Raw genomic sequence first — 114,144 nt, 5'->3', positions numbered from 1 at the left:
AATATTAAATATTAAATAAAAACAGCTGCAAAAGTGTAAAAAACATTCGGCCTGCAAAAAATGTAAACTGTAAAAAACATTTTTTTTCTTTTTTTTCCCCCAAAACATTTTGAAAAAACATAAAAACATAAAAAAACATTTTAGTATCCAGTTGTTTTCAAATAAAACACTTAAATTTCACTTCAGTTCAAAGTTTGTTTTTTTACTTGCTGGTATTTGGATTAAATGACATTCCAAACAACTCCTTTTTTTCCAATTTTATTTGAGATGTATGTACAATAAGTAAAAAGAAAAACAGAAGAATTTATAAGGATATGAAAATTACAGGCAAAAACATTTGTATTAAAAGAGAAACAATTTTTAGTTTCCTCACAAACCAACAAGGGTTTTGTTTAATTCACACAAAGAATAGAGGATGAACTCCTGACGACCAGACTGTTTGGACAACCTAGCAGCCCCTCCCTGAAGCTCTTAAATTTTAGTTCAAGTTGGAGACTTGTGTCATAAATAACCGGAAGACCAAAACGATTTTTAGAATGTTGTCTAAAAATTGTGTTAAGAGAAAATGGCCGTCCCTGGTACACATGATGGTACACATGATGCGCTGTCCCCTAATGGGTTAGTGCGAGGGTCGACAACCTGCGGCTCAGGAGTCGCATGCGTCTCTTTAGCGCTGCCCTAGTGGCTCCCTGGAGCATTTTCAAAAATGTAAAAAGATGGGGCAGAGTATATTTTTTGTTTTAATATAGTTTATGTACGAGGAAAAACAAGACACAAACATTTTTTATGTTTTCCAATGCTGTATGAATGTCTAGAATAAATATTAAATTTCAACATTCATAGCCTGCGACACACGTTTCTACCAGCAGGGCAGCGTTCTAGGCAGGTGGCTGATGGAAATGAACCACTGTCAGTTCCGTGCATTGCTTTGTAACAATTCACCCTCCACTCAGCGAGGGGAACGTCACAACGCCGTTCTATGGCTGGGGCATTAAAAATCAAGACAATCTGCTCTCTAACATTACCAAGAAAAAAACTCATTACAGTTTGTTGGTGCTGCTGATCAGTTAGAGGGCCCACAAATTAAATTTCGCTCAGGGCCCCCGGAAGACCAGGGACGGCCCTGACTCCATCCAACACCCTTGGTCAGGGGAAAGACAGTTCACCTTCTTGTATACAAGTTCTGTGTGAGTATCAACCTTTTCTGCAGTTTATTATAATCAAATAAAAGTAGAACTATTGGCATATTTAACTAAGTGGACCACATAAGGAAATTGTATTGACCCAGAATAATGTTTGAGATGGCCTGATTCAGATCAGTTGCTTTACTCACACAAATTATAAAGGTTTATACAAAAAAAAAAGATAAACTGCTATTTTTATTTTATTCATAAATAAATCATTGGTAACATCAGAAAGTTTTTTCATTGCACATTTGTCTTTGGCCAACAACTTGTACAAAGTTACGGAATATATCATTTGTTTATAGTTTGAAGACAATTGTCTGACTGTTTACAGTTTATTAAGTCATGGGTGTTTACTTTTTGTACTTTACAGATGAAGTGTAAGCATAAATTTAACAAGATAAAACTTTGAAAGTCGATTTCTCTATTCAGTTCCTCCCACTAACGTTCTGTTGACCATGGACACAAAGGTCAGAGAGGGTCAGATCATTACAGTCAACTACCGCTGAAAGTTTTCCAGCTGCTACTTTCACTGTTGAAACATCTTCAACATCAAGTCAAGTCAAGTCAAGTAACTTTATTTGTCAAGATCTACAATGTTGACACATACATAGAAATAGAAATTGCGTTTTCTCTTCATCTTCAGTTGAATGGGGAGACACCTTCAAATTGCACAATAAACGAACTATAAATAGAAGAGCCCTAAATATAAATAGTATAAAAAATAAAAGTTAAAAAAATGAGGAGAGAATAAAGTGACTAGAGAATAAAGTGACTGAAGTACAATTACTTAAATTTTTAACGGCACTAGAGGACTGGTGGAAGGTGCAGTCAGTGCTGATGAGGTAGGTGACGTGTGTGTGTCAGAGATCAGCGGAGCAGGACGGCAACGGGGCAGCAAGAGGGGAGGGGGGGCAGGGCTGGGAGAGAGTTCAGCTTCCTGACAGCCTGGAGGAGAAAACTGTCTCTGAGTCTGCTGGTGCTGGCCTGAAGACTGCGTAGTCTTCTCCCAGGTGGAAGCAGACTTAAGGAGCTGTGGGATGGATGGGTGGGGTCAGCTGCAATGCAGAGGGCTTTTCGGGTCAGGTGGGTGTTGTACATGTCCTGGAGGGAGGGGAGGGGGGCACCGATGATCCTCTTAGCTGCCCTCACGATGCGTTGGAGGGACTTCCGGCAGGACGCGTTGCAGGCACCATACCACACAGTGATGCAGCTGGTGAGGATGCTCTCCACGGCACCTCTGTAGAACGTGCGCATGATGCGGGGAGGGACTTTTGCTTTCTTGAGTTTACGGAGGAAGTAGAGACGCTGCTGTGATTTCCCAGCTAGTGATGCAATGTTCTCGGACCAGTAGAGGTTTTCTGTGATGTGCACACCCAGGAACTTAGTGCTGCTCCCTCTTTCCCCCGTAGTGTTGTTGATGGTCAGAGGAGCGTGCTGAGTGTGGCCTCTCCTGAAATCCACCACCATCTCCTTCGTCTTCTCCACGTTCAGGAGGAGATTATGGTCTCTGCACCAACCAGCCAGGTGGCTCACCTCACTCCTGTATAATCACTCTTCAGGAATAACTACATTTCAATCTAAAAAACACACTTTCATAGATGAATTTAAAGCAACTTCAGCTCACGTTGGATCTTACATCTGCATTGCATCAATCAGTGAAGGAAAACAGAGAAGCCAGGAGAAGAAGCTGGAGGTTGAATGTATATTGTAAATGTATATCAACTCATTTAAATAGTAAAAATGTTTTAGATTTTTTTTACCTTCCAAACAAATGTCATAAATAAAATCTGTCAGACTTTTGGTAATGTTGTGACAAAAAGAGGGAAAAACATTATTTCACAAATGGTAGTGTTGCACTGCTCTTGAGGTTCAAGTGGTTCATTCAGCGAAACACAAAAGCTGGGGGTCAGTTTTTTTTTTTTTATAACAAAGAGTTTAAGTGTAAAACTTTGTTGTAAAACTTTGTGTGTTAAATTTGCTTTGGATGCCCCTTTTTCACCGTGTGGCAAAGCCTCTGCTTGCCAAAAATGTGTTACTTTAACCTGTAGGTAGAGCTACAAACTCATGTTTTTATCCTGATCTCTATGGAGCGGTTTTCCTCTCATTTACAATGCATGGAAGACATGGATGATGTTGAGAGTTCAGGTTTATATATTTTGAAGAGAACTACAAAGACATCGGTTATCATGTTGTCACCATGTTTTGGTTCATGAGATCATTCTGAGATTCTTCCAGTACAGTGAGCTTCACTCCTGCTATAAGAGTATTGTCTGAATGACACCCGCTTCTGTGTTGTTTCCGTGTCTGATTTTGAAGGCTTGTTGTCCCGAATTAACCAGAAAGGGAAAAAATAAATACAGGAATAGAATGAAAAGAGCTTTTTTATCATTGTCCTGATGAAAATAAGAAATATATCATATAATTCAGGAGGCCCGAGCAGACTGCCTCTGCAAGCTGAAGCTACTCTGTCTGCCCGCCAGCTCGCCCCGTGTAGCAGGCGCGATTGCTCTAGCTCTAAGGGCCCTGGGACAGACTGTCTAGACCAGGCGTAGTCAAATACACGCCTCAAGAACCAATAACGAGCTTCAAAAGCAGGTGGCATTGGAAAACATATAGGGCACTGGCCCTCGAGGCCTGGATTGGGGTACTCCTGGTCTAGAGTGTACCTGCCTTCCCTCAACAGTAGCCAAGACGAGCTCTAGTTGCCCCGAAAGGACCAGGTTAGGAATGGGATGGATGGAAGTTCAGGAGAACTGTATCGGATGTATATTCTAACTGTGATCATGTTACTGAAAACGTCATGTGCTCAAAGTTGAGTTGGGTGGACGTGCCACGGCGACCTCACTAGAGTTCAAATATTTGCTCCACTGAAATTGCACTCCTGCCAGACCACCGCCCCACACCTGTCGCCCAGGACCTCAGATCACATCTGTACCATTGACTTAACATTGCAACTGTCCACCTTAGCCGTGCAAATCCCATTCGGTGTGAACACAGCTTTTGTTGGCAGTTTATTTATTTACATTCCTGTTTGTGTATTCCATTTTTTGTATTTGATTTGATTGAGTTTAGAGAATTTAAAAGAAATGAACAGTGTTCTCAAACCAAGCAAGACAGTGTTATTGAAGACATACTTATTTTCTATACCAATATCCAACTACATTCTTAAAAATCAGCCAATGCAATGCGTTCCTGAAATTCTTTTTTCTTAAAGTTGAAGTTCATCTATACAAACCTCACTCATTATTTTAAGTGGAAAATCTTTGATAAAACCCCTGAAAATGTAACTTTTTTTTCTCTTTGAAGGAAGAAGAGGTGCAGATGGATTATGAAAACATCTCTGATGAGCCTGCAGCTGAACCTCAGAATGCACATAGCTTCATCTAGAATGCCACTGAAGATACTGTGGAAGTCTCTTATGCACAGGTGAACTTTAAAGCGATGCCTGTACACCAGAGAGCCAGGAGAAACTCCAGCAGTTCTCAGGAAGAAACTCTGTATTCTCAATAGGGGTGTAACGGTACACTAAAATCTCAATTGAGTTCAGTTCAGAATTTCATAGGTCTCGGTTCAGTAAGTTTTCGGTATTTTTCGGTCCAAAATAGGCAGAAAAAAATGACTTGCAAAATGCATTTATTGCTTTTATAAAACAATATATAAAATTGACTTATGAAGGTGATCTGCTAAATAAAATGATACAACTTTTAGCTGTCAGGAACCAAAATTTTGAATACATAACACTGGCCTGAAAAAAAAAAAAAACATTAACATGCACATTTTTTTTCCATTTAGAATTATTCAATTTTTGTGTTTTTGGCCAAAAAGATTAGTTTGTCAACATTTTCAGGACAGATCTTTTAGCAGTTACTATTTCCCTGCAGTAGAAAAAACTCTCACTTGGGACAGAGGTTGCAGAAATGGAGAGATACGTCTTTGCCAATTTTGCAATATGCTTATAATTGGTTTCATTGGTTCTACACCATTCAAGAGGGTTGGCATCAAGAGGGATGCATCCTGTTGCTCTGTATTTGGTAACCTTTACCTTATCTCCTCCAAAATAGCAGGCTTATTTTCCACCGACAACTGAAAGACTTCACCAAACAGTTCAGTCATTACAGACAGTGATGCAGTTTTAAGTGCAGACGATTAGATGTGTTACGTGTGGCATACGCGATCTTCGTGTAACAATATCGACATACAGCATTCGACTTATCCAATTGTCTTTCCCTTCATTGATGCTGACAGGAACTACAAAGTGTTCCCACAAAGTAGAGCGTAAGGAGATGGGGGTCCTCAAGTTCTGTGGGGTATTCCAAAAAGCAGGTTATGTGAGTTACCATGGTAAGTTTGAGGCTAAGGAAGCAGATAACCTCAGCTTTTGGTTCCAAAAATGGAGGTACAGTGGTGGACAAAATTGTTGGTATTCCAAGTTAAAGAAAGAAAGTCCACAATGCTCACTTAAATGACATGAAATGTTCAAAGGTAACAATAAATAAAAATTTGTTGAGAATTAAATAATCAAAATCAGTCGTTACTTTTGAGTTGTTGATTAACAGAATTATTTAAAAAAACAAACTAATGAAATAGGGCTGGACAAAAATGCGCTCTTTTTTTCACCACGCGTTTCCATGGTGACTCCAGAAATCGGCCATCCATTGAGAATGTCTTTATGTACTTGACATGCACGTGCATTAACCCAGGGCTACCAAGTCGAGCGTAATTACGCCAACTCATATCCGGTCGTTTGGAACTGGCATACCCAGAGTAAGCAAGTTCAGGCTGATTTCAGCCAGAGTTCAGGGTTAAAGTAAGGCATCCACTACTGGGAGAGGATGAGGGACGTACCCTGGCGCAAAGAGGAGAGGAAGCAGGAGGTTGCAGGGGAACAGGAGCTTTTAATAACTAAAACTAAGGAAACCAAAAACCACTGCTAAAGCAGGCAAACCACAACTCGAAACACTTAATACGCAAAACTGGGGAAGAGCAGAATAACATACTATGGACCAGCACAGGAGGAAGGGAATGACAAGACTTAAATACATACAGACAAACGAGACACAGGTGAACACAATCAGGAAGGAAGGGGAACCAAAGTAAAACTCACTACAAAAACGAAACAGGAAATACTACAAAATAAAACAGGAAGTTAACTCAAAACATCACAGAACAAAAAGGAAACAAACCACAAGGGCAAAGAACCAGAAACCGTAACAAGTATTGAGTAAAGTTTTTTCTTTTTAGAAATTTTGGAGATTTAAGTGTTAAATTCCTGGTGTTTCAGACATCTGGGCCTGCTACTACCATCAGTGCTGTTATTTAGTCTGGATGTCATTGAAACTGATGATATTGTATCATATTTGACTGCACAATTGACTGTTGTTTGAAAATGATTGCCAAAGTTGTTATTCTTGCTATCTTGTATTTAAACAAAGCAAAATTTTTAATCATGTTTTTTTGCTATCTATTTGTGAACTTTGTCTTTGTATATATATTTTTCACATATACTAAATTTGTTTTAAAGGTTATGGTTTGAATTGTCTCTTATTTCCTTTTTATGTAACCCTTGTGCTATCCTAGGCAACATTGGGAGTTGGGTCATCTAGACCCACTAGACAGTGCGCTGAACCTTTTTTCTTCAATGATTTGTGATCTTCACTGGTTTCCATAGATTACATGAAATCTTTCCACCTTTATCCACCTTTGTCATGATAGGGAGAACACATCAATGTAAGGATGGGGTCATCTAAGATAGCACAAGGGTTAAATGTCTCTCTTTTTTGCATATCAATACATTGTAATGGTATTAGGCCTATAGGTTTTTTTTGTTTGTATTTTATTATTTTAGAATTCAAATGATTTTCCACCTTGAGGTTTTTCCTTCTTGATGTAAAAATGTTTTGTTTTTTTGCATAAACATGTGCAACTTTAACTGATGATGTCTCAGTCCCAATAAAGCTGGTCCTCTAGTTTATTTCTTAACAACAAATACAATTGTATTTATTATTTTTCATACGTTATTAAACCATAACCAAATATTACTCTGTAGCCTGAAAATCTCTCTTTTCATACAATTAATCATTTTTCAAACCTTTGAACAGAAACTGGAATGATGAATTCAACTTTAACCTCCTATTATGTTGTGGGTCAAATTGACCCGTTTTAAAGTTTGAATATCTAGAAAAAAACTGTTAAAAGTATTTTTTCAGCTTGAAACTTCTTCTGCTTGCCTTAATTAGCATAATCAACATATATTATGAGAATGGTTCATCTCACATATATGCAAACCCTCCCCCCCTGCATGTTTATATCACATAGATTATGCTCGGGTCAATTTGACCCGGCAGTCAGACTGGATGTACAAGGATATCTATTTATTATTAGTTTTCCTTTATTTGCAGGTGTGAGACATATTTCAACCAAATCACACACATAGACACACACACCACACACACACACACACACACACCCACACACACACACCCACACACACAGGTGCAAAGGTGTTGTGACTTTTGACAGGAACCATTTATGTTCTCATAGGAAAACTCAACCCACATTCAGTGGACACTCAACTGGGGAGGGGCCAAACATATAAAAGATTCTCTGCATGGGAGTCCTTCCAACATTACAAAGGCAGACCTTTACAAAATGAGCAGCTAGAAGCAGAAAGATGACAGTCCAGGAGGCTCTGGTAGTCACCACTGATCATGATCTGAAGAAGACTATCTTGAGCTAAATTCTGATTCTAATGATTCTGATTTTGAACCAGATGAGGGAATTGTTATTCCTGTTCCTCCAAGCAAGACATTCATATCAAAGAATGGTGAAATACATTGGTCTTCATCCCCAAATATGCATCAGACAAACCTGTCTGCAGAAAACATAATAAAGACAGTGCCAGGGCCCACCAGGATGGCAGTGACTCATGTGACTGTCAATTCAATTCAATTCAATTCAATTCAACTCAACTCAATCTAATTCAATTCAATTCCATTTTATTTGTATAGCCCAAATTCACAACAACTGTCATCTCGATGGGCTTCGTATCAGTAATTGAAAAAGTAAAACATAAAATAAAAAGGATCATGAATACATAGATTTCAATAGGAAACATTAAATTGAACTAACTAAGAAAACTAAACTAAACTGTCACCCCTGCCCTTAGACCCCCCTTCGCAGTAAGGAAAAACCCCTAAAAACGAATTCCGGAAAAAACTAAGAAACCTCAGGGGTGCCCACATGAAGGACGATCCTTCCCCAGGAGGGACAGGCGATTTACCAGAACTCATATAGAGGAATTAGTTTATCAAACTCTACAACTACATATTTAAAGTCCAGCAGACGAACCTCATCCAGATGGAGTTGGGGGGACAGTCGGGGCGTGAGACGAGCCGGAGACAGGATCTAGGACAAGACAAGAAAGACCTGTGGGAAATATGCTAAATTAATTTGCACAAAGCACAGTGTGATGACTGATCACTCTTGTGCTGTGTAGATGCACAGACACACACACAAGTTCATATTGCAATTGCTTGTCTGTTGTATTTTGATTTTGTTTTTTTTCTGGTTTACAGTGCATGTATGCAAAACAAAATTTCAAAATTATGTTTTAATGTTATGTAAAACTATTGTATTTTAGATGTTAGTCTTTTAAAAGTAATACAGTAGTGAAAAATTCAAAAAAAGTTTGAACATGTATATTTTTAAGAAAAACGAGTGAATTATCAAATAATTGAACCACTTCCTGTTAGTGGTAAAGAACACCATTTCACTAAGTTTTTGAAAGAATAACTGGTAATGGCGTTAGTAATGATATATTCACACTGCTTTTTAGGATTTTCTGGGTTTCAGACATTTTTTAATTAATAAAACATGCACCGGGTCAAATTGACCCAGGAACATAATCTCTGTTCCTCACAAATGAACATAACAGGAGGGTTAAAGGTAAAAAGATGCTTCATAAGATAACTGGCATCTCCAAATTGCCCCTAGGTATGCATGTGAGTGTAGCCCTGCAACAGACTGACAACCTGTTCAAGTGTACCCTGCCTTTGCCCAGCAGTAGATGGGTAGGGTCAAGCCACCTTGTGACCCCGACAGAACTCTAGCAGGTTCAGAAGATGGATGTAAATTTACAAATATGTTTCATGCTAAGATGATCTTATTCCTTTTACCACATTAAACACACATATCCTGGTATGAGGTGAACACAAGAATACTTATTCTGTCTATATCTGTCTGTTCCAACAAACAAAATTAGATAGTTATATTCACACGTAAGCACTTTCAATACACCATGTGCATAAAAAGGTGAATAGCTGAAAAGAAGAGAAATAAAAAAACACAAAGCACAGTGCAGTTTATTCTGAGACAAAGCAGTTATAGCAGGGAGGATAAAAGATTTCTCCAGATTTAAGGTGTTCAAAATAAAAATTTTGATAAAAGACTTTGCCGATAAAATATAGATGTAAATCAATTATGCACACCTTACTAATGACTAGAGTACGACAACATCATAAGTGCATTCAACTTAATTATCCTTACAATACTTCACAATTCACTTACCACACATATGATAATGTGTTCCATATATTCACACTTTAGCCGCTTCCTTCCGCGTGTTTCTGTGTCTATGTGACCAACTTTGAAGCTCAATGTCCCTCAATAACCTGAGAGGCTGAAATAAAAACAAAAATAAAAGTAGGGGACTTTTCCATTATTATTATTGTCACCAGGAAAATAAGAACAATATCTGTTCGTAAAAGTTTGAAAGATATTCACAGATTTGGACTTCAGGCCTCAGTAACTCTTCTGATAAACGTTCAAATGTGCCAGCAAGTATCTCAATCATTTTATATCAACACAGAGAGTGAACTACAAATGCATTTCTAAAGAAAAAAGACAATGAGAATTGTTCTTTTCCAGCAGTAAATGCAGACATGCAGCGAGCCAACTGCCAAGGGACCGTCAACAAAGTGAAAGTTCAGAAAAAAGACCATTCTGTAAAAATTACTAATCTCTCAAAAAAGAATAAATGTCAACATTTATATGAGCTGGTAATGAAGACTCGTCAGCATATCAAATTCAGCTTTTTTAAGCGCAGAAACCGTGGAAAACGTGTAGAGTTGACTAAAAATCTATCTTTAACATTTGTCAGTGGAAATAATGGTTACTTAATTTACCTTATTCTAGTTTATTTTACAATTTTGACATGTGAGTCTGTGCCTCACTTGTCTCATCTGACCACATGTCACTGAGCCCTGTACAGGTGCTTCAAGTTTTTGGGTTGTCCGGGCCCGTATAGTAGAGGTGCCTAAGGGTATTAAAGGGTATAATAGAGGAGAAGCTGTATCTTATGAGAAGTGTAGGTGTGATTTACAGTTCCCTTGAGGCTTGTGCGTCTCCCTCATGAAAATGGAACATACCATTGTGCAAATGCTGCACACAGGGGTGTGCACTCCTCCCTCAGGTCTCTTTTACCAGCATTATGTGATAATAAGATATGTTTCATTATCTCTGTATACTTTGAAGAAGGAAGATTCTGGGGAAGCCTTTAAACACTGTGTTTTCTGTTCATAACCTCCACTGCAGGAATAAGGAGATTCTGGAACCTGTATTAGGTTGTAAACTATTCATCTTCTTCTTCTTTACCGTTTTTCCCTTTCGGGGTCACGGGGTTGCCGGAGCCTATCCCGGCCACTTGGGCGTAGGCAAGGGATACCCTGGACTGGTCGCCAGTCTGTCGCAGGGTAGAATATCCTCAATCACACATCCATTCACTCTCACACTCACACCTATGGACAATTTAGAGTTGCCAATTAACCTATGAAGCATGTTTTTGGACGGTGGGAGGAAGCCGGAGATCCCGGAGAAAACCCACGCATGCACGGGGAGAACATGCAAACTCCACACAGAAAGGCACCCCATTGATGTTGTGTTTTTCATGTCCCCCAGCCGGGACTTGAACCGGGGGGCCTTCTTGCTGTGAGGCAAGAGCGCTAACCACTGCTCCACCGCGCAGCCCAGGGTTGTAAACTAGACAAGTAATTGACATTAGGTGTCTTGAAAAAACTTATTCCAAGTCCTATCGTTATTTAAACATTGCTGTATTAAAAGAAAATCTTGTGTCAGCTGCATGCATGCTAATCTGTGATGGTCAGTACTCAGCAAGAATGTGTTTTTGTGGGGGGTTTTAAATAGTTTTTGCAATTTTTTAACTTTAGTATTGTAGGAATATGCACACTTAAATTAGGGTCAAATAAATAGGATAAAGAGGAAGAAGATAAATCAACAGAATGTTTTATTTGTACTGAAGCATATTGTGGCAGGTAGGCCTCCCCCTCCTCCAGTGACATGGCACACGGCTGGCATGGCCACAGATCCACGCAGGGGCAGCTTGTGGGACTTCACTCTCTGCATTTACTGGATTGTGTTCTGTGGACCTGCTGGCCCACGGCAGTGTCGACTGTACACTTGCAGATTTTAATTACAACATTTATAATATAATTTTATTTGGAAATATGTCGTTCTTAGGGGTTAGGGGCCCAGAGGGTAGGCTACAAATGAACCTATTGTTTTTAGTTTTTAGTTTTAGTTTGAAGCAGTGCAATTTCAGGCTTATTTTTTGTTTTTAGCAGTGGTATTTGTTTTTAGTGGAATTTTTTTTTGTTTTTGGATTACTTTTTCCTGGGGTCTGAAGCATCGAATGGTGAACTGAGTGGTAGTTTTTTACTGTTCTGCATGTTGTGCACCCTGGCTTTCCCTGTCACTTATTGGCGTGGTTTTGATTTGATTTTGTGAAATTTTCCATTCCTTGATTTTTAAATTGCTTTAGTTGATGAAGCTTCTTCCTTTTAAAATTTTACATTGAACTCTAATTACTATTATTGAAGAAATAAAAATAAAACACACATTGTTTTCATCCAGAACCTGCACTGGGTTGTAAACTGGTCAAGTACCGGTAAATGGCATTAGGTTATACACTTTCTTGACAAAACACATTCTAATTGTTTATTTAAACACTGCTGAAATGAAAGAAAAGCCTTGTTAATCTGTGATGCTGATGATGAGGTTTTTCCATGTTTTAAATATATTTTGCAAGTTGGCAACTTGAGTATTTTTGAACTTCTAACACTTTAATTACTGGAAAAGAGAAGGGATAAATAGGAAGTTGAGAAATCTACAGAGTTGTTTATTTGTATATGTCACGCCTGTATATGTCACGCATACAGGCCCGGCACAGACGTGTATATATATATATATATTCCAGATATACAGATGTATATCTACGCTGGTGCTCCTTGTTGAAACAAGCTATCTTCACTTAATGGATTGAGCGCAGTAGCTCAGCTGGACCAAGGTGGTGTTGATTCCACTTTGGCAGATTTTGTTGACCTTTTGTTGACTGCTATATAATTGAGCAGATTGTTTTTTAAAGTAGAGCAACTTCAGGTATATTTTCTGTTTATAGGTTTAGTTGTTTGTCTTCAGACATTTTTTTTTCTTTTTTCACTGATGATCAATTGTTTTTCTTGTTCCAGGTTTCTGGCACCTCGGATGTTGGACTGAAAGGTGATGATAGTTTTTCTGTTCTGCGTGTGGCGCTACTTGACCTTCCCCATCACTCCCCCAGCGTGGTTTTGAACTGGTTTTGGTAAGCTCCCTTCTCTGTGCTTTTAAATTACTGAAGTCGATTAAGCCTCTTCCTTTTTTGTAATTTCAGATTAAATTGTAATAAACTATTATTAAAACATTTGCACAGGACTGCTTTAAGTATTTAGTGGTCTACAACCACAATGTTTGTTTTTGTCCAGCTTAAAAAATGGATGCTCAAATGTTTTGGTGTTTGGTGTTTCTTTCTGTTGTGAAAAGTAAGTTTTTTGTTTTTTTTACCTCCATTTAAGAGTTTATTCAAAAATATTTGTGTTGAAGTTTATTAACATTATCCTACTACTTTTTCTCAATTCTACAGATGTGTTTTCTTACCAAGAAAATCCTTTAGTCTTAGAGAAGACCCAGCTCACAGCCATGAAAGGCTCTTGTGTCCACATCAAATGTAAACCCAAAAGTGCTGATATTTCTGTTGAAGGTGCAGACTGGTTTTGGTTGAAGGATGAAATTAGGACTGGAGAACATGGCTTTACTGGCACTGTCATTTACAGCAGCAATGAATCAAAGTGGCCCGTCAGTTCACTCTTCAAAAACAGAGTAAACGTTTCTGATTTTTTACTCACAAGTCAAAAAACCCGCCAACCAGAACAGATCTGCAACATTTTGATCTGTGGACTAACTAAAAATGACAGTGGAAGCTATTCGCTGAGATTCTTTGGGAAATCCAAAAATGCCAAATGGACGACAAACCCTGCAGCAAATCTAACCGTTGTTGGTAAGTGTAAAACATATTCCAAATTATGGCTACACTAGAAATCTACATTTAAAATTATACTATTATATTATTGTAACAAATATTTTAAAATATTGGCAAGAACATTTGAAATTTAAGATAGAACACTTTCTTTGCTTCCCTTAGCAAAAAGTAGTCTTTTTAATTGTACTACAATTTCTTAAAAGTGAGTCAGTACACTCAATGTTTACTTTTCATGTACTACTATGGAATTACAAATCTGCCAATAAGTGAAAGGGCGTAAAGACAACTAAGCAGGCGTATTTAGGAACTGAGTGAGTGAACCTTAAAACCGCGCAGGCGCAATTCTAACTGAGAAGTGATCTTGCGCGGTCAATTCCTTTTTGCGCGCTCATGTGGATTTACGCTCAGTGTTAAGGGGGCGTTTTTGTCACTTTTGGGGCAGGAACCTTTCTGGTTGATCTGATTGGCTGAAATTTGCATGGCCTATCGGCGAGGCAGAGGGGCGGGACCATCATTTTTCAGTGCGGGGGGGGGGGGGGGTTAACAGGCGGCTCTTGAGCTGCGTGCGGCTCTCTGCCTTTTATCATATTTTCTATATTCAGTACTTTCACAACCATAAGGCCGTGAAAGAAGACCCCCCCCCATAGTACAAAGGAGCAGATATGTGAATAATGCAGAACAACTTCGTTTGGAAACCCTGGAAATGCAAAGAGACACGATTATGAGGCATAGTTTAAACTGCAGCTATCAGCTACGCGGAGGAACACGGGAATAGACCAGCAGCAGTTCGGTTAAATTAGATCTTCACAGATTCGGACTTCCTGCTTCAATAACTCTTCTGATAAACGTTCAAATGTGTCAGCAAGTATCTCACTCATTTTGTATTAACACAGAGAGTGAACTACAAAAGCATTTTTAAAGAAAAAAGTTCGTTTTTATTGCCTTTTAATCAGAATTGTTCGTTTTAAGCTGTGAATGCAAACAGAGCAGTGAGCCGGCTGCCAAGGGAGCGTCAAAAAAGTGCAACCTCTGTGAAACACCATTCTGTAAAAATCAGTGAACTTTTAAAAAGCAAATAAATGTCTATATTTATATGAACTGGTAATGAAGACTCGTCAGCATAGTCATGCTACATTATTATTTATTATACAAAATTTTGTTAGAAAGTCAACCTCCATTTTATTGTTATAGTTTTTATAATTTAATAGAGATATGAATCATAACAAATACTCAATAGCTCTGAAGATACTAAAGCTTCTGTCACCAAACCTCCTGTATTGACTATTCATGACTTCATTGTCCTACTGCAACAAAGATTATGTCATAATTCATGTTGTTTATTGTTAGGAATTTTTCATATTTAAATATTGACCAGATATGGTCAAAAATGCTCAATGGCTTTGAAGATGCTGTAGTTACTGACACAAAACTTCCTGTACTGACTAATCATGACCTTATTTTATTTTATTATATTATATTTTCCTACTAAAATAAAGATTATGCAAAAAAAAATAATCTGGCATCTTCAGAGCTATTGAGGATTTTTGACCAAATCTGATCCATTTGTAAATATGAAAAATTCCTATAAATAAACAAAGTGAACTATTGACATTCTTTATTTTAGTATGACAATAAGGTCATGTCAAGTTACTGATAACTTTAGTCATGATTCATATCTATTAAAATTTGAAAAAGTATATGAAACAAGATAAAATGAAGATGGACTTTCCTACAAAATGTGTATTGTAACAAGAATATGCTTTATAATAATTTTATGATTTTTTTTGTAGGATTATTGATTTTTACACAGTGGTGTTTCACAGTTCACAGAGGTTGCACTTTGTTGACGGTCCCTTGGCAGCCGGCTGCTGCATGTCTGCATTCACAGCTTAAAGCGTACAATTCTGATTAAAAGGCAAAAAACGATCTTTTTTTTCAGATATGCATTTGTGGTTCACTCACTGTGTTAATACAAAAGGATTGAGATACTTGCTGACATATTTGAACATTGATCAGAAGAGTTATTGAAGCAGGAAGTCTGAATCTGTGAAGATCTTTCTAACTTATCGAACCTCAGCTGCCAGAGAATTTAAAAGAATGAATCTATGGTTCACAAGTGAGGACGCTGGAAAACCAACTCCGACAAGACAAGAAGACGCAGCAGCTGAGTTTCCGCGAAAAAGGAAAGACCTGTGTTGGAAGATCGACTCGAGGCTCAGCGCTGCTATTTCCAGCAGATGACCGTGAAAAGCTGTCCATCCTCCCCCCTTACCGGGACGCAGGGCCGGCGAGTTACGCCACACTTTGGGACTGCAGGACTTAAACTTGGCCTGAGGTGTCTACTGTCACTGTTCTTAGGAGCCGCACGGCAAAGAGACAGACTCTGATGATGAGGAAAGGGAAGCCGGCGTGTCTGATAGAGATGTAGCCCAGCTGTTCCAGATGCAGAAGATGAAGACTTTGATGGATTATAAATGCTGATTGATGACTGAAAAAATAAATCACAACCAACTCAGTTTTGTGCTCGCTGCCTTTTTTAAACACACACCAGCGTGCACGTTTCACCGGTATGTGTGTTTACGTTAAATACAGAAAAAACACTAAACTGAAACGGCCCCGTTTAATCCAGTGCTGTTGTAAGGAGAGGAGGGGGTTATTATGAGAAATAACATGGCTTTAATTGTGTTTGTCTGGGAGGTCAGTGTGTGGTGTGGCTCTTTGACTATCACAGTTAGAAATGTCGGGTCTTTGTGTCAAACTTGTTTGTCCCCCCCCCTGTTAGAGCCAATCATAGAAAAAAACCGCGGATGTAACGTGGATTAAAACATTAACCAATGACCCAGACTAAGGTAAGAAAGTGCAGCGGGTTTTTTTGTGCTGTAAGTTTTTCTCATGTGAAATTCACTGCATTTGTTATCGTTTTAATGATTTTAATCCACGTTACAGCCGCCGTTCATTTTCTATTAAAGCCCCAAAATTAAAGTCCCGCCCCGCTGCTTGGCATGCAAATTTCAGCCAATCAGATCAACCAGAAAGGTTCCTGCCCCTAAGTGACAAACACACCCCTAAATACCGCCCCCAAGTGACAAAAACGCCCCCTTAACACTGACCGTAAATCCAGGTGAGGGCGCAAAGGAGAACTGACCGAGCAGGATCACTGCTCAGTTAGGATTTCAGCCGTTCAGTTGTAAAATACGGGGTCGCTTAGTTAGAATTGCACCAGCACGGTTGTAAGGTTCACTCACTCAGTTTCTAAATACGCCTGCTTAGTTGTCTTTACGCCCTTTCAATTTTTGGCATTTATGTGATTCGATAATGTACTCTCTGTACACAAATCTAATGTTCCAATTTATTCGATACAGTGGGACAAAAAAAGTGTTTTGTGCAAGTTCTCCAACTTAAAAAGATGATAGTCCTGTACTTTTTTTTTAGCAAAAGTGTACTTTAACTGTTAAATGCCAAATGAGAAAAAAAAATCCTGAAAATCACATTGTCTGATTTTTAAGAATTGGTAACACTTTATATTAAGATTCCTTAACAAGCTTTGTTAATGCATTAACAAGCATTATAATAGAATTTTTAGGGTGTTAGTAAGACATTTATGAGTATAATAAGTCTAATAAGGTTTATTAAATCACTTAGTTAACACATTTACAAGCATTATTATTAGGATATTTTTAAGATGCTAATGATACATTTATTGACATTGTTGATGCCTAAAAAATGTGTCAGTGTTAATAAGCTTAATAAGATTTATTAACAACCTTTGTTAACAAATTAAAAAGCAGTAGTATTGTTGTTTGGGGTTCTAGTAAGACATTTATTAGCATCATAGATTTCTCACACAAGCCTAAGTGTTAATAAGCTTAATAAGTTTTATTAATAGGCATTATTAATATGTAAGATGCTAGTAAGATTTATTAGCATTATAGATGTTTTACAAATACCTGAAAGTGTTAATAAGATTCATTAACATATAAAGTCAGACCATCGTGTTCAAAGTCCATATTTCTAAACTTCTAATAAGCTTAACAAATGTATTTATTAACTTTGTTTACAGTTTATTAATTGTTTTGTAGCACCTCATCTAAAGTGAGGACTGTTTTTACCACAAAGATAAACAGAACAATATAACAATAAAACAGACTAAACACACAAAAATCTTTTTGTAAAAGGAATATAATAATTTAATTCAGACAAATTAAAAAATAAAATAAAACATAGGGGCCGGTGTTGGATGACTTTAGCATCATAGCTAATAAGGATAAAGTATTATCAAGGCAAGGCAAGGCAAGGCAAGTTTGTTTGTATAGCACAATTAGTACACAAAGTAATTCAAGGTGCTTCACAAAACAGAAAAATGCATTAAAATCACAATACATCATAGAAATAATCAACGTAAAATTTACTTTAAAAGAAAAGAAAAAATTTGAAAATTAATTTAAAAATAAAGGAAGCAAACTATCCTGAGTGAAAGGTTTATTTCAAATCTCATCACCAGGAGACAGTTCACTGGATTCAATGCCAACTGCATTCAACCACTGTTGCCTTGCTTCCAAGTCTACTGGAAAGTTGCACAAGCCAGTCATTTTTGAAGACCGAAGGAATAAACTTACAGGACCATGCTAAAGCTAACACGCTAACAACCGCAGTGTTGCCAGATCTGAGTGACAGTTTCCAGTAAAACTATAGCCGTAGCCTAATAAAAAATGACAATAATAATAAATTATTATATAATAAATCTGTTATAATAAATGTTTTTATAAAATAAGTACAGAAAATTCAGTTGTACGTTTCTCGTATCGTGTACTCTAGATGGCTTGGGAGAACACAGATACATAGGAGCTTGTTTACTGATATGTCAGTGGTCTCATCAAGATACAGTGAATATGGAGACTCACCAATATCCTCACGTGGCTCTTCTCTAAAATGTGGCGCCAGAACAGACTTTATTACTGCAGTGCACTTCGTCCTGTGCATTTTGAATGCCACGACTTCATCTTGAATAATATCTGACAAGTCATCAACTGCGTTGATGGATGTATGACAAGCCACATACGTCGCAATCCTCAGTTCACAACGTTTTTGGTCATCTTGTATTGTCTTTGCAGCAGCAGACCCCGTTGGTACAGCAAATGACTTAACACTTGGCACACAACGAGACTTGTGTTTTCTTGTAGCGCCATGTTCTTTCAAATCATTAAGTTGCTCTCGAATTTCCGCATTACAATACTTGCAACGAGCTTTGGAGTCATCCTCTGGCACAGGGGCAATCCAGCATTTTAGTTCCGGATAAGTCTCCCATTCCTTTCTGTAAAGTTTTTTGTATTTTCCCCACTTCTGCATGATGCTATCACCAGTAAAGGCCTACCTCAGTGTTAGTTTAACCTTTTCATGTTGTTTTGGCCTTATAACAAGTGACCAATACAATGTCACTCTGATGTTTGGTTAACCAATACAGTAATCCCCCGCCCATTCGCGGGTGGCCGCAGATGACGTGACGTCAAAAGCGTGAGACGCAGAACAGCGCTCATTCCACGAATTTTGAAAAACGATTTACTCTGTTCTGTACTATAAACTATAACGACCGTTGGACAGAGCTGCGGGCAGCCGGCGCCCCCCTCTTTCTGCCAGCTGCTGGACCACAGCATATGTCACTCAGCGGTGGGCTGGTGACTGGTGGATTAGAGGGGGCGGGGCCTACCTGGGTGCACGTTGGCTGAACGTTCTCTTCCGGCTGAGTGTATGAGCAGGCTGTGCTATTTTTGTTCGAGCTGTAACCATTCTGACAAGGTTAATTAAAGCCAATAAAGCCCTGCATCATCTCCAGCTTCTGGAAATGAACCCAAACGGCAGAAAAGGGTTCCGACTCTGCAGAGGCTCTGGGAGTTTTAAAACAGTGTCAGTTATTCGCTGATTTTCGTTATTCGCGGGGGGGTGAGGAACTAAACCCCCGTGAATACGGGGGGATTACTGTAATGTTTCATATATTCACCATGCTTTTTTAAGGCTATATATTAATTAGTATACTTTTGATTGATATTTTAAATAATAAGAAAAATAATAATAATGACAGTAAAAAACGCTAAATATTTTAAAAAGCAGCCCAAATTTTATAGACCTGCCCAATGCCAATCTTACCCGCCCAACATAACCAAAAGAGCCCAATTGGGCGGAAACCTGCCCAATCTGGCAACACTGAACGACCGACCGGTACGGAATCAAAGATGGGCAGGTCAACTAATGTCCCCATTGGCTAATGAATCTGTCAATCAAACTAATCAGCAAAACAGTCGTGCTCACTTTGAGCCAATTGAATGGCCTCTTAGACTTTCTCTAAGCTTTCACCAAGTGACAAAAAAAGTCCCGCCCATCTTTGATTTTGTACATCTTTGATTCCCTTCGGCTTTCAAAAATGACTGGCTTGTGCAACTTTCCAGTAGACTTGGAAGCAAGGCAACAGTGAATGAATGCAGTTGGCATTGAATCCAGTGAACTGTCTCCTAGTGATGGGATTTTCAATGAATGTTTCACTCAGGATAGATGCTAATACTTTATCCTTATTGCTGATGCTAAAATCACCTGACACTGTTTTTGGTTGTTGTTTTTTTTTTTTTATTTGTCTAAATAAAATTATTATATTTCTTTTACAGAAAAAAGTTGGTATGTTTAATCTGATTTAATGTTATAAATTTATTTTTAAAAGCTTTATGTTTTGTGGTTGTTTGTGGTAAAAACTGTCCTCACTTTATATGAGGTGCTGCAAAACAATTAATAAACTGTTAACAAAGTTCATTAATACATTTGTTAAGCTTATGAGCAGTTAAGTAATATGGATTTTGAAGACAATGGTCTGACTTTAGATGTTAATGAATCTTATCAACACTTTTGGGTATTTGAAAGACATCTATAATGCTAATAAATATCTGACTAGCATCTTACATATTAATAAAGCCAATCAATTTGTTAAGTTAGTTAATAAAACGTATTAAGCTTATTAACACTTAGGCTATTTTGAGGCATCTTTAATGCTAATAAATGTCTTACTAGAATCCCAAACAATAATGATACTTCTTAATTTGTTAACAAAGGTTGTTTATAAAACCTTTTAAGCTTATTAACACTTAGGCTAGTGTGAGACATCTATAATGGCAATAAATGTATCATTTGCATCTTAACATCCTAATAAAAATGATTTTGAATGTGTTAACTAAGTAATTTAATAAACCTTTTTAGACTTATTAGATTTAACACTCTAAAAATTTTATTATAATGCTTGTTAATACATTAACAAAGCTTGTTAAGGAATCTTAATATAAAGTGTTAAATAATTGATATTTGAATTATAGTGGAAAATAAATTTTTGGTCATTTGGTCAATAGCATGATATCTGGCTCTCACAGACCAGTAACTTCTAGAGGATCCTTGTCCTCCACTTGTTACCTGTTTGAACTGCTTCTCTATAAAAAAGACACCTGTCCACAACCTCAAACAGTCACACTCCAAACTCCATATTTTTGGCCATTTGGCTGTTGTGTTTTCAGATAATCCGTGTCCAATCACGTTTGAGGAGCCACCTGTGGTGTTGGATTCTGAAAAGGTCACGCTCACATGCTCCACGCCACATACATGTCCTTCAAACCTACGGATCGACTCTTTATCTGGAAGACTCTCCCAGAGTTCTGGAGAGGCTAAGAGCATTTCATACAGCTTTACTGCCAGCTGGAGAGACGATGGACGGGAGTTTTCCTGTCAAACATCAGAGAACAAGGACAAATACTTGATCAAGAGAGTTCACTTAACTGTTAAACGTAAGTTATTAAATTATAGAAGTTTATATCAATTGACATACAGTCTTTTCACTTAATACAGTTTGAGATGGAAAACAAAAGCATTTAAACCTAATAACCATATAAAGTAGTTCCTTCCTAACTTTTTGCCATTTTTTACAGACATCTTTCAGCATTTTTTTTTGCCTGGGGCTAAATGTTTTTATGTGTTGGCTTATAACCTTTTATGTGTGTCAAATGTTTCAACACAGCGGTTCTTAAAGATGAAAAAAGAGACGACATATTTCAGTTAAAAGAAGGAGAATCTTTTTATCGTACTTGCACTCACCCAAAGTCAACTTCAAGCACCAAATTTCACTGGAGGAAAAACGGCCAGTGGTATAGTGACGGAGCTCGACTCGTCATTGAATCTGTAAAAGAATCAGATTCTGGATACTACACCTGTAAGTGTGACATACCAGGAAGTGGAGAGTCTACAAAAGATGTCATTTATGTGTCATGTGAGTATCTAAATTTTCTATTCACTTATTATACCAGGGACTGTTTTGTTTATTCTGTTTTTTAGAGGCATTTATTGTGGCTACAGGAGTTTTCAATATGCAATGCAAAGCTTGTTACTGCATCGTAAAATGGGTAATGGGGGATTGAGTGATTCAGAAGCAGTTCTACTGAAGGCCCAGGTGGGTAATGCACGGTCTGCCACTGATACTTACCAAATAAAAACTCCATACTCCAGTATGACTCATAGTCTGAAAAATATGGTAAATGGCTTTGTGCTTTACTGGATATCTCATGTCATCATTTTCATCACTAATGAGTCTCAGTTGATTTTCTTGTCTGTTGTGCTGCATCTTGGTCCACAGATAAACCTGAAGTTGAGGTTCAGATGAAATGGCAGAATCCCAACAGAGGCTTCAAAGACATTAAAGAAGGAGACGAGGTTACACTAGAATGTGTCGTGAAAAGAAGCAAGCCACAGCCTGACAGCTTTTCCTGGATCAAGGAATCCAGCTCTTTGCCTCTTCAGAAAAGTCAGACATATAAACTGAGGGTCAAACCAGAAGACAGAGGCTACTACAGATGCACAGCTACAAACTCTGTGGGTTCTGGATCCTCGCAACGATATCACCTCGATGTTCAATGTAAGAGACGATAAAAAGATATAAAGTGACGTGACAGGATACCTGAGAGCTAAATTATTGTAATAAAGGCATAAGAAAAATCGGTGGCCATTACAGTCACCTACTAAACACAACAATCTGTCTGATAAAAACAAGTCCAGTAGTGTTTTTAGAACATAAAATGTCTTTAAATCTCCAGAAATGTGATGATCAGGTAGTTGAATGTAAACAGGCTGCACACAAACAAAACTGCAGTGAGTGTGCAGAAATGCACAACTTAAAACTACGTGAGACTGTTTGACAGTCACATATTTTTACTTACTTTGATATCATATTTCAACAGCATACGATACGTGCGTACGTTTTAAAAGACGTTTTACAGTTACAAAATGCTAGCATAATCTGTCGCCATTTCATTAAAAAATTTCAAAATATATAAATCTATTTTTACTCACCTTCTCTTGTGCTGTTAACCCAGTGATTCAGACGTAGCTCTATTTAAGGCCCGGGTCGGTAATGCACGATCTGCCACTGATACATACCAAATAAAAACTCCATACTCTAGTATGACTCATAGTCTGAAAAATATGGTAAATTGTTATGTGTTTACTGGATATCTCATGTCAACATTTTCATCACTAATGAGTCTTGGTTGATTTTCTTGTCTGATGTGTTGCATCTTGGTCCACAGATAAACCTGAAGTTGAGGTTCAAATGAGATGGCAGAATCCCAATAGAGGCTTCAAAGACGTTAAAGAAGGAGACGAGGTTACACTAGAATGTGTCGTGAAAAGAAGCCAGCCACAGCCTGACAGCTTTTACTGGATCAAAGAATCCAGCTCTTTGCCTCTTCAGAAAAGTCAGACATATAAACTGAGGGTCAAACCAGAGGACAGAGGCTATTACAGATGCACAGCTACAAACTCTGTGGGTTCTGGATCCTCACAACGGTATCACCTCGATGTTAAATGTAAGAGACGATAAAGATATAAAGTGACGTGACAGGATACCTGAGAGCTAAATTATTGTGATAAAGGCAAAAGAAAAATCGGTGGCCATTACAGTCACCTACTAAACACAACAATCTGTCGGATAAAAAAAAGTCCAGTAGTGTTTTCAGAAAATAAAATGTCTTTAAATCTCCAGAAATGAGATGATCAGGTAGTTGAATGTAAACAGGCTGCACGCTAAAAAAAACTGCAGTGAGTGTGCAGAAATGCACAACTTGAAACTACGTGAGACTGTTTGTCAGTCACATATGTTTACTTACTTTTATATCATATTTCAACAGCATATGATACGTACGTACGTTTTAAAAGACGTTCTATGTTTTACAGCTACAAAATGCTAGCATAATCTGTCGCCGTTCCATTAAAAAAAAATCTAAATATATAAATCTCTTTTTACTCACCTTCTCTTGTGCTGTTAACCCAGTGATTCAGACGTAGCTCTACTTAAGGCCCGGGTGGGTAATGCATGGTCTGTCACTGATGCATACCATATAAAAACTCCATACTCTAGTATGACTCATAGTCTGAAAAATATGGTAAATGGTTAAGTGCTCTACCAGATATCTCATGTCATCATTTTCATCACTAATGAGTCTTGGTCAATTTTCTTGGCTGATGTGTTGCATCTTGGTCCACAGATAAACCTGAAGTTGAGGTTCAAATGAGATGGCAAAATCCCAATAGAGGCTTCAAAGACATTAAAGAAGGAGACGAGGTTACACTAGAATGTGTCGTGAAAAGAAGCCAGCCACAGCCTGACAGCTTTTCCTGGATCAAAGAATCCAGCTCTTTGCCTCTTCAGAAAAGTCAGACATATAAACTGAGGGTCAAACCAGAGGACAGAGGCAACTACAGATGCACAGCTACAAACTCTGTGGGTTCTGGATCCTCACAACGATATCACCTCGATGTTCAATGTAAGCTAAGAATCTTCATTTGTTACATGATTCATAACCTTTTTCCTCAAGAAACCTTGTCTTCTAAACCTTATACACCTTTTTATTCTAGTCAAACCTCAGAGCACAATTATCCTGCGTGGTGGTGATAAATACGACGTAAAGCTTAACAGCAACATATCGTTTGTTTGTTTCACTGATGCAAACCCAAAGCCATTGTTCTCCTGGTACCGCTACAATAAGTCTAAGCCCTCTGATTGGACAATTCTAGCTGCAAATGAAAATGAACTGAATCTGACTTGGGTTCAAAGAGAAGATGAAGCGTGCTATGTTTGTAATGCAACCAACATCATTGGTGCTGGGAACCATAGTCAGCCTGCCTGCATAAAAGTGCTGTGTAAGTGATTTTCTTCCTCTTTTATCTTTGTGATTCTGCTCTTTCACTGTTTCTGCTTATCTGTTTCCCTTTTCCAAACATAATAACAATACTTGGTTTGTTTTAACAATAACGGGCATCTCTGCAAAATCAGAACAGAATCAGAGAACTAAATAAATTACAGTTGGAAAAAATACTACAAAACCCCCAAAAATACTACAAAAAACAAGAGTAAACATAGAAAAAGCAGAGGTTTATATATGTCTTTACAGAGTCCAGGCTAAGGTTATTGACATGGGTACATCCATTATAATAAAAAAACAATATGTTGAAAATAGAGCCTCCACAGCGGGTTCTGTGAAATACATTAAGTATTTCATCTTCCTTAAAACTTGTTGAAATATTTATTTGGATTAATGTGACCAAACATTAATATATTTCCCTCTTGAAACAGAACTCCATCTTCTGTTTGCAACTTTATTTGCCCCAATTTGAGTATATTTTAAAAACCTTCTTCTGAGGCAACAGGAGCAGAAAACATATTCTCATACATCTCAAAGGGAAATCTCTTACATGCAAATTCACACGCACACATTTCCTACAAGCTGATTATGTGGTGCATTCAACAAGCATATGCAAAAGCAAAAAAGTAAAGAACTGAATTTGTTCAAACACTGCCAAGACAGAAAAAATACCCTTATTATTAAAATATCTTTCCTGGAGAATATCTGAGTTGAAATATTAATATTCCCAAGCCGCAACACCTTTCAATTCTTTGGACATATTTTTAACGGAAAAACAGCCAAGTGTTTATTTTTAATTTTTTATTGTATGCCTTCTTTGGGATTTTCAACACCTAACAGATATTGTTGGAAATTATCTTAAACATTTTTTTAAAAGTTCCGTTGTGAATATTATCCCAGAGGAAAGTAAACCGGCTTTCTGTAAGCTGATATTTAGCAAGCAAACCATTGTCTTTGATTTTATTTATTTTTTCTGTTCCTCCCACCAACGTCTTGTTGTCCATTGTCCAAGGCAGACACTCGGATGACAATGTCCGCAGACTTGTTAATGTAATCGACTTTACCAACATTAAAAACCAGGAAATGACCATACTATCGCTGGATGCTGAAAAAGCTTTTGACAGAGTAAATTGGAAGTTCCTAATTGCTGCCCTCCATAGGTTTGGTTTTGGAGAATCATTCATCAATTGGATTAAAACATTATGTCATAACCCCTATGCATCAGTTAGAACTAATAGACTTCCAACAGGTTTTTTCTTGGAAGAGGAACCAGACAGGGTTGCCCACTCTCCCCTTCTCTTTTTGCTATATTTATTGAGCCTCTAGCTGCAGCAATAAGACAGCATGAGAGCATTAAAGGAATTAAAACTAAACACAGTCATCATAAAATTAGTCTCTATGCAGATGACATATTACTGTTTTTAAATAATTCATTTTCTGTAAATGAAACAGCAACAATCATTAATGAAATCTCCTCCATATCAGACTACTCCATTAATTGGAATAAATCTGTTTTATTACCACTGAACAGTAATGTGGAGCAAAGACTCACAATACCAGTTAAATCAGGAAATATCAAATATCTAGGTATAAATTTTTCCCCCCAAATTATCAGAACTGGTGCAGCTAAACCACACCCTATTACTGAAAAGCATACAGGACGATCTAACACGTTGGACCAACCTGCCTCTGTCCCTTATGGGCAAGGTAGCCACAGTTAAAATGAAAATCTTACCCAAAGTTAATTATCTCTTTTCGATGACCCCCACACAACCGCCATTAAAATGGTTCGAAACATTAGACTCATCCATATCAAGCTTTCTATGGAACAAACTTTAAAATCTGCAAAAAGCTGTGGAGGATTAGAATTACCTAACTTCCACAAATACTTTCTTGCAAATAGATTACAATACATCTTAAAATGGTTAAAAAATAATCCAGAAACCAACTCATGGTTAGACTTGGAACAGGCTTTATGTGGAAAGATCAACCTGTCAGATCTACCATTTATTAGCCAAACAGGTAAAAAACAGGATTGCTTTCAAAGTATTAATATAAACACCACTTTAACAGCCATCCTTAACAGACATCCTAATAAACCAAAAAATGATACACTTCCCACCTTGGCAAGCAGGGGGCGTAACATCACTAGAGCACTTAATTATTGACAGAAGATTCATGACACCCCAGGAACTTCAAGTCAAACATGGAATAAATAACTACTTGGAATATCAGCAACTTAAATTTATTATTATTAAAAAGTTTAAATACAGAGACAACGATTTAACGCTGCCAGAAGTAGTTACCTCTTTGATTAACTTTTCAATGAATAAAACTCTCTCCAAAATATACAAACTTATGTAATTTAGATAGTAATATTTCACTCCTAACAACAAAATGGGATGCAGATTTGAACATCAGCACAGATGAAAGCTTTTGGTCAGAACTTTGTCTAAACACCTTTAAACTGACAGTCCAAATTTGCAGCCAATCCATTTCAAAACTCTTCACAGAATTTACTACACTGGACAGAGGATGTTCAAGATGGGTCTCAGTAACTCAGACATTTGTGAGCACTGTGATAGTAATCTACCCGACAGTTACATGCACGCACTGTGGTTCTGCACACCTGTCCAGACTCTCTGGCAGCAGGTATGTGCCGATCTATCAGTCTGGATTAAGGTTCCCATTACGGCTTCTCTGTCACTTTGCGTGCATGGTGACATGAGTGCCATCGAGGTAGAAGGAGAATTTTTAAATATCATTTTCATAACTCTTTGTATTGCTACAAAAACATTTTAATAAAATGTAAAAACAAGAAAAACATAAATATAAGTCAATACAGAAATCTGCTGTTTGATCATATGAGCTTGGAAAAAATGTCAGCCCAAAGTTCAAATAACTTTGAAAGAATTCAGTCTCTCTGGTCTCCCATAGCTAACTCCATGACTTAGAGGGTGGGGGGACAATTTCCAACTGTGGCCGAGCCTGGTCGGGCCATGTCTAAAACACCCCTCGTGGGCCCCCCTTTTCCCCGGGGTGCCCCCCTCCTGGGTGAGGACGGCTGGCCCCTGCCTTGCTCCTTCCTGGACCAACCGTTGGCCGGGTGGGTGGCTGCCTGGAGTGCGGAGCGGGTCCCCCTTGGGGGGTCCTGGCTCGTACCTGGGGTTGGGGCGGGGGGACGCCTGGAACTCCTGGGTGGTGATGAGGTGCTCGTCTGGGGCTGTGGGCACCCTTCTTGGGTGGGGCCCTGCGTTGGACCCTCCCGGCGCGGCGGGGGGCTGCTCTCCTGGTTGGGCTGGGGCGGCACTCTCTTCCCCCCGTGCCTCCCTGCTCTCTGGCTCTGGGGGCCTCGCGGCCGTCCTGCTGGCCCGGGCCTGGGTGGCAGATGTGATGTCTGCCGCTGCTGCTGCGGCGGGGGTCTTGGTGTGGGGATGGCTGGGCACTCTCCCTCCTTCTTTTCACATTCCACCATCCATTTTAGAAGAACATAAACACTCACCTGAGCACAGGTGTTAGCTCACCTTTGCACTAATAGTTTGCATGACTGAATGAAGGAAATATTTCACACCAGTTGGTTTAAAGGCACAAGTATGCGTGTGTGAACACTGTCTGTTTGGTGTATATGTTGACATTTCTGCAGTTAGCAGGTGTGTTGCTAACATTTGAGTGTGTGTGTGGACAGGCCCCGCCCTTTGAGATTGGTACTACATTTGAACCTTACCGTAATGATAAACATCCAGTAAACTTGTTGCTTTATGCTGCTTCATGGTTTTACCCCCCCTCCTATTATCACCCTCCTACCCCTCCTCTCTCTAACATCCCTCTCTCTTCTTCCCTCCTTTCCTTTTCCGTCCGGTCCAACGCAAGGATTTTCAAATATGATTGAAATTAAGAAAGTTTGGCCTCAATTACAAAGGGGATTTATTCAGACATACCTTTGGTTTGTCTGAAGATTCATAACCCCTGTTGTTAAAGTAAAATATGTCTAACACAAGAGGCCCTAAGTTGTCATCTGTCTGCCCAGCTGCTGAACAGGACAAGTTAAAAAAAAAAAAATAAGTTAACCTGCTTTCAGTAAGCTGATATTTAGCAAGCAAAGCATCGTCTTTGATTTCATTTCTTTTTTCAGTTTCTCCCACCAACGTCTTGTTGGCCATGGACTCAAAGATCAGAGAGGGTCAGCTCATCACAGTAACCTGCACAGCTGAGAGCTTTCCACCTGCAAATATTACTTTAAACATGTCTTCAACAAGGATTCCTCAATCATTGGACATCGCCTTCAGTCAATCCAGTGATGAACCAAATGTTTTCAGCCACACATTTAATGCAACCTTAGCTCATGAGTCATCTTACATCTGCATAGCTTCAAACAGTGAAGGAGAACAGACAAGCAATCAGATAAAACTGGAAGTTGAATGTGAGTAAATATAAGGATGTAATTTCATTTCCTGTATTGATAATATTTTTGAAAAGAAAAAAGGCAATATATAAACTGTAAAGTTTGCAGTTATCCTAAAACTTTGACTCTCTTGCAGTGGACAAGAAGGGAATTTTGTCGATGTGTGAATTGATATTTTAGAAGTACCAAAATTAAAATGCAACTGTGTGTGTTAAAAAAGAAGTGAAAATAAATGAAATGTGAAAAAGTGATTAAAAAGGTACATTTTTTTTCTTTAAATTCAGATTCCCCAAAAGATTTGAAAATAGAAGCAAAGCCTGAATCTGTTGTAAGGGAAAATCAGCCTTTCTCATTGGACTGCAGCTTCCATTCTAACCCATCGGTCTCTTCACTCACCTGGATAAAGAAGACCAATGACGGCAGGGAAATGACTGTGAGTTCTGAAAGGAAATACTCTGTGGAATCTGCCCGTCGCTCTGACAGTGGATGGTACAGATGCGCAGCTACAAATAATGTTGGAACAGGAAAATCCCAGCCTGTACAGATTACAGTCCATTGTGAGTATTATAAAAAAGGAGCAACATAAAATGTGAACCTCCTGTTTCTAAACATAGAAATACTAAACTCATAATGTTGCTCTGCTTCATCTCTTCCTTTATTCTGCTTAGACGCTCCAAAACAAACAACAATCATCAAAGGTAAAGAGCTGTTGCATGATGGGAAACGTTTAGTGACTCTGAGCTGCAGCAGTCAGTGCTATCCTCCTGCAACTTATGTCTGGTACAAAAAAACAGAAAAGCAAAAAGTCTCCATTGGAAATAACTTCAAAGTTTTCTCAGACCAAGCAGGAGAGTACTATTGTGTTGCTGAAAATGAGTTTGGTCTAGGAATCTCTGAACCCATCAGGCTGTTTCATAGTAAGTGAATGTAATGCAATTTAAGTGAACATACAATCATTTAATCATGTTTGTCTTCAAAATAATTAGTATTAAAATTAGTTGAAAACAAATTCCCTGCTTACCCTTTAGGTTTGGGTCCTCTAGCAGACTCCTTGGAGCTTGAGGGTCATGTCCAGTATCTTTTGCTTTTGTCACACGCTGCAGGTTTTTGGGTTGTCCAGGCCCGTAGAGGGTCCTCTAACTGATCAGCAGCACCAACAAAACACAATTATTGTAATATAACTGTGATCTCTCTATTATTACATTTTGTGAATGAATTATTGTTGCTGCTGATGAATTAAATACAGTATATTGCCTGCATGTTGGATGCACATTTAGTGGTGCCAAACCAATTTTAAAAGTGAAAAGAAAAAAATATGAATGACAAAAGTATATAGATATATATTTTTGAATGTAACATTTGGCACTCAACAAATAACAATCACAAAACTCCAACTTATTAAAAACAGCAACTTAATAGCAAATCAAATAACGATAAAACAATCCAAAATAAAGAACACAACAGCTCACTGATGGGGATTTTGGAAAGTCAGAGTCTTTATCCGTCTGAAAAGGACCTCTTTGCACCAAATCCATTCTTACTGGATCAGAGAGTGTGGTTGGCCGTTCAGCTGGACCAAACTTACAAGCAGCAGCAACGTTTTCCCTTTCAACAGAAGATGTGGTGACAGGAGTTTCTTCTGCAGCTAAAAAACAAGAATTATTAATATGCAAAATATCATCATTATGTCAAACCAAAACTGCAAAATACAAATAAGAAATAAATGTGAACAATGACTTGAGTATAAATGGAAATATAAGCATTTATACACTTCTCTTTTATTTTGTATGTTCAAAATTTTAAAACTAATACATTTATTTTGTTTGTCATTGATAAATTAGAACCTTTATTTCTTATCTGTATTTGACAGTTTTGATTCTACATATTTCATGCCAATGCAAGATTTTAAGTCACATTGTTGAAAAAGTCAGACTACCAGAATGTTTACTCTATAACATATAAACAGCAGTTTCTATACTGACATAAACCGGAAAATGCAGATCGCACTAAATATGTGTTGGCAAAACAATGAAACGATGAGATAACGTTAGTTAAAACATTTATCAGCCATCATACCATCATCATTATCTACTTTTCTCTGCTCTCCGCCGTTTTGGAAGGTCATGTCTGACCTCAACTTGGAAACTTGGGTATCAGAATTATTTTCTAGTTTTCCATTGGAAATTAACAGGATTGTTTATGTGCAAACTTGACCTCGGATTGATTAATATTTTACGTAAATTGTGCAGCTGCAGAGAAAGGGAGGATAGTGTAAAAATTACGGCCCCAACATCCTCCAAACTTACCTTGTGATTGTTGTTGAAGTTCTTCATCTTTTTTCAGCTCCTAATGATGGATAAAGCATCTGTAGCATGAAGTTCTCTTGTTGTCGCTCTGATCAGTGTGACAAAATGCGCTCGTTTTTTAACTTTTCCCCAACTTTATTTAAACAAAATGCGCTCGTAAATGCACACTGTTCCAGACTCAGATGCAATGATGTTGACCAATCGTTGCTAAGAGTGGCGTAACGTCATTATTTAGGTTGCCAGATTGGTTCAGATATATTGAAGTGGGGGATCATTAAAGTCCAGGCAACATTCTTTTGCACAAAATTCAGAGCTCACATTGCTACAGAAGTTCTATGAAATGGGTTGCCAGATTTGGGTCTTTTTCTATTTAATTATTTTCGCCACTTCGGGGCCCTGGTGGTGACGGGGGCCCACGCGGCTGCGTAATTCGCATATAGGGAGGACCGGCCATGCATACAGTGCTCTTTACGCAGAACTCCAGTCATTAGTATGAATGTGTGCTCTCTGACCACACACAAATACTGCATGCATGGCATGTTGAGGTGATACAGGTGATATATGTCCAGTTTGGAGGAGTTTGGGGGGGGGGGGGGGGGTGACACTTTATAAACTTCGTTAGCACAGACATGTTATTATTCCGTGACATCTCCTCAAAGTCAAAAGCCCTCAGTTCTCTATACGTTTCTTGTTGCCAACATATAAAAATGATCAAACGGAGATCAAACCTTTATTACATCACGCATAATTGAGATTTTCATTGTCTGTAATGATAACAAAATACGATTATACAGTTAGGCAACGTCCTTTTATTTTCCGGCGCTGTAATGCAGTTAATGGCAGCTCTCTGTTGTTGAGGATAACATCATCTCTTGTGATCACGGAGTAATCTGCTGTTTAGGTTCAGACAGCCGAAAATCTTTTTTATTTTGATTATTTGATAATGAATTACAAGGTTTACAGTCTTTGAACAACAAATGTACAAAAATAGTACACATTTTTGGAGGAAATCTAAATTAAATTGCTTATCTGTTGCAATTTTAGTCACAAAGAAGTAACATAATATTCGTGGATGAGGGGGCTATTTGGGTAGTGAAAACCCCAAATTGAAAATGAAACCTATATAAAGCAGATCAGTCCAGTAAGAGCTAGGAACAGCAAAAACCCTCTGCTCTCAGGCCTCTGGTAGACGACCTGAGTTTGGTTGAGAAACCAAGCAATGGGAAAGAAGAGAATTTGTATGTGTTTCTGTTTGTGTATAGATAAATTATTTACAAATATTCTGCATTTTCAAAATCAACAGATAGAATTGGAGTTGTGAAAATTCTTTTGATTGGCACGATTTTTGGCTTCATAGTTGTAGTATTCCATTTGCACAGGTAAGAAACACAAAAAAGGCAAATATTTTATAAAAGTAACACCAGTCAAAATTGCTCATACAGTCTTGTTTGTAAATTAATTTTAAGACTCAGGAGGAATAAACTTCAGCAAAGAACCATGAACACGTCAGTCTGCATTGAGCTTGTGGTAAGAAAACTCACTGCATTTTAATGGCGGCTCTGTTTCCAAACACTGGAACTAAACCTGTGAGGATCAATGTCTTGCCCAAGGACTCTTCAACACTTGTGCGATCCTAGGCATTTTAACATTGGGAGTTGGGTCATCCAGACCCTCTGGACAGTGCGCTGAAGCTTTTATCTTCAATGATTTGTGATTTTCACTGGTGTCCATGGATGACATGAAATCTTTTGCTTTTTAAGGACGTTTTAAAAGTAGCACGAAATTTATGCCGTCTATGTAAAAGTTTGATTGCGTACACTGATCGTCCAAAACGAGCGTTATGGCGTTGTGGACGTGCAGTTTTGATTCTGCTGGATTGCCGTTTTGGACGTGTGGTTTGTACAGGTTAAGACGCATTTTTACATTCATTAAGATTAAAACTGTTTAAAATTATTAAAAAGATTTGTGTACTCTTTATTTAACACTTATTTTTTTATAGTATTTTTACCTGTGTGTTGTGGGTCTTTTGTTATGAAATGAGAACACACATTGAAAGGAATATTAATCATTTTTCATGTTTTTGGATACATTTCAGGAGTAAAATGGGAACAACAGGAAGAAACCATGAGTGCAACTCTGCCACAGACACTGCTGAAGGTCAAGTAGAGATTGTTGCAGGTCCAACCCTGGACAAAGAAGACTTCATTCCCTCTGATGAGAATCAATGATTATTACATATCAGTCACCTAAATTGTGAATCATTACTGTTTACTGAAAAGATGTAGAAGTTCTGTCTGAAGATAATCAATAAGCACTCGATTTTGTTACTTGAAATAATCTGCACTTGATCTGATCAGAACCTGATGACAAAATCGAGGCAAAACTATGGAGTGAAATAACTCTGTAGGAGTGGGATTATATAAACGCGCTTCTTCCCACTCCTTTTTAAGCAACACTTGACTTTAGTTACTGATCACTACATTTAATTAAGCAAATGTGACTTAAGTGTGTCTTTGTCTGTTTGCATTTCATCATTTCTGTGAGGAGCTACATAAATCTGTGTATTTTTTCTTTTCTTTTGGGATTGACTACGATTAATGCTTGGAATAAAAATAAATCAAATCAAATAAAATTATACTTAACATAATTAGATTGTTTTTAATAACAATTTAAATTCTGCATTACGGGTCACAAGTGTGACTAAAAAATGGTTTCATTTCTAAGGCCATAAAAATGATCAATGCACTGTCATCCTAAAAGGAAATAAATAAAGTATCTCAGTGAAATATGTAGGAGGAGCAGGTGTACTGCAAATGATCACATGACTGTTTGCACCAATAGAAGAGGATGATGGCAATAAAACTCTCAACAAAAAGGTTAAAAAAGTATGTTAACGTAAAGATAGAACATAGATTTTTGGTACACATCATGGTTAAGGTGTCTAGTGTTGATATTTTAATTTGCAATTACTCTGCTTTATTTCATGTGATCATAGAACTCTCAAAATGTGTTCCTGGCAACAACAGTGACTGATGGGATAAGCCATTGTATCCACATCCTAATACAAAGGCTAACTGTCCTATCTTATTTTTGGCTATTTAACTTTCTACATAATTTTACACACAGAGAAGCACACTGCACTGGTCAATGAACCTTTATCCAATATATCCAGTGGTTGATACCGGTCAAAATAGCAATTAATCATAAAACCCTATTTTTTGGCCGACATTTCCATGAAAATCTAGAAAAAATATGATTGATTGTTATAAAGGGATACTAATGACACAGGTTTTGGATATTTAAATATCTGGAATTTTTTACGTCTTATGTCACCTCTTCACCATGTTTTTTTTTTCTAGAAAATGTTTGTAAGCAAGTTTGTCTGAAAACAAAGTTTTACCATTTTACGAGTTCCTTTCCTTAAAATAGAACTTTGATATATCTACATTTTCATTTATTTGCTTTAATCATAAACAAGCAGCAGTGTAAATAGATTTTTCCTCTCACTTTAAACAAAGAAGAATGTAAATTGTAAAAAGACAGTAAGAATGTCACACTGCAAACCTAGTAAATAAGGCTTTCAGACTTTCTGCAAAAAAATTCAAACTTAAAATAAATACAGCTTTGATCAAATACTGTGTTTTTGATTAGCAATAGTTTATTATTAAAGAGAAAACAACAGTGATCACAGATTATTACTTATCAGTAGCATTGATAACGTGACAAAAACTTGACGAAAAATACAAATTTTAACATTATAGGGGATAATAAGCTAGACTCAGTAATGGGTGCGTGATTTTGGTGGAAAAGGATCCACTGAAGAAAATTGTTTTTATTTGTGTCATGGTACCCCCGAGAGGCCCCCTCCTTTCTCCGCTTCCTCCTAGATTGGACCCAGCTGTTGGCATTCACCTCATCACCTGCACCTGTATTTAAGACGGCTCCAGACCAGAATTCGACGCCAGTTCGTCTGCCCTCTATGGTGCTTACTTGGCCTTCCCTAAGCTCTAGTTTTGATTATTTATTATTTATTTCCGTATTCCACCTCTTCGGAACTCCAGCACACTGACTCCATCCTGCCTTTCTCGCAAAACCAGCTCCACTTACCTCCTAGAAGCCGCTCCAGCTCTGCTCCGAAAATCCTCCTCCTCATCTGTCCTCTCCTACTCCGGTGACGTCTTCGCCACTAGGCTCCAAGCTGTTAAAGCCTCGTCAAAAATTAAATCCATTCACGCCACTTCCAGTGTCTGTCGTTTTGGGTTTCAGCATTTGGGTCTGCCTACGCAACCACCGAGCATGACAATTTGTTTATTTTTTTTGGAGAACTTTTTGCTGGAAATGAGTGGACAGAAGAAAAAAATCAAGGCGCTGCATTTGTTACTATTAAACCATGTTTAAAGCGTTTTTCATTAGTTTGTTTTTTTAAATAATTCTGTTGATCAACAACTCAAATGACTGATTTTGATTTTGATTTTGAAATTTTCAACAAATTTTTATTGTTACTTTTGAACGTTTCAAGTAATTTCGGAGAGCATTGTGGACTTTCTTTCTTCAACTGAGGGGCACCAACAATTTTGTCCACCACTGTATTTGCTGATCGTCCCGATGGGTTAGATAAAGCATCAGTTCAGAGAGAAAGTTCAACTCTTACCGGTTGTTTTTGTCCAGATGATGAAGCTAAAGTTTGTTTTAGAGAAGCCAGCACAGTGATACAGAACATTTGTTCTATTTTACCGGAACTACTATTTTAGGCGTGGTATATCACTTTTTAATCCACACCCAGAAGCCAATCAGAATAGAGTATTCACCCGGACCATGGTATAAATGTGTTTTTATTATTTTAGAATTAAATTAACTTTTCACAATCTCTGGATTTGTAAAAAAAAAAAAATTCTAAATTTTTTCGTACATGTTTATGTGGAGTGACAGCCACAATACAGCTGGTTTTTTGTTCTTTTAACAACCATAACAGTTTAATTTGTTCATTTTTAATGCTTTAAACCATCTTAGCCAGATACTGTTGTGTAGCCTGGATGATTTGTCTTTTCAAGATTTTGTTTTTTTGTCATTCCACACAAAGTATTTGCAGAGGTGAGACGAGATGTTGTTTCTCACTAGCATGACAGTGCAATAAAATAACAAAAAATAAAAATAGCAGTAAAATGAGATAAATAAAAATAAAATAGAATAAAAGGGGGTGTTAGAGTCTGTATCCATGTATTGTGTCTTCGGGTTGTTTGGGGGTGTTTGGGGGTTGGATCGGAGTGGAGTTTGTGAGAGCACGAATGAATGAGGAGGACAGTCCGTTCAGCAGTCTCACAACCTGTGGGAAGAAGCTTTTTCATCCTGCTGGATCTGCAGCTGATGCTCTTAAACCTCCTCACAGATGGCATGAGGGAGAACAGTCCATGAGAAGGGGGCTGGGGGTCCCTAATGATGGAGGTTGCTCTGCTTAGGCAGCGCTGCTCGTATAACTCCTCCAGGATCGGGAAAGGTGCACCAATAATCTTGCTCGCAGTCCTGACAATCTTGCTGGATCGTTGTTTGTCCTGAACCTTGCAGCTGCTAAACCAGGATGTGAAGCTCTGTTTTAGGATGTTCTCAATGTAGAAGGTGATGAGGTGAGGTGTTGGAATTCTAACCTGCCTGAGTCTCCGGAGGGAATGGAGACGCTTCTGTGCTTTTCTGGTGACATTTTCATTAGATATTCTCCAACGTTTTGAACAGAAACAGGAATATTAAATTTGAATAAAACCCTTTTGTAATTTAGACTAAACTTAAGTTTATATTTTTAAAAGTTTTTTTGTTGGACTGGACAGAAAAGAAGAGAGAAGGATGTTTGAGAGGAGGGGGTTGGAGGGTGATGATAGATGGGGGGTAAAATCATGAAGCATCATAAAGCAAAAAGTTGCTGGAAGTTAATAATCATTACTGTCAGGTGGAGATGAATAATAAATCTAAAAGGGACGGGGCCTGTCCACACACTCAAATGTTGCTAACATACCTGTTGGCTCCAATAATGTTCACATACAAACATGTCAACATGGACATAATACAACAGCTAACAGTCACACAGGCATACTTATGCATTCAGACACATGTGAAACATTTCATTCAGGGCCGCCGTTGCAGAGGGTCAGGTTCCTTCCTGCCAGGGAGGGGGTGGGGGACAGAAGATCAGAGGTCCCTCCTTCCTATGCATTTGTGTGTATGAGTGTGTGTTGGAGTGTATATTGATGTGGGGAAAAGGGTGCAGTTAAAATGGGCGGGTCTTGGTGTGGGGGTGTCCAGGCACTGCCCCTTTTTTTTTTACATTCTGTCACCCACCACAGCTGCCATGCTGCAAGTGTTAAACACAGCCGTGGATGAAATGGCTGCTGATGATGAGAAAATAGTGGCGGCGGCGCTAGAAAAAAAGGAAATGAGGTCTCACATCAGTCTCTCAATTACGCTTCCTGTCTACTTGTGGCTTAGACTCAATAATGTTGGGAAACACAAACTCTGTGCATGTTTTTTTTTTTTTTTTTTTTATGATACTGTGTTGATACTATGATACTTTATGCTTTGAGTTATATATAGCAATGTAAAAGCAGTGCCACCATAACTGTTGTGTTTTTTAAATTACTTTAAAGAAAACCCTCCCCTTAAAGTGTAATACTGAAAAAAATTTGAACTGCAGCAGTTAAAACCGCTTTGAGGAAGCTGGACAAAAAAAAGTAACACTTAAACTGCTGAGCTAAAACAGGCTGGTTTGTTCAAGTCTGCTTGACTTGACTTGCGTATGAATTAAAAAAAACGCACTTTAAAGGTTAGACAAAACTGCTTCTCAGACGAATATGGTTGTTTCGTGTTGATCTAAAAATGGTTTCTGAATTTTGTTTCTCCTTTACTGATTTGTGGTTTAAAGAGTAAACTTAAAAAAAAAAGGTTCAACACAGACTCAAAATTGGGAGCACATACTCTGACTTCTCCACCTTAAATATCAATAAATCCAAGTCCAGTCCAGATTTACTGACAATCATCTTCATCCACACTGAGGGTCTCAGCTGTATGGGAGGAAGTGCTGCCAAGTCTCCAGCAGTAAGAAGAAGACAAGAGAAGCCGTGTTCAGAAGAACCATTGATGGATTTACAGAACTGTAGAATTGGAGTCTTCTTTAGTGTTTAATAGTTATAATTCAACAGTGTGAACTGAACTGTGTTAATAGGGACATTTATATTTAAAAACAGCAGAAGACTGAATAAACACAAATGTATCACTGATTTATTTACTTATTGATTTTTTTTTGTTCACATATATTTTTAATGAATGAGAGTTTTATAAGTAAATTTTCTACAGAAAACAGTTACTATTATAGTATAGTTACTAGTATAGTATGGTATATGTTCCATACAAATTTATTGGCTCTCAGACACTCACAGGTTGCGTGTGTGCGTTGAAGTTGCGGCCCTCGCTCAGCTAGACCCTGCCTTCAGTGGCCCCCAGGCAAATTGAGTTTGAGACCCCTGTGTTACATAGTTTAGAAAAGTTTTGTTAATCCCATATGTAACCACTGAAAAGTGGAGGACTTGCTTTATTCTAAAGCCGTTCTTTTTAATATAATTGTAATTTTATAGATATAATTATAATTCAACCAACTATGTAATCATATATGGAATTTTGACATGAGCTACACCGTGAAAGTAAAACATTCTAAACGACAATAAGTACCGCAAAGGGTGTCACTTCTCATGCCGTTTTCCCATGTTTACTTCACTATTGACGAATTTAAGCATTGGAAAATCTACTGTCTTAACCCTCCTGTTATGTTACGGGTCAAATTGACCCGTTTTAAAGTTTGAACATCAAGGAAAAATAGTTAAAAGTATTTTTTCAGCATGAAACTTCTTCTGCTTGCCTTAATTAGTATAATCAACATGTACTATGAAAATGGTTCATTTCACATTTATGCAACCACACCTTGCATGTTTATATCACATAGATAGTGTTCGGGTCAGTTTGACTGCTGGGTCAAGGATGTCTTATTATTTTTAGAACCGGTATTCCTTTATTTGCAGCTGTTAGACATTTCAGCCCAAAAACACACATAGACACACACACAAAAACACACACACGCACGCACGCACGCACACAGGTGCATAGGTGTTGTGACTTTTGACAGGAACCATTTATGTTCTTGTGGGAAAACGCAAGCCACATTCAGTGGACACTCAACAGGGGAGGGGCAAAACATATAAAAGATTCTCTGCATGGGAGTCCGTCCAACATTACACAGGCAGACCTTTAGAAAATGAGTGGCAGAAGCAGAAAGATGACAGTCCAGGAGGCTATGGAAGTCATCACTGATCATGATCAGAGGAAGACTATCTTGGGCTAAATTCTGATTCTAATGATTCTGATTTGAACCAGATGAAGGAATTGCTATTCCTGTTCCTCAAGCAAGACATTCACATCAAAGAATGGTGAAATACATTGGCCTTCATCCCCAAATATGCAGACAAACCTGCCTGCAGAAACATAATAAAGACAGTGCCAGGGCCCACTAGGATGGCAGTGACTCATGTGACCATGTCAATTCAATTCAATTTTATTTGTATAGCCCAAATTCACAACAACAGTCGTCTCAATGGGCTTCATATCGGTAATTGAAAAAGTAAAACATAAAATCAAAAGGATCATGAATACATAGAATTCAAAAGGAAAATACTAAGTTGAACTAAAAAGACTAAACTAAACGGTCATCCCTTCCCTTAGAACCTCCTTCACGGTAAGGAAAAACTCCTGAAAAAAAAGCGGATTCCGGAAAAAACGAAGAAACCTACATGAAGGAGGGATCCTCCCCCAGGATGGACAGGCGATTTATCAGAACTCTTAGAGAAGAATTAACTTATCTAATGTAGAAAATGTATGTTTTAATATCTTATTCTTCATTATGTTATAGCTTTATCTTTAGTGTGAAGTGAACTCATTTTGAACTCATCAGGACTTATTCTCCAGTGACCTTCACTTGTGCTTTGTAGTTGCAGCAGCAAATAGGACTTCTTTGTGCAAATCTAGGAGTTTCCAGAGATGCAATAAATATGTCATGGACTACATTTCTACTATCTGGGTTGAACACCTTATCCTTGGGAAAGTGTTCAGATTCGTGTTCTCATGTGGAGGTTGGAGCTGACCTTTGCTCTGGATACCGGTAAAGGAACCTTGGGTTGTCCAGGAATGATTTACTCTGACCAGATGGGGACTCTTTTGATCATCGGACTGTGTGCGCCGGTGAAAACGGGCCCCCGAGAGGCGGAGCGCATCTGAAGTTGGCAGCCGTCAGCTATTGGCCAGAGGAAGCAGGCGGGCTATCAGCTGACGAATCAGAGGGACCAGGGGCGGAGATCCAGCGACCATGCTCTTTCCGGAAGGCGGAGATTCAAACACATCTTAAAAAGACTGGTTTTAAAGTTTTCCATTGTTCTTAGGAAAATCTACGAGTAATTCGCATGTAACTTGTGCGTCAGTAGATCTTTACTTGAGAATCCAGATATATCTGCATTAATGTTTTAAACTGTGCTTTAGAACTATTGTCAGGGAAATAAACTCCGTGTATTTTTAAACCGGTTGAATCCTTGTTTGTTTTACCACTCTCGACTATCGAACATGCATGGATGGAAAGAACTCAAAAACGGACGATTTCTTTCCTTCAATTTTGGTGACCTCGAGACGTGAAGTCGGGGGCGGAAGAAAGCGGACCAGACCGGTTGGACCACATAGTGGCTTATTACGAGATTTCTGAGACTTTCGACGAAAAGTCTGGGGATGCTTCCTGCCATGCGGTCGACTTCTTCAGAGGCCTCATTCATAATCATGGTGAGCAGAGCCTTTTGTAAAGTCTGCGTATTGATGAACTCAAATTAAAGGAGAAGTCGATTGTATGGGTGGCGGAGTGTTCCCTATACGAACGATCGGGCGAGCGCACCCCAGTAAATAAGTGTTGGGTTCACCCTCCCTAGAACAGCGGATTGAACGGTGGCAAAATATACACTTTGGACAGCAGTAAATTTTGAAAAATTGGACATTTATAAATTATGCAGGTTTTTCGTCTGTTCGGCCTGTAAACATTGAACGTTGGCAAATTGGGAGCTTGTGATATTTGGAAAGCAGCAAATTGACTAGGTTTGCGTCTGTTCAACCTGTTAAAAAAATCCCTTACGAAAAACAGAGTTACTATAGGAACTAATTTTGCGCGTCTAGGATTTTCGGAAACACCAAGGAGGCTTCGGCCTCTACAAATTATTTTTTTATACGCGGAGAGAAACCAAATAAAGGTTTCAAAATAAACATGAAAGGTGAATTTGACAGAAGATGAGGAAAATTGTGCATTTTTGTCAGGAAAAAAACGACAACAACATGACTTGACGACTGACTGATGACAATACAGACGTGATCGCTGATGAACGGACTGAATGTATGAGATTTTGGAGACGTGACTGCTTATGAATGAAATGTATGCATGAGATTTTGGAAAGTATGGGATGAAAAACTGTTTGAAAGCAGCGAATTTTGGCTTTATTTTCCATGTTTCTGTGTGAAATGTTTTCTCTATGGACGTGGCCATCTTGTTTCGAATTAGCCAATAACGGGACGTTTTAGTTTCTTTCAAATGCGTCGACAGCGCTGATTGGCTTTGTTTGTACCATGTGGTCGGCGTGACGGCGTCCATGGAGACCGAAATGTTCAACCTGCGCTAAACTTTCACGTAACAAGGCTTAAGAGTTTGCGAACTAATTTGTGGTAAAATAACAACTGACATTGTAGTTATTGAGCGTGGTCATGACCTCGGTTGTAAGACGTCGATAAAAACAAATTTCAGTGGTCTTAGTTCGACGAAAAAGATTTTTAAGTAGAAAGGAGTCTATGAGCAGCGCTTCCGATGGAAGTTTCAGCCACAACAGCAGCTTGACTACAGCTGCAGCCTGCAGCAACGGTCTCTGTTCTGCCTCTGCTCGAACGAAAATAACTTTCTCGGGAGTTTGCCTAAAGTTGGGCAAATCTTTCTAAAACACAGTAAGGTAATAATATCGGTCTAATATATTTTGTGTAAAATGATTTTGCAATTATTTCGGTTTTCTTATTTTGAATACATCATGTTTCTACTTTATTTGTAATTCCTAATTTAATTACCACGATTTAGTTAAGTTTTGCTAAAAAGTAATGCTATTGACACTAAATGTAAGTATTTGTTGGTTTAGATCCGGACTCCCTTAAAAAGAATGTTTGCAATGTTTAATTTATTGTATGTTTGTTTTAATATTTCCCAGATTACTTAGTGTTGGTGTTAAAGCATTTATTGCGGTTTAAAGATGACAGTTAAAGCAGATCCCATGTTTTGATGTAATTATAGTTTGAAGACAGTGTAAGTGGATGTTGTACAGAATGGGGAAAGGACAAAGCAGTGAATTAAAGTAGAAATGAAAGGCATGTGCAGTGATAGAGGGTCTGTGGACACAGAAAGGTATGGTAAGGAGGTGCTGGTTCTAGTAGAACAGAAGAAGGGAAAACATGAATGTTAATGCTAGTGATAAACGATTCATTTCAGTGAAATGGTTTATTTTGTTTATCTGTAAGGTACCTAATTTGTTGTGTTATGTCTTTTGGTGTGGTTTTGAGAAAACGGTTAAAAGTTATTGTCTGCGTATTAATTGTCTGTGTTTTAACGAACCTGTTGTTTGAGTGTGAATTGTGTTTTAGTTAAATAAGAAAAAGCATAAATTGTGGAATTTTGTTGCTTGTAGCACTTCTCAAAATTCTTTTTGTAGGACAGCAAGTCCTTAATGGTAAGTCAAAACAATTTTTCTTTGTTTCTGGATTAAAAGTGAATGATTAGCTGCCAGAATAAATCTAAAAACAATGTATTTTTCAAAGATTTTGCTCCACATCCGTCATATAGTTGAGAGAAAAGTTTAGGGATTTTTTCCTTTGCTGATTTTCATCATTGATTAACTGACTTTATCCACAGTGTTGGTGATGGTGAAAAGAAAGCATGACAGTAACAAATCTGCTTTAACAACATCTGCAGTAACATGTTTTTTCCAAGCAGCACATAGCTTTAATGTTGCAGGAAAGGCGCAGAGCCGTCCCGAGACCTCATAAATCTTTACACAGAAAACCCCCTCTGCTTCATTGGGTGAGTGACAAAAAGAGCATTTCTTAGTTCTCTGGCTTCACAGGAAGGAGCCTTGTTAGGAGCGTCTGACCCTCAGGTCAGCTCCGCTAATCAAATGAAGCCATGACTGCATGCATGGAGAATGCATCGGAGCGTCTGCGAGGTGATAAGAGTCGATTTAAAATGCATCTGATTCATCACTACAGAGCACATTTGCAGAAAAAGGGCAAAGGGAGGAGTTGAACAACTGAAAAACAGTTATTTATACTGCAGGAAAAATCCACACGGGATAATGAAGTTGTTTAAAAAAAAAAAAAACAAAGCAAATAACATGATGAGTTTAAATACCCTCAGGACCCGTAGCAATGTTCAGGTATCGGAGGCCAGGACAGGAGGACGGGTATCCCCTCCTGGAAGGCGTGAGCCACCCAGAGACCACCCCCAGCAGCAGCTGGAAATGGCATCTGTGGCGCTCAGGACATATGGCAACGACTGCCCACAACAAGGTACCCAACAGCAGAATGCACAAACCAGGAGCAGAGGACATGAACAGCACCCACGACCGCTCCAAGCTCCTCCACTGTGGCGAGGACCACAGGTGGCAAGTCGGACAATACCACTTGGTGATGCAGGAGCCATGGTCCCTTTCAAGCTCAGAGGTAACTCATGATGAGTCTAGTGGACAATCCATCAGCTCTGCCAAATGAACATCTGACTCCTCAAACCCGGCAAAAGACCATCCAACTGACTTTTGACCAGATGGTGGAACATTCATTTGTGCATTCACCACACACGCCTATGAATCTGTTGGGACGGAACATTTTTGTCAAAACAGGAGCCAGTATTCTTTCAGACTGGATGCCATGCCACAACCTACAGACAACCCTTACTGCTGACACCTGCTGGATCCAGAGGGCCCTGAAACGCCAGGTGTGTCCATGTATTTCGGGTTTGGATGCCATGAGTCCTGTCCTAGAAGCATTATTTTTCCGCCTCCGATGACCTGAACTGCACATTCTATTATGACAAAGAGGATGATCAACTGTACCAAGAAGCATTTCATCAGGTAGACGGCCATACGTGGCATTTAAACTACACTGACATATATATTGGTCAAGAGGGTGTATAGTTTATTTTGCATTCACACACTCACATTTGCAATGATACCGGAAGTTAGTCACACCTGTATCGCACATAGAATTAGCACTCCCCTGGTCATGAAGCTCGGCAACTCAGACCCATGACTGAGAGGGATGTAAACAAACAACTGTCTAAACTGTGATTTTCAGGTGTTCACTTCTCTCCCTTAATAAATATGTACAGGATAACTTTGTCTTCAAGGACTAACTCCTCAGTTCTGGAGCATTTCTACATCGTCAGTCATCGCAGCAGATAGAAGACAGATCATGAAGATGCAGAGGTGATGTTAAAAACGCTCTCTGATGCTTCATGGTCAACAGGTTCATTTGATGTTTGTTCATGCTTCAACGCTTCCCCGGTGGAGATTCAGGTAACTGCAGGAGCAAATGTTTTTAGATCTCAGTGCAGCTGAGTGAAGGATGCAGATGAAGGAAATTCTGATTAGTTTGTGGAACTCTGGTGTAATTGAGCATTCGTATTTTTCACGGTTTACTCCTTTGAGACCGGTTTTACAAGTAGATAATAAAACTTATCGCATGGCACATGATTTAAGGGCTGTTGATGATGTAACCATTACTCCAGTCCTCCCTGTGCCTGATCCACATCGCATGCTTTCAACTTTAACCCCACCATGTGCGTGGTTCACTGCTATTGCTTTAGCAAGTGCTTTCTTTTGCATTCCATTACATGAAATAGCAGACATCTATTCGCATTTCAGTATAAAGGTATCCGTTTGCAGTACACAGCTTGCCACAAGGATTTAAATATTCTCCTGGCATGTTCAATCACTTTTTAAAGTTTCTCCGACAGGATATTATGCTCTTAGAGGGTTGTGTTTTTGATGTAGGTTGATTATCTCCTGCTAACAGCACCAACTGCTGAAACCTGCCTACAAGTAATGAAAGATCTTCTTTTGATGTTGTTTGATTTGGGTTTTGAAGTGTGTAACAGGAATTTGCGACGTTGCAGAAGGGAAGTCACATTTTTAGGTACAACTGTTTCCAGCACAGGCTCTTCAATGTCTACGGAGCATAGAAAGTCTGTTTTGCAGCAGAAACGTCCAGAGACAGTAAGACAAATGTTGGCATTTTTGAGTCTTTGTGGTTAAGGAAGACATTTTCTTCTTTGTTTTGTGGAACCTGCTGCCCCTTGAGGTCAATGCTAAACAACAAGGGTGACAGACCTCACGGCTGCAAGGCAACGACGATAAGTGGTTTCATTTCTTCACCTTGTAATCTTGCTTTTCACAGGAACATGGACAGAGTGCCTGTTAATCTAAATGGTGCACTGATCTGTTTGTTGTTCTCCTATTTTATGTTCAATTTTTATTCAATTTATATTTTTCCTTTCAATTTATCTGGTTTTGTGTTTGTGCCTTATCTCTGTTTGACTCTGCAATGTTTCTACTCCAAGAGAGGGAGATGGACATTAGGGAGTCTTAAGGAACTTGTTTTATTATCATCGTCAAATTGTTTTATTATTATCATTGTTTACTTGTATTTGTTTAGGAAGAATGTTTAAATGGTAACTCAGATTGACCTTTTTCACTTTGTCTACAGCTTTGTGTGTGTGTGTTCATCTGGTTCACTCATCCTCGGCACGGATGAGGAAGTTTTACGACACTGTTCTGGGTTGATTAGGCAGTGATACGACTGTCTCTGATGAACTCTTCTTTATCTTGAATTTTTTTCTTCCCCACTTCCCCACTTGTGTTCTTGATGACTGCACGAGGTGGAGCAGACCTTTCAGAAGAGAAACACTGGTGGACTTTTTCCTTCACATTTGCTGCTCTCCCCTGCGCAGGCGTAACATGATTCTTGTGTCTTGTGTTTTGTTTTTCTGATATGGTTTTTGGTTATTGTTTTTTATTTTACGGTTACTGACCCTAACACTAATATTTAGATCCACAGCAGATTCATCTTGGGGAGAAGGTACGTATGTGTGGACACCTCCAGCTCAAAATTGGTCTAAAATAATTTCCAACTTCACAGTCACTGAGTTGCTTTTCACCTTCCGTGTCGACACTACCAGACAAATTTTTCCGATCCAATACCACCAACAGGATGCTACTGAATCATATTCGGAAGTTAGTCCGACATCCAGTTGCTCCCGCATGTTTATATGTGCGTGGGCAAATGGGTGAGATCCGTGTTGGCAGGTTGGTTTCTGTCCAGACATGGCATGTTAACATTACTACTCCCACTAGCCCCATGTGGAAAGGACCAGGCTCTGACTCTCCGGGAAAGGTAAACATCATAACTGGAATTCCTTCCACAGATGTTTGGTTCCAGATTGTGACAGGCATCAGCGGGGAAGCTAACAACTGGTTGCTGATGGTCGAACAAGCAGAAAATGTAATAGAGGAAGACTGTGTTGTGTGTATAGGCCCCCGTCCTTTGTTGCGTGTGGTTCCCGCAGCAGTTCCAGCAGAATGTGTCACTGACTTAATGACTAACATGATTCCTTTTAGCCCGGACTGTCGGAAACTGGATTGCTTTTATCCTCTGGCCCCCAGTGATAAAAGTAAGCCTGTTTTTGACCGACGTGTGGCCCCTCAGAATTTCTCATGTTTCGTGTTGCGTTATGGAAATGGTAGTCGATTTATAGGTAATGTTACTGACAATTGGTGTAATAACACTGACTCATTTCCAGCCACTCTCACGAGCGGACATTTGGATATGGTGTGGCACAAATCAAATATTTGACAGATTACCCCTGAATGCCGCCGGACGGTGTGCATTGGTCACTTTCATCTTACCCGTTTTTATTCAACCGATGGATTTGACAGGTGTCGCACCCCCGCTGACCCACCAGCCTCCAAGCGTAAAACGGGCTGGATGGGCCAGAATGATCCGACATACATTGACTCTCTTGGTGTCCCTAGAGGCGTTCCAGATGAGTATAAATTAGTGAATCAGGTGGCTTCTGGGTTTGAAAGTATTTTATTATGGATTACCCCTAATAAAAATGTGGACAGAATTAAATACATTCATTACAATGTTCAGAAGTTAGGCAATTACACTGTTGCAGGTTTTGAAGCTGTGCGTGAACAATTGAAGGCTACGTCTCTACTGGCGTTCCAAAACAGAATTGCATTAGATATGTTATCGGCGGAGAAATCTGGTGTTTGTGGTATTTTTGGTGATCAGTGTTGTACTTTTATCCCCAATAATACGCAAGCTGGGGGTAAGTTGTCAGTTGCTATTGAAGGTATACGCACATTAAATAAGAAAATGAAGGACCATTCAGGTGTTGACACATCCATGTGGGATGACTGGATGAAAGTGTTTGGTCCCTGGAAGAATTTGATCTCCTCTATTCTTGTTGCAGTTGCCGTTTTTACAGCTATTCTCACTCTATGTGGTTGTTGCTGCATTCCCTGCATTAGGTCACTTCTGACACGCCTCATAGAGAAGGCGGTGGGCGACAAGGATCGTGAGCATGGCCATTATGCCATGTTACCTGTCAGTGATCCTTTTCCCCCACCCCAGCTGTCAAATCAGTTTGTGTGATTTTGTTCTGCCTTAACATTTCTCGCTTTCCTCCCCCTTAATTCCAGGTGTTCTTTTCTTTACAGGAAGTGTTATCTTCTTTCCTTTTATAATTGCTATTTGAATTTGAATTAGACTGACTTAGACATTGAATTTGTTTGTTTACCTTATTTACTACTTTATTTCTTGTACTATGTCACTTTTATTTATGGAATTGTGACAAGGGGTTAGGTCGATCTTGTGAGCATGAGCATCCTTAGGGGTGGTTGCCGCAGGAGCACGGAACCGGCGCAAGACTTTTCCTGTCAGACTGAACACTGAATGTTTACTGATGCTCCGACAGGTTTCGCTTGCCCGTTCATGCATGGACGCCTAACTCCTTTGAAATATTTTGTGTTCCAGACTGTGCGGGCTTGAGACCACAGCTGTCGGGTCAGGTGGACCTGTTTGTAATGTTTTGTTGTTTTTGAGTGTTGTAGTGTTAAATCTTTTAGGTGATCACACTTTGTGTGATCAAAAGAGGGAAATGTAGAAAATGTATGTTTTAATATCTTATTCTTCATTATGTTATAGCTTTATCTTTAGTGTGAAGTGAACTCATTTTGAACTCATCAGGACTTATTCTCCAGTGACCTTCACTTGTGCTTTGTAGTTGCAGCAGCAACTAGGACTTCTTTGTGCAAATCTAGGAGTTTCCAGAGATGCAATAAATATGTCATGGACTACATTTCTACTATCTGGGTTGAACACCTTATCCTTGGGAAAGTGTTCAGATTCGTGTTCTCATGTGGAGGTTGGAGCTGACCTTTGCTCTGGATACCGGTAAAGGAACCTTGGGTTGTCCAGGAATGATTTACTCTGACCAGATGGGGACTCTTTTGATCATCGGACTGTGTGCGCCGGTGAAAACGGGCCCCCGAGAGGCGGAGCGCATCTGAAGTTGGCAGCCGTCAGCTATTGGCCAGAGGAAGCAGGCGGGCTATCAGCTGACGAATCAGAGGGACCAGGGGCGGAGATCCAGCGACCATGCTCTTTCCGGAAGGCGGAGATTCAAACACATCTTAAAAAGACTGGTTTTAAAGTTTTCCATTGTTCTTAGGAAAATCTACGAGTAATTCGCATGTAACTTGTGCGTCAGTAGATCTTTACTTGAGAATCCAGATATATCTGCATTAATGTTTTAAACTGTGCTTTAGAACTATTGTCAGGGAAATAAACTCCGTGTATTTTTAAACCGGTTGAATCCTTGTTTGTTTTACCACTCTCGACTATCGAACACGCATGGATGGAAAGAACTCAAAAACGGACGATTTCTTTCCTTCACTAACAACTACATATAACTACATATTTAAAGTCCAACAGATGAGCTTCATCCAGACTGAGTTGGGGGGACGGCCAGGGGGGCGAGTCAAGCCGGTGACAGGATCCAGGTCAAGACAAGCATGACCCGTGCGAAGTGTGCAGAATTAATTTGCACAAAGCACAGTGTGATGGCTGGTCACCCTTGTGCTGTGTATATGTACAGACACACACAACTTCATATTCCAATTGCTTGTCTGTTGTATTGTGATTTTGTTTTTTTTCTGATTCACAGTGCATGTATGTAAAACAAATTTCCAAGATTATGTTTCAATGTTATGTAAGGTTATTATATTTTATATGTTAATGCAAAGTTTATTTTTTATTTATTTACAAATGTTGGGTTATATTATTAGTCAATAGAATTTTCATTAATCTGTTGGTAGTTTTAAAGATGAATATTTACCATTTACTACAACTCTATGGTGACAAAACCTAATGTAACAGGTCATAACCAAAAAAAAGTGCCAATCAAAGGATTGAAGACAGCAAACATGAGCTAATGTGGAGTATGACAAATTTAATTTCCAATTCATAATTTTTTTTATAAGGCCTATATTACAGATGAGGAGCTGACGGGGCAATGTGAGGCACTAGGCGACATACTGCATTCTGAAGGAAACTGATTTGGACAGTAGAGAGCTTGTTCAGGAAATCAAGAACTTGCCTAATTTACCAATTTACTAATTTTCCTTGAGCTCATCACGTTCATGTCTGATAAGGATCTATTAGAAATCTATCCCAACTTTTGGACTGTTCTCAGGATTGCACTCGCCTTGCCAGTCACTGTGGCTCAAGCAGAGAGGAGCTTTTCAAAACTCAGGATGATCAAGTCATACCTGAGGTCAACAATGTCTCAGGAGCCGCTCACTAAACTTGCTGTTGTTTGTATCAATCATTCAGTAGGGGAGCAGATTTTAGATGATGACGTTATTGACGAGTTTGCATCAAGGAAGGCTAGAAAGGTTAGGTTTTAGATAGTGTTTTCTGTTCTTAGTGCAATGGTGCTGCATTTATATTTATTTCAGCGTGTTATTTGTGAGATAAAAGATTTTTGCTTTATAATATTTATTTTAGATTATTTACTCAAAACTGTTTGATTAAATATTTTCTGACCTTACTGTATTTTTACCATGCTTATAGTATTTTATCTTTATGTTAAGATAACTGTTATAATGCGGTGCATAATTCTGATAAACGTCTTTTGTATCAAATTCTTAATTTCAATGACAATAAAACAAGTCAGTTGACATGGACAAAGTGACAAAGTGAGGGGGGGGGGTGGCCTGGGGAGTAATTCAGGGTAGAACCGCCACTGCTCAGGTTTATTCTTCCATCTATCTATGGCAGTGTTCTGAAATCCAAACACACCAAACCAGTTCCACCTGGGTTGTTACCAGCTGAAAGAGATCACCAGTTTAGGGGGGGAGGCACTGGCTCCCCAACCCCCAGCTGAGGACAAAGTACTCCTAATGACCCAAAACCATGTAAGCTAAGTTAAATTCTATAAATGGGAAATTGGCTGACTCAATGTTACACAAGTGCTTTTTTTCTTTTCAGGTGTTCTTCAAGTTAATATACTGGTTAATAATCAGAGTGAAGGAACATTACAAGACATCAAAGAAGGGAACAGCATCATCCTGGAGTGCAAACTGAAGAAAAGCAACCCTTGAAAATAGTCAGATTTATGAATTGATGATGATCAAACCAGAGGACAGAGGAAACTACACAAGTGGAGCCAGAAACCTGATTGGCTCTGGAACATCTTCTTTCTCTTTCGGCTTTTCCCATCAGGGGTCGCCACAGCGAATCATCCTTTTCCACCTCACTCTATCATGAACATCTTCTACCCTAACGTTAGCCAACTTCATGTCCTCTGTTAAGACATCCATGTATCTCCTCTTTGGCCGTCCTCTTGCCCTCCTGCCAGGCAGCTCCATCTCCAACATCCTTCTACCAATATATCCACTATCCCTCCTCTGAACATGTCCAAACCATCTCAGTCTGGCTTCTCTGACTTTGTCGCTAACACAGGCAACATGAGCCGTCCCTCTGATGTACTCGTTCCTTATCCTGTCTAACCTGGTCACTCCTAAGGAGAACCTCAACATCTTCATCTCCGCTACCTCCATCTCAGCCTCTTGTCTCTGTCTCACTGCTACCGTCTCTAACCCATAGAGCAGAGCTGGTCTCACCACTGTCTTGTACACCTTTCCTTTGAGTCTTGCTGGCACTCTTCTGTCACACAACACTCCTGACACTTTCCTCCAACCGCTCCAACCTGCCTGCACTCGCCTCTTCACCTCTTTTCCACAATCCCCATCACACTGAACTGTTGACCCCAAGTACTTAAACTCCTGCACCTTCTTCACCTCAGTCCCCTGTAACCTAACGCTTCTACCTTGATCCCTCTCATTCAGACACATGTATTCTGTCTTACTACGACTGACCTTCATACCTTCATACCTGGCTCTGGAACATCACAGTCGCTTAATCTTGATGTTAAATGTAAGCTCCACATATTTATGGATACTTTAAATAACATAAGCAATACTTTTTTTTTTTCAACTTCTAGGCAAGCCGATGAATATAGCCATTTCCAATTTGGGTTTTCATAATAACAGAGTTAAAGTCAACAGCAGCGTCTCATTTACCTGCAATGCTGCAGCAAATCAAAAGCCACAGTTCTCCTGGTACAAACAGTCTGAAGGCCAACAAAAGATTTTGATAACGGACCAAAGAGTTTTGAATATAGATCGGGTTCAAAGAACAGATGAAGAATGTTACGTGTGCACTGCATCCAACACCCTTGGTCAGGGGAAAGACAGTTCACCTTCTTGTATACAAGTTCTGTGTGAGTAACAACCTTTTCTGCAGTTTATTAAAATCGAATAAAAGTAAAACTATTGGCATCTTTAACTAGTGGACCACATAAGGGAATTTTTCTATCCAAAATAATGTTTGAGGTGGTCTGATTCAGATCGCCAGGTATTTTTTACTCACCCAAACTATAAAAGTTTATAAAAAAAAGATAAACTATTCATAAATAAAGCATATGTAACGTCAGAAAGTTTTTTTTCAATGCAAATATGTCTTTGGCAACAGTTTATACGAATTTACGGAAGATATTTGTAATTTGTTTACAGTTTGAAGACAATTGTTTGACTGTTAATCTACACTTCATTAAGTAATGGGTGTTTACTTTTTGTACTTTACAGATTAAGTGCCAGCATAAATTTAACAAACTTTAAACTTTCAAAGTCAATTTTTTCTTTTCAGTTCCTCCCACCAACGTTCTGCTGACCATGGACACAAAGGTCAGAGAGGGTCATCTCATCACAGTCAAATGTACCGCTGAAAGTTTTCCAGCTGCTACTTTCACTGCTAAAACAAATTCAACATCATATAATCACTCCTCGGGAATAACTACACCTCATTCTGAAAAACACACTTTCACAAATGAATTTAAAGCAGCTTCAGTTCATAATGGATCTTACATCTGCATTGCATCAAACAGTGAAGGAAATCAGAGAAGCCAGAAGAAGAAGCTGGAGTAATGTTATAGAATTTCTTGTCTTGCTAGCAAATGTCATAAATAAATCAGTCAGCCTTTTATAATGTTGTGACAAAACTGATTTGTTGCACTGCTCTTGAGGTTCAGCGAAACACAAAAGCTTGATTTGTCCGTTTTTTTTAAAAAAGTATTTATAACAAACAGTTTGTACAAACAGTGTAACATTTTGTCCACATTGAAAGCAATTTGCATGTTAAATTTGCTTTGGATGCCCCTTTTTCTCCGTGTGGCAAATTCTCTGCTTGCCCAAAAATGTGTTCCTTTAACCTTGACGCCTGTGGGAGGAGCTACAAGCTGATATCTTGATCCTGATGTCTACATGAACAGGTTTTTCTCTCATTTACAATCCATCAAAGACATGAATAATGTTGAGAGTTCAAGCTTATTTATTTTGAAGAGAACTAAAAACACATTAGAAATCATTTCTCCATGTCTGGGTTAATGAGATCATTCTGAGATTCTTCCAGTAAAGTGAGCTTCACTCCTGCAATAAGAGTTGTGTCTGAATGACACCCGCTTCTGCGTTGTTTCCATCTCTCTGACTGATTTAGAAGGCCTGTTGTCCCGAATTAACCAGAAAGGGAAAAAATATATACAGGAATAAAATAAGAGCTTTTTTAATCATTGTCCCAATGTAAATAAAAATATCCTAAAGTTCAAGAGGCCCGAGCAGGCTGCCTCCTCAAGCTGCAGCAGCTCTCTGTCTGCCCGCCAGCTCGCCCCGTGTAGCAGGCGCGATTACTCCAGCTCCATGGGCCCTAGGACAGACTGTCTAGAGCAGAAGTGGCCAAATCCAGGCCTCGAGGGCCGGCCTCCTGCTGAGTTTCAGGAAACCCTGCCTTTTCTCCTGCTGATTTCCTAGATTATTTGTGTTTAGCCAATAAGGAGCTTCAAAAGCAGGTTGATTGGAAAACATATAGGGCACTGGCCCCCGAGGCCTGGATTGGGGTACCCCTGGTCTAGAGAATACCTGCCTTCCCTCAACAGTAGCCATGACGAGCTCTAGTAGGCCCGAAAGGGATAGAGCAGGTTAGGAAAGGGATGGATGGAAGTTCAGGAGAACCAAATCGGATGTATATTCTAACCGATGATCATGTTACTGAAAATGTCATGTGCCCAAAGTTCAGTTGGGTTGATGTGCCATGGCGACGTCACCATAGTTCAAATGTTTGCTCCACTGAAATTGCGCTGCGGCCAGACCGCGGCCCCACGCCTGTCGCTCAGGACCTCAGATCACATCTGTACCATTGACTCAACATTGAAACTGGCAACCTTAGCCATGCAAATCCTGTTCGGTATAAACACTGTTTTAGTTGGCAGTTTATTTACGTTCCTTCTTGTGTATTCCATTTTTTGTTTTTGGTTTGATTGAGTTTATCAATTTAGAGATTTAAAAGAAATGAACAGTGTTCTCAAACCAAGCAGGAAAATATTGTGTGGCTGAACACACATTCAGTAAAGGCTGTTTGATGGTAATTGAAAAAGCAAGATCCAGTAATTTGAACATTTTTGGTTTCTTTCAAATTAGGAAGTATAAAAATTGTATGCATTCTCCTAAATTGACAGTGTTATGAAGAGGCTTGGAAAAAATCTTGAAGTCCTAAACTGCTACAAAGAAAGTTAAAAAGTTTCATTTATTTAATTGTCATTCATGTGGTTTTGTTACAACTCATTCTATTTTAATGTTATCCCCAAACTGCCAAATGATTGGCTTTTATCACACAGTGGTAAAAAGTAGAAGTGCACTTGAGGAATAATAACTTCTCTTATTGTGAAGCTGCGATCAACTTAACACGTGTGTCTCTCTATTCTATACCACAGATCACATGGCCTCTAAAATGCTTAAGGAACATCAGCTGTGAAACTTTTCTTTATTGGCATTATTTTGACCTTTATAGTGGTTGTAGTTTTTAATTTACAGGTAAGAAATATAGCTTAGTCTTTGTCAAGTGTATTTGTAAACTGCGTTCTCCCACACTTGCAAAGGGACAGGACTGGACCTAGGATTTCACTCTTTCCAAGTCTTTTATTAGCAACAGTAGTAGTAGTTGGCAGTAGGTGGAAGTAGTTGGAAGTAGGAAGTAGGAAGAAAAACCTTTAAAAATCAAAACAAAACCTTTAAACAATCAATAAACATTTCAGCATATTTAAATCAAACATAAGGTAAACCAGGTAAATAAATTAAGATGAAATCTAAACCAACAATTTGTAACCAAGAAAATTAAACCAACAACTCAGTTTAAATTGTAGGAAACTTAAATACAATTTATCTCAACTTAAGTAGATTATTTTACCAATAATTATCTTTTTACAGGTTAACAAATATATATAATTTCAATACAAACATTTGTAAGACATTTTACAACATATAATTAGTTTTTCTTTTAATCCAAGACAACAATGTGACATATTAAAGTCCAGCATTGAGCTTACCAGTAGCCTTTTATAGTCCAAGTCCCACTCACACAGTGGTTTGAGTTTAGTGTCCAAGTTCATAGAAACTGCCGTGATCCAGCTCAGTTCTTACACACAGCGCGGTGAAACGCTGTTTTAAGCGTTCCTAGCTTCCGCGCTGATTGCCTTCATTCAGTTCAGCTGGTAACGGCACGCGTGTATTGTCCTCTGTGCTGAGCGCACACAGGCTGCTGCACGCTCATGTGTGAGGTGCTGCGCGTTCATGTGAGGCACTGCGCACTCCAGGTCACAGCGAGGCAACCACCTCCGCTGATCAGCGTGACAGTCTTTAACTAACAAAACAATTTCAAACAAATGTCCATGTTTGATTAACTCATATGATCTTGATTTTTTCATTACTTTTACCACACAGGAAGAATAAATCACTTCAGCAGGGAACCATGAACACACAAGCCTGCAATGATTTTGTGGTAAGAAAGTATGCTATGCTAGCCATACATTTTGCAAGTTGTTTTACTTGAAAAGAGATGTTTGGTCTAAAATGTTCTTCATAGAAACACTTCAGGTGTGAGAGACTGAAGGTAAATAAAAGAATCCAGCAAATCACATTGTATGTTTCTTTAAAATCACAATGATGCAGAAAATCAGTACTTAACACCAACAAACACATAAGATGTCCCTCACAGACCTGTTACTTCTTTAAGAAGCTTTTCTATCATCTTGTTATCTGTATCAAAAGAAACATGTCCACAACCTTAAACAGTCATGCTGCAAATTTCCACCATGGCTAAGTCTGTGGAGCCCAGTGTCAAATGCATTACTGCTCTTGAGAAGATCTGCATGGAAGAATGGACCAAAATAGTATCTACAGTGTGTTCAAACCTGGTGAAGACACGCAGGAAAGATTTGATCTCTATTATTAACAACCGGGGTTACCTAACAAAGTATTGAAGTGATCTTATTGATCAAATACTTATTTTCTATACCATTATACAAATACATTCTTAAAAATCAGCCAATGCGATGTGTTCATACAATTCTTTTTTTTTTTTAAGTTGAAGTTCATCTATAAGGGGGGTTGGCAACCCGCGGCTCAGGAGCCGCATGCAGCTCTTTAGCCTGCGACACACGTTTCTACCAGCAGGGATTTTTATTTATTTATTAATTTTTTCTTTTTAGAGGAACGCTAGGCAGGTGGCTGATGTAAATCGAACCACCGTCAGTGGTTGCCGACCCCCGGTAAAGTTGAACTTCAACTTTAAGAAAAAATAATTTCAGGAACACATAACATTGGCTGATTTTTGAGAATGTATTAGTATAATGATATAGAACTAGAGCTCGTCCTGGCTACTGCTAGTTTAATGAGTATCTCCTACGGTGGCCCAGAAGGGTCACAACACAGCACTTTAGATTTCACAACACAAAATAACACACTGCAATTCATCACAACAGAATAAATCATGACACAAAAACTCACAACACAATAACTCACAACACAACCAACACACAACACAAAACTCACAACACAATACATCACAACATCACTCTTAAACTCACAACATAACACTTTAACTTACAACACTTTTACTTACAACACACAACACAATAACTCACAACACAATACATCACAACATCACTCTTAAACTCACAACACAACACTTTAACTTACAAGACTTTTACTTACAACACAACAACTCCCAACACAACAGCTCAAAACACAATAACTCACAAACGATACAATAAGTCGCAACACTTTAACTCAAAACAGAAGTACTTGTGTGTCTACAAAGGAAATGTTTTTATTCTGAAATTTCCATTGGGATGAAACATCGGTAATCACGTCTATATTCAGGGTTCATAAGCTCGTTCAAAGATTCTCCTGCAGCTTCTCTCCTGCTCCGTCTGAGAGCCGTCTGTCTGTCAGCCGCTTCCTTCCGCGTGTTTCTGTGTATATGTGACCCACTTTGAAGTCTCAATTTCCCTCAATAACCTGAGAGGGTGAAATTAAAACAAAAATAAAAGTAGGGGACTTTTTTATTATTATTGTCACCAGGAAAATAGGAAAAATATCTGTTCGGAAAAGTTTGAAAGATATTCACAGATTTGGACTTCAGGCCTCAATAACTCTTCTGATAAACGTTCAAATGTGACAGCAAGTATCTCAATCATTTTATATTAACACGGAGAGTGAACTACAAATGCATTTCTCTTACTGCATTTTAATGAGAATTGTTCTCTTCCAGCAGTAAAACGAGACATGCAGCTGGCTGGCTGCCAAGGGACCGTCAACAAAGTGAAAGTTCAGAAAAAAGGCCATTCTGTAAAAATTAATAACCCTCAAAAAAGAATAAATGTCAACATTTGTATGAGCTGGTAATGAAGACTTGTCAGCATATCAAATTCAGATTTTTTAGGTTCAGAAACCGGGCAATAAACCGGTTCAGAGAACTTGCACTTTCTTGCTTCTTACTGACTGTGTGCAAATGCTGAACACACAGGGTGTGCACTCCTCCCTCAGCTCTCTTGTAACAGCATTATGTGATAATAAGATATGTTTCATTATCTCTGCAAACTTTGAAGAAGGAAGATTTTGGGGAAGCCTTAAACACTGTGTTTTCTGTACATAACTTGCACTGCATGAATAAGGAGAATCTGGAACCTGTGTAAGGTTGTAAACCAGGCAAGTAAATAACATTAGGTGTCTTGAAAAAACTTATTCCAAATCCTATGGTTATATAAACATTGCTGTATTTAAAGAAAATCTTGTGTCAGCTGCATGCATGCTAATCTGTGATGGTCAGTACTCAGCAAGAATGTGTTTTTGTGGGGGGCTTTAAATAGTTTTTGCAATTTTTTAACTTTAGTATTGTAGGAATATGCACACTTAAATTAGTGTCAAATAAATAGGATAAAGAGGAAGAAGATAAATCAACAGAATGTTTTATTTGTACTGAAGCATATTGTGGCAGGTAGGCCTCCTCAGGTGACATGGCATACACGGCTGGCATGGCCACAGATCCACGCAGGGGCAGCATGTAGGACCGCGCCCACTTCACTCTCTGCATTTACTGGATTGTGTTCTGTGGACCTGCTGGCCCACGGCAGTGTCGACCCTACAATTGCAGATTTTAATTACCCCATTTATAATATAATTTTATTGAATTTTATTTGGAAATTTGTTGTTCTTAGGGTGTTACGCCCCCTTCCGAGTCTAGGGGCGCCGAGGCGGCATAACATAACATTAGGGGCCCAGAGGGTGGGCTACAATTGAACCTATTGTTTTTGGTGAAGCAGTGCAATTTCCGGCTTATTTTTTGTGTTTAGCAGTGGTATTTGTTTTTAGTGGAATTTCTTTTCTTTTGGATTACTTTTTCCTGGGGTCTGAAGCATCAAATGGCGATCTGAGTGGTAGTTTTTTACTGTTCTGCGTGTTGTGCACCCTGGTTTTCCCCATCACTCATCGGTGTGGTTTTGATTTGATTTTGTTAAATTTTCCATTCCTTGATTTTTAAATTGCTTTAGTTGATGAAGCTTCTAACTTTTAAAATGTTACATTGAACTCTAATTACTATTATTAAAAAAATAAAAATAAAAAACACAGTGTTTTTATCCAGAACCTCCACTGGGTGGTAAACCGGTAAAGTAAATGACATTAGGTTATACATTTTCTTGACATAACACATTCTAATTGTTCATTTAAACATTGCTGAAATGAAAGAAAAACCTTGTTAATCTGTGATGCCCGGCAATGGGTTTTTCCATGTTTTAAATACATTTTGCTAGGGATAAAGAGGAAGTTGAGAAATCTACAGAATAGTTTATTTGTATATGTCACGCCTGTATGTCACGCAACCTAAGCGTGACATACAGGCGTATATCTACGCTGGTGTTCCTAGTTGAAACAAGCCTCCTTCACTTAAAGGAGTGAGCGCAGCAGCTCAGCTGGACCAAGGTGGTGTTGATTCCACTTTGGCAGATTTTGTTGACCTTTTGTTGACTGCTATATAATTGAGCAGATTGTTTTTGACAAAGCGGGACAACTTTAGGTATATTTTCTTTTTAAAGTTCGAGTTGTTTGTCTTCAGACATTTTTTTTTTTACTGATGATCAATTGTTTTTCTTGTTCCAGGTGTCTGGCACCTCGGATGTTTGACTGAAAGGTGATGATAGTTTTTCTGTTCTGCGTGTGGCACTACCTGACCTTCCCCATTACTCCCCCAGCGTGGTTTTGAACTGGTTTTGGTAAGCTCCCTTCTCTGTGCTTTTAAATTACTGAAGTTGATCAAGCCTCTTACTATTTTTTTGTTTCAGATTAAATTGTAATAAACTATTATTAAAACATTTGGACAGGACTGCTTTAAATATTTAGTGGTCTACAACCACAATGTTTGTTTTTGTCCAGCTTAAAAAAATGGATGCTCAAATGTTTTGGTGGTTGGTGTTTCTTTCTGTTGTGAAAAGTAAGGTGTTTTTTTTACCTCCATTTAAGAGTTTATTCAAAAATATTTGTGTTGAAGTTTATTAACAATATCCTACTACTTTTTCTCGATTCTACAGATGTGTTTTCTTACCAAGAAAATCCTTTAGTCTTAGAGAAGACCCAGCTCACAGCCATGAAAGGCTCTTGTGTCCACATCAAATGTAAACCCAAAAGTGCTGATATTTCTGTTGAAGGTGCAGACTGGTTTTGGTTGAAGGATGAAATCAGGACTGGAGAACATGGCTTTACTGGCACTGTCATTTACAGCACCAATGAATCAAAGTGGCCCATCAGTTCACTCTTCAAAAACAGAGTAAACGTTTCTGATTTTTTACTCACAAGTCAAAAAACATGCCAACCAGAACAGATCTGCAACATTTTGATCTGTGGACTAACTAAAAATGACAGTGGAAGCTATTCGCTGAGATTCTTTGGGAAATCTGAAAATGTCAAATGGACAACACACCCTGCAGCAAATCTAACCGTTGTTGGTAAGTGTAAAAAAACATATTCCAAATTATCTCTACACTCGAAATTTAAGTTTAAAATTATACTAATATATTATTGTAACAAACATTTTTTTAAAATATTGGCAAGAACATTTCAAATTTAAGATTTTATTTTTATTTTATTTTTAATTGTACTACAAGTATACTTAAAAGTGAGCCAGTACACTCAATTTTTACTTTTCTATCTGTACACAAATCTAATGTTCCAATTTACTCTGAAGAAGTATTCAGTTAGTACACTTCCTACACTAAAGATACATGGTCTATAGCGTAAACACACTCAATCATTGAGTATGTTTATTAAGTTTTACAGAAACAATTACAATAAATTTAAATTCACAGAAAAACTTTAACTGACCTAATAGTCATATTACAAGAAAAATTTGATGAAATTGAAAAACATGTTTGTAAATTTCAAAGCAACATTCATCTTCTAATCCATTTTGTCCATTTTGGGGACACGGGGCTGCTGGAGCCTATCCTGGCCACTTGCAGGCGAAGGCTGGTGACATCCTGTTCACACACCAATGGACAAGTGACTATGAAGCATCTTTTTGGATAGTGGGGAGAACATAGTGAGAAGAAAACCCACGCATTCACGGGGAGAACATGCAAACTCCCCTATTGATGTCTTTGAACCTTCTTGCTGATAGGCAAGAGCGCTAACCACTGCCCCACCGTGCAGCTCCCACTTAAAAAGATGATAGAGTCCTGTTCTTTTTTATCAATTATACTCCTCAACTGTTAGATGCAAAATTAACAAAAAAATCCAGAAAATCACATTGTCTGATTTTTAAAGAATTTTTTTTTGAATTATAGTGGAAAATAAATGTTTGGTCATTTGGTCAATAGCAGGATTTCTGGCTCTCACAGACCAGTAACTTCTTCTGTAAGAAGATCTCTGTCCTCCACTCGTTGCCTGTTTGAACTGCTTCTCTATAGAAAAGGTTGTGGACAGGTGTATTTTATGTAAAAGACACCTGTCCACAACCTCAAACAGTCACAATCCAAACTCTATATTTTTGGGGATTTGGCTGTTGTGTTTTCAGATAATCCGTGTCCAATCACATTTGAGGAGCCACCTGTGGTGTTGGATTCTGAAAAGGTCACGCTCACATGCTCCACGCCACATACATGTCCTTCAAACCTACGGATCGACTCTTCATCTGGAAGACTCTCCCAGAGTTCTGGAGAGGCTAAGAGCATTTCATACAGCTTTACTGCCAGCTGGAGAGACGACGGACGGGAGTTTTCCTGTCAAACATCAGAGAACAAGGACAAATATTTGATCAAAAGAGTTCACTTAACTGTTAAACGTAAGTTATTAAATTATACAAGTTTATTTCAATTGATTTAAAAGATCAAACATCACAAATCAAGTCACACATCATGCAGTCTTTTAACTTGATACAGTTTAAGATGAAAAAAAAAACATTTTTTAACCTAATAACCAAATAAAGTAGTTCCTTCCCAACTTGCCATTTTTTACAAACATCTTTCTGTATTTTTTTTTTTATTTGCCAGGGACTAAATGTTTTTTACGTGTTGGCTGATAACCTTTTATGTGTGTCAAATTCGTCTACACAGCGGTTCTTAATGATGAAAAGGAAGATATCATATTACATGTAAAAGAAGGAGAATCTGTGCATCGTATTTGCACTCACCCAGAGTCAACTTCCAGCACCAAATTTCACTGGATGAAAAACGGCCAGTGGTTTAGTGATGGAGCTCGACTCGACTTTGAATCTGTAAAAGAATCCAACTCTGGATCTTACACCTGTAAATGTGACGTACCAGGAAGTGGAGAGTCTAGAAAAGTAATCGTTGATGTGTCATGTGAGTATCTATTTTTATTCATTTATACCAGATGCTGTTTTGTTTATTCCGTTTTTTAGAGGCATTTACTGTGGCTACAGGAGTTTTCAATATGCAATGCAAAGCTTGTTTCTGCATCGTAAAATGGTTATTGGGGGGTTGTGATTCAGACGTAGCTCTACTTAAGGCCCAGGTAAGTAATGCAGGGTCTGCCACTGATAGATACCATATAAAAACACAACTTATACTCCAGTGTGACTCATAGTCTGAAAATATGGTAAATGGTTATGTGTTTACTGGATATCTCATGTCATCATTTTCATCACTAATGCGTCTCGGTTGATTTTCTTGGCTGTTGTGCTGCATCTTGGTCCACAGATAAACCTGAAGTTGAGGTTCAGATGAAATGGCAGAATCCCAATAGAGGCTTCAAAGACATTAAAGAAGGAGACGAGGTTACACTAGAATGTGTCGTGAAAAGAAGCAAGCCACAGCCTGACATCTTTTCCTGGATCAAGTAATCCAGCTCTTTGCCTCTTCAGAAAAGTCAGACATATAAACTGAGGGTCAAACCAGAGGACAGAGGCAACTACAGATGCACAGCTACAAACTCTGTGGGTTCTGGATCCTCACAACGATATCACCTCGATGTTAAATGTAAGCAAATAATCTTCATTTGTTACATGATTCAAAACCTTTATCCTCAAGAAACCTTGTTTTGTAAACCTTATACATCTTTTAATTCTAGTCAAACCTCAGAGCAAAATTATCCTGCGTGGTGGCAACATATCGTTTGTCTGTTATACTGATGTAAACCCAAAGCCATTGTTCTCCTGGTACCGCTGCAATAAGTCTAAACCCTCTGATTGGACAATTCTAGCAGCAAATGAACATGAACTGAATCTGACTTGGGTTCAAAGAGAAGATGAAGCCTGCTATGTTTGTAATGCAACCAACATCATTGGTGCTGGGAACCATAGTCTGCATACAAGTTCTGTATTAGTGAAATGCTTCCTCATTTATCTTTGTGAAATATCTCTTTCACTCTTGGCTCGTTTTAACAATGACGGCCACCTTTGCAACAGATTCAGTAGTAATCTAAATATATTATAGCTGTAAAAAACTACTACTTCAAGAGAGAGAGCTTTCCACCTGCAAATATTACTTTAAACATGTCTTCAGCGTGGATTCCTCAATCATTGGACATCCCTTTCAGTCAATCCAGTGATGATCCAAATGTTTTCAGCCACACATTTAACCTTAGCTCATGAGTCATCTTACACCTGCATAGCTTCAAACAGTGAAGGAGAACAGACAAGCAATCAGATAAAACTGGAAGTTGAATGTGAGTAAATATTAGTATGTGATTTCATTTCCTGTTTTGATATTATTGTTGAAAAGAAAAAAGACAAAAGACAAAATTTATTATTATTATTTACCAAGGCTGTGTCCCACCAAGGTGGGGTAGCCTAGACAAGGCACACAATTTTAGCTCCCTCTGTCTCTTCCCCAAACCCTCCTCCTTCAGTGCGTGAGTGCGTGTGTGCGTATGTGCGTGCGACTGGTCTGAGATCTGGTCTAAGCCACACCACACTGCACCAGGGTCAGCTGCACAGCCCAGTGTGGGCACCTCCACTGCAGGGCCTCAGCCAAGGCTGGTTTCCCCTTGCCGCTTCATCCCAAGACCAGACCTCTACCACACCCATCCATTCATCCATACACAAACTCTCTCCACCCATCCCTGTCCTGAGCAGCCTCTCTCCCCTGCACCACAGTCATCCCTCTTGCATTCAGCGCTCTTTTTACACCCTCTGTCCATCCCATTCGCGGTCTTCCTCTCATTCTCACTCCACTCACATCAGATTCATATACCTTTTTCACCAATCGCTCCCTTTCCATTCTTTCAACATGTCCAAACCATCCCAGTGCCTTTTGCTCTGCTCTTTCAGCCAACTCTCGCGTCACACCAGTTCTCTCTCGGATAACTTCATTTCTCATACGATCCATACGCGTCACACCACACATACTCCTCAAACATCTCATCTCAACTACATTCAGCTTCCTCTTTTCCGCCACTTTCAGACTCCATGTTTCAGCCCCATATAACGCTGCAGGCACCACCACACCCTCATACAATCTCCTTTTTGCATCCTTTCCCAGTGATCTACATTCAAACACTCTCTTCATTCCCCCCCATATCTTTCGTACTTCATTCATTCTAAACTCTACCTCTCCCCCCATTCCACCATCCACACAGACACACGACCCTAAATACTGAAAACACTCTACCTCTTCCAACAACTCCCCATTTAATGCCACATTCAATCTGCGTTCACCCTTTAACCTCGTACACCTCATCACCTTACTCTTTTCCACATTCACTCTCAACTTCCTTCTGTCGCACACCCTTCCAAACTCCTCAACCAGACGTCCCAAGTTCTCTTCTGAGTCAGCCACTAGTGCAGTATCATCTGCAAACAGCAGCTGATTCACACTCCATTCGCTGCCGTCAGTATTTATCATGCTCACACCCGTACCCGACACCCTTTCATTCACCTCTTTTACCACACCATCCATATACACGTTAAACAACCACGGAGACATCACGCATCCCTGACGCAGACCAACCCTCACAGGAAACCACTCACTCATGCTATTTCCCACTCTCACACACGCTCTACTGTGTCTATAGAAACTCTTCACACCTTCCAACAATCTACCATCAATACCATACATACTCAACACCACCCACAACGCCTCTCTATCAATCCTATCATACGCCTTCTCTAAATCCATGAATGCCCAAAACACCTCCCTCCCCTTAGCCAAAAACTTTTCACACACCTGTCTCACAACAAACACCTGATCCACACACCCTCTACCTCTCCTGAAACCACACTGCTCTTCACCAATCATACACTCAGTTCCCTCCACTACCCTATTAATCAGCACTCTCCCATATACTTTGCCTACAACACTCAACAGACTAATACCCCTAAAACTACCACATTCATACTTATCACCCTTACCCTTGTACAGGGGAACCACACACGCACTCATCCAATCAAGCGGCACCTGCCCATTTGCAAAACACACATTCAACAATCTCACTAACCACTCAATCACGATCGCTCCACCACACTTCAGGCATTCCCCAGCACACCCATCCACACCTGCAGCCTTTCCTACTTTCAACTTTCCCACAGCTTGCTCAACTTCCTCTCCTGTAATCAACGTTTCATTCAACTCTCCCAATACATTCAGTCTACTTTCCCTTCCATCCATCCCAATCACAGCATCCCGATCTTCCTCCACATTCAGCAGCCTCTCGAAATACTCTGCCCATCTTTTCCTTACTGCATTCCCCTCATTCAACATCCTTCCATCCTCTGTTTTCACTTTCTCCTCCCTCCCCGACACTCCCTTTCGCACCCTCTTCACCTCCTTCCAAAACATTTTCTTGTTCTCTCGAAAATTATCAGTCAACTGTCTGCCCCACCTTTCGTCCGCAGCCGCTCTTGCCTCACGCACAGCTCTCTTAGCATCCCTTTTCTTCTCCTTATAACACTCATATGACTCCCTGTCCTTTCTCTGCAGCCATACTTCGTACGCACATCTCTTCTCAGCTACAGCCAACCTTACATCCTCGCACCACCATTCACTTCCCTTTCTTAGACCACCCCCAACACGTCTCACACCACACACTTCCTCTGCACTTCCAACCACTGCACTTTTGAACTGTTGCCATTCTTCCTCCACTCCAACAACCATTTGCTCCTTCACCATATTCCACTTGCCACCTAATTCCTTCTGATACTCACACATTTTCTCTCTGTTCTTCAAAACACTCACTCTCAGAACTTTTCTTGCCTCCCCACTCTTTCTCGATCTCACCCATGGCATACCCACACGCAACCTTCCTTCCACCAAATAGTGATCAGACATACCTCCACACTCTCCCCTCCTCACATTTACATCTAGCAATCTACTACATGCAACCTTTGAAACCACCACATAATCCATCAGTGCTTTGTCAATCACTCTTCCACCACTCTGCCTCACCCACGTATACTTATGGATCTCTTTCTTTCTGAACCATGTATTCCCAATCACCATCTCTCTTTCAGTGCACATTCCTATCAGTCTCTCACCATTATCATTCTTTCCAGGAACACCATGCCCGCCAACAACACCCTCAATTTTCTCATCACCCACTCTAGCATTCAGATCTCCCATCAGCACTACATTCACATTTGCTCCAAATCCTTGCAAGCACTCATCCAAGTCGTTCCAGAAGGTCACTCTCTCCTCTTCATTCCTCTCACTGCCAGGACCATATGCACTCACGAACACCCACAGCTCCTTCCGAAATTTCGCTTTCACCCATATCAGTCTTGGTGAAACCTCCTTCCATTCAACCACACATCGTCTCACCTCACAGCTCACCAGCAAAGCCACACCTTCTCTTGCTCTCCCGCTCTCTACACCAGACATTCTCCCACTCACACTTCCAAACACACACTCACCCTTCCCTTTCATCTTTGTCTCACTCAGTGCTAACACGCTCATTCCCCTCCTTTCAAACATCCTTCCAATCAGATCTCTTTTGCTTCCGTCTGTACTACACCCCCGCACATTCAACGACCCAATCTTAAGGGTTTGGGGAGGTAATCTCCCCTTCCCAACTCTACCCTGTCCGTAATTAGGAATGTAGTTACAGGGGAGAGGATTCCCAGTCCTCTCGCTCCGTCCCTTTTAGTCGCCTTTTACGACACGCAGGGAATACGTTGGTAGTATTCTTTACGACCCCCCCTAACCACAGGGTATAATTTGTTGAAAAGAAAAAAGACAAAAGACAAAATTTATATACTTTAAAGTTTTCAGTAATCCTAAAACTTTGACTCTCTTGCAGTGGACAAAAAGACTGTTTTGTCTTTTTGTGAATTGATATTTGAGAAGTACCAAAACTAAAATGCAAGTGTGTGTAAAAAAAAGTGAAAATAAATTAAATGTGTAAAGTAATTAAAAAGTACATTTTTTTTCCTCTCTTTTTTTTAAAATTCAGATTCCCCTAAGAATGTGAAAGTAGAAGCAAAGCCTGGATATGTCGTAAGGGAAAATCAGTCTTTCTCATTGGACTGCAGCTTCTTTTCTAACCCATCCGTCTCTTCACTCACCTGGATGAAGAAGACCAATGACGGCAGGGAAATGACTGTGAGTTCTGAGAGGAAATACTCTGTGAAATCTGCCAGTCCCTCTGACAGTGGATGGTACAGCTGTTCAGCTATAAATGATGTTGGAACAGGAAAATCCCAGCCTGTACAGATTACAGTCCATTGTGAGTATTATAAAAAGGGCAACACAAAATGTGAACCACATGTTCCTAAACATAGAAATACTTAACTCTGCTTCATCTCTTCCTTTATTCTGCTTACATGCTCCAAAACAAACAACAATCATCAAAGGTAAAGAGCTGTTGCATGATGGGAAACGTTTAGTGACTCTGAGCTGCAGCTGTCAGTGCTATCCTCCTGCAACTTATGTCTGGTACAAAAAAACAGAAAAGAAAAAAGTCTCCAGTGGAAATAACTTCAAGGTTTTCTCAGGCCAAGCAGGAGAGTACTATTGTGTTGCTGAAAATAAGATCGGTCAAGGAGTCTCTGCACCCATCAGGCTCTTTCATAGTAAGTGAATGTAATGCAATTTAAGTGAACATACAATCATTTAATATTTTTTGTCTTCAAAATAATTAGTATTAAAATTAGTTGAAAATAAATTCCCTGCTTACCCTTTAGGTTTGGGTCCTCTAGCAGACTCCTTGGAGCTTGAGGGTCATGTCCAGTATCTTGTGCTTTTGTCACACGCTGCAGGTTTTTGGGTTGTTCAGTATGAAGGTAAAAATGCTCCAAAAAGAACGCACTTGTAGATTTGATTTGAGAACTTGTAATATAGAATGTGAATACTTGTGGATCAAAAATCTGCACAAGTATTCACATTCTATATTACAAGTTCTCAAATCAAATGTACAAGTGCGTTCTTTTTGGAGCATTTTTACCTTCATAGTTCAGGCCTGTAGAGGATTGTAGAGAGAGAGAGGACTGCATCTTGAGAGGATGTGTCTTAAGTTCTCTTAAGGCTCGTCATTAGTAAGAATGTGTGCACTCTGACCACACACAAATGCTGCACACATAGGATGTTCAGTTGATACAGATGACATATGTCCAGTTTGGGGGAGTTTGTGGGGGATGACACTTTATTAACCCCGTTAGCACAGACATGTTATTATTCCATGACATCTCCTCAGTTCTCTATACTTTTCCTGTTGCCAACATATAAAAATGATCAAATGGAGATCAAACTTTCATTACATCACGCATAATTGAGATTTTCATTGTCTGTAATGACAACAAAATACAATTATACAGTTAGGCAACGTCCTTTTATTTTTCTGCGCTGTAATGCAGTTAATGGAAGCTGTCTGTTGCTGAGCAAAACATCATCTCTTGTGATCACGGAGTAATCTGCTGTTTAAATGGTTCAGACAGCCGAAAATCTTTTTTTATTTTGATTATCTGATAATGAATTACAAGGTCTACAGTCTTTGAACAACACATGTACAAAAATAGTACACATTTTTGGAGGAAATCTAAATTTAATTGCTTATCTGTTGCAACGTTGGTCACAAAGAAGAAGTAACATAATATTCGCGGATGAGGGGGCTATTTGGGTAGGGAGAACCCCAAATTGAAATGAAACCTATATAAAGCAGATTAGTCCAGTAAGATCCAGGAACAGCAAAGACACTTTGGAAGACCCTCTGCTCTCAGGCCTCTGGTAGACGTCCTGAGCTTGGTTGAGAAACCACCCACAGAGGGTAAGAAGAGAATTTGTATGTGTTTCTGTTTGTGTATAGATAAATTATTTATATAAATTCTGCATCTTCATAATCAACAGGTAGAATTGGAGTTGTGAAACTTCTGTTGATTGGCACGATTTTTGGCTTCATAGTTGTAGTATTCCATTTGCACAGGTAAGAAACACAAAAAAGGGAAATATTTTATAAAAGTAACACTAGTCAAAATTACTCATAGTCTTGTTTATTCAATTAATTTTAAGACTCAGGAGGAATAAACTTCAGCAAAGAACCATGAATACAACAGTCTGCATTAATCTTGTGGTAAGAAAACTCCCTGCATTTTAATGGCGGCTCTGTTTCCAAACACTGGAACTAAACCTGTGAGGTTCAATGTCTTGCCCAAGGACTCTTCAACACATGGCCAGACAAGGCAGGAACCAAACCTGCTGTCTTCAGATGAGGGTTTACTGCCTAAAAACATCTATGTCAGGGGTCGTGAAACTTGCAAGTGAAAGTGGTCATAAAAGCGGAAGCCAAAATGTTGCTTTTTAAGGACGTTTTAAAAGTAGCATGTCATTTACGCCGTCTATGTAAAAGTTTGATTGTTTACACTGATCGTTCAAAACAAGCGAGATAGCGTTATGGACGTGCTGTTTTTAATGTGCTGGATTGGCGTTTTGGACGTGTGGATTGTACAGGTTAAGACGCATTTTTATATTCATTAAGAAATAAAACTGTTTAAAATGATTAAAAAGATTTGTGTACTATTTATTTAACACTTCTTTTCTTTATAGTATTTTTTTTGTAATTTTATTGTATTTTTACCTGTGTGTTGTGGGTCTTTTGTTATGAAATGAGAACACACTTTGAAAGGAGTATTAATCATTTTTCATGTTTCTGGATACATTTCAGGAGTACAAAGGGAACAACAGGAAGAAACCATGAGTGCAACTCTGCCACAGACACTGCTGAAGGTCAAGTAGAGATTGTTGCAGGTCCAACCCTGGACAAAGAAGACTTCATTCCCTCTGATGAGAATCAATGATTATTACATATCAGTCACCTAAATTGTGAATCATTACTGTTTACTGAAAAGATGTAGGAATTCTGTCTGAAGATAATCAATAAGCAATCAATTTTGTTACTTGAAATAATCTGCACTTGATCTGATCAGAACCTGATGACAAAATCGATGCAAAACTATGGAGTGAAATAACTCGGTAGGAGTGGGATTATATAAACTCGCTTCTTCCCACTCCTTTTCAAGCAACACCTGACTTTAGTTAATGATCACTATATTTAATTAAGCAAATGTGACTTAAGTGTGTCTTTGTCATTTTCATAATTTCTGTTATGAGTTACATAAATCTGTGTATTTTTTCTTTTTTTGGGGATTGACTACGATTAATGCTTGGAATAGAAATAAACCAAATCAAATAAAATGATACTTAACATAATTAGATTGTTTTTAATAACACTTTAAATTCTGCTTTATGGGTCACAAGTGTGACTAAAAAAATGGTTTCATTTCTAAGGCCATAAAAATGATCATCGTCATCCTAAACGGAAATAATAAAGTGTCTGAGTGAAATATGTGCAGTGTCACATGTGTACTGCAAATGATCACATGACCAGAGCTGTTCGCTTAATGTTTGCACCATTAGAAGAAGATGATGGCAATAAAGCTCTCAACGAAAATGTTAAAAAAGTATTTTTAACATAAAGATAGAACATAGATTTTTGGTGCACATCATGGTTAAGGTGTCTAGTGTTGATATTTGAATTTGCAATTACTCAGCTTTATTTCATGTGATCATAGAACTCTCAAAATGTGTTCCTGGCAACAACAGCGACTGGTGGGATAAGCCATTTTATCCACATGCTAATACATAGGCTAACTGTACTATCTTATTTTGGCTATTTAACTTTCTACATAATTTTACACACAGAGAAGCACACTGCACTGGTCAATGAACCTATATTCAATCTGTCCAGTGGTTGATACAACACAGTATCCCACAGGTCACCATGGCGATTAATCATAAAACCCACGTTTTTGCCCACATTTCCATGAAAATCTAGAAAAAACATGATTGATTGTTTTAAAGGTACTAAAGATACTAATGACACAGGTTTTGGATACTTATGTGTCTGGGATTTTATATGTCTTATGTCACCTCTTCACCTTGATTTTTTTTTCTCTAAAAAAAGTTTGAAATCAAGTTCGTCTGAAAACAAAGTTTTACAGTTTTACGAGTTCCTTTCCTTAAAATAGAACTTTGATATATCTACATTTTCATTTATTTGCTTTAATCATAAACAAGCAGCAGTGTAAATAGATTTTTCATTTCATTTTAAACAAAGAATGTAATTTTTAAAAGACAGTAAGAATTTCATGCTGTAAACCACATGTGTCAAACTCAAGGCCCGGGGGCCAAAGCAGCCCTCTGTGTCCTTTCATGTGGCCCGCGAGAGCATAAAAGTTTTTAAGTAATAATAAAAATTGGTGTGTATTTATTTATATCTAGGGGTAATCAGACTTGAAATATGGGAAATATACATTAGAAATTAAACAATGTCCATATAACCTAACCTGACAGAATCAAATGTAAAAGGATTTATGCTAGAGTAATAAGCAAACATATGTTTTCTATGCAACTGTAATTGTCACTTTCAAAAGTTATAATAAATAGATAAATGAGTAATTTAACATTAAGGAGAAGTTACATTTATTTTCATTACATTTAGTTACATGTAGAAGTTATATCCGGCCCTTTTAGGACAGGCACTATGTTGATGTGGCCCTCAGTGAAAATGAGTTTGACCCCCCTGCTGTAAACATAGTAAATGAGGCTGTCAGACTTTCTGCAAAAAAAAAAAATCTAAAACAAAATTCAAACTTAAAATAAATACAGCTTTGATCAAATACTGTGTTTTTGATTTGCATAAAGTTTATTATTAAAGAGAAACAACAGTGACAACAGGTCATTTCTTATCAGTAGCATTGATAACGTGACAGAAACTTGACTAAAAATACAAATTTGAACATTATAGGAGAAAAAAAAACTAGACTCATTTATGGGTGCGCTATTTTGGTGGAAAAGGATGCATTGAAAAAAGTTGTTTTTATTTATTTGTTTATTTTTTTGGAGAACTTTTTGCTGGAAATCAGCAGACTGGAAAAAAAATGAAGGCGCTGCATTTGTTACTATTAAACCATGTTTAAAGCGTTTAAAAAGAAAAAAAAACACTATAAAAGTACAGCTGTGTTAAAAAATGCTTGAAAAAAAAAGACAGCTTTGTGTAAAAGAGAACATTTCACAGTACATGTTGTTCATTTCTGATGACTATTATGAACAACAGACCAGGACTAAAAGAGGAGGATTTTGATGTAAATGATTGTTTAGGTGAATCTTTTATTACTTTCTATTTTAATTAAAGAGATCAGATAATATTTAAGCAAGTAGACGTGTTCCTTCTGATTATGAACATGCCCATCTGCATGACTGATGTGTGAATCTTTGTATCCCTCATAGATTCAGTTTCTTTGATCAGATAGTTTTATAGATTACCGGTTGTTCTTTTTCTAAATCTACCAAATTAGTTTCCTAAAATGTTCCTATTTCCTGAGCTAATTGCAGAACAAAGAGATCAAAAGAAATATATATACAATTTCTTTGTATTTCGTAACACATCTTTATCCTAACAATATTTGGGTCCAAAATGTGAGAAGTATAGGAACACTCATATATTTACAAATTATGTTTTTATCATTAAGATTTGTTAAGTAGCTTTGTCATATTTCTTATGAAAGGTTTGATCAATGTGTGTAAAGTTTGCACATTTTTTTTAAGTTTGCACATTTCTGAAGGTGTGCACACGTTTTTACTCAAAACTCTTTATTTATGCTAAAGATTCAGAATAAAGCCATCACTGTGCTTCCATCAGGACCATAAACCTGTTCCTTATTAATTTATGTCACCTTTTCTTTATCTTTTCCATTTGTTTCACTCTTTTCTCTGTAGGTCTCTGCATAGTCTGTTGTCTTTGATGCCCTTCCTCTGATCTCTACGTCTTCGAGGTCATCCTCTGATGTGACCTGAGATAAAGCAAACTCCACATGGACATAGGTGAGAGACTCCTCTTTTCCTGTGTTCTTCTTCATATCAGCTTTACTGGAAGGTTGAAAGCTGGTCTGCAGAGACAAAAGACCTTTTTTTCATCAACAATATCTGTAAGCAAATGTACATAAATTGTGTTTGAACACAAGGGGAAGAGTTTTTCATGGTTTAACCACATTTAACCCACTGCACCCTATTGAGAAGTTTGAAAACTTTAACTTACCTCACTGGAAAGCGAAAGTCCTGATGGTTTCTCTTGGGATTTGTTTACTGAAAAGTGGCCTTTGTCTTTGTTAAATGCCAAAAATGTCTTTCTAGTCCTGAATGAGGGAAAAATCCCAATATAAGGTGTTAAATTATTTACTTTATTCTTTACAATTTTTAGATCAAAGTTATAGATCATTCTATTCCTAGAAAAAGGTATATTTACTTATAACAACTTAAACACAGGCAATGAAAATCCAAAGCCTCATTTTTTCAGTGAGAAACGGACTTAGAAAAGGAAATCATTGAGAGAGGTAATAGCCTGTAAAACAAATTTAAAAAAGTCTCCAAAGTATGCAAACTGTTGTCTTTTTAACTGAATTTTTTTTCTCACCTGCAAAAATAAATCAGCAATGGGATGCAAACCAACGTCATCCCCAAGGCTCCAGCTGCACAGCCAATCAGCAAAGACAGAGGATGGAGACCTGGAAAAGTTTCCATCGCTCACATGAATTACAAAGCATAAAATAACATAATTTAATGTAACAATATTTTATAAAAAAAGTTGCTATGATAAAATGTGAGTTATAATTGTAGTTTGAATCAGCATCCAGCAGAGGGTCCTACTTAGCTGGATTTCACTGGAGGACAGGTTGAAGGCCAGACCGTCGGACCCCAAGGAGTTGCTGCTGTTGCACACTAGAGACGGTACGTTTTCATCCAGATGATACAGAGTGATCTGACTCCTAATGACCCCACTTCCCAGGATTATCTCCCGGATAGGGATGTCAGCAGAATGATTGACCAGTTCTCCTGCCAGCTCCCAAACCACAGAGGGTAACGGGTTTCCCTGGCTGTCACAAGAGCATCGGGTCTGTGATAAAACTTTAATGCAGCGTGAAGAAGACAGTATCTCTGGAGGAACTGGAAAGCAGAAACAATCCATCGGCTTATGCATGTTCCAAGTCCAAGTCAGGAAAAAAAAAGAAATAGAGCAAAACAGACAGTCTTACATGCAACATCAATTCTTGCAGGATCTGAGTATTCAGCTCCATGAATATTAGCAGCTTCACAGAAGTAAAAATCTTCAGAGAGTTTTGACACATTAAAAGTGAAGTCCTGCTCAGAACCGACCACCTCCTTTTTTCTCCCTCCCACCCGGAACCAGGTGATGTTCACCGCCGCTGGATTGGCAATGGTGGTGCAGGTCAGAGTCAAAGAGCTGCCATCCAGAACTGTACCAGAGGTGTCAGCTGACACCGAGGTGTTCTTCGGTGGAACTGAAACACAGCATTTCAAACATAAATAATATATATCTTTGTATCATATATAAAGAAATCAAAGTGCAATTGCAAATTAATACAAATGGCATAATTTTGTTAAAAATTGTCTTTTAATAATGGTCTTTTTAAGTGAGTAAAAACATTTTCTAACATATTTTACAGAGGGAACTCATTTTTTGTAGTCCTTTGATGACTAATTTTATTTCCAACTATTGAAAAAAATACTTAATGTTTTTGCTTTCATGTAGATGCTAAATTAAGTAAAAGGTAAAGTAAGTTTGGAGGAGACGTGGTTTGATGCATGTTTTCATCAATAGGTGTGAAGAAGTAAAATGGAAGCCTTAGATTTGCATTTAGTCTGTTATTTGCAAAAAAATTACAGAGTAAAATAATCCAAACAAATCAACAACTCCAAAACTTTATTTCCTCAGCATGAACTTGTTTTTCTTTCAACTTTACTGGTTAATATTTAAAGGTCATATGTTCAGACAAAGAGCTACACATGAGTACACACACTGGGACACACAGGACCTCAGCCATGATAAACCATTAACACAGACAGGATTTGGATGCTGTCATGCAGCTTGACAATGGCTCCCTGTCTGCCGTCTTCCTGGCTCCAGATCATGTCTGGGTTATCACAGCTGGACCAACAGTAGCAGCATCTTCAACACAACACTCCTCTGTGTAAATCATTCTGAAACAAACTCACACTGAACATCCAGATGGACCTTTGCAGACGTTTCCTCCCCAAGATGATTTTTGGCAGTGCAGTGATAATCTCCACTAAAGCTGGGATTGACATCTTCAATCATCAAGATTGGTCCGGTCTCCTGGTCCACCTCGTTATCTCTGTACCAGGTGTAGTTGGTCACTGGTGGGTTTGAATGGCTGCTGCAGAGCAGAGAAACTGAGCTGCCCTCCAGGACTGGACCGGTGGGGTCCACAATTACTGCTGTTTCTTTTGGAGAAACTAGAAATGCAAGCAACCTTTAGTTCAGATTGAAACGAATTCTTGACAAAAGTCATGATTCCCTCAGACTTACAGTGGATATCTATGTAAGTGATGGAGGAGTTTTGGGATCCATATTTGTTACTGGCCCTACAGTAAAACTGTCTTTCCACTTCTGTGACTGGGGTTGACAGCGTATTTTTAAATCCCACTGAGACCACATCCTCTCCACTGACTTTGAACCAGGTGTAACTCTCCACAGCTGGATTTGCATCCGAGTTGCAGGTCAGAGTTATCAGGTCACCCTCTTTCACAGGACCAAAGTAGCTCACTGATGTGTTATTTGGAGGATCTGAAAGGAAAAGCATGTTCATCAACACAGAAAATAGTAAGAAGTGCTTCTATATTACCAAACAGGGATGAGTGAGAAAATAAGCCTTCTCTTATTAACCTAAAGATGGAAATCCTTCCAGTTCTGCATTTAACCACTAGGGGCTAATAAAATAACTATTTAAAAAAAATAGAACACAATCGTTTCTCTTTGTCCTCTTATTTAGTCTTTCCAGAGAACTTTACCTAATAAAAAGCAATTACAAGACAATAATAGGTGAGGACCATGTTTCCTTATAACCAATGTAACTTTGACGTGTGTTTATTTATAGACAAAATTATGTAGAATTAATGTATTTTTAAGTTTTAGATTAAAAATGGATTTAAGAAAAAATAAAAGACCTTTTCTTGTCTCTGTTGGCAGTGGGAAAGTTTCATTGATTCAAATATTTGGAAAAAGTTTGCCTTTAAGAATGGCTCTTAATCTAATTCTTTTTAGCACAGTGATTAGGGTTGTAGTATCAAAAAATAAAATGAGCTTTATTTAAAAATGGAATAACTTTTTTCATAATTGGAAATAAATTCCACCATCAAGGGGTCAAAGAAAACAATAATATTGAAATTTGATTTAAAAAGTAAACAAGTTAAATAAAGTTCATAGAATTGAAAAAAAGGTCAAATATTTTTTTTCTTTGGAGTTTTTGTTTTCTTTTTGGAAAAGCCCTGCTTCACTTTACTCTCTCTAAAATATTTTAAATATTTAATATTCAAACATTTTTAATATATATACTTTTTTAAAGAGAACACAGTGGGTCAATTTTGGCCCTATTTTTTTCTTTTTTTAATATTTTAATTTTCAATTTTTTGGCTGCTGTTAATTGTTGCTTCCCAAAATGAGCAAACAGAACCCACATTTGTTTACTTAACTTTAAAAGTAGTGAAGAACATTGTAGTTGGGTCCTCCAGGGTTACATTTATTTACTTGAAGATAGAACAATAAATAAGGTTTGGAAAATGGATAAATGGATGTGTGTACTTACACATAACATGTAGAATTAGATGTTTTTCATACACAAGGTCACTTTTTCCCGCCTGTCTGTTATAGAGAGCGTTGCAGGAGTATTTCTGTCCATTGTCGAGGTAAGAAGCATTAAATGTCATGACAGAAGTTACAGATTTTGATTCCACAGTCTCCTTAATGTCTCCTGTACTCGGTGTCCATGTCAGCACTGGAGGGAGGATGGGACAGGGAGCAAGGGCTGAGCACGTCAAAGTCACTGGAGTCCCTTCTTCTACTTCGAGCCTGGATGGTGTCAGAGTCGGTCCAGGAAGGGAATCTGGGGAGTGAAGGGATGAAAGTGAGAAGATAATGACGGAAAATATCCCAAAGTTCAGAGAATTTCAAGATACCTTGTGCAGTGATGCGGACACTAGTTTTAAAGTTGAACATCAAGGAGTTGTCGCACTGCAGTCTGAAGTAATAGTCATCATAATGGCTTGATGGCAGGTTGTTGAAGATGGTGGTGCAGTCTTTGTCACTGAGGAGCCCTGTCAGGTTTCCCTGCATAATATTCAAGCTGACGCTCGCTCCAGTCAGGCTGGAGTCAAACACCTGCGTGCGGCTCCAGCTGCCTCTCCTCCATATGATCTTACAGGAATCATCCAGGAACTCGTCCCATTCTGAGGGCAAGCTGAAAGCACAGGGGATGACCACACAGGAGCCACTCAGCCCCTCCACCGTCTGAGGCAGGAAGGCTGCCCAGTCCAGGGACAGAGTACCTGAAGCAAAAGCACCAACATAAAGCGTCCAAATGTATTTGTATGCAAAATATATGACACTAACATTTTTTTATTATTATTTTTAAGAAGCCTATAAACTAGAACAATCTTAAAAGTGAATATGAAACAGTTTACCTGAAAGGAAACAGCTCATAAAGAAAATATTTATGGTCCCCTTCATTTCTGTAACACTGTTGATGCTGAAAGAAGGGGCAGAACAAGATTCACAAACATTTACAAAAAGCAAGACAATTTTTTCAAAGTAGTCTTTTCAATAAATCTTACAGTAAAATAATTAAATGTCTTGCAATATTTGTATTATATATATATTTTTTTTGCATTAATTAAACCTTTCTCGTAACACTGATCACAGAAAATTTTTGGTAAATTTTTAATTTTTTAAAATTAAATCATAGTATTGTTTCAAAAGCACATCTTATCCTTTACCATGCCCCTGAGCTTCCCCTAAAACTATTGCTTTGGCTAATTTTACCATTCATGATGCACAGATTGTTGGAAATAAGTCTAAAACATTTTCCGTTTGTAAGGATTTTGTTTTCAGACAGTCTCTGCACTTAAAACATGTCCCTTAACAAAATTTCATGCAGCCATTCCCTTTTCCTTAGAGTTGTGTCTTACCTTAAAGTCAACAGAACCGTTCAGCTCTACTGTTTCTCTTTGAATAAAACAAAATAAGGCACAAACCTATTAGATAAACAACATTAAACGTCCACAAAAGTGTTTAAAATCATTGGTACCTGATAGACGAGCCAGTTTTACCAGCCTGAGAGGGTCACTGTGTGACTCGACGCTGCCCCTCCACCTCGACCAAGGCCTTCGTCCCCCCCGAGTGCAGACTATAGGCTGGTGGTGCGTCTGGAAGGCACACGCAGCTGGACTGGTGTGATGTGCATTTACAGTGACAAGAAAACAGAGGGGGTTTTGATTGTGTTTTGCTTCATCTGACCTCCACCCTCCCTGGGAACAACACCACATTCAACCCAAACTGTACTGCAGATGATCAGAGACACAAGAGACCAGTGACAAAACCAAACCAACATAATTCTATTAAAGAGAAAAAACACTCTTTAAAGAAATAAAAAGTTTTTTTTAAATAAGGTTTCATAATTTCTCAGCATAAAAGCAAATGTGCAGTAAAAGCATTCCACATATGAGTAGAGTTTACTGTGTGAGGGCAGAAGTATTGCATCCACAGTTTCATACAGAGGATAATGATGGATTCCAGTTTCTGTAACGTCCTCTCATCCGCCACAATCACAGACTCTAGGGGACATCCCAGAAGTCGCAGCAGTGTGTTGATCCTCTTCCTGTTGCGGTCAGTGCATCCACACACCCATCCAGCGGCTCGCTCCATATGGGCGGATGCAACAACGCCATCATACAAAACCTAGAGTCCTGCAAACTCTGAAGGACCCCAGTCTTCTTTCTCAGCCTTTCTGGTAAATGGTAAATGGCGTATACTTATCTAGCGCGTTTCTACCTACAAGGACAAAGCGCTTTACAGTAACAGATCCATTCACCCAGTCACACACACATTCATACACAGAGTCTTGCCAAAGGACACTTCGACTCATGGGCGTGCAAGGCGGGAGTCGAACCTGCAAACATAAATCATAAAGAGCATTAAGTCATAGGTTCTGTGCAAATTCCCACCCTAACTAGTAAGAAAAACTATATAGTGCCCTGAATTTTAAAAGCAAATGGGACACCACGCTCACTACTCTCTTTTTTTTCCCCAAACGGCGGATATGTCGTAATCGATTTCACAAAGTTAAAATCTAATTATAATGATATTTTGCGATATTCACGAGTCTTCTGAAGATAAAAACATTGATGATTTACTTAAAAAAATACATTTATATACATTTTTGGGCAAAAATGGTTCAGACAGCATGCATTGTGGTTCGCCGATCTAGCCAGCATCGATGCACACTTCGGGGAAATTTCAAGGGCACTCGATTTGGGAACTGTAGATTCGGACAACACTACAAAATGGCGAACGCACAAATAGTGCTTTATTGGGGTTAGGGTGAAAATTCGGACATAGTCACAGAATTCAATAGGTAATGGCTAAACTAAACAGACTAAACTAAACTGGGCGTTCTTGCCCTTTGACCCTCCTTTGCTCCTGAGTTATGATAACTGGCAGCCTAAGTGGTACCAAGTGAAAAAAATTATCTTATTTTTTAAATGTCTGTTTATGATCAGTTTCACTAAAAGATCTATGGTACTCAAAAATGGATGGTCATTTTTTTTGTGTATAAAAAATTTACGGCAATCTTAACATCAGATGTATGGAAGCATTTGGTCAAGCATTTCTGGTATTCACTTTTATTTTGAATTATGAGACACATATGCGTCCATAGAACTGTTCTTGTTTCAACTTTAAATGAGGCACACAATCAACGCAGCACCGCCACCTTGTGGTTAGAGAAAGGTAGGGAAGAAAACTGAAAGTTCCTAAATACATTAAACCCTTGTGCTATTTTAGATGACCCCACCCTTACATTGACATGTTCTCCCTACCATGACAAAGGTGGATAAAGGAGGAAAGATTTCATGTAAACCTTGGACACCAGTGAGGTTCACAAATCATTAAAGAAAAAAGGTTCAGCGCACTGTCAAGTGGGTCTAGATGACCCAACTCCCAACGTTAAAGTGCCTAGGATAGCACAAGGGGTACATGAAATCTTTCCACCTTTATCCACCTTTGTCATGGTAGGGAAAACACGTCAATGTAAGGGTGGGGTCATCTAAGATAGCACAATGGTTAAACAAATGTTATTTTTGATGAGAATCTGTTTAAATTAAAAAGAAATGTTTAGAAAATTCGTTCTAAAAAATAAAAATGCAAATACTATTTAATATCATTAAATGGAAATAAACTATTTAGTCTCCAATATTATTTTTTCAGCCTTTTTTACGATTAACAATATCCTTCTTGCTGAAATGTTTAATTAAGCTTGTTGTGTTTCTACCTTAAGAAATTAAATTTGTTATATCAGTTAGCTTTAATCCTTGTGCTATCCTATGACCCCACCCTTACATTGACGTGTTCTCCCATGACATAGGTGGATAAAGGTGGAAAGATTTCATGTAATCCATGGACACCAGCGAGGTTCACAAATCATTAAAGAAAAAAGGTTCAGCGCACTGTCTAGTGGGTCTAGATGACCCAACTCCCACATTAAAGTGCCTAGGATAGCAAAAGGGTCACACTGAGATTTTCTTGATGTCATTTTGTTTTTAGTTTATCAACAACCTTCTCTAGGGTGATAGTGGCCACCAATATTACATAAACATCCCTCACCATAGACGGCATCATCTAGGTAACATATGTCAAATTCAAGGCCCGGGGGCCAAATGTGGCCCTCCATGTCGTTTTATGTGGCCTGCGAGAGCATAAAAGCTTTTACTTTCTTAAAATAAAATAAAAATTGGGGTGTATTCATTCGTATCTAGGGGAAATCAGACTTGAAATATCAGATTGTGCAACTATACATTAGGACTTAAACACTGTCCATATAACCTAACCTGACAGAATCAAATTTAAAAGGATTTATGCTAGAGTAACAAGCAAACATATGTTTTGTATGCAACTGTAATTGTCACTTTAAAAAGTTAGAATAAATAAATAATCAGTTATTTAACATAAAGGAGTAGTTACATTTATTTTTTATTACATTTAGTTACAGGTATAAGATATCGGGCCCTTTGAGGACAACCACTTCGCTGATGTGGCCCTCAGTGAAAATGAGTTTGACACCCCTGATTTAGGCCATCGACCTGTCTTCTGCGAACAGAAGAGCTACAACGCCCACACAGGCAATGAGCTGCTTATTGTGACGCCCTAAACTTCATATTTATCCATTAAAAACTTGAGTTTAGCACAAACTAAGAGTTTCAGACAAGCAATAAACACTACAGCAAGTTACTTTTTTTTATAAACGAATATTTAATATTGCATTAATAACATAATACATCATTTACTCGCAAATCAAATCCATATAAACTTTTAAAAAATAAATAATGCAAAAATGTTTTTTGAAACAGACACAGGAAGTTTATGTTTCCATGTAAAAACCTGAGAGTATAAAACAGTTTAACCAGAATGAAATAAAAAGCAAAAGACTCTGACAGTACAGTGTCAATGTGCTGGTTCCTGGTTGTTTCCGCTGCTCCTGTAGTGTTTCGCTGAATAAACCAGTCTGGTAATGTCGAACTTTGACCAGCAGAGAGAGGTAAAGCTACGAGAGTATCCAATGTTCAGTTTGAAAGCTGCTAAGAAAAAAAAAAAAAAGATCCTTCTTCTGGTATAAAGATGATGAGCATCATCACTGTCAGTACCAGCTTCCTCTGTTGTTCCAGCACGTCTGCTGAACCCGTGCTCCAGGATCCTAGGGTCCCACAGGCAGATCTGTAATCAGACCGCCTCTTATCCAGCAGAGAGGGAAAGAATGACTCACAGCAGCTTCGCTCCTCGTTTCACAGTTTTATATGGAAAAAGGTCAATATCGGCTGTGCTCGTCTGTTGCTGTAACAATGACGTCCATCCAGATCCGCATGGACACCGCATTGGACGCAACCAGGAAGAACAGACGGTCATACGTCTTCACACAGAACGTCAGGCTCGGCCGTGGAGACTGAAGGGAGACGCCATTTTTAACGTTAAGGTGAATTCTGATGAAGCATTCATCAGCAGATTTCAAACACAATCTCCTTGATCTAAAGATGGTAAACAGAGGTACTCTAAAAGCATACCAAAGACGACAATCAAAACCTAAAAATTACAATAAAGACCAATAAGCTTGAAAAATCCTTTTTACCTTTATGGAAAACCGTAATTTTTATACATCTTAACACCACATTGTATATATTTATATCACAGCATATTTATAAAAACATTCAATATTTTGTCAAAATCAGTTAGTGTGGAGACTAAACTCACAGAGGTGGCTGTTCGTAGATGGTCATAGTAAACCTCCTCTATTGCCTGGAAGTAAATGACTCCCTTCAGCTTCCTTTCATCACAATCTGCAAAAGAAACACAACAACTTACTGAGGCTGCCTGAAGTATTTGACGTTAACATAACATGTTTTTGTCTCTTTTCACTTTCTAAGCTTTATTAATGTGATCCAAAGGGCGATTTTCTGTGTAATCCAGCAACAATGCCTTCTTTTGGATGAGCTTCAATTGTGTGTCATGTAAAAACTCCTTTTTGGTGCCAACACAAAGACAAACGTGCAAAGTCAGCATGCGCGCGCAGCTTCCCCAGCCAGTCTAACCTGTATAGTAAGCTAGTCGCCTGTGGTCCGTGTCAAACAGGAACCATCTCTTCTTCCACGTCTTCACCCTCCCTCCTCTCTTGGTGAGGAAGCCTGCGCAGCGTCGAGGCGTCAGCCGCAGGTCCGTGCAGCCGGTGACCCCATGACCCAGGGACTCCACATGGGCCCGAAGGTCAAAGTTTGGAGACAGAAACAGGGGCAGGCTGCGCTGCTGTGGAGACAACTGAAATTAGATTGTGGGTTAAAACAGGAGAATTTCCATGGAAAACCGCATTCAGTGGCTCTTTATAATGGATGCACTTGTTTTTGGTTCTCAACAGGGGCTCTCTGTGATCAGATGTTAAAAATAAAAGTCATGACATTATGCAACTGGCAGAATCTTAAAACTATCTTCAGAAAAAAAAAGAAGAACAGAACTTAGAGGATGCAGTTAAGAACTAAAGTCTAAAAGCCGACTGTGCAGCAGGGCTGGGGAATTTAAAGTCCAAACTCTTTAACTTCAGCTACCAGCTTTAGGTTCTACAACTAAAACTCTGGTAGTAAAGTTATTACCAACTCTAGTGTAGTTTAACTGTTTTTATTGCAAAAATGCATGTTTGAAATTAATTTCATGCATGAAAAACAATTTAAATTAATGTAAAAACATTTTTTTAAAAAGGGAATGCATTCAATTAACGGAATACATTCTGGCTCTTGTGCATCAAAGACTTAACAACTGCTTTGTTAATGTAACAATATGATCATATTTAAAGAAAAACAGCGACAAATAAAACTTCCAGTTCGATGAATGGTGTTTTTAACAAGTTCTTGTTGAATTTTTTTTAATAACGGAGGACATAAATTAAGAAATTGAGCTGAAAATTGAATTTCTGAGTGAATCAGGAGCAGACAAAAAAAAGTCGAAAAGAAAAATGTATTTGTGTTGTAGAAATTATGCTAAGTGGGCCACGAGCTCCCTGTTCTGAGTTCTCAGCAATTTGAGGGGAAGTTGGAGGAGTCGCAATATATGTGGAAAAAAATACAAAGTTTACAGTAATTGATAAATTGTCTGTCGCAGTGGATGGAATACTGGAATGTCTTACAATTGAAATATGTAACAATTCAGGGAAAAATGTCATTATAACTGGATGGAAAAGATGTTTACCTCTCTAAATATCAAAATATTATACATCTGTGGAGACTTCAATATCGATCTGATAAACCCCAGCAAACATAAAGCAACCGACGACTTTATCAGCAGAATGTATGCTATGAGTTTATATCCAACCATAACAAGACCCAGCAGAATCACTACTCAAAGTGCTACTCTTATTGATAATATTTTTACAAATAATATAGAATACACTCATATGAGTGGACTAATGATATGTGACATAACTGATCATTTACCAGTTTTTGCACTATTTGACATCAATGTGAAGACAAAGAAAATTATAAAAGAACCAGTCTACAAAAGGCTAAGAAATGAAAAAACCATGAATGCTCTGAATAATGACTTATCCAGACAAAACTGGAACTCTGTGTACAGAGAGAAAGATGTCGATATTGCTTATAAATGTTTTTTAGAAATATTTAGGTCACTTTACAATAAGAACTGTCCAATTTATAAATTCAAGAACAAATTTGCCAAATGCCCTTGGTTAACCAGCGGTCTACAAAATGCTTGTAAAAAGAAAAATAACCTGTATAAAAAATTCTTAAGACAGAGGACAAGAGAAAGTGAACAAAGATATAAGTCATATAAAAATAAACTAACTGAAATAACACGTTACAGTAAAAAAGTGTACTTCAATAATCTACTGAATGAAAATAAATACTGCGTAAAGCGAGTTTGGGAAATATTAAATAACATCATTAAAAATGGGACAAAAAAGCGAACTTATCCAGATTACTTTACAGATGAGAAGGGTCAAAGCTATGACATGAATGTAGCAGCAAACGGTCTCAATAACTACTTTGTAAATGTGGGTCCAGAGTTGGCAGCGGAAATTCCAAAATGCAAAACTAGCAAAGACAATAACCCACCCATCGAAAGGATCCCACACTCAATCTTTCTCTCTGATGTGAACGAAAATGAACTGATATCAATTGTGAATAATTTCAAGAGTAAAAACTCAAAAGATTGTGAGGATATAGATATGAAGGTGGTGAAAAAAGTCATTCATAGTGTAGCTAAGCCTCTAACATACATATGTAACTTATTACAAACTGGGAGATTCCCAAACCAAATGAAAATAGCCAAAGTGATTCCCATCTATAAGAGTGGAGACAAACACCAATTTACAAACTATAGACCTGTTTCTCTTCTTCCACAATTCTCAAAAATTTTAGAAAAAATATTCAATGATAAATTAGCTTTATTTATTGAAAAATATAACATTATAAATGAAAACCCATATGGTTTTAGAGAAAATAGATCAACCTCATTGGCTATCATTGATGCTGTGGAGGAAATCACAAATGCTCTGGACAAAAAGAAATATGCAGCTGGAGTTTTCATTGACTTAAAAAAGCATTTGACACTCTCAATCATGACATCTTACTTGACAAACTGGAAGTGTATGGGATAAGAGGACTAGCGCTAACCTGGGTCAAAAGCTACTTAACGGGGAGAAAACAATTTGTCAAGATTGATGAATATACATCAGAAACCAAAGAGATAAGTTGTGGTGTCCCACAAGGATCAATTCTGGGCCCGCTGCTATTCAATATTTACATAAATGATATATTCAATGTTTCAAAGCTTATGAAACTCATATTATTTGCTGATGACACAAATATATTCTATTCTACAGACAATCAAAGGGAACTTATAAAGGTGGTGAACACAGAGTTAAATAATATAAAACTATGGATGGATTACAACAAATTGTCTTTGAACCTAAATAAAACCAAAGTGATGTTTTTTGGAAACTACAACACAAATAAAGAGCCCTCAATTGTAATAAATAATGTCTTAATTGAAAGTGTTACAGAAATCAAATTCTTAGGGGTTTTTATCGATGACAAACTAAGTTGGAAGCCACACATCAGACACATACAAACTAAAGTCTCAAAAAGTATTTCAATCGTAAATAAATCTAAACATATATTAGGATACAACAGTAGATATTTATTGTACTGTTCTTTAATATTACCATATTTCACCTACTGTATAGAACTTTGGGGTAATAATTACAAGAGCTCACTACATCCTCTCTTTCTACTTCAAAAACGAGCCGTCAGAGTTGTACATAAAGCCGGATATCTTGATCATACGAACAATCTATTTTATCAATCAAGACTTTTAAAACTGTATGACCCTGTGGATTTTTACACTGCGCAACTTTTATACAGAGCCAGCTGGAAATTGTTACCATCCAACATCCAAAAACAGTTCTTAGAAAATGAAGGAGGCTACAGACTGAGGGGATGTAGGAACTTCAAGATCAAATTGATAAGAACCACAAAGAAAAGTTTGTGTGTGTCGGTGTGTGGCACTAAACTTTGGAACAGTTTAAGTAATGAGCTCAAACAATGTTCAAATATTCAAATATTCAAGAAAATGTATAATGTAACTCTTATTTCAGGATATGAAGATAAGAGGATTCAAGGATCAACAGGTGCTTGAATAATTCCAAATACGTGTGTGAACTTGATTGTGGTGAAATAATCAAAGCTCTTTTAATTACAACCAATGAGTGTTACATTGTAATGTGCAATAATGATTACTGAAATGTTTAAATTACAATCAATAAGCTATTGATTTTATTTGTGTTCTAATGATAGGAGCCAGTTTAGCTCGTGCTGGTTTGCGGCGCCTTCCGTCCGTGAAACCAGGGTTCGACTCCGGGCTGCTCCCTGTTCCCTTCTCTACCTCTGCCGGTTCCAAGCCCGGTTTGAGAAGGTTGCGTCAGGAAGGGCATCCGGCGTAAAACATTGCCAGATTTACCATGCGACTTGTTCGCTGTGGCGACCCCTGATGGGCGAAGCCGAAAGGGGAAGGAGGATGTGTTCTAATGATAATCAATTATTATTACATATCGGTATCGTTACTGTTTACTGAAATCATGAATGAATCTTTTCTGAAGATCATCAATCATTTCTAGGCACTGGATTTTGTTACTTGAAGAGAATCTATCTGATCAGAACCGGATTTAAAACACTGTAAAACTATTAAATGAATGGACTCAGTAGGGGTGGGATTATATAAGCTTGCTTCTTCCCACTCCTTTTCAAGCAATAAAACAAACTCTACTTATACTTCAGTTAATGATCACTGTATTTAATTAAGCAAATGTGATTTAAGTGACATTTTTGTTTTGTTTTCTGTCTTTTTAATCTATGCATTTCATCATTTCTGTAATGAGTTTGATAAATATGTGTAATTTTTTTTTATTGCTTTGACTACAATGCTTGAAATAAATCAATAAATCAAAATCAAATCAAATCAAATCAAATCAAGTTGTTGCTCCGTACCAACAGTCCCGCCCACTACTCGGAGACAAATTTCTAACAAACGTTTGCTGCTCTGCAGAAACTAAGTCCTAGACAACCTTCTTTTATTTTACTTGGCTAAAAATGGCATAATCAAAAAAAGACCGCTGGGAACGCCTTTATAATAATTCAAAAGATGATCGTAGTGGGAAAAATGGAGCAGAGAAGGTTAAAAGCTATACTATATGTGCAGAATAATATGTTTGATATTTCATTCTTACCGGAGATGAGTTTGGAAATGAAACGGCCTTTGGTGATTGGTTTGGTACCAATTCTGGTTCTTGTTGATCCACTGGTTCTGGTGGTTCCTCTATTGAAGTGTTAAGTTTTCTTTGGTGTGTCTCCTCCAACATCGCACGCCGTCTCTCTTCCTGAGTTCATATGAGTTGAAGCAGAGTATGAGACACTTGTTTTTAACAGAAAAAAACAATTCCTTTGGCCTCAGAGCCACAAAATCCTGAGATTATGCCGTTTGTTATTTAAGATTGCAATGTTGACAAATTCCCATCAACATGCTTAGGTTTTTTTGTGTGTGTTTTGGGGATCAGCCAGTTGTTTGTAACGAGATGCGTTGTGGAGGATTAGAGGTGTTGCGAGTATTTCCCGTGCCAGGTGACTCACCCGGTCCCTGAGTAACCGCTCCCTCTCCGCTTTGGCTTCCTTCAGTTTCCTCTCAATCTCCATGAGATCCACCAGACACGGACTGACAGGAGAACACCAAACATTACAATCAGAATATTCATGACAATAATCCTTTTTGCTTTTTCACTCAGCTATAAATAAGCCATAAAAGTTAGAATTTCTAAATGTTAGAGACTACATTGGAGATAAAGAACAAAGAAATAAGATGTTTCCTTTGTTGAATGATGCATTTCAAGACATTTAATGAGAACTTTACCCTGAAAGAGATGTAACCCCCTCCACATTTTACAGCGCAAGGAGTAGTCTGAGTAGAATTGGATAAATATGTATCATGGAGCAAAAACGTATAAATAAATAAACCGGAGAAATGAAATATCATCCTAAACAATCAACTGGCCTACACCCATCTTCTTCTGCTGTTTGTTTACTGTTAATGACCGGCTGAGCATCCTGTTTACTCCAAATCCTGCTGTACGCTGCACTCAACAAGTCCAGAGTGAAAGTCGAAGGAAAACTGAACAGTTTCTCACTTTAATCCAGCTGTAAAACAAACTTTGGCGAGAAATTCAGTTAATTGTACAGCACAAGTGGTTGTTGTTGCTGTTGGTATCATTAGTTATTGATCTTAGTTGCACTAATACTAGGTTGCAACAAAGAAAAATCCCTACCAGACAGATCATTTGGCATTGAATTTCTGATTTTTGTTTGTGTAACCATGCTAGACTACAGCAGACTGTCACTTAAATATGAGCTTAGGACACAACTGACTATAAATAAGTTTATGGTTTGTCTCGGTTGCAGAATCTGCATTCTAATATAAATAAACCTGCTAACAGGCAGAATGAACACTTTTTGACTAATAGATAAAATTGTGGTTCAATGCCTAAAAATAAAAACCTGTAAAAAATGAACTTATCCTTAAAAAAGTTGCTAAATCCAACTAAAACATGGTTTGTGCTGTATCAGGATCTCATAGGCAACATACAAGAAGCTTAAATGTTTAAAAACTAAACAATGCAAAACAGGTACAAGTATTATTGCTGAACACACCTTATCAAAGGAATTATTTATGAGCTACTTTATACTCTACTTTCATCAAACTAAACCGACCTGGCAGCACGAGAGCTGGTTGCACTGTTGCATGGAGTCAGCAGCCCGCCGCCGTTGCCGCTCACAGGTTTGTGGCCGTTAGCGTGGCCGTTGGTGAGTCTGTGTGAGACGTGGGGGGACGCCTGAGCCTCTGAGGTCTGGCTGTCAGGAGGCATCCTCAGCAACCCTGCAGGTGGAGGGACATGCAGAAGCACTGCTGAGAGGAGCAAGACACAAACCTTTCAGTGAAGTCGACACTTTTTAATGACATCAAACCGTTCATTGGTAATGAAAGTGAGTGGAAAAGGAGACCTCTGACAAGACCAGTCACAACCCGCAACAAATGTCCAAATAAGTGGGTGTGAGTGCATCCAAACAGATTCACATTTGTTTTAGCAGGAGACTACGAGGGTTTTCTAACTCATCGGGCCAGTATAGGCAAATCCTGCTTTCTAACAAGCTGGGAACGCTGGTGACACACCTCTGATTTGACTAAGGGAGGGAACAGAGCAAACAGACAAACGAGGACACGACTCCACAGAGCGTGCTGATTGTCCTGCACAACAAAAGTCTCAGCTTGAGTAATCAAAGAGCACAATAGAAGTTAGAACCAGAGCAGCGATGGGAACGTACCCTGCACTGACAGCGGCCTGTCGGCCAGTCTGTTCCGATGGGAACTTCGCCGCCTTGGTAAACTGTTGGCTTCTTTGTAATGGTCCTGTAGGTTTAAAGACAGAGTCCAGTGAGTGTCATCTGTGATTTGGAGCCCACAATTAGCTGATTTTTACATTGATATTTAAAACAAATTGACAAAAAATATGCACCCATATGCCATTAAATCACTTTTTTCCCAGTTTTCAACATCTTTTAGCTGCTAGTTTTACTGCTGAGGCCAACTGGAAGCTGACCCATCACCTACAGACTTTAAACGAGTTCAGTGAGGTATCCGTGACGACCAGCTGCACACCTGTGGAGGCTTGTGAACCGTCGAAGGAGAGAGTGACATCATGCAGGGAGTGACGTCTGGGACGTTCAACCAATCACTCAGTGGTTTCTTCTCTTTGAGAACCTGCAGGACCAGAAAAGATTTGGAAATTCAACTTGAGATGATTACATTGCAGAAGGAACCAACACTGGAACTTGAAGGGAAAGCGACAAATAGTTCATTTGAAAAAAGGCTGTGACATTCCACATCCGACTGAAAGTCAAAGTTGGACTTCAAATGGAGATCAAGTTAAGAAAGTTGTCCCAACCAGCTTTCCTTCATGCTCCACTAACACTGGAAACTTGCAGAAAATACATGCAGTGCAGCGTTTGGCCTTCTGGACAGATTTTCCAAAAATGCTTTTAAACAACAGTCCTCTTGCGTTTTTCTCTTTGAAGCTTAGTTAATGTTTCAGAATATACCCTGGATTTGACTAAACTACTTTTATCATTTTACTGTAATGTGATGTAGTATTACACTATTTGCCATCGATAGTTGCAGATCAGGTTTACTTGCTCTCAAAGAAAGTTGAAAAACTTGTTAAAAAACTAAAACGGATACGCATCAACTGCATTTATTTTGTACTATTTACTCGTTTCAGCTTTCTAAACAATCTCTTCTCCCGTCCTCAACGCTGCCACTCCCTTCTTCCAGCCTCTCTCCGTCTTTTCTCTCACCAACCAACAAACTAAATATGCAATACTAACTTTTGGAGGGAAAACGCATTTGTTGGTCTAGTTTTTAGCCTACCGTTCTGTGCAGAGACGTGAAACTTCATCCAGCTTGCAGTTTTCCCCTCTCACGCATCCCAACACATGCTCCCTTCTACAAGCACCACCACAGAGCCCTCCCTCCCCTGTTTTCTCCTCCCTCTGTCTTCTCCCTCCTCTCTTCCTCCAGCTCGCTCCGTCCCCTCTCTGCGTCTGATTTGTGTTTTCCTCCTCCAGATCTTGTCTCCAGCTCATTTTAACTGGTGCTGTCATAACTCTGATCAAAGACAAACCACTTCCAAAGGGATAAAGTCACTTTAATTACTGACTGATGTACTTTGGAGAGCAAATGCTAACAATATTAACAATCTGCATGACCCAGAGTGCTTTGCTCCTAACCTCTAAGTAATATTTATTGGAGATTTCATGAAACAGAACTGTGTCTGATAAACTCTACGATGGCTACAGATCCTGTATTTATTAAAACAGAAACAATTTATACAAAACAAATAATTAATACAGAACTAATGTTTGAAAGATTATTTCCATCTGGTTGCAATCTGAATTAAAAAAAAAAAGAATTATCTCATTAAGTCATCATCTGCTGGCATTTATCCCAAACTGGACCACAGAGGCAGACAGTCGGTCTTTAGAGGGTGTGGTCAAATCACAAAATGTGAAAATCATATCTCATACATTGCTATAAATTGCTGATACCTTCTTTAACATTCTTTCTTTCTGTGTGCATCTTTTAATAAGTACAAAAAAATGAGCTCTTACCAAACAGAATAGATAAAACTACATTTGCGTTGTTTCTTCACAAACTTATGGGGATATGAAGCCAAATTCAATGGGAGACGTGTGGAGTTGCAGTTTAAACCGTTTCAGTTTTAGCTTCCTAATGACCATGAAAGTGAGTTCTTAGAAACATGAAGTGCTGGAAAAGTCTCCAGTGACAAACCAGACCTGGGTAAAGAACCACACAGCAAGGGATTCACAACTCTGTCTAGTTAAACGGACACTAGAGGTCGGAGACACTTCAGCAGGAAAATGGAAAACAGGCCGAGTGCATTTCCATCTGGACGCTGCAGCGAGCAGCTGCTTTCCTACTACTGAGGCCTAACTACTGGGATTCTGTGAGGGATCTATTTTGTTTCAACTGAACTAATAGAAATTTGAGACGTTTTTTTCCTCATTTTGAATAAAAGATAAAAGAGCACACTTTGACTTTGTAATTCACATGATTTTAGAGCAGACTTCATCTTAGCCTCTCACTTGTTTTTTGTATGCATAAAGAAATTGGGCGTTATTTCAGCAAATTTGACTTTTGCTCCAGCTATAAAAGTCTAATCTAGACTTCATGCTTACAAGCTGAGGAACTTTTACCCATTTAAATGGTATAAGAGACAAGAAGAAAACCCATCTATTTATAATGGAAAACTAAACTAGTACAGAAAATCAAAAAGCTGAAGGATTTGCTAAAATAATGTTACAAACACAGACCAGAAATGAGCTCTTTCATCATCCACATATGTTTTAGCCACAAGTGAGGTTGCTTTGAAAGAGGGCTTTGACTCGATCTGTTCAACTCTGTCGTTGAAAAATGTGTAGCTGCTCCTAAAGTCACCCTAGTTCACAAATTCACTGTTTCTTACATAACAAGGTTTGTATTGGTGTAAATATTACCGCTCGTGCACAGAAACACAACACCATCGTCATCATTATCGTCGTCGTGTTGAACAAAATTTTGCTTTAAACATGCTCTATAGTGCTATTATAGTGACAATATTCATATAGCTAAAGTCAATGAATACAAAAATATCTTTTTATATGAATTCTTTTAAGAGAAAATTCAAAGTTAAAAAATAATTTAAACTAAGCAGCTTTGTTTGTACAAATCTGAGTCCCATAGGCCATGTCATTTACATTGCATCTTTAAACGGATCAGCAGAATTATACAGACGTTTTTATGTAATAAACAAGCAGTGTTTGTTTCATGATCCTCCCAAAAAGCTGAAGAGACTCTAGAAACTCCATAAATAAACCCATTTTCTCCTACCATCTGAGTTGTGTGGACGAGCTCCCTCTTCTCCTTCCTCAGAGCGCTCAGCTCTCGTTCCTTCTCCTTCTCCATCTCTCTCAGCTGTTCCTCCAACTGCTGGACTCGCTCCTGAAAATTCAAACAGGAATTTCCGTCAGTGTGGACAGCCATGTGGTTTCTTCTCTGCAGAAAAAAAGCCCAAGTACGGCTGCTGACTCATCTGACCGGCATGAGATTTCTTTTTATTTTGCTGTGATTCAACACTGGAAACAGCCCAGAAAAAGTGACGGTGAGCATGATGCACAATGCCAGGTAAGATATTCCCAGCAAGAACACACACACACAAAAAAAAAATAAAAAAATCCAAACATCTGTTCTGTGGGTCAACGAGAGGTGAAGGGCAGAGACTGATGACAGCAGAAACAAACCTGAAACCAGAACCTGAGGGCAGCAGTGACAAACAGAACGATATAAGATGTCAGTGGCATGAAAAGACAGGATGATTTGCCTGGTGACTCTGACAATGCCCTCCTTTATCTGCCCTGTTTTACCCCTTCTCCTCCTCCTCCTCTTCCTCTTACCCACCCAAGTCAACTGAAAAAACAATTGCACATTATTTATCCAGTATCTGTTGTTGACTGGAAGCCTGCGTGGTCAACGCAGCAACAGCTGAGTCTTGTTTCTCACAGTCATGAGGGCATCTTTTTTTGGAGGAGTTCAGCAAATTTCAACAGACTGCAACCCTTAATATTGAGATGAGGAGTGAAAATATTTTTAAAAAGTAATATTCTTGGTTTATTTGCTTATGCAACAACATTAACTGCATGTAATGAACACATGGCAGCCTAAAATTTACTTTGAAATTGAAAATATAAGTTGAACGATCCTGGCACACTCCATTCTAAATATTTAAAATTTGATAACTTTTTTTTCCCAGGTTCCTTTTAGATACATTTCTTTGCAACGTTTGAGTAAATGACTGAATGAAAGTCAAAAGGTATAAATGTATGGAAATACAACACTCATTCAAACTGAGGAACAACACTTTAAAGGTCTGTGGTTATGGGGTCAAATCAGAACCAACTAAAACTGAATGAAAAAAATTGTAAATTTGAAAACAGAAATTGTTAAAAACAAAATAATGAAAATTGCACATTGTGAACTTACATCAAATATGAAAAAATGAAATAAAAATTCAACATTAAAAAAAAACATTAAGAAATGTGCTTTCAATTTTTGTTTTTGGCCATTTTTCTCATTTCTCTCCCTCTTTGCTTTCAGTTCACAGTTTTAATTCAGACTTCGGTGTTGAGCCTTTAAGTAGGGGTGGGGCTTTGAGCCCATTCGCTAACGGGGCCTCATTAACATTCGGTGACAGAGGTTATGGTGATGTCATTTCCATTCCAGGACAGTCTTTATTGTTTGTGCTGCCTTTGTCATCCCTCCTCTGATGTACCAGGCTTCAGTATCACTACTGTATGGTGGTCTGATCCTTATGTGCAACCACTAACAATATAGGGAAATAGTTCCCATCAGCATCTGTTTCTCTTTGAATGTGTTTCCCAGTTTCTTTTCTCCTATTAACCTCTAAGCAGAACTATTGGTTTTGATGGACTTTAGTGCCAAAGTTCTGTATAGCTGTTTCCTGCAACAGTGGTCTGACAATATGTGCTATAAAGCTTTTTCAAAATTATCACTGCTTATGTCAGGAAGGACGGGAGAGTCTTATTTGAAATTACAACCATTAACTGTAGAGGATATTATGTAAATCTTTTTCTGTCTTATAGTTGGTATGATCTTATACAGTAATGGAACAGTATTTAAGACCCTCTCTTATGAAAACTGTGTTTTTAACATGTTCTTGTGGCATGTTTATGAATGAAATTGGTTTGTGAAAGACATTAATTAAGAAAATAAAGCTCAGAAAATTAAGCTTTCCGAGTATTTCTTTATTCAAATGGTTGTGAATCAGGATCAGACGAAAAACATGGCATTTAAAAAAAAAAGTGTCCTTGTTACGCTGGGCGGGCCACAAGCTCCCTGTTCAGCTCAATTATGATGCATCCACTTATAGACGACTACATTCATGTACGTCTTTGTTTTTTTGGCCAAGCTGCCTCAAAATGGCTCAGATACTGCACGTCATTTTTGTTGCACTGGTAATGTTAGAATGAAGGTGTGGGGGGGCTGTTGAACTAGCAAGAGAATGCATAAACAGAGAGCTCTCCAGATCAGGGAGAGGACAGGGTTTCTGTGCACTGACAGTACGACCCACAACTCAGAGCCGAATTTCTGTTGAACAACTGCCGCTCTGCAAAAAGCATGTCCTAGAAAACTACAGGTTTTTGGATTTTGGCTAAAAACAAATTAATATTTAAAAAAGCACTGGGAACACTTTTGCAATACATCAAAAAAATGATCAGATCTTTAAGGAAAAAGAAGGAATTAGATTAATTTCAAACTGCACAAGCAATGCAAAAAGAAAACTGATTGGTCAGAAAATGAATAAGAACCTGGTTTATGTTTGAAATCATCAGTCTTGCAACAATTGCCTTTAAATACGGATAAAAAAAGGGAACATTGTGGGGGGAAAAACAGAAGAATATTGGATTTCAGTGTAGACTCAGTCACTACTGACGTCATCAGAGCTCCCAGAGGAGGAATTTCTTTGAGGGTAAACATGGACGCGCAGCACATGACAAGCTGATAAGCTGTAAACTCGTGCTGCACATCAGGGAGCAGCTGTAAAATTCTCTTGAAAGTTCCCTGTGAGGCTGTTTACCTGAGCAGCGTTGACCGCATGCTGCTGACATGACAAGTCCTTCTCTCTATCTCCGTCCTCGCACTCCTCCTCGTCAATGCCGCTCTCCTGCTCCAGAACACGAAACTCCCAGTCTTCAAAAGCCCGAATTGCCGCCTCCATCTGCTCCTTCTCCTGAGTTAAAAAGGAAAGTCTTGATCTGTCATTGATTTATTAAAATCACACATTAGGCTTAATGGCATAAATTGCTAATTAATAAGGCAAAAACAAATTATTACTTGAATAAAATATCACTTGAACTCACAATTACAAAAACTCAAGTTTTAAAATGGCAAGCTGGATGGGTCAAAAATGAGTTTCAAAGTAAAAGTTTGTTTCTCGTTTTCATTAATTTTATCTATATTGCAAATTAAAACATTGTTTTATAAAGAAACTAACCAGAAGATAAAATGATGTCATCACTGTAGTTAAACCTTTTAAAATGTCAGTTTGTGACAGCCATCATTCAGCATTTGTACAAAGTTTAGAAAATGTCATTCTCTTCACAAATACAAACTTAATTCAAAAATGCATATGATTTTTTTTATTATTTTTAAAATGCAAGACATATTTTTTGCATGTATTAAAATCTTTGATGTTACTTGTGGCATGTTTTGGTAAAGTCAGAAACATTTTTTAAATCATATGAAAGACCACATTTTTACTGTCCCACAAGATGTGCCCCATATTCCTTTCAGTCTGCTTTTTATTTTTTTTTTAATTTTTTAAGGAACTTGTCCCAAACCTGTTTCTAAAAGCAGTTACCAAACAATTCTGACATGTTTCAGCAGAGCACGACTGCGACAAACCTGTCATTGAAGCAATTCTTTCTTGTCACATTCACAAGAAGACTACACATCCTGAGCTCTGCATGGGTGTGTGTAAAACTCAAGAATCCTTGACACAGCAGGTCCAACAGGTACTGAACAAACCCACACATTGTGTGAAACAAACAGCAGCAGAGTCAACACACCCTAACACTCACTGTTTTGAGACAACATGAAAGTAGAAGCAATTTCTTCATTTGGAAGGCAGCCATGAAGGTGCAGTCATACATAAAGATAATAAAAATATATCTTATGAAATTCTGTTCACATATAAATGTCTAAATGTGAGTAATAATTTGACACTTTAATACGATATCCTGTTAATTTGTTGCATCAGTTACTGAACTGCCTGACAAGATCCTGTGAATGAGCTTATTCCCTGTTAACAAGATCAAAGTAGAAATACCTCCATTGTAACCACAGCTGCAGCGAATATCCGCACTTTGAGCATCATTGGCTATGCTTCTTTAACTATGCTCAATTCTCAGCTTGTTTTTCTTGTTCCAGCTTTGATTTTCCCAATCTGTCTCCACTCTGGATCAGCAAAAAGACTATAAAAAGATTATAGAAAATGTTAAATGCAACATTTTAGAAGGGGGAGGGGGTCACCAGGGACCTACTAATCAAGAACGTTTAGTACTTTAGGAACTTAAATAATCATGCCATATTCTTTTTTTAGATTTCTTTTACTGACTCAATTTTATTATTAGCAATTATAGTGTGGGAATGTCAAATTTACTAACCCAGCAACTCTAAAGCTAGTACCCATCCTTTGACATCATTAAATATAGTACAAAACAAAAGCATTGGGATACATTGGGGGCTTGTCCGGGATATTCAAACCCAAGTTTTAAACTTGGATTTAAAAAGAACTGCTATGTTAAGGTACAAGGAAATGCATTGACAAATAGTGGTGCTTTCAGGTGCGAGGCAGGAGCAGGACTGTTTAAGCAAACTCTGATGCTGTGATACATCACTGCCCAAAATACAGCCTTTGTATAACAACAGATTATCATCAGAAATCCAACAGAATTACTGTACTAACAGTTTATCAACTTTTTAAAAAAGATATTTAAACCTTAGACAAAGAAGTCTGATCAAAACTAACCTCCGACAAAAGTGGCATATCAATAAAGTTTTTGTACGTTTTGTTAAATATAGTCCATGGACACTGGATCTCTTACTGTTGGTTTCACGCTCAAAAACTACAACCTCCTGTTTGCATTCTTTCTGGTAAATGGCGTATACTTATAAAGCGCTTTTCTACCTACAAGGCCCAAAGCGCTTTACAGTCACAGACCCAGTCACACACACATTCACACACTGATGCCGAACACTGGCGCCAACCTCCCACCAGAGGCAAGGTAGGGTTCAGTGTCTTGCCCCAGGACACTTCAACTCATAGGCGTGCAAAGCGGGAATCTAACCTTATGACCCATGATCTTACGATCATGGGTCGACCGCCCTACCGCTACACCACGGCCGCCCCATTTAGGTTTTTTTTTCCCTTATAGGAAATGTATTCAGAATTTTCACTTGCTGTTAAATGAAGAAATACTATGAACTTGCATTTATTGAACTAACGTGCACAAGAAGAATCCTGACCTAATTATTTACTATCTGTCAGTGCGAGCTAATATAACCTCTGTGTTCTTATCTGATGTGTTGCACTTCAGTTAGCTGGGTGAGGTCACACAAGAGTGCATGTGAATGGCAGATTATAACTAAACCTTCTCCTTTCTTTTGTGATGGACAAAAGTAGTATCATTTAAAGAAGCTATTCTAGTGAAAAAAACAGTTTATGCACACATTAGTTTGTTAGCCAAATCTGAAGCATCCAAGCATTACTGATAATGTTTTAGATATTGCTACAACAACATAAGTAAGCCTCCTGCAGGACATAAATTCAGCGCAGCTGAATGCCGTTACTCAACTTCAAGACGTCACTTGGATGAATGAGAATCTTCATCGACACATCCAGATTACTGTAAACCGGCATCGCTTTTTGGAACTGCCACTAATCTCATACATTGTAATTGTTAGAAAGCATGAGCCTTAAAGTCATGATATCATTCTGGTCATAGTTCAATGTTTTGTTGCAGTTGCCCACCTGCTGTAGCTGCACTGTTAGCTGTTCCCTCTGACTCTCCGGCAGAGTGGGAATCAGCTTCTCTTTCTCCTCGCACCTCCTCCTTAGCTCTTTCACCCTGCTCCTCTCCTCCTCCAAACTCTCTCGCTCCTGCATTAACAGAAAGAGTGAGGCGACACTAAAGTTATCCACTCAACCCCCCAAAAAATACCAAAGCACATGAATATGGAGGCCTAAAACTGTTGGAGTTAAAACACAAGCCCAAACTTTAGGCTCATAGAGCTGTGCATCAGTGCGTTAAGCAACAAACAATAATTGCCTAAAAGCTGATTTATCATTGACATCATGCTGTGTTGGTCTTAACTGACCCTTTATGTGTCCACTTGGTTTAGGACACCTCAAGCTTTGTTTTTCTGTTGTTTGTGACCTCTACATTAAGACACATTGTCTACAACAAAGGTGTCTTTTACCTTGAGTCTGCCTGAGTGTTTTCTCCTGTCTTGTTGTCTGGCCACCGTTTTTAGAGTCTCCAGCTTCTGCATGTGTCTGTGCAGCTGCTCCTTCTCAGTCTGCAGCTCACCCTGCAGCAGAGCGATCTCCAGCTGCAGCTGCAAGGGAAAAAACGAGGTTATAGAGCTGAATCATACACAACAATCCAAGCAGGAGTGGTTCCCAGGTACACACTCTTTACCCTGGACTGGACTGGAGCTTGAAATGTGAGGTTTTAAAAAATACTGACTTCTTCAGAACTTTTTCTTATATCACCAATCATTTTGGTTTTAACTAATTAACTGTTATACTGATTTTTTAAATAATAAAACAGTTCAAATTTGTTAACGTTTTCCACAATTTATGTGACTTTTCTAAAGTTCTTACCTCAATCTTCAGTTCTTCTCTTTGTTGATCGAGTTCCGTGATGCGGCGTTGGAGATTTGTGGGCGATGCCAGGACCCTCAGTGAGTTTCCCTCCAGTTTCTTAAGGCAGGACTGACAGAAATAAGCAAAAGAGTTGAGTTTGTCACCACATGTAAGCCGTCGACAGACAGAACATTGAAAGCAGGGATGATGAATCGCAAGGAAAGTGCATCCTCAAATGCAAGGCGAGGGATAAACTGAATTACACCTGACGGAAAAAAGCATTTGTCTGTCATTTACCTTTTCTCTTTCTGTGCCGCTGCTCTCCGTGTCTGAGTCTGCCCCTGAGGAGGCGGGGCTTTGACCTTCAGCCGCTCTGCTGATCCACGCCGACCGCGGACCCTGCTGCCACTGGACCCTGGAGCTGTCCATGTTGTGCTGGGGCATTTCTAAATACTAAAACACAGGGGGGCGTTTTTAGGCGGAGGGTTTGGTTAACTTTAGGGAGCATTGTTGTAACCTAATCCCCCCCGTTGGCTGAAAGGGTGTGAGAGATCAGGTGGCAGTTTACCATGGGGATATCACAGTTTAGTTTTACAGCTTAGGAACTTAAAACACAGAAATCCCCTCTAAGGTTTCAAGAAAAAAAAAACATCATTTAAAAAGAGGAAGCAAAAGCAAAAAAGACTGGGGAATTTAAGATGTGGTCTGTGGTTGTGTCAGGGTCCCGGTGTCTAGAAAGACATACGTCTCTTTTCTGTTAAAAGGCTTTGATGTACACAAACAGTAAGACAATGTATGAAAGATGACAGGCTAAACTTTGAAGTCTGGATGATCTGAGTTTTGCTTTGTCACATCCAATAACTTTCAAAGTACAAATATCATTATGTTGAGTGTTTATCAAGCTCTACATCAAAGTACAGCTAAACTGCTTTGTATCACCACATTTTTATTCTAAAGTCTCCAGTCTCTGTTGTTGTATCGCCTTATCTCTGTGGTTTCACTTCACAAAAAAACATGCACGCCAACAGAAACATATACGAGCACAAAAAGACCAAAAGCCAATTTATGGGAAAATACTTTTGACTCTTAGTGTTGGAACCTTTTCCCAGCAGATCCAACCACACCCTCAGAGCCCTCCTTCAGAGGTCCACTCCTTATAAGGGACCGATGAGGGTTGAGTGGAAGTCCACAGATAAATATACAGATGAGACACGACTGAAGGCTTCTGAGCAACAACTGGCACTGTGGCGTGCAGAGAATAAAAACAACAGGGAGAGATGAGGAAGAATGGACAGACAGAAGACGCATAGAAGAACATAAAGACAAATCCTGATTGGGTAAAATGTGCCCAATACACTGAACCTCACATTGCTCCCAGTGGTTACAAGTTGGCGCCAGTATACACCAGCGGAGCCGCCATTTCTGTGTAAATGAATGTTGGTAAATGGGACTGTGATTGTAAAGCATTTTGGGTCTTCTAAGAAGGCAGTAAAGCGCTATAAAAGTATAAACCATTTACCATATTGCATATCTGACCTTGTTGTAAAATGGTATGTCATGACTATGCACACAGTTATCATTTCATAAAGCGACACTCTGGATATTTAGTCCATATTTTCAAAGATCTAATTCAAACCACATTTTTTAATGATAGTTTTATTTCAATTTATTTTAAAGACATTAGTCAAATGTATGAAAATTATACAAAGTATGATATTAATACAGTTTATAAAGATTGTTATTATGTATTAATAATTCTTAATCTTTTGTGACTGTGTCTACCCCCAACTGTATTGTTTTAGAAAAGAGAAGAAAGAAAAAACTTGTGGAATAAAAAAAAAACATATACAAGCAAACACACAAAGGACAAACCGTTAGACGGCCATCCTGTTATTTACTTTCCAGCTAATTCCTAAAATCCAAACCCACAAAGGCTAATGTAAACATCATAATTTAATGAGCTAAGCTTACCCTAATCTATCCATGCCATAACATTAAATTGAACCAGAAGTTCTATCGAGTTTCCCAATACCTGTCATTACAAAGTTTGTTGCTGGAAATGGTCCTAAACCAAAGAACCAAAGAAAAGTATTCAAAAACAAACACACACATTTCTCCTAAGAAACCATTAGAACCAGGAAGCGTTTGTCAAAATCTGAAAAAGAAAGAGTAAAGTCCAAATAGTTTTAAATTCATGAAAGTGTGCAGCGCTTGGTTCCACATGGGATGCAAACATGACTAGAAATGCTCTGGTCAGCCAATCAGGAAACAGATGAGGAGACATCAGCAAGAAATGAAAACAATGTGGAAATGTTAATGAGTTTGAAGAGCTCCTGAAACAAGAAAAATGTTTTTTTCTTAGGGAGACAAATCAATCTCAAAAATATAATATTAAAACATTGTTGCTGTATGTTACTGCTGCGTGACGGTTAAAACAAAAACATTTAAACATGCCAGTGCATGTTGTCATTGATAAACTGGAGTTCCTTCAGATTTATGGCTCTGAGCCTCTGAGGTCATTGATTACAGTATAATATAATAAAATATAGCAAATAGACTGTATATATGAAAATGCCTTTAGCTATTTGCATTCTATCAGAAATATTAATAACATACTAAGTGGTGACTAAAAGTGAACACATCATTGCACAATTATGTTTTCCTGTCTGTTCAGATGAATCATGCTGTGTCCAATTTACAAAATGTTTGCAGTAAAAGTTTTCCAATTACACTGTGAAAAACCTTGGGGTGGGGGGGGCTTCATACAGGGTTCTTCGTTGGTTTTAAAATGTACACAAATTGGACCATTGTTTAACACATATTTCTTTTTTTTTTTAGAAACACAGACATTTCTGTTTAGCGAGCGCACATTTCTATGGAAGCATTTGGCTCTCTCAATTAAAAAAAAAAGTCAATACCAAAAATGCTTTTTTCATTTTCACAATGAAGCTGCGTTCTTTGATTCAAAAAGAAAAAGAAAATTGAATCCGCCAAACTATAAATATCTAATTTGACAATTAAAATGGATTAACATAAATGCTTTTTCACTTTCACAATGCAGCTGCATCAATTGACTTAAAATAAAAAAAAAATTAAAAAAATCATTGTAAAAAAAAAAAAAAAAAAATCAATCCTCCAAAATGCTTTTTCATTTTCTACTAAATGAAAAAGCATTTCTGGTACTGACTTTTATTTTTTTTAATTATGAGAAACAAAGGGCTTCCTCACATTTCAACTTGGTTTACGATAATTTTTTGTGTGCAGAATTTTAAAGCCCCTGTTAATACAACTGTATTTGCTTTTTAAAAGCCATGTAATTTATTTGATGGTTCATTTGGTATCTTTGTGATAAGGTATAAATAAATATTATAATTATGTTTCTAAACATAATAAGACAGAACAGTTCTTATTTTTTACCCATATTGATTTGTTAATTATTTAGGAATTTCTTTGAATTCCTTTTTGGCATTTGATAGGACAAATATAAAGAAAATTTAGCTTAAAATTGCATTTCTAAGTATTCCTTTAGTCATTTTTTTAAAACAGGAGCAGACGAAAACACGTAGTTTGAAAAAGATCGTATTTGTGACTATGAAAATACGCTGGGCAGGCTGCAAGCTCCCGGCTCCGCTCCATTCTGATGCATCCACTTGTAGACGACATGCCAGTCTCCATTTTTCTCGTCCGAGCTGGCATCTGGCTCAAAACTGTACGGCTGGATTGCTCCAATATTGCTCCCCATTTTTGTTGCACCTGTAATGTTACGTTGGGGGGTGTGAGGGCTGTTGGCTAGTGGGAGAGAGTGTAAACAGAACTATCAGCAACTGGAAGGGGAACAGGAGTGGGGTTGCTCTGCACTAACAGTCCCACCCACAACTCAACTATAATGAACTGCTGCCACTCTGCAGAAACTCTGTCCTATAAAATGATACAAGTTTTTTTTTTTCTTGGTAAAAATGGCATAATGATAATCCTAGACCACTGGAAACACTTTTAAAATGGATCAGAGATAATCAGAATAGGACTTTAAGCAGAATTCCTGTTAGTCTTTGAGGAAGATGCAAAGTAGTTTCACAAACAAGACGGACAAGGCTTTGCCTTAAGTTATGTCATCATCTAAACGTGTGGGTGAGAGTTCCACTTCCAGCTAAAGTCCAGTGAGATACTGTATCAATGACAGAGCCCATAGAGACATTCCGGAGTAAAGTCCACGCTGTCGTGTTAACAAGCTGCCTTTGGTCCGCACTGATGGGACACATCAATGATGCAAGAAGGAGGAGGCCAGCAGAAGAGGAGATAGAACCAACATTGAAAATGAGCAGCTGCAGAAGAAAACAGCAAAGTTTACCCTAAAGCTACATTAAAAAAAACAAAAAACAAAGAAGTTTTGTGCCCAAAATAATTGGGCTTGATTGCAGGGAGGAGAGTGCCTCTGGAGAATAAGATAAGAAGGGTGAGCATGCAAGAGCACAGTTTAGGATCCACTGCCCTACTTTGTGTGCATGTGTCACTAAAACAAACGTTAGGGCAACACATTGCTATACTCATAAACAGAGACATAAGGCAGCCTCCTGGAGCTAATTTCAAAGCTAATCAACACTAACTAGCGGGAGAAACATCTCTGTAGTGTGAGGGAGTCAAGCAGATAAGAAAAGAATGCCACTAAAGTTCTTTCCTCCCACCAGAGACAAACATCAGCAAAACTTTATCATTTATCTTTCTTCCACTGGAGCTTAAAACATCTTAGATTGTATTTGAATCAAACTAATCCATACAAACAGATCTGTCAACACTCAGCAAAAAAAGTGTCTAAATCAGGTCAATTGGATTTTCTCTTGAACATCTGTTTGTACCTCATGTTGTTTTTCACTTAGAGAGGTTTTGTGTGGGTTTGAAATTTGAACAGCGCTGCACAGCTGATGTAACATAGCTGTGCAAATATTAAAGTGAAATTAAAAAGATGATTTCATCAACTTAAATTAGCATTTATGCTGTATTTCATTTAGCAGAGACATTTAGGGTTTTTACAGCTGGACTTCTGCAGACACTTTTTTGCCTTTGACTGTTAGAAATACATTGAAGCAACTATTAAGATCCTAATTTGACAGTTGACAAACATAACGTATCTACTCTGTCTCAATTTTAGTGTGATTTTTTAAGAAATAAATATATTTTAAACTTCAAATGAACCAATAAAGTGTAACGTTTGAGGCTTGTAGAGTCTGAGTAACAGCTTTTGGGGTCTTTTTTTTTATTTCTCTGCACATTTTTCCATCTCTGCTGTCAGCAGCTTGGTTATTGATGTATGACAGAGGCAGATGGCCTTTGGTCCAGCCTCAAACTGAGATTATCTCTTAACCAGAACTTTCTTGAATATTCCTCAATCAATCTTTGACACGGAAGGGTGACATCAAAGACAACCATGAAAGCAAAAGTCTCCAACAGAATAAGCCTCAATATCAATCAAGGGATAAACTCATTTAAAAAAAAGGCAGATTATTTTGTAACGGCTGGTTTTATCTTCCTTTGTAAAATCTACAAACAAATTTAAAAAAAAAAAAAAGTTTCTTGCAAAGAAAGTGGTATAAAAATGTATCATTCTTGCAAATTTTTAAGCAAAACATTAACATCATCTTATGTTTCTGTTTTGTTTTCTGAACGTCTATGTCCAAAAAATTGATCACCAAATTACAATCAAAACAGCTTTCAGCACCTTACACTGTGGCTCCATAATGGAAGGAAAAACATTTTAAAAAAAAACAATGTGGAATGACCTTGTCCCCATACGGACCCCTCAGTGACACTGGCGAGGCATTCTGTACACAAAAACCATAATGTCAACCCTGACTGCAGCTATGTTCCACCAGATACGTTCAGGACAAAAGAGCTCCAACGCTGGCGGGGCTGTAAATCCTGATTAGAGCCCGTCACCGAGCTTTCAGTGCAGGAGAAATACAGGAAAACATGTAACCATTGGAACATGGGAGCAGAACTGTTTGCTAAAGAGAGGAGGCAGCTTCCAATAAAAATGTCATCTAAAGGCCTAAAGAAGTCATTCAGCTACCCTAATTAGATTATAAAAAGGTAAAAATAAACGAACATAAAAGAAATATGAAAAATATCCGACTATACAAGTCCATTGGATCAAATTGCTTAATCTGTTTGATAAAAACCAACTTTTTGGGAGCACGTTGACCCAGATTTCATGAAAATAATCTCTTGGTCACTGTGAACTTTAAATGTAAACACTGGCAGAAGTCATGCAGTTGCTCTCATGTTTTAACTTCCACTTTTGCACAGATTGGGAATAAAATGTGCTTTAAAAACAGAAATTTCCATAATTTTCACTAAATTCCTGTCTAAATGTATTTAATAAAATGACACTGCAGCAAACAGGATGTGGATTTTTGCATAAATGACCAAAACATGAGAGTGTGACTGAATTTATAGCATTTATTTTTAAAGTAAATGCACTAAATTTCCAAAACAATTATGCAGAACGGTCAACATCTCACAAAAGATGCATCTTCAGTCGCACTCAGTGAACTTCCTGTGGAAAAACCATAAAACCCCAACTATAAACTATAACTATAAAGACTCAAGAACTATAAAGACTTGTCACCCTATTCTTTTTTTTTTTATGGTCACACATTATATGCATCTCCAATTCAAACTGATCAATTCTTCTCATTCAAAACATTTGTTTTAGTTACAGAGCTAAGACCACAATTTCCCTTTTCTTTTCCCCCCAATGATTTCAAGCAATCATTTTATTTTTTCCCCCTTTTTTTTTTTGCTTGGATTTGCATTATTACGACTAATCAAAGGCAAAAAAAAATCTGCAGATAAAATTTATTTGTAAGGTTTGGGAGGTTGAAACAACATTAAAATATTTCCAATCTTTCCTTGCATTTAATGACATTCTTTGATGTTTGGAAGCATAAGTTTGTCTTCCATCAGAGATGAAACCACCCGCGAGCGTTAAAAAGATGAACCACAGGGGTCTGTCCTGTGCTGACCTGTGGACCTGCCACATGTGACTCCTGCTGGGAAGCCGTAAAAGTCCAGGAATCTGTCATCGCATTACAAGTTTGTGTGGATGGAAAGCAGCTGAGAGACAGGAGACCTTTTTATGACCCACCTGATACTCTAACAGTATGCTGAAAAGTGATCAATTCAGCCTAAAACTTGACTGATGTACGACTGCAAACTGTGCCGTCCAAATGCAAAAACAGGGCAAGCCTCAGCTGTCTGGATGACACAGTTTTTTAGCTTTTTACAATAAAAAAAAATAAGAAAGCAAGCACTGCTCATACTTTTACCAGAAAAGAAGGACATTTAATCCAGACATTTAGTGTTGATGAAAAATTAGCAAGCTGTAAATGAGTTGCACAAGAGATTCATCACCTCTGATGTATATTTGCCCAAACATCTCACTGCTTTAAACTGACATTTGTAGAGAATTGGCAGAGTAAAGAGAGAAAAACTGGTTAGTGAGCATTTACTAACTCTGAAAGCACCAGTTTGAGCAGTTAAAAAAAAAAAAAACATGCATATCCCCACAAGCTTCTATTGCTGCAATTTTAGTTTGGAAACTAACCTTTTCTCCCCCTGGAAAGTTGCTTAATTAACATTACAATATTAAGCAAACATTACAAAAAAGGTAAGATATCAGTGCTCCACAAACAGTGCAACAACAACAACAACAAAAATGTTGAACTTTGTCAATCATTGGGAGCATTTTGTTCTCAACTTAAAACTATAAATATGGACATTGTTCATGTGGATTCTCTGAATAGACAAACACAAACCGAACATATTCAATGTTGACTAATGCAAATTCTAAGAAACTATTATCAGTAACCTTGTAAAATAAACAACACATCTGTTTGATTTGTACTTTTTTTTCTTATATTATTAGTTTGTTCTGACTAAAATGGAAAAAATGAGACCACAGTAAGTGATGATGAATTTGTGATTCAAGGTTTACACTACTGCCTTACAGTAACTTTCACAGCAAAACAAAGAAACTCACTGAAACTGGACGTACATACACTTTACACTGTTGGTGCAAAGTTTGAAACCATAGGTATAAATACAGCCCCAAGATTTAAAGTGCAGAATCAGTCAGGGTTCTTGTTAAATTCTTCATGTTGTAACTTCATGCATCACAGAAATTCCTTTGGAGTTAGTGGATCTGTGGGAATTGCATTGCAAGACGGAGTGATCCATTAATGATGGCCTGCAATGCAGGGCTCAGACAGATTTGTACAGTGGACACTAAAATGTAGAGTGTGTGTGTGTGTCTGTGTGTGTGTGTCTGTGTGTGTCGATGTGAGAACTGAAAGAGCTGAAGGCACAAGTCCTCAGACAGCAGATCTGTCCTCATGATCCTGCTCTCCCACCCACTCTGTTTACTCACTGAGAGCTGATGGGAGGATAAAGAACCAGATATCTCAAGGTCTTGTAAACAAATATGGAAATTTAGGTTCTATTAGGTTGAACACAACGGATTTTCCCCTCAGAGAGGGAAGAACTGAATTTCAGAGATAAAACATGACCAGACTCACTGAATCATCACGCAGCTCTGAGTCCAAACGTGTCTGCTTCATAATCCAAGAAATAAATTAAGGGAAAGAGTTTAGATGAATTAATTCGGGAAGCTGGGGTGAAGAAGTCCTTCAATGAGAGGTTTACTCTGTAAAAAGCTGTGCGTAAAAGTTTGAAATAAAAGGGAAGTAATAAATATCTCTTACCTTAAACAAAGGTGCTGGAGCTCAACACAAGATGCGTCCCGGAGCTCATAACTGTCAGGCAGAAAGCAGCATTGGAGCGAACTGTGACCACACTGTTTCACTTTCGGAGCTGCGCTCTTCCTCCTGTTCTGGAGATTCCTGCCGCTCGGCCGGCAGCGGAACTTCTCTGCTTTGGCGAACAAACGGATTCCCGGCAGGAATGACAGTTCGGCGTCAACAGGTGAGGCTGAGCGCAAATCACGTGGAGGAGGAAGGAGGACGGCGGCAGCGGGGGAGGAACCGACCCCGAACGCGTTTTCGGTTTAAAGTGACGCACTGACGCAGCAGGTTGCGGCTGATAAAGTTCACCGCTGCTGCTACATTTTGTGTGTGTGTGTGTGTGTGTGTGTGTGTGTGTTTGAGTTTCGTTCACGTCCTGAGTTGAAGTGGGATTTCTATTCTGGGAACTGAGCGGTGTTTTCATTGTGGAGTCACCCGGGCATGGGGCCAACTCTGTCAAGTTAAGGCTGCTAAATACTTTGCACGACCAAGCCTCATGGGAGGAAGGAGCAGGCATGGATGCAGCTCACTGAGGACCCGGGCCAAAGACATGTTTGGATCCCCAACTCACAGAACTTTCAAAGTGCAGACTAAAGAGGGTTGATTCAAAATAATGGTTTCTACTTTCTGATCTTCAACACTTGTTTGTTTTTACAGAATATCTAAGAGCAAATTGAAAAACTAAAACCCCTCAAATTGTTCTGCTTTAAAATCTAACAAATTATAAACCTCACACTAAAATCTGACCCCCTTAATTTATTTAAAGTCCCACTCCAATCATCCTATGATCTACTTTTCTCAGTGGTCTTTAATTCTGATTATGACGTTTTTAGCTCAAATCTAACCTGTGTTGTTTTCTAGGACATAGTTTCTGCAGAGCGGTGGTAGCCCACCATTCACTGTAACTAAGCTCGCTATTTAAAGATTGACACAACCCCAACATAATATTACGGTGCAACAAAAATGGGGAGCAACATTGGAGCTATCCAGCAGTACAATTGTGAGCCAGACGTCGGCTCAGACGAGGAAAAAAAGACGTACATGGATCTATATGTCTGCAAGTGGATGCATCAGAATGGAGCGGAGCAGGGAGTTTGTGGCTTGCTTTGTAACTTCTACATCACACCTACAAGCTTTTTCCAAAAACCTTTTTTGTCTGTTCCTGATTCACCACAATTTGAATAAAGAAATACTCTGAGCATTCATTCATTTTCTATGCCGCTTTATCCCTTTCGGGGTCACGGGGCTGCCGGAGCCTATCCCGGCCACTTGTGGGCGAAGCCAGGGGACACCCTGAACAAGTCGCCAGTTTGTTGCAGGGTAGAATGTCCTCACTCACACACCCATTCACTCCCGCACTCACACCTATGGTCAATTTTGAGTTGCCAATTAACCTATGAAGCATGGTGGGAGGAAGCCGGAGACCCCGGAGAGAACCCACGCATGCACGGGGAGAACATGCAAACTCCACACAGAAAGGTCCCCCACTGATGTTGTGTTTTTCATGTCCCCCAGCTGGGACTTGAACTGGGGGCCTTCTTGCTGTGAGGCAAGAGCGCTAACCACTGCGCCACCGTGCAGCCTCTGAGCAATTTTAAGCTGAAGTTTTACCATATGTCCTCCTAAATGAGAAAAAGGCCACAAGAACATACTAAGAACACCAAAAACCTGCTTTTCGTTCCAATGAAAAGCATTTTAGAACAAAAATTTGCATCACCAGTAAGATTGATTGAAGATGAAATAGACTAACCTCAGCAAAGGTTAGTCTGTTTAAGTGTACTACAAGTATACTTAGTCTATGCTAAAAGTGAGCTAGTGTACTTTAAATTTTACTTCTTGTATACTATCTACATATTGTAAATTCAAAATGTTCCAATTTAGTCTGAAGAGGTATTTAGTTATGTACTTCCTAAATTACACCAACATGGTCTATAACTTTATCACTTATTCATTTACTTATTCATTTACTTTGTTGCAGTTGTTGCTGTTTTTCAATTGTTTTTTGTTCCTGAACGGTTGTTTGTTTTGGTGTGTACTTTATCACTTACTTATTTTTGTATTTAAAAAAATCTTTATTTACAGTTGATCACATTTTGTATTTTTTAAACCATCGCAGCTGTATTTATTTAATATGTATTTATTTAATACAAATGTCATTTTATAATAATTTTCATAATAATTTTTAATAATTTAATATGAATGTCATTTTTGATGTCCTTTTTTATGTTAAATTATATATTATTTCTGAATGTCGTTTTTGCCGCCACAGATAAATGAAATTTCCTCATAGTGGGATTAATAAAGTTATCTATCTATCTATCTATCTATCTATCTATCTATCTATCTATCTATCTATCTATCTATCTATCTATCTATCTATCTATCTATCTATCTATCTATCTATCTATCTATCTATCTATCTAATCTACTTACTATACTTCAATAGACTGAACAAAATAAACTTTAAGTGGGCTACTTTTTGCCAATGGAAATCAAAGAAAGGAGTTGGGATTTGGTTGGCGTTTCTTTCTGGTGCAGACAAACTGACAGCTTTCATGAAACATGGCTGAAACCATGACAAAAGTTTGCTGAAGGCGGAGTAATGTGTAAAACGTTGGTTGTGGAGTCATCCATCAGTAAAAATGCTTTTATCAGCTGCTGCTGACATATTTCTTCTTTATGTATGTGTCAATGCTGACATCATTCTCTGCCTCCCTATTCATTTTTGAGGAGCTAACATGACGTAGAATATTTTCTACAACACAGTGTTTTGAAATACCAGAAGGGGAGCCAAGTCATATTCAAATGGATCAAAACATTGACTGTTTTGAAATAAAATCATTGGAAAACTAATGGTTCTAAACAGTGTGTCTGATGTCACACACTAGGCTAACAGAGGCTAAGAAGTTTGTTCCTGTCAGTCCAGAAGTGGAAGCTCCCAGCAGAAACAATACCAGTGTGTTTCCTGACACATGAACCACATGACACATCTGAAACACTAACACAATCCTCAGGTCTCGGATGAACACCACACACATGTAGGCCAGAGGCAGCTGTGAAAAGACATGTTTACCAAGGCTTTTACTTTGGCAATGTCCCACAGACTCAGTTGGATTGATCAGTACATCAAGAAACGTTTCATACCTTTATTCTGTTCAGGAAATGAGTCAACTGCTTGGAACCATCAAGCCTTTAAAAGCACTAATTAATTGGGGTATAATTGCTCAACATAGATTTGATCAGAAATGAAAAATACATGTTCCTGTTCACACTGATGCATTTCATCCACATTTAAAATCCTTTTCTAAATTGGTTTACTTGGCACCTGAACTCTGAGTTTATGTATGCAAACAGTCCCTCCAGAGAGCCAAACAGGGCAAAATGAGTCCTCAGAAAATAAAAGTTGTGATTAGAAAATGTCTACCAGGAACATGAGCTGTTTATCAAAATATTAGAAAGGAATAATGGGACCAGCTGATTCTTTTGGTTATACACCTTTCCATCTCACATAGTTTTGCTTTATCACATGATGCACTTTAAGTGTTTTCTTCTGTATTTCACCCGCAATGTGTTGTGTAACAAAAAAAATCAGGGTTAGCTTTCCCAACAACCAATTATTTATCAAAGATTTTGTTTTTAAGGACCAAAGAAACAGGACTTTGTCTTAAATTTTGTTTTATTTTTAAGGTAATTTAATAATCTGGTCATATAAAAATGTATCCAAGTACTAATGAGTGTTTGGAAAGTATTTCTTTTATGTTGCATATACGGTACTATTTTTAAGTGACGTAACTTAAAACAAGGTCACACTTTGAAATGTGTGTCTGAAAGTGGATGTGGTTTTTTTGATTTAACTATGGTTCTGTATCAGAGTAAAAGTGAATAGAAGTGAACTTCAGACTCAACATAACAGATAATCCTCTGAAAAACTGTGAAATTATAATGAATGAATTGATCAGAAAATTCAGTGGAGACTTTTAGCACAAAGTCTGTAGGTTTGCTGAGATTCTTTGTTGGCTGTGCAGAGCAAGCCACCAGGCTCAGCAATGTGTCTGTTTCATGTGACTCTCTTGGGACCAACATTTCAAAAGTGTGAGGGTGAAGGTGAAATATTTTTCACACCAACATAACGAAGAAACTGTACAGCTAGTCAGAAAACCTTTTTTCAGGAGCCTGTTTTCCCTACAAGCAGCGTTAAAGGTTATTATAATTTATTTCACAACCTCATTTTAATGAATTTGCCTCATTTAAGCCAGAGTTTGACACAACACATCCCTATTTTTTTGTTTTTGTGTTATGAGTTAATTAGAAACTGTAGAATGTGACAAAGCAAATTCTTGTTTCAAAATGTAGCACAAGAAAAATTAGAAAGCCAACTTGTAACAGTAGTTTTCTAGATAAAAACCTAAAGGGACGCCAGGATACTCTGAGGTCGTTACTTTCATTTATATTTATCATTCCTTCTAGATTTTCTGATCTCTTATTTTACCAAAAAAAAGTCTAAATAAGCCCAAGAAATTAAGAAAACATGGTGACATGATAATTTGTTATTGGTTTTAATTAAAGAAAGTGTGTGGTACATTAATAAAGCACTGCAGATATTTTACCTCTTCATGCCGAATGTTAATAGTTAGCGACGGACCATTTAATGCAGGATTTAGCATCACCTTGAACGGAAAAAACACTGAAGAACATATTTTTTATATATAGTTAAAAATAAATTCAGGCATGAAGGGGTTAATGAGTCAATCTTACCAAAAAATACGGACAATTTGCATTTTGGATGCCACAGATAATAAATACAGTTTGTTAAAGCTGCCTCCACAAACGTGCAAGCATAAAAAAAAGGCGGAATATGACATTTGTGGCAACCTTAATTTTTTTTTTTATCATTTATATTTCTCTTTAAAGTATGTAACAGGTGGGAAAATGGTCTAACTTTCACTGAGATTGTGATTTATGAAGTTCTTTTTTTTAAAAAAAACAATGACCTGTTTAGCAGGATAGACCAAACATCTCATTAAAACATTGTTTCAAGACGAGTTTCTAAAGAGTCTGGAGCAGCAAACCCACAGCCCTCCCTCCCTCCCTCCGCTCTGAGGACTTTATCACCCCGCCTGGCGTTTTTACAGCTCTCTCTGAATGAGCTGATAGTGTTGGAGATTCTTTCCAGCGGCGTGTCTGGTGGGACAGAGAAAGAGCTGCAGGTTTACTGCGTTCTGGTGCTAGTGGGGTCACACTGAAGGGCTGGCAGATGGGCGACAAACCGGGGTAGGGGACAGCTGGCCCGTCGCGGCCCGGCAACAAAACAGCATCAAGAAAACACTTTAGGTGAAAAGCAACACATCTTCAGACGGAGGCCACACTCCCCCCATTCCCAAGAGAAACAATGCAGGTGTCTGTCAGCAGCCACAAGAGAGGGCGTTCTGATGAAGTCGTTCATATGAAATGCTGACAGAGACAGCTGGTACATGTGTGTGGGCAGAAGGTGTCAACTTACATTCAAGCTGGAAACACCCACCTGCAGATAACCTTTTCCCTCGCCCATGCTTTCCTTTCATTTCTGTCAAGCTATGGGGAAAAATGTG

At 38.4% G+C, this 114,144-nt stretch overlaps 4 protein-coding genes across 8 annotated transcripts; 2 read left to right on the top strand and 2 right to left on the bottom strand.

The window, feature by feature from the left end:
- The first annotated feature begins 12,737 nt into the window (after positions 1–12,737).
- LOC110016770 (sialoadhesin-like) lies at positions 12,738–21,916 on the top strand. Its single transcript, XM_020710635.2, has 4 exons — positions 12,738–13,057; positions 13,159–13,572; positions 21,099–21,365; positions 21,596–21,916. The coding sequence occupies exons 1-4, from the start codon at positions 13,009–13,011 to the stop codon at positions 21,907–21,909; spliced, it is 1,044 nt and encodes a 347-aa protein (XP_020566294.1). The 5' UTR covers positions 12,738–13,008; the 3' UTR covers positions 21,910–21,916.
- Positions 21,917–29,462: 7,546 nt separating this feature from the next.
- LOC105356006 (B-cell receptor CD22-like) lies at positions 29,463–70,335 on the top strand. Of its 2 annotated transcripts, XM_023964028.1 has the most exons (5): positions 29,463–29,729; positions 29,841–30,089; positions 69,367–69,442; positions 69,529–69,589; positions 70,181–70,335. In XM_023964028.1, the coding sequence occupies exons 1-5, from the start codon at positions 29,600–29,602 to the stop codon at positions 70,211–70,213; spliced, it is 549 nt and encodes a 182-aa protein (XP_023819796.1). In that variant the 5' UTR covers positions 29,463–29,599; the 3' UTR covers positions 70,214–70,335. The 2 variants fall into 2 exon arrangements, 1 of the variants encoding a protein (XP_023819796.1); XR_002874901.1 differs by lacking the exons at positions 69,367–69,442; positions 69,529–69,589; positions 70,181–70,335 and adding exons at positions 32,782–32,857; positions 32,945–33,124.
- A 1,862-nt stretch (positions 70,336–72,197) lies between these two features.
- LOC105356005 (Schwann cell myelin protein) lies at positions 72,198–79,047 on the bottom strand. The gene is made up of 12 exons (XM_011485691.3): positions 78,696–79,047; positions 78,577–78,613; positions 78,073–78,137; positions 77,569–77,937; positions 77,199–77,495; positions 75,923–76,180; positions 75,589–75,849; positions 74,607–74,873; positions 74,221–74,517; positions 73,988–74,078; positions 73,613–73,709; positions 72,198–73,463 (listed from the first exon to the last, which is right to left on the bottom strand). Exons 3-12 carry the CDS (start codon positions 78,116–78,118, stop codon positions 73,242–73,244), a joined length of 2,205 nt encoding a protein of 734 aa, XP_011483993.1. The 5' UTR covers positions 78,119–78,137; positions 78,577–78,613; positions 78,696–79,047; the 3' UTR covers positions 72,198–73,241.
- Positions 79,048–81,889: 2,842 nt separating this feature from the next.
- phldb3 (pleckstrin homology like domain family B member 3) lies at positions 81,890–108,851 on the bottom strand. 4 transcript variants are annotated; one of them, XM_011485687.3, is made up of 15 exons: positions 108,518–108,851; positions 100,059–100,214; positions 99,780–99,890; positions 99,374–99,511; positions 98,925–99,053; positions 95,970–96,122; positions 93,206–93,316; positions 90,419–90,520; positions 90,085–90,169; positions 89,473–89,668; positions 88,342–88,423; positions 87,942–88,091; positions 83,245–83,467; positions 82,907–82,992; positions 81,890–82,601 (listed from the first exon to the last, which is right to left on the bottom strand). In XM_011485687.3, exons 2-15 carry the CDS (start codon positions 100,203–100,205, stop codon positions 82,467–82,469), a joined length of 1,848 nt encoding a protein of 615 aa, XP_011483989.1. In that variant the 5' UTR covers positions 100,206–100,214; positions 108,518–108,851; the 3' UTR covers positions 81,890–82,466. The 4 variants fall into 4 exon arrangements, with proteins under 4 accessions (XP_011483989.1, XP_011483991.1, XP_011483992.1 ...); XM_011485689.3 differs by having other exon boundaries at positions 83,245–83,455; XM_011485690.3 differs by having other exon boundaries at positions 89,473–89,638; positions 108,518–108,847.
- Between the last annotated feature and the right edge of the window lie 5,293 nt (positions 108,852–114,144).

This window comes from Oryzias latipes, chromosome 16 (genome assembly GCF_002234675.1).
Source record: "Oryzias latipes chromosome 16, ASM223467v1".
Lineage (NCBI taxonomy): Eukaryota > Metazoa > Chordata > Actinopteri > Beloniformes > Adrianichthyidae > Oryzias > Oryzias latipes.
The sequence above is the reverse complement of the archived record's forward strand: the minus strand, read 5'-3'. Positions and strand labels throughout refer to the sequence as shown.

What these genes read in the sequence shown, in the direction of transcription:
- LOC105356006 (XM_023964028.1), top strand. Translation starts at nt 29,600, where the DNA reads ATGACTGTGAGTTCTGAAAGGAAATACTCTGTGGAATCTGCCCGTCGC. An exon ending in TGTACAGATTACAGTCCATT is followed by an intron (nt 29,730 to 29,840) that starts GTGAGTATTATA and finishes TATTCTGCTTAG; the next exon opens with ACGCTCCAAAACAAACAACA. An exon ending in ACCCATCAGGCTGTTTCATA is followed by an intron (nt 30,090 to 69,366) that starts GTAAGTGAATGT and finishes CATAATCAACAG; the next exon opens with GTAGAATTGGAGTTGTGAAA.
- LOC105356005 (XM_011485691.3), bottom strand. Translation starts at nt 78,118, where the DNA reads ATGAAGGGGACCATAAATATTTTCTTTATGAGCTGTTTCCTTTCAG. An exon ending in TATGAGCTGTTTCCTTTCAG is followed by an intron (nt 77,938 to 78,072) that starts GTAAACTGTTTC and finishes CTTTTGCTTCAG; the next exon opens with GTACTCTGTCCCTGGACTGG. An exon ending in TCTAATTCTACATGTTATGT is followed by an intron (nt 76,181 to 77,198) that starts GTAAGTACACAC and finishes TTTTCCTTTCAG; the next exon opens with ATCCTCCAAATAACACATCA.
- LOC110016770 (XM_020710635.2), top strand. Translation starts at nt 13,009, where the DNA reads ATGGATGCTCAAATGTTTTGGTGTTTGGTGTTTCTTTCTGTTGTGAAA. An exon ending in GTTTCTTTCTGTTGTGAAAA is followed by an intron (nt 13,058 to 13,158) that starts GTAAGTTTTTTG and finishes TCAATTCTACAG; the next exon opens with ATGTGTTTTCTTACCAAGAA. An exon ending in AGCAAATCTAACCGTTGTTG is followed by an intron (nt 13,573 to 21,098) that starts GTAAGTGTAAAA and finishes TTGTGTTTTCAG; the next exon opens with ATAATCCGTGTCCAATCACG.
- phldb3 (XM_011485687.3), bottom strand. Translation starts at nt 100,205, where the DNA reads ATGCCCCAGCACAACATGGACAGCTCCAGGGTCCAGTGGCAGCAGGGT. An exon ending in GAGAAGAACTGAAGATTGAG is followed by an intron (nt 99,512 to 99,779) that starts GTAAGAACTTTA and finishes TTTCCCTTGCAG; the next exon opens with CTGCAGCTGGAGATCGCTCT. An exon ending in CGGTTCACAAGCCTCCACAG is followed by an intron (nt 90,170 to 90,418) that starts GTGTGCAGCTGG and finishes TTAAACCTACAG; the next exon opens with GACCATTACAAAGAAGCCAA.